The sequence below is a fragment of the Hevea brasiliensis genome, chromosome 17, assembly GCF_030052815.1.
Source record: "Hevea brasiliensis isolate MT/VB/25A 57/8 chromosome 17, ASM3005281v1, whole genome shotgun sequence".
Taxonomy (NCBI): Eukaryota; Viridiplantae; Streptophyta; class Magnoliopsida; order Malpighiales; family Euphorbiaceae; genus Hevea; species Hevea brasiliensis.
In genome coordinates, this window is record NC_079509.1 from 51,256,277 (window position 1) to 51,400,455 (window position 144,179).

Consider the following 144,179-nt stretch of genomic DNA (forward strand, 5'->3'; position numbering starts at 1 on the left):
GAATCACCTCATTTGGAGTTTCTTAGGATAAGTTATACCCTTTTTACTCTGGATAGTCTAGAATACACTCCTACCAGGTTTCAGATTCTATGCCCTATTTTGTAGTTAATTTTAAGATTACTTGACCACAATTTTTGGATAGCATTCCTCATAAAAGTTTAGCCTTATGTCTTAACTTTTGTTTGCCATAAAATTCATGTCATTTGGAATTATAGAATGCAAATTATAAGCTTATGAATCATTGCTGTTCTAAATTTCTAGTCAAGTTCAGGTGAATAGGGCAGCAAAATTAAAATTCCACAAAAAATTCTAGCAACAAGGGTTTCATAGCATCTTTTCCAGAATTGAACTTTTATATGTTCATTTCAATCTCCAATTTAAATTATTTCAAAATTAGGGCTACAACTCAAGTTATAAACAAAAATGAGCAAACTGTTCCAGACTCCAATCAAAGTCAGAGCAGTAACAAGAAATACAAGAATTTTACCATGTAGCCAACAAAAACAAATTTTTGGTCATAACTTCAAAGTTTTAGGGTATTTATTTAGCTTTTCAATAGTTCAAAAATCACCCTATTTCAAGTTCTGGAGCACAAGCTATGAATTTTCAAATTCGGGTGTTCTGCTTCTGGAAATCATCAGGTATGTTTTCCAGATTTGAGCAACAAAAAGTTTTACCCTCAAATACCATCATAGTAGGGGAATTAGGTCTAGCACAAAAATACAAAGTTTTAGAGCATTCATCAAGTTTTTCATAAACATAAAGATTACAGAAATCTAATTTTCCTAGCTCAAGTCATGAAATTTTAAAGATGGCTAGTCCTGCAGGACTACTGGTAGAACTAGGGTTTCATCACCCGTACCAACTATCTTTCTCACTATTTTACATTTCTGCCTTATCTCTAGTGGTATCATTACTCAAACTTGATAAAAAATAAAGGTTATAGCACTAGCCTTAAGGGAAAACCAGCTGCTACTCTCCATTTTCTTCCAATTCTCCTCCAAACCCTTTATAGAAGTAGGTTCTTCAAGCTTGATTCACTAGTACTTCTTGCTTCCTTGCTTATACATTTCAAAAATGGTTTGATTTAGGGTTTTGGTTTGGTTTCTCTCTTCAAAAATTAAGAGAAATGGCTGTTAGAAGAAGAAAAGATGAAGAGGAAAAGGTTGCAAATGAGTGGCCGGTTGGTTGGGGAGAGGATAAGGCAGAATTTTTGATCTCCCCTTTTACCCATTGGTCCTTCATTCCTTTACCCATTGGTCCATAAGGTGTTTTCTATTATTTCAAAATTTTCCCCTCAACTTTATAATTGATTCAAGTTAGTCCTTCAACCTTTTATTTGCTCCTTAATGTACTGATTAATTCACTTTAGTCCTCTAACTCTTAGTGGCTAACTTCCTAGGTATGATAGGAAGCAAGTGTAGACCCACTTAGTTTGCCACTTATGTGAATACTTTTACTTCTTTTCATTTCTTTGACTTATTAATTCATAATTATACCTTAATTAAGTCTTAATTAAGAGTTTCACAAGATCCTACACGAATTGAAGTAGTAATCAGACTCAAAATACCGGTCTTTAGCCACTTCCCAGGGGATTTACTTATCGCTAGGACTTTTGTGCACATTTAACTGATTTATAATCCATTTCTTTTATTTTTCTTCAACCTTACTTGATCTTTATTAAATTAAATTATGACTCTTTACTTTAATTTAAGAGTGCTTCCATACATTCTAGCCATCCGAACAGATGTTAGTCGTCGGAACAGTAGAATGTACGGAATTATCTAAAGTGAGGGCGTTACAACTCTCCACCTTGAAATTTAGAAGAAAAGATATAGCTCCTGCATGGTATGTTAGAAGAAGAGATATATATGGAGCATCCAGAGGATTTCAAAGAGAAAGAGAAAGAGGACTATGTTTGCAAGTTGTATAAGAGTTTACATGACTTGAAACAGGCACCAAGACAGAGGCACAAGAAGTTTGAGTCAATTATGGGGGGTAAGGCTACATAAATACTATTTCATATCACTGTGTTTTTGTTTAAAAATTGTTTAATAATGATTTTATTGTTCTTTCGCTCTATGTGGATGATATGTTGATCATTGGTCAGAATGTTTCTTGGATCAATAGCTTCAAGAAGAAGCTAAGTAAGCCTTTTGCCATGAAAGACTTAGGGCCAGCAAAGGAGATTCCTGCCATGAAAATAATTAGAGACAAAAATGCCAAAAAGATATGGTTGTTACAAAAGAAAAACATTAAGAAAGTACTTCAAAAGTTCAATATAGAAAAAGCTAAAGTGATTAATTGTCCTATTGTTAATCACTTTAGTTTGAGTTCAAAGCAAAGCTCTTCTATAGATGAGAAGAAGGAACAGATGGATAAGATTCCATATGCTTTTGCAGTTAGAAGTTTGAATACCCCTTTTAGAAATAAGGAAAAGGAAGAGATGGATAAGGTTTCATATACTTTAACAATTAGAAGTTTGAATAGCCTTTTTACAAATGAGGAGAAGGAAGAGATGAATGAGGTCCTGTATATAGCAGTGGCCACGGTCCGATTTTGAACTGGAACCGAACCAGAATCGGTTCGGTCAAAACCGGATCAAAACCGGTCAAAACCGAAACCGGCTTCGAACCGGACCGAAACCGTCTTTTTGCGATTTGGTTCAGGTTCATATTTTTTTAAGAACCGTGAACCAACGGTTCCGAACCGGATTGAACAGACGATTTCGAACCAGATTGAACCGACGATTTAAATATAAAAAAATTCAATAAATATGTTACCTTACTCCTAATTCATTTATATATATCATTAATTTTTTACACAATTATTCTCTACATTTTCTTCAATTCTGAATATTTTTTCAATTTTTCTCAAATTCTCTAAATAATTATTTTCTACATTCATTTTAATTTCCAATACTCTCTCAATTTTCCTATTTAATTATTTTATATAGTTACTGAAATTTTCAATACTATCTCAATTACTTTATTATTACTTTAAATCCTCAATAAAATTTCCAATACCATCTATTTTAATTTTTTTCTCTTTTATAATTTTTAATTATCAATTATTATATAATTTTAAAAAAAGGCAATAGAACAAAAAATTTTTATTCCTCTAAATCCTAAAGGGATATTTAGGTAAAATTAAGTTCATACACTTTTTGCTAATTTCTTTTAAAAAAAATTAATTTCATCTCTAGTTTTTTTAATCAGGTTCAAGTCTTTATTTATTAAATTTTTCTTAAAGATAAATTATTATTTTTTTTTTTCTTTTTTTATTTTGATTGAAAGATTTCTAAGAAAAATTAAAATATTTTTACAAATATAACTTAAATTTTGAATCAATAAAATTTTTTTCTAATTTTTTTTGTCTAAACTATCCTTAAACCATCCCTAAATCGCTTCAAAACAGTCCTCCAAACTGTCTTGAACCGTTCTTTTTTGAACTGCCTTTTAAACCGTTTTAAAACGGAGCTCAAACCGGAACCAGCGATTCAATAACCGTCTTCCAAACTGTCTTCTAACGGTTTGGTTCAGGTTCATGATTTCATTGAACCTAAACCGGCAGTACCTGAACCATAGCCACCCCTAACTATATGCTTCAATAGTTGAAAAGTTTGAATATTGTTGGTCGATAACATAAATGGTGGAGCCGTCTATGCAATTAGGAGAGAGAGAATTATTGAGTTGGGTCCTTTCAAATGGAGGGCACCCACCGTATTGTAAGTGGCTTTAAGTGATCATTAATAAAAAAAAAATTAGTAGAAAACTCAAGATTTGTAGGCCTTGAAAACCCGTGACAAGTAATTCAAAATAGGCACTCAATTCAACGTATTTTTGTTATTTAGAAAATCGGTGACACGTAATTTTGGTAGGAAATTCAAATTGAATTCATGTTCTCTCGCCTATAAATAGGCAAGAGCTCAACATTCTCCGGTTACTAAAATTTTTTAAGGGAAATTCAAAATTTTTAGTTTTGAGAAAATTTTGAGAGAGAGTTTGTTATGAGTTTTAGGAAATTTTTCTGAAAAATAGTAACTAAAATAGTGAGAAAATTATTATTTATGTTCTGAAAAACACTTTTAGTACTATTATTTTTGAGTAAATCTTACTTATAAAAACTCTCTTTATATATATTATTTATAACAGTAGAAGGTTTATTTAAAGTTTAGCTCATTAACATAGTCCAAAATTAAAAATAAATCATATTAAAATTCTTATATACTATTTTATTAATTAATACTGTATTATTTAATTTTCGAAATTTAAACGATGTTATTTCTCCAATAAACGTCCCGAAAGCACTGATATAACAAGTGGTTTTAGAGCCCTCACCCAACACACACTGAAATAGAAGATGAAGCTTAGTGATTCTCTCGCTCCGCTAGCATTAATAGTTTCACAACCCCTCTATAATTTTATTTAATTTGATTTAATATGCTAAAAATTTAATTTACTAATTTTTTTTATTTTTTGAATTAAATTAATTGAATCAGCGCTCATCCTGATTTTAAAGTAGTTTCGTATCAATAATACGACTGGTAATAAAAAAAAAAATCTAAATTCGGGATTTATTAATTTGTTAATAAATTATAACGCACATATATAATATGGAAAATTGTCCTTTGTTGAGTTTGTTCCAGAAAAAAAAAAAAGAATTGTCTTTCTCTGTACGCTAACCGCTGTGCATTTGGCTCTGGCGGTCTACTGCTCGCGGTATTTAAATTCAGCGAAGAAGAGCAGAGCAATTGAAAACAGTGCAAAGCATCGGAAAAAATGACGGATGAAACCAAGTTCAGTGTGATGGTGAGTCTCTTCGAGTGGATTCAGAAGACCAAATACGCCACCAAGAAACGCTCAAAGTTTCGCAAGTTTCTCGACACTTTCTGCAAGCCTGACGACTACTTCTCCGCGATTCGATTGATACTTCCGAGTCTTGACCGAGAGAGGGGCTCTTATGGACTCAAGGAGTCGGTGCTCGCCACCTGCCTCGTCGACGCACTCGCCATGTCCAGGGAGTCCCCCGACGCTCTTCGCCTCTTTAATTGGCGTAAAGGAGGCGCCAAGACCGGCGTTAATGCCGGCAATTTCTCTCTCGTCGCCTTCGAGGTGCGCCTTTTTTTTTTTTTTTAAGGAAAGTGAATGTAATGGATATTTGAAAATGAATTTTGCTAAAGAATAACATTAAGGAAATTTGAGTTTAAATTAAATATTATGAATTGAATTGGCTTATTTACTTTTTTTTAATTAACTGATTGAACCAATAAAATTAGTTAATTGGAGTTTATGTTTCAATTTGGTAAAAATTCTAATCATTTGGTTAATCAAACTCGGTCACTCTATGCACGAAGATAATGCGTGATGCTCCCCCTAGAAAATGTGGCAATGAAGGAGAAAACCATTCAATTTCATGTAGTATCTGCAAAGGAATTCCTTTAAAAAACTTCAATGCAGAACAGCAAGAAGAAATGATTGCATCAGTAAATAATGGCCCTTCAAATATTTTTGCATACCTTTTTTTATCGGATACAACCCTGAACATTTCACTTCCCCATACTCCAAATAACTTTGTTTTCTCTCGTCCCGAAACTTCTGAAATGAATCAATGTCTTCTCCGCATTTTGTTGATGAATATAATGTAAATTGACAGATGAATATCATGAACCTGAGTATCAGAACTGTCGTAAAACATAAACACACCAAAGATTAGTGCCTGATGAAGTCTGCACAGAAATGTATTGATGGTGTTACTTGGTGTGGATAACACAACTTTCAAGAAAAGGAAGTTTGATGACTTGTAATTTTATAATTATTGTGTAGATTACATATCGGGCTTATGTGGACATTATTGAGTAGTTTCAATTTTTATGCTCATCTAAGTACAGTGTGAGGTTTTATAATTAGCCAATTATTGTATTTTGCATGTTGCTTGGATTTGATAGCTTATAGAAGTTTCATTGTGGAAGTTATTGCTTTAGAAGTCGATACTTTTTTTCCCCCTCCTTTCAGACTTTAAAATTCAATTTTCAGAGGAGAGATTTCCTGTTTTATTATGACACAGTGGTGCTTCAAAAAGTTTTCTAAATCAAATAGCTAGAGTAATGACTTAATTGTGAAGCAAGTATATCTATTGTTGTTCCTTCATATTTCATATGTGAATATATGGGACTTCTCACATAGATTTGGGAGGTATTTATGTTTTGTTATCTATAGATGTTAAAGGATTCCGAAAGTATGTCTAGCACGAAATTCTTTTGTTTGATTTTGCAGTGGCACTTTGTTGTTAACCTTGTTCTATTGCTGCTTGGGAAGCAGGTCCTCCAATCTAGGCAAGGAATGTCATCAGGTGGGCTAACAATAAAGGAACTGAATGACTTGCTTGATAGCTTGGCTTTGAGTGAAAACAGGTATACCATTTTGACTGTCATCAACTTATCATACCCTTTCAAAGGGAATTTATGGGGTGTTTGGTTCACTTGTTGGGTGCAGCTGATAGCTGATAGACACCCAAATAGGTGAACTAGCGTGTTTGGTAAGTTTAAAAAATAAAGCTGATATCTGATGGGTAGCTGGTATGATACCAATCAGCTACAGTTTGCATCAGCTCAATTTTTAGAGCGGTTTCTCATCGGTTGATAGCTGGTTTGATTTTATTTTTTATTTTGACCATATTATCCTTTTTTATTTAACTTGAAAATTAATATTATTAATACTTTTATATTTTTCATTTATAATTTTAATATTTTAATTAACGCATTTCAACTTTGTTAAAATATTTTTATTAATAACATAAAATATAAATTTTTTTTTATATCTAAAAACTTAAAATTAATTATAAGTTTTTTTTTTTATTAACAATCATAATTACTTTATTATTTTATCTATATTTTTAAAGTTATTTAATTATTTTTTAAAAAAATTTAATTATTTTCTTATTTCAATAATAAAATAAATGATATAATATAATAGATTAATAATTATATATTTATTTTAATAATATAATAAATGATATAATATATTAATTTAATAATTGTATATTAAATTTAATAAAAAAATAAATAATATAATATAATAAATTTATAATTTTATATTTATTTCAATAATAAAATAAATTATATAATATATACCCTTATTAGTGATTTCACATATCAACAGCAACAGCTAAATATAGTTTTACCAAACACTTAACATAAATCAGCTATCATCAGTTACTAGTTATCAGCTATCAACTAACAGTAACAGCTATCAGCTAACAGTTAAACCAAACAGGCCTTTAATTATTTTGTAATTTCACACCTAAAATCAAAGAAAAATTTATCTCAAATTATCCTTTTGATACTAGAACATAAAAAATTTACAATAAATCATTGTTATTATTATTATCTCTAAATAGCATATTCATTGGGAAAATTTGGCTGGCTTTATACCTCAACATCATTTGTTAGTAGAAATGTGAATAGCTAGATTAAGCATGTATGCTAAATGCAATCTTGAAGTGTTTAATCCCTTTACTCGCTGGCAGTTGCCTATTTTAAAAGGTAAAAAAGCTAAGGCAATTATATAAGTTAATTTTGCATTGACTTTTTGCAATTTTATGGTGTTATATATGGAATTGGAAAGGGGAACAAACACTCTTAATTTTGTATTCAAAAAAATTTTTCATTTTGGATAGAATAGTCAACCGTGATGTATAGCACTAATCCTTTGTTTTCATCTTTGACAACCATGAGAACAGAGCAGAGAAAACTTCAGTTCTTTCCACACTGATTAAGAAGACAAATGCTCAGGAAATGAAGTGGATTATCATGATAATTCTCAAAGGTACTAACCAGAAATGTACAAGGCTAATGGAACCTTTTTCTTCTCTCTTTCTCTTTGAAAGCATTTGTAAATATGTTTCAGATTTGAAATTGGGAATTAGTGAAAAAAGCATTTTTCATGAATTTCATCCTGATGCGGAAGACTTGTTCAATGTTACGTGTGACTTAAAATTGGTCTGTGAAAAGTTGAAGGATCGAAGTCAAAGGCACAAACGCCAGGTTTGTTGTATCCATCAAAGAGTATTTTTACACCATAGGATTGAGAGTTCATGTTTTCTAGAACATTTTTCTGATATATTTAAATTTGTAATGTGAATATCCATATGTGAGTTTTAGGAGATTAGTTAAGATGCTATTTTTCAGTTATTTGTCCCTTGTTATGTTTCAAGATTGTAGTGTCTTTTATGAACACATAAAAATTTCCTTGTATAGGTGACTTGTAAGTTAAGATTTGGATTTTAAGAACAATCAACATTTTGTAGGAGTTGAGGTTTTGATTGGATGGAGTTTTGGTGCCAATGACGCAGTGTGAAGCTTGAAAACAAAACACACACTCACAAAAGAGTGAAAATTGAGAGAATTTTCTGCTGCAATTTTTATTAACTTAAATCTCTGCCAAAAATACGTAAAGTCTGGGGTATTTGTAGAGTTTTAAATCCCCAAACAGAATAGGAATAGATAACTACTAAATAGGAACTTTAAATAAACCTAAATACATTAGGAATACTAAATAAAATAGGAATAAACTAATCCTAGTTGAAGTAGGAAAAACAAATAAATCCTAAATAGAGTAGGAAATGCTTCATAAATTAACTCTAAAATATTTCCCACAGCTGTCGGAAGTCAAAACAGGAAGTCCAAGTTATTCTAGGGTTGCCGGACATAAAAAATAAACCAAAAAACGTAGCTTTACATAGCTGGCAGAAAATCACATGTCCAGGGCATGCGATTTGGCTCTGTTACATGTGTAGGGCATGTAATATTCTGTTTCAAAGTGCTGCCCCTGTTGGAACACCCTGTTTTAGCTTCTTTTACTTCTTTCTTGCTGGCCAAGCCCCACATAATACTCCCCCACTTGAAAAAAGCTCATCCTTAAGTTAAAATAGCTTGCAACGATCCCAAAACATTGTCATAACAACTCTTGCACCATTCTCCCCTACTTGGAATAAATCATTTCTTGAATTTTGAAGTGGGAAAAAATGAAAAACTTTTTTGGGAAAGTACACCATGCAACCTTCTTTGATAAGGTAGTTAATGGAGAATTGAAGTAGATTGAATTAATTAACTTCACCTTCACCTTTGTCTTCCCAAAAACACCTGGACAAATAAATCAGCAGAAACAATGGGAAAAAAATATTTGATTAATCTTTCCTTTGGAACTACCATGGTTTGGGGTGATACAACCAATGCTCCAATTGTAACCTCAAGTTGCTTTTCTCCCAATTCTTCATGAATATTTGATGATTGTTTAAGGACATTAATTTCCTTCACATGGACTCTTCATATTCAAAGTTATTATCCTCATCCTCACCTTCTTTGAGTTCACAACAAATTTCCTTTCATCTTTCAACAAAGTTCATTGTTTTCCTCCTTGGACATTTGTGTGACCTATGCCTCTCATCATTGCATTTATGACATTTAATAGGAGCTAGTTTGGTGTAGGGATTATTAGCTTTTGGAGGATTGGAACTTGTCGCCTTGTCAATTCTACCTATTGGCTTATCTTCTTTCCCTTGGCAACATTAGGAGCACCATAGGAACCTTTCTCTTCCTCTTTTCCAACTATAGGCCATTCGTTGTCTTCATCATTTCTTGGATAAGAATCATGGTGCACCCTTTTGTACTGCATCATCTTTGCTTTAATGCATATTCTTTGCCTCGGACAAAGTTCTTAGCACTTGGACACCAATTCGATCTTTGATCGTGGGCCTCAATCCTTCTAAATACCTTTGCACTTGTTGTCCCTCAGATTCATGAAGATTGTTCTTCTTGGCTAATCTCATGAACTCGGCAGTGTACTCAGCTACTCATGGACTGTTTGATTTCCTTGTTGACACCATTGGTACTTTTGGAACAGAAGCTGTTCATAATCTGGTGGTAAGAACTCTTATTGTAGTAGTTACTTCATCCTATACCATGTATGAATTAGAACCTTTCCTTCTCTCTCCCTTCTAGCTTGTTGTTTAGGGAATGAAAGCACCATAGTTGTTAAAGGGTTAAGGCGCAACAAGTTGCTAAGGGTCCTGGAACCTGGGCATATAGTTGTTAAAGGGCACGACTTAGGCGCCAGGTGCTTAAGGCTCAAAGGTTTACACCTAGAAACCCTCCTAGCGGGCAATGTTGCAAAGGCGCACCCAAGCGCACCAAGGTGCCAGCGCACCCCAGTGACATTAGCTCATTTGTTGCAAAGAAGAATGGGGAAAAAAGAAATTAGAAGAAGAAGAAGAAGAAGCAAAAGAAAAAGAAGAGACGTACCTGGTTTCTCTTCTTCTGATAAATTGGTGCTTGGGTGTCTTTCATTGCAACTTATTATTAGTAATAATAGGTTAGATGGTAATGGGCATGAGCTCTTTTAATGGGCTTATGGTTTAAATGGATTGATATTACTTTAAAAGGGCTAGTGGTTACTAGATTTTTTTTTTTAATTTTATTTTTCAGAAATTAAATATTAAATATAAATTACTTTTAGATTGAATACATAATTATTCATAATAAATTTATAGAATTCAATTTAAATAATATTAAGTTATATTTAGTAAGGTATTATTAAATTAAATATATAATGAAAAGTAAAATTATAATGCAACAAAAAATTAAAATGATCATTTTAATATTATATTGGATTAAAAATAAATTAATGTAATGCATTTTAATGATAATTTTCATTCATATATGTAATTTAATCATGGTGTAATAATAAAATAAAAATAAATAATGAAATAAATATTAATTACACATAAAACATTATATAATAAAATTTATAGTGCATATGTAATTTGTTTCTATGATTTTCTTTTTTATTTTTACGCCTCTCCTTGTTCAGGTGCACGCCTTGCACCTAGGCTCCAATGCCCTTGGTGCACCTTAAGCCTTTAATAACTATGCTTGTGCACAAGGTGAAAGGTGCACGCTTAAGCAAGGTGAGGTGCAAAAATTTAAAAAATCATAAAATTAAATTATATAAGTACAATATATTTAATTAATATAATATTTATTACATATATAAATATATGTAATATATTATTTATTTCATTGCTTATTTTTATTTTATTGTACCTGTACCATTGTCAATTAAATTATATGTGAGTGAAAATTATCATTAAAATGCATTATATTAATTTATTTTTAACAAAATATAATATTAAAATGATAATTTTAATTTTTGTTACATTATAATTTTAATTTTTACAATATATTTAATTTAATAATACCTTACGAAATGTAACTTAAAATTGAATTTTATAATTAATTGAAAGTCACTATGTATTTAATATAAGGATTTTTTATATGTATTTTTAACTTATGCAAAATATAAATGTAAAAGAGAACTAAAAAAACTCTAAATTAGATTAGGCTTAAAGTCATTAAACTCTAAATCAGGTTTGGGTTTTTGTGTGTGTGTGTGTGTGTGTTTGATTAATATTATTAATGGTTATAATTATTTTTTTTCTGTGGATTTGTTTTGTGAGCTAGCTTTTGGCGAATCACTTTAACTTTTATATTTGATTTTTTGTGATTTATTTTAATAACACTTTATCTTTTTTCAGGATATTGAGGTTGGGAAAGCTGTGCGCCCACAACTAGCTATGAGAGTTAGTGATGCACATTCTGCGTGGAAAAAGGTTTTGGTTTGCGATGGTGCTTTTTCTCATTCTTTTTGGATCATTTATGCTTGAATGAGTAATTTGTCATTTTTAACTCAACCAAGATGCCAAGCAAAAGCATAGGTTGTAGTATTGGGTGTTGTGGCTAGTGTAACGGCATAATATGGTGCAGCCATTGATTTTTTTTTCCTTTATTTAAAAAAAAAAACTGAAATAAATATTCAAATAAGAATTTGACTAATATGCAATGTATTGTTACTTTCAACGTCAAAAATAATTATTTATTGGAGAAATTGTATGTTTATAATTTGTAATTGATGTACTAGTTTATTAAACACAAATTCAAGTAATAACAACTCAAATACTTGTGGCAAGCATACACATACAACCTTTGTTTGTTTCCAAATAGGCTAGTGGCACAAATGAAAGCTATAAGGGTGACCTTTTGTTGTTAGCCTTTAAAAAAAGAAAATAAGGGAAGAAGAAGAAGAGGAAAAAAAAAAAAAGAAAGAGAATGGCAAAAGAGAATTGTCTCTCTTCTCTCTCTTAGCATGTCTTTAATCTCTCTCATATACTTAGTTGCATGCCTTTGTCTTCTTCTTCTTCTTCTTAAAATAATTGTTACATAATGGATTGCATGACCTATAATGATCTGAAACAGTACTAAGATCGTGTCGTGCCATATTACCTATGATTTGAAAATCATCATAATGTGATAGTTAATAATGCAATGACTTTTTAAAATTTTGTTATCTGAAACCTGTTATTTGAAACCATGAATACAAGTATATAACTGTCTCAAAATTGCTGAGTTGTCTAGTATTTTCAAATTTGACTAAATTAAAGAGCTCTTGAACTATGCTTTTTTCTTTTGGATATTGAGCCTCAAACTAAAGGTATGTTTTATTGAGTCACTCAACTGTTTGATATTGTGATATTGAACATCAATATAACATCAGAAAATAAAATGTTGTATGAGCACCTAAAGAAAGTCAATATCAACACTTTGAAAAGTATAAAAAGGAAAAAAAATGCATATCATTTATTTGTTGATGTTATGAAAAAGAAAGTAAAAGAGGAAAGAAGGTTGTTGGGGGGGGGGGGTGTGTTGTGGTGGTGGTGGTTAAGGAAGTTAATTTGTTATATTAATTGTATGCTGTTTTTAGTCTAATTCAGCTCTTAGCAAATAATGGGATGCTGCTTGTTAAACTAATATTTGTTAGGAACAAATTTTGGAGTTAATGGGCTCAACAGAGCACACTTTTAGTTCAAGGGTTTAATAGCAAAAACATGCTTAGTTTAGGCCTTAGGGGCTGCTTTTGTGGGTTTTACTGTCAAATTTTATGTTTATAGTGCTTGTCAATGTTAACCTTTTCTCATAAATATTTGTACATGTGCGTAGAAACATATGCACACACATGGATACATGTGTATACATTACTATACATAAACACATGCATATATGGTGCGTTTTCAATTTAATTTTCTTTACCACTGAATGATCTAATATACGTTACCTTATTCACAATAGCTTCATGGGAAGGACGTGGTTTTGGAATGTAAATTTGATGGTGACCGCATCCAAATACATAAGAATGGGCCAGAGGTACACTACTTTTCAAGGTAGGTTCAACTTGTTTTCTTGAAATTTTACTTTCATTTATCAATTTTTTTAGGCGATCACATCCAAATAGATAAGAATTTGCAGAGGCGCACAACTTTTGAGAATTAGTATTACCTGTTATCCTTAAATTGAAATTTGTTCTCTTTGTTTCTCTCTCTCTCTCTCTGTGATTTATAGCTATATTGCAACATCCAAAATTTACTTAGGCCTAGCCCCGTCGATATTACAAATTTTGCTTATTGAGATGCCCTTAGCATTTTTGATAGAGTTAGGAACCAAACAGCATAAAAGAGGAAATACTGAGATTGTATTAAGTACTTTCAACAAACAAATTACATAACCAGAGATAAAAATCTCAGTATAACCAGATTCCAATCTCAGAATTACAATGACAGCAATTAACAAAGAAGAGAAAAGATAAATCCTCCAAGGAATGAAACCATTCACTTGGCCTAGCTGAGAAGCCGAATTACACAATAAGAAAATAAACCCCCCTTTGTTCTCTAACTAATTCCTTTATATAGCTGCTGGCCTCCCACACATTCTAGCTGATATTCCTGCTCACTTGGTCCATGTCAGCAAACCTTCTGGAATCTCCCGTAGCCTTGGGCCTCCTTGAGTACACCTTCAACTCTTTCGGCCCTTTATCTTTCCAGCCCAATTTCTTAATCTGATCCATAACAATTTTTCTATCTCTTCTATAGTTTTCACGTAAAGAGAACTTTTGCTCTATTTACCTCATCTCAAAGGGATGTGTGAGGAGGATTCTTTTTTTGCCCTTAATAATCATCTGTTGATCTCCCCCAAATCTAATCAACACAAATAATTCTTTTCACTATCAATTTCTCAAACACCATACCCAGAACCCAGAATTGCAAAACAACATTAACAAAATAGGCGTCTTTTTCCTTTATGTTGCCAACAATGTAAAATTTGATTTGCTTCAATTCAAACAACAACAAACAAAATATTTGGACCAAAGAAATTTTGAAACTTCTTGAAAAAAATGAAAAAAAAGCATGATTAGCATTTTATTAGATTAATAGGAAATGAAATAGGTGGTTAGGCACCAATACTCTTTCAAAAGCTATCTGAAGCTTCATTTTAAAGAATAATGTTATTGTAGTTGTTGATTTTGCTGGTTATTTACTGACTTGGATTTGGCTTCATTTGAGATAGTAGCAAGAATGGTGTTGAACTTGAGAGAGCTTTGTTTCTAAGGTTTTGGATTTTCTCCTAAAGGATAAGGCTTTAACCTAGTTTTTAGGTTGGGTATAGAAATCCATGGACTGATGGATAATCACAATGGCATTGGAGGTGATCGGCATGGATGTGATTATTATTTTTATGGCATGAGAAGGGAAAATCTTAGGGAAGAGAGTAAAATGCTTCTAGATTTAGACAATAAGGAAGAGATCAATTAAGACTTTGTTGCTGTGAAAGGAGAGAGAGGAGAGAGAGAGCAACTAGGACGTTATTACTATTGAAGCAGAGAGGATAAATTTAAACCATTGTATATCTAGAAAATAAAAATGATAAATTAACTAGGGTATGGTAGTTTTGGTTGTAGCAATAGCATTGACCGTTGTCGTTATGAATAGTTTGTTTAACTAGGAAAAATTTGTTTAATTATTTGTTATAATTTGAACTAGTAAGTCTGTAGCACAACAAAACGAAGCTCTGGTTATAATTGACTTAGTAGTTTGTATAACTCAATTACATTGAGAACGGGTGAACAGCTTATGCTTCAGCTTGATGTGCTTCATTGATACCCATCACTTATGCAGGAACTTCCTTGATCACTCTGAATATGGACATGGAATGTCAGACCTTATTATTCAAAATGTTTTGGTAGATAGGTAAGCTTTCATCATTTTTTTTATTATTTTGGTCTATATTATTTTGTTGGCTTTTCCTTTTGCTTTTGTGTCTTCAAATTCCCATATACTTTGGGAATAACTAGGGGTAGCCAATGGGCCGGTCAGGCATTGGCAATTTTGCTTCAAGGTTTAGGGGACTAGAATCGGACAGTAGAATCCCTCTCAGTTTTGGTCTGGTTTTGATCAAATTCAATGGTTTTTTTTTTTTCTAAAAATTTTTTAAAAAGAAAAATCTAGTTTTGGCCAGAAATTGGACCAAACCGGCTGGTTTCGATTTTGTCCAAGATGGAATTTCTTTTTTTTGTTTCAATTATGGGTTGGAGTGTTCAGAATCGTATTGGACTGTTGCCAGGTCAAAGAATAACTGGCAAGATTGCATATCTAGGTTGTTGCCCTCCTCTTTTTCCATAGTTCCTACTTTCTAGTATTAAATCTCAACATACAGTTAGAGAAGTTTTATGTTAAGGATTTAGCTTGTAGATGTATTTTATACACATATATGCCATATGAGTATTCATATGTAATAGGCCCCTAGATGATGCCAGAGAAGCCTTAGGAGCATATATTTAATTACATATCTTATGAATGAATCATCATAAGGCTTTTAGAAGTTCAGATCTATTTGTCTGGTCTGTACTAATTTTTGTTTACCGATGTCATATAGGTGTATACTTGATGGTGAAATGTTGGTTTGGGATTCTTCTTTGAATCGATTTGCTGAGTTTGGTTCAAATCAGGAAATAGGTTACTAAAAAATTTTAACCCCACCCTCTTCTTTTAAAATTCTTTTCCCCTTTATTTTTATATATAAGCTTACTCATAGTTTCACATTATTCATTTGCAGCAAAGGCAGCAAAAGATGGACTTGACAGTGATAGACAGGTTTTTTATAATTATTTTTTATCTCCTTGTTACTATATTGGAAACCACTGTTTTGGGATTTAATATATGCTTTTCTTGTGTAGTTGTGCTGTATCCTTTGTGTATGAGCCAATTTAAAGTTGAGGCGCTGTGTAGCTTATCAAGTGCTTTGAGTTGGAAATGTGGTTAGACTATATTTGGTAGGGCATAATGTAATCAAATATTCTATTGCATTACAATGGTACAATGAAATATTTGATTATATTACATTTCATTATGTCCTTCCAAATGTAGCCTTAATTCATTTCATTCTCAGAATCAAACAGGACATGGATTCAGTTTACCTTCACGTGATCTCCTAGATGTTGCTTTTGATATCCTTTATGTTGGGGATACCAGTGTTATTCACCAAAGCTTAAGGGAAAGACATGATCTGCTCCGAAAATTTGTGAGGCCTTTGAAAGGTCGTTTAGAGATTCTTGTACCTGATGGGGGTCTCAATGATCATCGTCTTCCTGGTAAAGTAGATCAAAAGTGCAATATTTAGTGTTATATTTGGTATGATTTGATCACTGATTGCACAATTTAAGCCTAATGGTGCAGTTGGTTTCATCTTGTTTTTCCCTAGTAATTTTTTTAACTGTTCCCTTTGTAATAATAACATCATGATGTGCATTCTAATACTAATTCCTTTTACAATATGTTAACTGTTAGAATGTGCTTTAGCTATGATAGTATGCTGGGGTCAGTTTGGTTCAGGTTAGTTTTGGAATCCAAACCAATAAGACATGTAATGGGCAATATCTCTAACAGTTGTTATAAATATGTTTAATCTCCATAGTAGGTATTTTGGAAGTTCAAAGTCTTATAACTTTGGTAGTTTTCCCTTTTTAAAAAAATTATTATAGTATCTTAGTTTTAATCGTCCTTGTATGGTATGAAATATCAAGCTAGGCCTGGAAGAGGTAAAAATGCCAAGCTCAAGATTTACTGAGTTTGGTTCAAGTGATTTTAGTTGTGAAATTCTAGTTTATCTTTGGTTTTCAGATCATGAGGATATGATTGTTCTAGTAAGCCATATTGATTTTGTTACTAAATGTTTTCTTAATTATGAATGATGTTTGTTCTCTGGAAATTTAACTATCATGCCCATGCTAATCATACAGGGGAACCACCTTGTTCGCTCATTGCTTATAATGTGAATGATGTTGAGAGATTTTTCGAGGAAACTGTTAAAAACAGGTTGGTGTTCCTTGTAATTGAGGGAACTTTTGTCTTATCTGTCCACAATACTGAACTTCCAGAGGTGGTAAAGTGCTACAATCTGTTTCCTTTTGCAATGTTATTTGCTCTTAATCTGTGATGCCTAAATAACTTTTTGTAATATTTTTGTGTCTTTTTGCAATACTGAACTTCCAGTGGTGGTAAACTAATAATCTGATGTAATTTGAGTAAACTTCTGAGTATCCTTAGGATTTTGTCATATCTTTTTGCTTATCTTTCTGCAACATTAACTTTGTAGAGGCAATAATGTGCTGCAATATGTTTTTGCATTCTTATTTGCTCCTCATTTGCCTTTTAATTTATACCATAGGCTGGCATTATGATTCTAATCCTTGCAGGTGTGATTTATGAACCTTGCATTTTCTGTGTTTCTGTTTTTCTTTTTGTTGGGGGTGTGGGATTGGGATGGATCTGTCAATGTCGTTGCATATGTTAAGATATCCACTGTATAAAGATGTTTTGATTTCATTATATAAACATCCATTGCTTTAATCTTGATCACAATCACTTGTGCTACGTTTCGTAGGCTATAATGCAATGTAATGTAATCAAAATTTCTATTGAATCTCAATAAAAATTTGATTGCATAACGGTCTACCAAACATAGCTTTTTTTTTTTTTTGGAGAAACACTTGATGCATTTTCATTTTCACCTTTGTTGCTCATCTTTGTTTTGAGGATCAGTGTGGGAATTTCCTTTAATGGAAATTGTTACATGGTTCTTATTCTTAGCATTTAGGATATATGAGTCAATTAATTTTTTATTTTACTCTATTGTTCTGCAAGTGTGACCCATAATCTGATTTGAAAATCATACACTGTCTTGCTAGAGATGAAGGGATCATAATAAAAGACCTTGGATCGAAATGGGAACCGAGTGATCGAAGTGGAAAGTGGTTGAAAATGAAGCCCGAGTACATACAGGCTGCCTCTGACTTGGATGTTCTTATCATAGGTTTGTACTTCATTGTTTCTTTCGAAGTATTATTTCTCAAAAAGCTTCATTGATTATTTGTGTGCTTGCTTATAGGAGGGTACTATGGCTCTGGACGTCATGGAGGAGAGGTTTGGTTGTCATCCTCTTTAATTTTTTGGGGAAAGTACATTTAAGTGCTCTATACTATCGTGCTTTTAGCATTCAGAGTCTATACTTTTTTTTTTGTTGCAATTAAGGATGTGTACTTTCACGCCATTAGCACTTAGGTCACAAAATGGCTAACGGTGTTGAAATTTGCTGATGTTGTGCAATATTGATATGATTTGACAAAGTGGGTCCCACTTGATTTAAAAGAAAAAGAAAAGAGATGTAGACATGGTGTAATAAAATACTATTTTTTTTCTTAAGTTGGCAAATGTGGGTTCCATTTAATTAAAATTTTATAGATTAATTACTTTAAGGTAAGGTTCTTAAAAATTTTGTTAATACTAATTCATCCTTTCATTTGATAAATTGATTTTTTTAAATATTCTCCAAGAATCCTTCTCAAATGGTATCAGGGCACTGCCATCTATTCTTGGCATAAGGATTACCTGCAAATAGAGTTAGCGTTGTTAGGGCCTCTAGGCAACAGCTCAGGGGGAGTTAATCTACACTGCCAGTCCCAGATGGAAGAAGAGTTGCCGACCGGCCTCTGCCTGAGTTGCCTTGCCATCCGATGCTACGCGTGATCACACGGGCCACTTCAAGGTTTCGTCGTCGATCCCACGTGCCGGCGTGTGGAGTTGTTTTCGGTTTTTTGTTCCCCGGTAGATCCTTCTTCCAGCGGTCTTCCCAAAGTGTTGTGCCTCTACCTAGCTGATCTTCCCATATGGTTTGCACTTTTGGTTTGTGGACCTTTTTTTGTTTCTTCCGCAATTTGCTATTCTTACTGCCTCTTCTGCTTTTTTTTTTTTTTTTTTTTCGTTTCAAATTTTACCTTGCCATTTGATTATTGGTTTGATATTAATAGTGGCTGAAGGAAAAGGAGAAATTTCAGAGACCAAGATGAGTACTATGATTGTTCTTTGCCAATTAGAGCCGTAAAGCTTGATGGTACTAATTATTTTGCGTGGTCAAGATCTTGTTTGTTATTTATTCAGGCTAGAGGACTACAATGATATGTCACTAGGGATAAATCAAAACTGGAAACTGAAAGTACCACTTATAGCCATTAGGAATCAGAAAATTCCCTTGTTATATCTTGACTTATTAATTCGATGGAACCTCAGATAGCCCGTGGATATTTGCTGTTGAATAGTGCAGTAGCTATTTGGAATGCAGTCTCCCAAACTTATTCTCAGATGGGCAATGATGCTCAGATTTATGAGCTTCGAAACAAAGTTCATAGTACGAAACAAGGAGAGATGACCATTGTTCAGTACTTTGCTGAACTAAGTGGTTTGTGGCAGGAAATAGACTATTACCAAGACTTTCAAGCACTTGTACTGCTGATGCTGTTAAATTCCAAAAATTTATTAAGAAAGAACGGATCTATGACTTCCTTATTGGGTTAAACATAGAGCATGATCAGATTTAGGTCCAAGTGCTTGCTCAGGATCTCATGCCTTCCCTAAGGCAAACTTATTCATATGTACAGCAGAAGAAAAGCCGGAGAAATGTCATGATCCACTCTTTACCTACTGATAAGTCAGGGTTAGTAGCTGCTTCCTCCCGAGAACTGTTACATGTCCCTCTTAATGTCCATCGGATAAGGATCATTTACACTGTGATTATTGTGGAAAATCAAGGCATACAAAGGAACATTGCTGGAAGTTACATAGGCGTCCATCCAAAGGGCATGGAGGAAAACGGATGAGCTCAACAAGACCACAAGCAAATATTTCTGAGACAATGGATATTTTTAAAAACAATGCTCCTACTGCCATCATTAGAATTCTCTCCAATGAAGAAGTCAGTCCCTGAGGCGTTTGCTGTCATAGGTGGAATCTCAAACTACAAGAGTTTCCTCTTCTAATTTTGTTAAATCAGGTAATGTTTTTCTCACTAATCTTGAAAAATCTCCTTGGGTTATAGATTCTAAGAGAAACAAGCCCATGACAGGCTCTTCAAATAAATTTACAACCTATTTTCCATGTTCAGAAAAAGAAGAAGTCCTCATAGCGGACAGATACTCAGTCAATATCGCTAGAACAAGTTCTATTGAATGCACTCCTACTATAAATCTTGCTTCAGTTTTGCAATGTGTCCAGTTTTTCTATTAACCTCTTATCTATTTGCTCCATTACTAAAATCCTTAATTGAAAAATTGAATTTTTTCCTACCCATTGTGTGTTTCAAGAACTGAAAATAGGGAGAATGATTGGCAGTGGTAGATTGTAAGATAACTTGTATTTGCTAGATGACAGTAATGGTTTCTCAAATCCCAAATCTTTGGTATGAAATTCAATAAGAGCTGATCAGGAGATCATTCAATGGCATAGGAGATTAGTACATCCTTCTTTTTCAACCTTAGGAAGGCTTTATCCCATTTTGTTTAGATAATGCAAATCAGTGTTAGTTTGTGATGCTTGTGAACTTGTTAAACACATAAAGAATTCTTATCCTTCAATAAATAATAAAATTTTGGTTCATTTTATGAATATCTATTATGATGTATGGGGTTCTGTTCAAACAACCTCTTTATTAAGTTATAGATGGTTTGTCACTTTTATTGATTATTGTACTTGGTTGACTTGGGTTTATTTGATGAGATCGAAACATGAAGTTTTTTCTTATTTTCAACAATTTCATAAAATGATTTGTACCCAATTTAATGCACAAGTCAAAATTCTAAGAACTGATAATGGGACAAAATATATGAACAAAGTCTTTCAGCTTTATTTAGAGTCTCATGGAATCCTACATCAAACTAGTTTTATGAATACAAGTATACAAAATGAAGTATTTGAAGGGAAAAATAGGCATTTACTTGAAGTGGCTCGATCACTCATATTTACAATGAACCTTCCCACATCATATTGGGGGGATGCTATTCTTATTGCAGGATATATTATTAATCGAATGCCCCTTCACACACTAAATTTTAAAAGTCCTCTGGAAGTTCTTAAGGGTAATAATTCGTATACTATTCCTCCAAAGGTTTTTTGGTATGTTTGCTTTGTTCATAGGTCAAATGTTAAGAAACTAGAACTTAGGGCTGAGAAATGTATGTTTGTGGGATATTCTAGCACTCAAAAGGGTTACCAGTGTTATCATCCTCCTTCTAGGAAATATTTTGTAAATATGGATGTTACTTTTGGGGAATAGGAATCTTATCTCCAATCACCTCTTCAAGGGGAGCACAATAAGGAAGATACGTCTATTTTACCTTTCCAGGGGGAGATGTTTTTTGAAGATAAGGACATTGAGGACAAGGACCAACCATCACCATCAGTTCCTCAACCGCAACCTCAAACCACACGGAGATTGAATAGATTGGATTTAAGAACCTACACTTGTCAGAATAAAATGGATACAGCCATTAAGCATGATATGACTGATCAGTCAGAACCTCTGGATTCATCTCCTCAACATTCTGTGCCTGAAGAATTATGTGGTGAGTCTCCTTCTTCTGATACTCCTTCTAATACTTCTTTTGATGACCTTGATATATCTATTGCTTTTAGAAAAGGAGTTAGGACTTGCACTAAACATTCTATATCCACGTTTGTTTCCTATGATTCTTTATCTCCTTGCTATAGAGTTTTTGTCTTGTCTGTTTCTTCTGTTTCTATCCCACAGGATTAGAAGTAAGCATACCTTGATCCAAATTGAAAGGCAGTTATAGTAGAAGAGATGAAGGTTTTGGCAAAAAAATGAGACATGGGATCTTGTTATTCTTCCTCTGGGGAAGAAACTGGTTGGATGCAAATAGGTGTTCACTATAGAGCATAAAGAAAATAGTTCCATTGAAAGATATAAGGCCAGGTTGGTGGCAAAAGGATTTATTCAGACATATGGGCTGGATTATCAAAAGCATTGCTTGATAGAATCAAAAGGAAATCATGGCCTTACTAAATCTATCAAACCATGCTCTTGGTGATTGCTTTTCCTTTGGCTTTTTCACCCTCAAACCCTAGAGGGATCTCCATATATACTTCTTTTTCCAAATCTTCATGCAGAAAAGCATTCTTCACATCAAAGTGCTGAAGGTCTCATCAAGGTTTGCAGCACATAACAACACAATTTGAGATTAAAGGCGTGGGTAGGTTAAGGTACTTCTTTGGAATAGAAGTTGCCGAATCAGACATAGGGATTTTTATTTCTCAAAGAAAGTACATATTAGACCTCTTAGATGAGACAGGAATGTTGGGCTATAAACCGGTAAAATCTCCTATTAAAGCTAATCAAAAGCTGCAAGCTGGAATTGGGGAGGCAGTTGACATAGGAAGATATCAGAGGTTAGTTGGTAGATTAATTTCTCTCTCTCATATTAGACTAGACATAGCCTATGCTGTAAGCTTGGTAAGCCAGTATATGCATGATCCTCAAAAACCTCACTTAGAAGCTGTCTTTCATATTTTGAGGTATTTAAAATCTGCACTTGAAAAGGGACTTCTTTCTTCAAAGCATGGCCATCTCTAGTTAAAAGTCTTTACAGATGCAGATTGGGTTGGACCTCTCGATGATAGGAGACCGATATCAGGTTATTGCACCATTTGTTGGTGGCAATTTTGTCATTTGGAGAAGTAAGAAGTAGAATGTAACAGCAAGATCTAATGCAGAGGCAGAATGTAGAGCCATGGCACAGGTTATATGCGAGTTATTGTGTTTGCGAAAATTGATGGAGGAAATGCGATTATTAGAAAGAAACAATTTGTCCTATTTTGCGATAACAAACCTGACATCAGTATGGTTCATAATCCAGTTCAACATGATCGGACCATCCATATAGAGATTGATCGACACTTTATAAGGGAGAAAATAGTTGATGGGTCTTTAAGTGTCTCTTATATGACTTCCAAAGAACAAGTGGCCAATGTGTTTACTAAAGGTTTAAACAAGAAGATATTTTATACTCTAGTTTGCAAGTTAGGCATGTATAACATACATGAACCAATTTGGGGGGGAGTGTTGGGATCCTACTAGATTGTAAATCCCTAAATTAAAGGGATTATATTGTATTATATTTCTTCTTTCCTTCTTGTAGTTATCTTCCTCTTTTATTAGTTTCTTAGAATATCTAGACTTCTTTTATATTCAAGAATTTTGTATATAAATAGGAAGAGTGTACAAGGCAAATATATATTGAAATAAAAAACTCTTTTCTCTAAGAATCCTTTTCAACAAGAGATACACCCTTAGGTTTGACATCGATACCTTGAGCTTGCCATTGCATCCTTATCCCCTATTGTACTCGATGGGTACAACACCAAAACCCTCCATACACCGCCATTCACTATAGCCTCCTCCTCACCTAACCTTTTTACACAAACCCATCTCCCTTGTTCCTCCATCTCTCTTTTGATTCTATAGATCCTATTAGCACCCAAACCTATTTCTTCTTCCCTTGCCCTCCTACATACACCTTGTTTCAGAAGATGAGGAGATTTAGAACAACCTTGAACTTAGCCTCATAGCATATGAACATAACATTTAGAACACAAGATTCAGAAATTGAGTAGGAGGCAAATAAAAGGAAGAAGAAGAAAATGAGAATGAACAAAACGAGATAGTGAAGAAATGTTAGTGATGTAGGGAAATTTTTTTTCCGTTTATTTAAAACATGTGGGCTCATCAGAAAAAAAAATGTTGCCACATTAGCATCATATCATTATTTTTAATACCGTTAGTTATTTGTCATTTAAGCACTAACAGAGCACAAGTGCTTGCCCTGAATTACAACAAAAAAAGTGTAGTCTTGAATGCTGAAAGCATGATAGTACATGGCACTTAAATGTGTTTTCCCCTAATTTTTTCTCATCTTTTTGCCTTTTCTTAGGAAAGTGAAACTGATAGTGGAAGTTTGGCTTGATAACTATTATTAAAATGATGTCATATAATACAATTTCCTATTCTCTTGTTTTGGAACTTTTCTGGGAGGACTTTAATTGGGTTTGGTATTTATTTCTTATCCTCACAGAAAACAAATTGTGAATTCTTTTAGATATTATTTGCCTAAAATAAATTTAAACAAATTGTAGGTGGCTCAATTCTTGGTTGGCCTTGCTGAGCTTCCTGCCCCAAATACATACCCAAGGCGGTGAGTATTTAATAGCCTTAGAGTTTAGACTATTTTGACCATTGACTTTTTACCTACCTTGTACAATCCTTGGTTATCAAATTTTCCTAACCCCTTAGAATAGTTGCAATTTTCTTATGTTTTGACACAGGGAAGAGTTTAAGACAATTAAATCTTAACAATTAGGGTTTAAAATATGGTTGGTTATGGTTGGAATAAAGAAAAGAAAATTAGTGTTTATAGAAAAGCTCGTGATAAAATTTTGAAAAAAATACAAACATGTTGATGCTTATATTCAAAAAATTGAAATCTAATCTTAATTAATAAAAACTTAATGTGAAAATAATTGTAAATAAAGAAGAAAAGAGAACCAAATAAAATCCATAATTAGGTAGGATAAATTTTATTCGAAGATTGAAGACTAATCCTAATTAATGAAAACCTAATGAACAAAAATCCTAAATAAAGAAGGAAAAGAAAACTAAATAAAATCCATAACTGAATAGAAAACTAATTATAAAATCCAAAACAGAATAGGACTTAAGATGCTTCCGCATCATGTTCCTATCCTAAATTAAAAATAATTTTCGAGTTCCAATTGTATCTATTATGGTCCCGAAAAAATGATATGGTTACCATCAATTTACTATGCAATCAAGAAAGGTACTAATGTATAATTTCTTTGTTTTCCTTTTAGAAATACCTCATAGTTTTTGGCTTTGACTTCTAAGGAGTGAAAGAATTTTGTGCATAATTTTGGTGTCATGAGGTTTAATTCATTGTCACATCAACAATATTTTCGCCTAATATTGTTAAAGTCATTCCCATATGGCGCCAATGACAATTAGACTTGAGTGTTGTCCATATGGTAACAAGATAATTGGCCACATGGCATCAGTTAGTGCAACAACTATTTTTTTTAGATACTTTTATTATGGAAAAGAATAAATGATATTTTTCCAATACATATTACAAATTTCATTATAAAGTGTTTGGTTTGAAATAACGAGCCATTTTATTCTATTGATGTTTAAACATAATTTTGATAATATTTGTTGAAATGGTATTAAAGCGACAATAGTTGAAATATCATAGGGTTAAAGTGAATTAAATTCTGTTGACTTGCAAGTGTCAAAGTGCTAAATCACACGACTTTTCCCTAATTTTATTTTATTTTATTTTATTTATTGAAACACATATCATGATTACTCCTAAAAGATGTTGGTAAGAAGAAATATGAAAGTTGTAAAAGAGTTGTCCTTGTGAAAAAGGATGCTTCTTTTAAAGCTTGAGAAGCATATAAACTTGAATAAAGACAAAGTAGCCTTTCTGTAATTAATTAAAATGGCAATAGGAGAGATGTCCTGCCTGTTTGTGTTGTTTGATATTGAGGAGATTGTTAGGCTGGCCTATCACAAATGGCTGCCTACTTTGTGCAACTCAAAAGTACCTGGACCAAACCAAAGAAAAGTTTTGTGATAAGCTCAACATTGTAATTGTAGGTTATGGTTCAAAATATTTTTTTTTGCATCCTCATTTTGTGATAATATTTTGTTTGTACTATGAAATGCTAATGAAGCTGAAAGATGATTAGGATTGTCTAATATTATATAAGTTGGACTAATGCATTTGGTTTTTGGTAGATTCATCTCCTTTTGTAGAGTGGGCACTGGACTATCAGATGATGAGCTAGCTGCTGTTGTAACTAAATTGAAGCCTTATTTTAGGTATGGTATTGTAGATTGGATTATACATAGGGTTGATGACCAAAATGATCAACAACATTAGACAAATTTACAATTGTCGCCGCTTATTTGGAATTGCCTTATTAGCGCCTGTATTTCATGTATTAGTTATAATTATTGTCAAAGCCTAAAATCCCTTTTTGGTGACAATGTGGCCTTTAAACATGTTTCTCTCTCTCTCTCTCTCTCTCTCTCTCTCTCTCTCTCTCTCTCTTAGTGAAATAACAATCCATTAGGGAACCATATTGAATCAAATATCAATTCCATTTGACTAATTATTACTATGATTGGATCTTAGCTACTGTTGGAGTTGATAAATGTTGTATCTCATGATAGTGGAATTCCTAAGAAGTGTTTAACAATTGTATGTTTTTGCCAAAGAACAAAACATTTTATAAGAGAGAGGAAGAAAGCAAAAATGAGAAGTCCTTGGTGAGAATCCTAACGTTTATAAGTATTGACTATGACTGGTTTGATATTTGTGATATTCTTATTTTACCCAATCCCATGTTGCTTTTATTTCTTTTTCTTCAAAATGAAATGAAATTTTTTTTTTGAGAGGATTAAAATTTTCTAAGTGAGAATAATCATTAAAAAAAGTGCTCTACCAAGGAAGAGTGTTGTTACACAAAAGGCTAAAGAAAATGCTTCATATGAAAGCAAAACAAAAGTATATTCATCCTTCTTTTTAGAAAAAGAAGGGGAAAACGTGCATCTATTGTCATGGAAGATCTGGGAAACGGCATTAAGTTGTTTCCCAAAGGTAGTTATAATTTTTTACAAGGAGGAGGGAAATTGGCTTCCATTTTTCTATGAGACAAAAAAAATATCATATTTGAAAACTAAACTCCAGTTTCCAGTTTTCCAACAAACAATTTCTGGAATGAATTCCCAGTACGTAGCCTTGGTAGATTTCCATAGCTTAGCATTGCCAGAAATAGCATTTGAGCAGCATTAATCTGCAACTGAAATAGCTTTGTTGGTAAAGTTTGCTTTCTTGTTCGCTTTCTATATGTTCTTGGACAAGAAATCTGGCCAACTGTTGTGCCTAGATTTATATTTGGATTTTGAAGGTCCATTTTTTTGACCCGTTACATGTTTTCTGAGAATAAGAAAAAAAAAGGGAAAAAGGAATTTGAAAAGAGTATATTTAGATGTTGTGACAATTCTATGGTTTGTGGAGTTAGGTTAATTGCCAGTCAACAAGATGTGATTGTCTGTGTGGCCTCAAAACCATTCCATTATTTTGTACAATAAATCCATGTTTTATATTTTGCTCTATTTTGTAAAAGGAATCCATGCTTCAGATTTGTTTTTTCTGTTACTGGGATATCTACATTTATTTTGTTGGTTCTTTCCTTTCAGGAAATATGAATACCCAAAGAAAGGACCACCAAGTTTTTACCATGTTACAAATAATTCAAAAGAGAGACCAGATGTGTGGATTGAGAGCCCTGAGAAGTAAAACTTTCTACACTGTTTTCTATAGTAGTGATTAAAAAATTGTGCTTTAATGAAGTATTGTCTCTTACTGTTTTCCTGTCTCCTCCCTCCCTCACTTGCAGATCAATCATATTATCTATTACCAGTGATATTCGGACTATAAGTTCTGAGGTGCGTGTCTGTAATTATATGATAATTTTTTTCTCAGAAAATAGAAAAAAAAAATGATATATAAGATCTATGCTGCCTTGCCCTTGCATTTAGAAGGGGGCTGTTTCTATGGTTTGAACCTGTGAGTTTCAGGTCAAAATGGAACTTCACTGTCGCACCAAGGCTACGTATGCATTTGTTTGCATGTGTGCACGCATATGTGTGTGTGTGTATTTGTAGTTTTAAGTTGAACATTTTTGCTCTTGCAAAACTGCCTTCATTACTTGATGCAACCTTTCTGATTTGACTTGAGCTAATTTATCTTTTCATTCTTCTAGGTATTTGCTGCACCATATAGCCTGAGATTTCCACGTATTGACAGAGTTAGATATGACAAACCCTGGCATGAATGTCTTGATGTGCAGTGTAAGAAGATAGAATTTTTTCATACTGCGATCTTCTTTGTATCTTAATGTTGCATTAATTTAATTGTAGATGTCTAACTGACTAGGAGCCATTGGTCAGTCTTGCTTAGTTTTTTGATCTCTTTTTGCAGCATTTGTAGAACTAGTGCATTCAAGTAATGGTACCACTCAAAAGGGGAAAGAATCTGGAGTCTTGCAAGACAGCAAACAAACAAGAATGAAATCCTCCAAAAGGGGTGGAAGAAAGAATGCATCTGTTGTTCCATCTCATTTTATGGAGACGGATGTCTCTGATGTGAAGGAGGAGACCTTAATATTTTCAAAAATGATGTTCTGTATCCTTTATTTTGTTCACTAAGTTCATTTTTTTTCACTACCCTGCCTCTCATGTCATGACTGACAAACTGTATATTTTCAATTAAATGTTGTGTACTAATTTTCATTCACTTCCTCTCTTGAGTATGGCTTCTTACTGTGGTTATGATTTTATATGAAACTGCAGAAGGCTATTCTCTGTTAAATTAGCTAATTGGTTCCTTTAGAAACTACGTAAGTTCCAGCACAATCTATGTGTAGTGGATGTTACTACCATGTTCTTTATGTATGAATGCTCGTGTCCCTCAAGGTACAACTACATTTGCCTTTCAATAATTTTTCTCTTTTTGGCCGTTTGCTTCAAGTCCATATTATCTCTTCAAAACTGCTGGCTGCTTGAACTCATTTTAATTTGATCAATACTTACGGATCCTGGTACTCAAGTTTTAAGATTTTTAATGCAGTACTATTTTATTTTGCATTTTTTTCCAGTCCATTACCAATTTCCTTAGCAATTTCAGACTTTATTAATGTGCCTCCTACCTATTCTCTCGAGTACTTGCACAAAATGGTTGCTGAGAATGGGGGAACTTTCTCAATGAATTTAAATAAATCAGTTACTCACTGTGTAGCAGCTGAAAGCAAGGGTCTCTCTCTCTCTCTCTCTCTCTCTCTCTCTCTCTCTCTCTCTCATGCATGTACACATAATCTTACTACTTGCATTCGCTCAAACACAACTTTTGTTAATGGAACTGTATGATTAAAAGGAGTCTCTTCTCAGGGATTAAATATCAGGCAGGAAAACGTCATGGAGATATTATTCATTGCTCTTGGGTATTGGATTGTTGTTCACAAAAGAAGCTCCTTCCTTTACAGCCAAAGTTGGTTCTGCTTTCATTTAATTTATTGTTTTTTAAGCTTACACACATGCGCACATTATTAATTGGATGGTAAAGTTGAGTGTTTTTGACTGCAAATATACTTTTGAAGGCACTTCCTCTTCCTTTCTGACTCTTCAAAGAAGAAGTTACAGGAAGAAATTGATGAATTTTCTGATTCTTACTACTGGGAGGTAGATCTTGCAGATATCAAACAGGTATATTTACATTCTAGCATTTTCTGTTGTCAACACATATTTGGCTTATCAATTGGCTTATTACATATCAAAACCATAGTAGGGAAAAATAGATTTCTGAAAAATATAGCTCAAAGTTATGGTAATTGAACAGTGAGCAAATTTTCTTGACAAGAATGAAATGGTTGGTTAACTAATTTTCTGGAGTGAAATGAAATAAGTTGTTATCTGAGCCTGTGGTTAACCATTGGTTCTGGTTCAGTCTATCAGTTATTATTTTTCAACCAAAATGGTACCTTTTGAATTATTGTTTTGCCTCTTGGGTGTTAGAAAAAATCTCATTTAAATCAAGCACATCTATAGGTTTTCAAATCATTCAGCCACACAGAAAAGCAGAACATGAATATCCAACTATACTATGGACAAGGGAATAGGTGAATGAGTTTGAGAATGCAAAATAAAATTATACGTTGTGGAAAATCAATAGGAATTTATATTCCTATTTAATGTAGGATTTATATTTCTAATTAAGTAGAGTAATTATAGGAGATTTGAATATAAATATGTAATGTTTTATTTTCTAGATATAATGAGAATAAAGATGTATCTCTTCATGGTTCTTTCCCTTCTATTCCTTTCTTCCCTTTCTTGTAGCATACTATCTTCATCCAATCTAACTTCTCAAGTGTAGGTAACTCCAAGGACTAACTTAATCCTTTATTTTTTTCTCTTCACTCATTCCGCTTCATCTTTCAGGCTAGTATCAACTATAATTCTCATTCAATTTCTATACTCTTCTTCCCCATATATCATAGTTTATTGCTAGTATTTTGTATTCTCTTTACTTTTTTCTCTCCTATGATGTAGACAATGTTAATTCCCTTCATATTCATCATGATTACTAGCTTCATCAATTTCTCTGTTTGTCTAAGCAAAATGGAATAGTTTCTTTGCCCACAATCATTTGTTATGCAATGTTGTCAAAAGTGCTCAGGGCATAAAGCTAGATGATTGTGTTCAGCAAGGTGCTGTAGTGCCATAAACCTTCTATGTGAGATGCCTTCATATAAGTGGTTGCTTTTTGGACTTGATTGTGCCCAGTGCCAAGCTCCAAGTGCTTGAATCATGTGCCTCACATAACACTTGGTTTTAGGTCCCATTTTTCTTGGACGGAGAATGGACCAACTGATTGTCATTAACAAAATGATTATCTAATGGTCAGAAATGAAAGCTTTTATAAGAAAAAAAGGTGATCCAGTGCACGATGCATCCCGCACTTGTGGGCTCTGGATAGGGTTGATACATTCAGCCTTACCTTGCTTTGCAGATGGGCTGTTTTTGTGGCTTGAATTTCTAGGTCACAAATGGAGTAACTTTACTGTTACATCAAAGCCACCTATAAGGTTGTTTTAGATGCAGAAAATTTAATGCTGATTAGATAGCAATCAGAAAATTTAGTTTTAGGAGTCAAATCAATGTTAATTTTTTTTTGGCACTATTGGTCCTTTCTAATTACCCTTTTTTTTTTCCTTTTATCCTCTTTTTTGATTCAGTCTCTCCAACTTTTAATGTTTCCATTTTTTAATATAATACTAGTCCTACCATTGATGAACTTTTCTGGTTTTTTAAATCTCACTTCTTTCTTTTTCTATCTACTTTATGCACATTTTTTTGTTAATTCCTACTTTCTCTCTGCTGTTTTTCTCTGGGCAATTTTTTAATCTTGTCTTCCTTCCTCCTTTCCTTGTTGGAGTATTCTTGCTTTACTCGTATAAAGATGGGAGATGAGAATGGAAGAAGTTGAGTTACTAGATATAGATTGTGAAAAAGTAATTGTGAAGAAGTTCATGGATAGATAGTAAATAGCAGATGGGCTACAATTTTCCTTGCAAATGAATATAAATAATATAACCTTTTCCTTTAAAATACAGACATATAATATAATATAACAATAGTAGTGAAGGATAATAAGTCATCAGAATAAAGGAGAAAAATGTTTGAACAATCATTTTGCTGGACTAGAACTTGTGTAGATAGCTGCTATGGCAAACAACCTATCCATTTCACCACATGCAAACTGGTTACATATCTGTACCTGTTCGCTACATATATTGGTCAGTTTGATTAATTATCAGTCTCCTAAATGGAAGCATCAAAGCCAAATGAGAACCCAAAACTAATAAAGTATGAAGTAAAATAAAAACTCAAAAAAAAAAAAAAGAACTGAACTAATCAATTTGGTTTTCCTATATTCTAGGTTTGGATTTTCATGTTGGCCAGGTTTTAATTTTCTTTTGGATTTTTTTTTATAATCCCTAGGAAGCACTGATTCTTTAGTATATTGGAATTTGGATGATGCACACAGCAAATTTTGAGGGCAAATGCAAGAAATTGAAGTTATACCATTTCATTTTTACAGCTTCTAGACAGCATAAATACTTCAGAAGATGCCAACAGAATTGAATATTTTAAGAGAAAGTACTGTCCAAAGGATAAATGGTCTCGCTTTCATGGTTGCTCTATGTACTTCTACCTTTCAACACTGTCTCTGTAAGGTCTCCTATCTATCATGGCTTCAGATTAATGTTCTATATCCTTTGAATGAACCAACTTTTTGTGGTTTTAATCATTTTATGGATAATTAATTACTTTGTGGTGAATTCACTATTTCTTTAAGAACACCTGATTGGGAATCCCTTATGGGACTTAAACTGAGGAGGTTGAAGCTTGAAGTTCTTATGGGTGGTGGCCAAGTCAGCAATAATCTTGCTAATGCTACCCATATGGTGGTCCTGACTGTTCCAGGATCCAAACTGGATTTTGATACTCTTATAAAGAGGTACTCCAAATATCATTTTACATTCTGCTGCATGATACAGTTTTTGATAAATTATGCCTTCTGTTCATACAAGTTTTTATGCTTACGTCATGCAAGTTTTTGTGCTTACTTCTGAATGTAATGTGGCAGCAAAGAATACAATGCTGAACTGACTTCTAAATTAATCATTCTAGGCTGATTTCACTATTATTTTTACTTTTCATATGTTGTACATTATAAATTGGTTCTTAGAAGGGTTGTAAGGTTAAGTAGTCTAAGCATTTGGATAAATTATTATTAGAGAAAATTAATATTTAGTCATCTATTTTAACGAAACTAATTGCTTGATCCTCCTATTTTGAAAAATACACTAATTAGTCCATGTATTTTTGTTTTGTTTACTCTTTAGTCCCCCCGGTTATTTTAGGTGTTAGTGAAGCATGAAAAGTCCAAAATGTCTTAAAAATTTATAATTCAATTTTAGATTAAGTTGCTTGTTTGAATTTCATTCAGTCTCTATAATTTGAAAAACAAAACTATATAAGTCTTAAACTATTTAGTACCCATAACGATAATTTTTCTCCTTTGAATGTATTGATTAACAGAAAACTTAATTAAAACTGGACAAAGGGACTAAAGAGTAACGGGGACTAACTAATGTATTTTTTAAAATACAAGGACCAAGTAGTTATTTTCGTTATAGTTGGGTCTAACCAGCTCACTATTTCCTACGTATAAGTGATGTTGATAGGGGTGTTGGGTTTGATGGTGTGTTGCAATTTGCCATTCTATTTTCATTTTATTTGTGGAATGTGTGCATATCATTTTCTTTTTCCCTAAAATGTCAGGCTTGAAAATTAATGCTTAAGAGTGGTATGGACAAAAATTGTGGTTGGATGTTTATGCCGTTGGCATCTTTAGTCATGTGTATGGTCCAAGATTGGCCCATCACTAACTTAGCAATTCCGTCAGTTAACTCTACAGCTATGTCTAGACTTGATGGGTGCAATATGCTTTGTTCCCTCTTGTTGTGCAGATAGAGAAAATGGATTTTTTTTTTTCTTTTTATGCATTTTTTCCATTATTGATAATTGGGAACAAAAATCTTGTTTGTAGGTTATGGGGTTTGAGACTAGGGATTGTTTTCTTCCCTTTTTGTATGCTCTTATTGTTGATGTTCTTCATTACAATCTCGTTGGTGGGAGGTCGTATGTGAGCCTATGTTTGAAGTGGTTATGGATCTTGGAAATTTGGTATTTGAGGACATAGACCTAGGTAGGAAGTGGGTATGGGTTTTCCTTTAGAACCTTGCATAAAAATAATCAAACCAAGTATTGCTTGTAACATAATGGGCAGTATGTTAGGATGGGAATTGTATTCATCAAAGTTCTTGGAGTTTGTTTATTCACATCAGAAGTGTTCTGCACTTTTTTGCTTTGTTAAATCTAAAATCAGCGATCGGTTTTGTACTTTTTTTTTTTCAACAGATGTTTGAAGAGATTAATTTTTCTCATATTTTCTCTTCCCTAATGGATTATGCTCTCCATAAAACACCTTTTATTTTATTTACTGAGATGAACATTCATTTTCTTAGATTTTTCATTTTTTTCCATAACCTAAATGGTAGAGAATAAATTGTTCTTTATTCCTTTCTTCTTATCCCACTCCGATTTTAGGTAGATATTTGAATTATGTATAGCTCCTGACTATTTCTTGCAAGTCTTTTCCTCTCCTTTCTTTCCCAATTCTCTCAAAACTACCACCCATATTTACTTTGAGTGGATGATATTTTGTTTCTGAAATTGTGTTCTCTTATTTCTTCATCAATAAATTTTAATTTTATTTACTTGCTAATATAGTTATTGTTATTATTAAATATGTAAACTAACCTGGAATTTTCTTAATTGTACTCCTATTTTTATAGTTTTACAGGTGTGGAGAAATATCTACTCGTGAACAAGAGGTTGCATGTGATCGGATATCAATGGTTGGAGAACTCCTTGGAGACTCAGAAAAAATTGCAAGAGGACACATATAGCTTGAAGCCCTGTGGATTGCAAGAGTTGAATATTGAAGAGTGGTTAGTGCAAATGTGCTTTTAGTTTGGAAAATTTGTGCATGCGCTACATATGGGAAGCATTGGTATTTGTCAATCCTGCATCTCATTGCTGTTGAGAGTGCAAATAATTAATATTAAGTGTGTGTGAGAGTGTCAAGCAACAGGCCAACAAATAGTTTATACATCCTTTTATTTTCTGTTTATTTTCTTTTGATTTCAGGCATTGCAATCATGTGCCATTCTTGTGGCAGTGGGAATGAATTAAAAATTGTAAATTTGTGCAATTAAACAAGCGCAATAGTTGGGTTCATTTCACTGCTGATCTCTGAAATTATCAATGAATCACTTTGTAACTATCGAGTTTCAATTGGTTACAGTTAAATCGTGTAAGAGTTTTATGAAGTTGATGTTGCTAGCTTTTCATCTTAATGAAATCTTCAAAACAAAAAAGGTTTCAATTTATGGTTTCTTTGATCCCAAGTTTATTTGAAACTATATTTGTTTTTGACAAGTGCTACTGGAGATATTGAATAATTGCTTTTGCTTATAAATGATCAAAGGTTTATTTTTAAAAATTTTACTATAGTTGCACCATAAACATTTTATTTTCTAACTAATACTATTGTTTTATACTGTTTTCTTTCTTGACTAGCCAATTTGATCCAGATGTGGAAGAAGGCTCTTGGAATTTTGATGACATAGGAAACCAGAAACTTCCATCGATTCCAGACAGCAAAACAAAAGGAGACGGCAAAACTTCTTTTAAATGTCCTAGGATATCAGTCTCATCCAAGGGGGATGCCAAAAGGAAAAGAGGGAGACCTGTTGGCAAGAGTGTGAAGAGAGTAACAGGCGTTAGCCAAGCTCGAAGAACACGACCTCGCATCGGAAAGCCTGCTAAACTATTCGAAATTGGATCGGATGAAGGTGGTTCATTTAATGATGATACAAATGAAGAAGGGAACAAAATGAGTGGGAAAAATGATGAAATCCATGCTGAAGTTCGCGAGGAAATTCCAGAAATGAAACAAGCTGGAAAAGCAGATTCAAAATCATCACACATGCAAGAGATAGCTGCGAAAGAGGTTGTTGAAGATGATAGACAGGAAGAATGGATTGATAAAGCTTCTGATGTTAAAATTGATGACAGGCAAGCTTCTGATGTTAAAATTGATGAAAGGCATGATGGAAGAGACAAACGGCCTAATGAAGCTCCCGATATTCTAACCGGTGGAAGGCATTATGAGCAGGAGAAAGAAAACGCAGAGAAACTAGAAGTTATGGTTGATCCTGTTCATGCCATGTTAATTGACATGATTCCTAGCCTTGGAATGAAGAGTGCGGAAACTACGAACCCGATTCTGGATCGTGAAAAGCCCCCTGTCGATCCTACTCCACAGCCTGCTAAGAAAAAGAAAGTCAGCTACAAGGATATTGTTGGTGAAATGTTCAAGGATTGATATGAATGCTGTAATTTATCTGGAGTATTTTGTTTTGTTGCCAATTTTGCATGTAATTGTAATTAAGGTTTAAAAGAAGGCAAATCTAGCTGTTGTATTTTATGGATAAAATGTGTTTTCCTCAATGTCTATATTCTTAGTAATGCACTTTGTCTAGTACTTCCTGGTTAATATGTTCACACTAGCTGTTTATGTCATTTCAACAATTTTGTGTGCTCTAAATTCATGTACTGGATATTAGTAAAACAAAATTTGTAACCCCGAACAAAATTGTTTGTAAGTATAAAATAAAACTGAAAAAGGACATAATGTCACGGATTTATTTGATTATTAGTTGTAAATTTTGTGGATAGGTTTGTGATGTGTTGGTTATAATACGATTAATTTTTTAAGATAAATAAAATAATTTTTTTTAGGACTTTTAGGCTTATTTAGCTGTCAAGCTGATCTAAAGCTCATATATAACTTGTGTTAGAATATTGAATGGGTGTGAATAGATTGACCGCGTGGAATTGATTGTAGAAATATTGATTATATTACTTAATTTGATGAATTTTCAAAATTATATAAACTCTATTATTTGATAGAATAATCAAGTAATTCATTCTCCAAATTAATTTTCTTTTTATCTTTTTCTTAATGAAATTAAAGCCTAGCGTTCTTTTCTTTCTTTCTTCTTCTCTTTTACCAAAAAATTTCTGCACTAAACAATAGGCGTGTGAACATTCTCACCTCTTCCACTAGCAACGCCTGATGCCAGCGAACCAGTGTCTCAAAACTCGTCACTAGAAAAGAGCAGCACGTAGCTCTCTGCGTCGATTCAAGCTTTCTGGTGCTTCTCATGCACTAGCGCGTAAGCTCACTTTCAACAATCATTTTCTGGTAAGTTGCCGTCGACAATTTTGCCTTGTCACCTACGACAAGGTCCCTTTTCTGACCACATCTACGGTAATACATATATCTTTTTCCTAATCTTATGTCCCTTATCTCCACTATCATTTTAGCCGATCAATAAAAAACTGTGATTAATGGAGTAAGGGATGTTTCCTTTCCCTTTATTCCGTTAACTTCAATATCATTTATTAAAAATGTCTATATAATTTGATCTCCATAAGTTAACCAAGCAACTTAAAACTCATATATAACTTGTGTTAGAATATTGAATGGATGTGAATAAATTGACCGCGTGGAATTGATTGTAGGAATATTGATTATATAACCTAATTTGATATATTTTTAAAACTATATAAACTCTATTGTTTGATAGAATAATTAAATAATTCATTCTCTAAAATAATTTTTTTTTTATCTTTTCTTTCTTTTCTCTTTTACCTAAAAATATCTACACTAAACAATAGGTTACACACCTCTTCCACTAGCAATGCCAGATGCCGGCAAATCACTGTCTCAAAGCTTGTCACTAGAAAACGGCAGCACGTAGCCCTATGCGTCAATTAAAGCTTTCTGGTGCTTCTCATGCACTAGCGCGTAAGCTCACTTTCAACGATCATTTTCTGGTAAGTTGTCGTCGACAATTTTGCATTGTCACCTACAACAAGGTCCCTTGGGTTTCTAGGTCTTCTTTATCACTTTAAAGAATCTCACCCTTTCATTTTCTTTTTTAATTTAAAAAAATAGAATAAAAAATGATGAATGATAAGGCAACCATTTTGATTGAAGCCAACTATAAATAATATTTTATCATGTCAATATACCAAACTGCAGTTACCCTCTCCTCTGGCAAGTGCCTCTTAGTTTGGTAATCTCTTTTCCTGTATGATTCAAACATTTGTTGGACCATGGATCCCTAATTCTAGTGTTTCTGACCACATCTATAGTAATACATATCTTTTTCCTAATCTTGTGTCCCTTATCTCTACTATCATTTTAGCCAATCAATAGAAAACTGTGATTAATGGAGTAAGGGATGTTTCCGTTCCCTTTATTCCCTTCAATATTATTTACTAAAAATGTCTATATAATAGTTAACCATGCAACTTAATTGCTTCTTCACATTCATAGATCATTTTGTTCTTGCACAGGAGCGGAGTATGGGGAAGGTGATTGGCATAGGACGTGAGTCACAAGGATAAGGACTCTTATATAAAGATATAAAGCCAGGGATAGAGGCAGCACTGGATCAGGGGGCATTGAGCCCCCTTAAAATTTTTAAAAAGGTTGGCGGTATATTAGTAATTTAACTTCCGAACCCTAAAAAAAATTCAAAACAGCTACATCACTTATTTCTCTGCTCTTCTGTCGACAAAGGAAATCATATTTTTTGCAATTTCTTTCTTTCACCTCACCTCACTTCTTTCTACTCCACAATTTCTTGAATCATCTGGCTAGCTCTATATGTAAGTCCTAACTCTTAAACCCACTTTAACTCTATAATTTTTATTTTTATTTGTTTAATTTTTGTGTTTTTTTTGGATAAAATCTTTTTTTTCCCTTATATATATATATATATATATATATATATATATATATATATATATATATTTGTATAATCAATCAAAGAAGGAGGCCATAGAATAATATATAGCAAATCTAAAAATTGATTTGATTTTTTTGTTATAATTATTATTAATTTTTCTTTCTATTGGTTAATTATTGTTTGACAATTCTAGTTGGGTAATTCCCTTTTTCTAAGCAATTTGCAATTAAAAAAAATGATAATAATGTATTAGAAAATCTATCATTTCATTCGTTATTTTGTTATGAGTTGATACTTAAAATTAGACATGTATAGATAAATAGATGTATTAATATTATCTGCTATTATTGTATAGAAAATATTAGATAAAGTATGAATTTGAAGTTTTGAATTGTAATCAAAATTTAATTAATAAAAAAATGAATATATCAAAGAAATTATAAGACTTAACTAGATATTTCATTAATTATTTATAATGTATGTCCAATCTTGAAATTTTACTATAAAAAAAATGTAAAAATTGTAAAATATCCTTGTCCTTTAGTTTAATAATAAAAAGTAGTCATTGTATTCATTGATATTGTTATCCCTTTTCTATATAAATCTTTTACATATTTTATTTGACAAAATTTATTTCATAGTTGCATTGATATTGTTATCTCAATTTTATTTAAATATTGACTTTTTTTTTTATAGATATGGAGTGATTTTTAAAAAGAAAATCAAATACTGCAGAATTATTATCATCAATCAATCAAACCGGTTCAACCAGCACTACCTAAGCAGGTGATTGTTGAGGAAGTTGAGGTCTATATAGAAAACATTCATTCTGATCCAGGACTGCGACCTAACATAATGAGCTATCCACCTGATGTTAGGAATCAGGTACGTATAGCTAACTTACTTAAAGGTCCATGTCAACTACGCTATCATAAATTTCCTTAAAAGGTAGATGAAACTTGAAAACAAAGATTGATTGCATCTTAGTTTGATGAATTCAGTAGTTGATTGGAATATAGTATTGAAAAAGATGCTGCATATTGTTTATGTTGTTATCTTTTTCCAACTGGGCATAGTGAAAGAGGTCATAATGCTTTTGTATCTGAAGGTTTTACTAATTGGCAAAAGAAAGAAAGATTGAGAGAACATGTAGGTGACCATAATAGTGATCATAATAAATGTTGGTTAGCTTGTGAAGATTTGATGAACCAAGCTCAACACATTGAAGTTTATTTTTCAAAACAATCAGAATAATAAAAAATTGAATATCGTTGTAGGTTAAATACATCAATTATAGTTTTAAGATTTTTAATGCAGTACTATTTTATTTTGCATTTTTTTCCAGTCCATTACCAATTTCCTTAGCAATTTCAGACTTTATTAATGTGCCTCCTACCCATTCTCTCGAGTCCTTGCACAAAATGGTTGCTGAGAATGGGGGAACTTTCTCAATGAATTTAAATAAATCAGTTACTCACTGTGTAGCAGCTGAAAGCAAGGGTCTCTCTCTCTCTCTCTCTCTCTCTCTCTCATGCATGTACACATAATCTTACTACTTACATTCACTCAAACACAACTTTTGTTAGTGGAACTGTATGATTAAAAGGAGTCTCTTTCTCAGGGATTAAATATCAGGCAGGAAAGCGTCATGGAGATATTATTCATTGCTCTTGGGTATTGGATTGTTGTTCACAAAAGAAGCTCCTTCCTTTACAGCCAAAGTTGGTTCTGCTTTCATTTAATTTATCGTTTTTTAAGCTTACACACGTGCACATTATTAATTGGATGGTACAGTGAGTGTTTTTGACTGCAAATATACTTTTGAAGGCACTTCCTCTTCCTTTCTGACTCTTCAAAGAAGAAGTTACAGGAAGAAATTGATGAATTTTCTGATTCTTACTACTGGGAGGTAGATCTTGCAGATATCAAACAGGTATATTTACATTCTAGCATTTTCTGTTGTCAACACATATTTGGTTTATCAATTGGCTTATTACATATCAAAACCATAGTAGGAAAAAATAGATTTCTGAAAAATATAGCTCAAAGTTATGGTAATTGAACAGTGAGCAAATTTTCTGGACAAGAATGAAATGGTTGGTTAACTAATTTTCTGGAATGAAATGAAATAAGTTGTTATCTGAGCCTGTGGTTAACCATTGGTTCTGGTTCAGTCTATCAGTTATTATTTTTCAACCAAAATGGTACCTTTTGAATTATTGTTTTGCCTCTTGGGTGTTAGAAAAAATCTCATTTAAATCAAGCACATCTATAGGTTTTCAAATCATTCAGCCACACAGAAAAGCAGAACATGAATATCCAACTAGACTATGGACAAGGGAATAGGTGAATGAGTTTGAGAATACAAAATAAAATTATAGGTTGTGGAAAATCAATATGAATTTATATTCCTATTTAATATAGGATTTATATTCCTAATTAAGTAGAGTAATTATAGGAGATTTGTATATAAATATGTAATGTTTTATTTTCTAGATATAATGAGAATAAAGATGTATCTCTTCATGGTTCTTTCCCTTCTATTCCTTTCTTCCCTTTCTTGTAGCATACTATCTTCATCCAATCTAACTTCTCAAGTGTACGTAACTCCAAGGACTAACTTAATCCTTTCTTTTTTTCTATTCACTCATTCCGCTTCATCTTTCAGGCTAGTATCAACTATAATTCTCATTCAATTTCTATACTCTTCTTCCCCATATATCATAGTTTATTGCTTGTATTTTGCATTCTCTTTACTTTTTTCTCTCCTATGATGTAGACAATGTTAATTCCCTTCGTATTCATCATGATTACTAGCTTCATCAATTTCTCTGTTTGTCTAAGCAAAATGGAATAGTTTCTTTGGCCACAATCATTTGTTATGCAATGTTGTCAAAAGTGCTCAGGGCATAAAGCTAGATGATTGTGTTCAGCAAGGTGCTGTAGTGCCATAAACCTTCTATGTGAGATGCCTTCATATAAGTGGTTGCTTTTTGGACTTGATTGTGCCCAGTGCCAAGCTCCAAGTGCTTGAATCATGTGCCTCACATAACACTTGGTTTTAGGTCCCATTTTTCTTGGATGGAGAATGGACCAACTGATTGTCATTAACAAAATGATTATCTAATGGTCAGAAATGAAAGCTTTTATAAGAAAAAAAGGTGATCCAGTGTGGGCTCTGGATAGCGTTGATGCATCCAGCCTTACCTTGCTTTGCAGATGGGCTGTTTTTGTGGCTTGAATTTCTAGGTCACAAATGGAGTAACTTTACTGTTACATCAAAGCTACCTATAAGGTTGTTTTAGATGCAGAAAATTTAATGCTGATTAGATAGCAATCAGAAAATTTAGTTTTAGGAGTCAAATCAATGTTAATTTTTTTTTTGGCACTATTGGTCCTTTCTAATTACCCCTTTTTTTTTTTTTTCCTTTTATCCTCTTTTTTGATTCAGTCTCTCCAACTTTTAATGTTTCCATTTTTTAATATAATACTAGTCCTACCATTGATGAACTTTTCTGGTTTTTTAAATCTCACTTCTTTCTTTTTCTATCTACTTTATGCACATTTTTTTTGTTAATTCCTACTTTATCTCTGCTGTTTTTCTCTGGGCAATTTTTTAATCTTGTCTTCCTTCCTCCTTTCCTTGTTGGAGTATTCTTGCTTTACTCGTATAAAGATGGGAGATGAGAATGGAAGAAGTTGAGTTACTAGATATAGATTGTGAAAAAGTAATTGTGAAGAAGTTCATGGATAGATAGTAAATAGCAGATGGGCTACAATTTTCCTTGCAAATGAATATAAATAATATAACCTTTTCCTTTAAAATACAGACATATAATATAATATAACAATAGTAGTGAAGGATAATAAGTCATCAGAATAAAGGAGAAAAATGTTTGAACAATCATTTTGCTGGACTAGAACTTGTGTGGATAGCTGCTAAGGCAAACAACCTATCCATTTCACCACATGCAAACTGGTTACATATCTGTACCTGTTCGCTACATATATTGGTCGGTTTGATTAATTATCAGTCTCCTAAATGGAAGCACCAAAACCAAATGAGAACCCAAAAATAATAAAGTATGAAGTAAAATAAAAACTCAAAAAAAAAAAAAAGAACTGAACTAATCAATTTGGTTTTCCTATATTCTAGGTTTGGATTTTCATTTTGACCAGGTTTTAATTTTCTTTTGGATTTTTTTTATAATCCCTAGGAAGCACTGATTCTTTAGTATATTGGAATTTGGATGATGCACACAGCAAATTTTGAGGGCAAATGCAAGAAATTGAAGTTATACCATTTCATTTTTCCAGCTTCTAGACAGCATAAATACTTCAGAAGATGCCAACAGAATTGAATATTTTAAGAGAAAGTACTGTCCAAAGGATAAATGGTCTCGCTTTCATGGCTGCTCTATGTACTTCTACCTTTCAACACTGTCTCTGTAAGGTCTCCTATCTATCATGGCTTCAGATTAATATTCTATATCCTTTGAATGAACCAACTTTTTGTGGTTTTAATCATTTTATAGATAATTAATTACTTTGTGGTGAATTCACTATTTCTTTAAGAACACCTGATTGGGAATCCATTATGGGACTTAAACTGAGGAGATGGAAGCTTGAAGTTCTTATGGGTGGTGGCCAAGTCAGCAATAATCTTGCTAATGCTACCCATATGGTGGTCCTGACTGTTCCAGGATCCAAAGTGGATTTTGATACTCTTATAAAGAGGTACTCCAAATATCATTTTACATTCTGCTGCATGATACAGTTTTTGATAAATTATGCCTTCTGTTCATACAAGTTTTTATGCTTACGTCATGCAAGTTTTTGTGCTTACTTCTGAATGTAATGTGGCAGCAAAGGATACAATGCTGAACTGACTTCTAAATTAATCATTCTAGGCTGATTTCATTATTATTTTTACTTTTCATATGTTGTACATTATAAATTGGTTCTTAGAAGGGTTGTAAGGTTAAGTAGTCTAAGCATTTGGATAAATTATTATTAGAGAAAATTAATATTTAGTCATCTATTTTAACGAAACTAATTGCTTGATCCTCCTATTTTGAAAAATACACTAATTAGTCCATGTATTTTTGTTTTGTTTACTCTTTAGTCCCCCCAGTTATTTTAGGTGTTAGTGAAGCATGAAAAGTCCAAAATGTCTTAAAAATTTATAATTCAATTTTAGATTAAGTTGCTTGTTTGAATTTCATTCAGTCTCTATAATTTGAAAAACAAAACTATATAATTTTTCTATTTTCTAAGTCTTAAACTATTTAGTACCCATAACGATAATTTTTCTCCTTTGAATGTATTGATTAACAGAAAACTTAATTAAAACTGGACAAAGGGACTAAAGAGTAACGGGGACTAACTAATGTATTTTTTAAAATACAAGGACCAAGTAGTTATTTTCGTTATAGTTGGGTCTAACCAGCTCACTATTTCCTACCTATAAGTGATGTTGATAGGGGTGTTGGGTTTGATGGTGTGTTGCAATTTGCCATTCTATTTTCATTTTATTTGTGGAATGTGTGCATATCATTTTCTTTTTCCCTAAAATGTCAGGCTTGAAAATTAATGCTTAAGAGTGGTATGGACAAAAATTGTGGTTGGATGTTTATGCCGTTGGCATCTTTAGTCATGTGTATGGTCCAAGATTGGCCCATCACTAACTTAGCAATTCCGTCAGTTAACTCTACAGCTATGTAGACTTGATGGGTGCAATATGCTTTGTTCTCTCTTGTTGTGCAGATAGAGAAAATGGATTTTTTTTTTCTTTTTATGCATTTTTTCCATTATTGATAATTGGGAACAAAAATCTTGTTTGTAGGTTATGGGGTTTGAGACTAGGGATTGTTTTCTTCCCTTTTTGTATGCTCTTATTGTTGATGTTCTTCATTACAATCTCGTTGGTGGGAGGTCGTATGTGAGCCTATGTTTGAAGTGGTTATGGATCTTGGAAATTTGGTATTTGAGGACATAGACCTAGGTAGGAAGTGGGTATGGGTTTTCCTTTAGAACCTTGCATAAAAATAATCAAACCAAGTATTGCTTGTAACATAATGGGCAGTATGTTAGGATGGGAATTGTATTCATCAAAGTTCTTGGAGTTTGTTTATTCACATCAGAACTGTTCTGCACTTTTTTGCTTTGTTAAATCTAAAATCAGCGATCGGTTTTGTACTTTTTTTTTTTTCAACAGATGTTTGAAGAGATTAATTTTTCTCATATTTTCTCTTCCCTAATGGATTATGCTCTCCATAAAACACCTTTTATTTTATTTACTGAGATGAACATTCATTTTCTTAGATTTTTCATTTTTTTCCATAACCTAAATGGTAGAGAATAAATTGTTCTTTATTCCTTTCTTCTTATCCCACTCCGATTTTAGGTAGATATTTGAATTATGTATAGCTCCTGACTATTTCTTGCAAGTCTTTTCCTCTCCTTTCTTTCCCAATTCTCTCAAAACTACCACTCATATTTACTTTGAGTGGATGATATTTTGTTTCTGAAATTGTGTTCTCTTATTTCTTCATCAATAAATTTTAATTTTATTTACTTGCTAATGTAGTTATTGTTATTATTAAATATGTAAACTAACCTTGAATTTTCTTAATTGTACTCCTATTTTTATAGTTTTACAGGTGTGGAGAAATATCTACTCAAGAACAAGAGGTTGCATGTGATCGGATATCAATGGTTGGAGAACTCCTTGGAGACTCAGAAAAAATTGCTAGAGGACGCATATAGCTTGAAGCCCTGTGGATTGCAAGAGTTGTATATTGAAGAGTGGTCAGTGCAAATGTGCTTTTAGTTTGGAAACTTTGTGCATGCGCTGCATATGGGAAGCATTGATATTTGTCAATCCTGCATCTCATTGCTGTTTAGAGTGCAAATAATTAATATTAAGTGTGTGTGAGAGTGTCAAGCAACAGGCCAACAAATAGTTTATACATCCTTTTATTTTCTGTTTATTTTCTTTTGATTTTAGGCATTGCAATCATGTGCCATTCTTGTGGCAGTGGGAATGAATTAAAAATTGTAAATTTGTGCAATTAAACAAGCGCAATAGTTTGGTTCATTTCACTGCTGATCTCTGAAATTATCAATGAATCACTTTGTAACTATCGAGTTTCAATTGGTTACAGTTAAATCGTGTAAGAGTTTTATGAAGTTGATGTTGCTAGCTTTTCGTCTTAATGAAATCTTCAAAACAAAAAAGGTTTCAATTTATGGTTTCTTTGATCCCAAGTTTATTTGAAACTATATTTGTTTTTGACAAGTGCTACTGGAGATATTGAATAATTGCTTTTGCTTATAAATGATCAAAGGTTTATTTTTAAAAATTTTACTATAGTTGCACCATACACATTTTATTTCCTGACTAATACCATTGTTTTATACTGTTTTCTTCCTTGACTAGCCAATTTGATCCAGATGTGGAAGAAGGCTCTTGGAATTTTGATGGCATAGGAAACCAGAAACTTCCATCGATTCCAGACAGCAAAACAAAAGGAGACGGCAAAACTTCTTTTAGATGTCCTAGGATATCAGTCTCATCCAAGGGGGATGCCAAAAGGAAAAGAGGGAGACCTGTTGGCAAGAGTGTGAAGAGAGGAACAGGCGTTAGCCAAGCTCGAAGAACACGACCTCGCATCGGAAAGCCTGCTAAACTATGTGAAATTGGATTGGATGAAGGTGGTTCATTTGATGATGATACAAATGAAGAAGGGAACAAAATGAGTGGGAAAACCCATGAAATCCATGCTGAAGTTAGCGAGGAAATTCCAGGAATGAAACAAGCTGGAAAAGCAGATTCAAAATCATCACACATGCATGAGATAGCTGAAAAAGAGGTTGTTGAAGATGATAGACAGGAAGAATGGATTGCTAAACCTTCTGATGTTAAAATTGATGAAAGGCAAGCTTCTGATGTTAAAATTGATGAAAGGCATGATGGAAGAGACAAACGGCCTAATGAAGCTCCTGATATCCTAACCGGTGGAAGGCATTATGAACAGGAGAAAGAAAACACAGAGAAACTAGAAGTTATGGTTGATCCTGTTCATGCCATGTTAATTGACATGATTCCTAGCCTTGGAATGAAGAGTGCGGAAACTACGAACCCGATTCTGGATCGTGAAAAGCCCCCTGTCGATCCTACTGCACAGCCTGCAAAGAAAAAGAAAGTCAGCTACAAGGATATTATTGGTGAAATGTTCAAGGATTGATATGAATGCTGTAATTTATCTGGAGTATTTTGTTTTGTTGCCAATTTTGCATGTAATTGTAATTTAGGTTTAAAAGAAGGCAAATCTAGCTGTTGTATTTTATGGATAAGATGTGTTTTCCTCATTGTCTATGTTCTTAGTAATGCACTTTGTCTAGTAGTTCATATATTTGCTCAATTAAACATTATGCATGAATAGAAGAACCTAAATAGATAGCAGTTGAGTTATGCTTAGGCTCCCTAGTGTTTTTTTTCATTTGTTTATCAGTTCTCTATTTTTAAAAAAAAAACTAATGTATTATTAACTTATATTTCGATTACTACTACTAGGTTTCCTTTCATCAAAAATCCGTTTCCGTGTGGTTGGTCCCAAGCAGAAAAGACAAAAAGAAAGAAACAAACTCATTTTGGCCTCCTCATTGAACACCATTGAAAATGATTTTAAGCAAAAATAAAAAATAATAAATATTTATTTATTTAGTAGCTCTCTTAAAATAAATTATTTTATTCTAGGTTAATATGTTCGTACTTGCTTTTTATGTCATTTCAACAATTTTGTGTGCTCTAAATTCATGCACTGGATATTAGTAAAACAAAATTTGGAACCCCGAACAAAATTGTTTGAAGTATAAAATAAAACTGAAAAAGGACATAATGTCACGGATTTATTTGATTATTAGTTTTAAATTTTGTGGACAGGTTTGTGATGTGTTGGTTATAATACGATTAATTTTTTAACATAAATAAAATAATTTTTTTTAGAACTTTTAGGCTTATTTAGCTGTCAAGCTGATCTAAAGCTCATATATAACTTGTGTTAGATATTGAATGGGTGTGAATGGATTGACTGCATGGAATTGATTGTAGAAATATTTGATTATATTACCTAATTTGATGTATTTTCAAAATTATATAAACTTTATTATTCGATAGAATAATCAAGTAATTTATTCTCCAAATTAAATTTCTTTTTATCTTTTTCTTAATGAAATTAAAGCCTAGGGTTTTTTTTTTTTTTTTTTTCTTTTACCTAAAAATTTCTACACTAAACAATAGGTGTGTGGACATTCTCACCTCTTGCACTAGCAACGCCAGATGCCAGCAAACCAGTCTCTCAAAACTCGTCACTAGAAAACAGCAGCACGTAGCTCTGTGCGTCGATTCAAGCTTTCTGGTGCTTCTCATGCACTAGCGCGTAAGCTCACTTTCAACAATCATTTTCTGGTAAGTTGCCGTAAACAATTTTTCCTTGTCACCTACGACAAGGTCCCTTTTCTGACCACATCTACGGTAATACATATATCTTTTTCCGAATCTTATGTCCCTTATCTCCACTATCATTTTAGCCGATCAATAAAAAACTGTGATTTATGGAGTAAGGGATGTTTCCTTTCCCTTTATTCCGTTAACTTCAATATCATTTATTAAAAATGTCTATATAATTTGATCTCCATAAGTTAACCAAGCAACTTAAAACTCATATATAACTTGTGTTAGAATATTGAATGGGTGTGAATAAATTGACCGCGTGGAATTGATTGTAGGAATATTGATTATATAACCTAATTTGATATATTTTTAAAACTATATAAACTCTATTGTTTGATAGAATAATTAAATATTTCATTCTCTAAAATATTTTTTTTTTTTAATCTTTTCTTTCTTTTCTCTTTTACCTAAAAATATCTACACTAAACAATAGGTGTGTAAACGTTCTCACCTCTTCCACTAGCAATGCCAGATGCCGGCAAAACACCGTCTCAAAAATCGTCACTAGAAAACGGCAGCACGTAGCCCTATGCGTCAATTAAAGCTTTCTGGTGCTTCTCATGCACTAGCGCGTAAGCTCACTTTCAACGATCATTTTCTGGTAAGTTGTCGTCGACAATTTTGCATTGTCACCTACAACAAGGTCCCTTGGGTTTCTAGGTCTTCTTTATCACTTTAAAGAATCTCACCCTTTCATTTTCTTTTTTAATTTAAAAAAATAGAATAAAAAATGATGAATGATAAGGCAACCATCTTGATTGAAGCTAACTATAAATAATATTTTATCATGTCAATATACCAAACTGCAGTTACCCTCTCCTCTGGCAAGTGCCTCTTAGTTTGGTAATCTCTTTTCCTGTATGATTCAAACATTTGTTGGACCATGGATCCCTAATTCTAGTGTTTCTGACCACATCTATAGTAATACATATCTTTTTCCTAATCTTGTGTCCCTTATCTCTACTATCATTTTAGCCAATCAATAGAAAACTGTGATTAATGGAGTAAGGGATGTTTCCGTTCCCTTTATTCCCTTCAATATTATTTACTAAAAATGTCTATATAATAGTTAACCATGTAACTTAATTGCTTCGTCGCATTCATAGATGATTGACATAGGACGTGAGTCACAAGGATTACGACTCTTATATAAAGATATAAAGCCAGGGACAAAGGCAGCACTGGACCAAGGGGGCACTGGACCCCTTGAAATTTTTAAAAAGTTTGGGGGTATATTAGTAATTTCACTTCCAAACCCTAAAAAGAATTCAAAACAGTTGCATCACTTATTTCTCCGCTCCTCTGATCATCTTCTTTGCAATTTCTCTCTTTCATCTCACCTCACTCCTTTCTACTCCACAATTTCTTGGATCATCTGGCTAGCTCTATATGTAAATCCTAACTCTTAAACCCACTTTAACTCTATAATCTTTATTTTTATTTGTTTAATTTTTGCGTTTTTTTTATAAAATCTATTTTTTCCCTGATTAATATATATATATATATATATATATATATATATATATATATATATATATATATATATATTAATCAATCAAAGAAGGAGGCCATAGAATAATATATAGCAAATCTAAAAATTAATTTGATTTTTTTATTATAATTATTATTAATTTTTCTTTTTATTGGTTAATTATTGTTTGACAATTCTAGTTGGGTAATTCCCTTTTTCTAAGCAATTTGCAATAAAAAAAATGATAATAATGCATTAGAAAATCTATCATTTCATTCGTTATTTTATTTCGAGTTGATACTTAAAATTAGACATGTATAGATAAATAGATGTAGTAATATTATCTGTTATTGTTTTATAGAAAATATTAGATGAAGTATGAATTTGAAGTTTTGAATTGTAATCAAAATTTAATTAATAAAAAAAATGAATATATCAAAAAATTATAAGACTTAACTAGATATTTTATTAATTATTTATAATGTATGTCCAATCTTGAAATCTTTACTATAAAAGAAATGTAAAAATTATAAAATATCATTGTCCTTTAGTTTAATAATAAAAAGTACTCATTTTATTCATTGATATTGTTATCCCTTTTCTATATAAATCTTTTATATATTTTATTTGATAAAATTTATTTCATAGTTGCATTGATATTGCTATCTCAATTTTATTTAAATATTGACTTTTTTTTTATATAGATATGGAGTGATTTAAAAAAAAAAAAATCAAACACTGCAGAATTATTATCTTCAATCAATCAACTAGTTCAACCAGCACTACCTAAGCATGTGATTGTTGAGGAAGTTGAGGTCGATATAGAAAACATTCCTTCTGATCCAGGACTGCGACCTAACATAATGAGCTATCCACCTAATGTTAGGAATCAGGTACGTAGAGCTAACTTACTTAAAGGTCCATATCAACCACGCTATCATAAATTTCCTTAAAAGGTAGATGGAACTTGAAAACAAAGATTTATTGCATCTTAGTTTGATGAATTCAGTAGTTGGTTGGAATATAGGTTGGAATATAGTATTGAAAAAGATGCTACATATTGTTTATGTTGTTATCTTTTTGCAACTGGGCATAGTGAAAGAGGTCATAATACTTTTGTATTTGAAGGTTTTACTAATTGGCAAAAGAAAGAAAGATTGAGAGAACATGTAGGTGACCATAATAGTGATCATAATAAATGTTGGTTAGCTTGTGAAGATTTGATGAACCAAGCACAATACATTGAAGTTTATTTTTCAAAACAATCAGAACAATAAAAAATTGAATATCGTTGTAGGTTAAATACATCAATTATATATCTTTGTTATCTCTTGATGGATTTCGGGGGAGTGATGAGTCTGAAAATTCAGTAAATCAAGAAAATTTTCTTGAATTATTAAAAGTTCTGGCTTCATGTAATGAAGAAATTAATAATGTTGTGTTGAAGAATGCTCCTAACAATCTTAGACTTACATCTCCTGATATTCAAAAAGATATCATTATTGTAGCTGCAACTGAGACAACAAAGGCTATCATTAAAGATTTGGGAGATGATTTATTCTCTATTTTAGTTGATGAATGTCGAGATGTATCAGTTAACGAGCAAATAAGAGTTGTCATACGATATGTTAATGGATTTGGATGTGTAATTGAAAGATTTATTAGTTTTGTTCGTGTCCATAATACAAGTGCAGCATCTCTTAAAAAAGGTATTGAGTCTTTGCTCTCTACTTATGGCTTGAGTATATCTAGTTTGAGAGGTCAAGGCTATGATGGAGCTAGTAATATGCAAGGTGAATTTAATGGCCTTAAAAGTTTGATTTTGAAGGAGAATTCTAGTGCTTATTATATCCATTGTTTTGCTCATCAACTTTAACTCACACTTGTTGCTGTTGCTAAAAAGCATTCAAGTATAGGTTCTTTTTTCAATACTGTTACTAGTTTGGTCAATGTTATTGGAGGTTCTTGTAAATGCAGGGATATACTTCGAGAAAAGCAAATAGAGAAAGTATTTGAAGGAATTGCAAAAGGTGAAATAAAAATTGGACAAGGTCTAAATCAAGAAATGGCATTGAAGAGACTGGGAGATACTCATTGGAGTTCTCATTATGGTACGCTTATTAATTTGATGCATTTATTTCCTTTTGTCATTGATGTTCTTGATTATATTAGAGAAAAAGGGCTGAAGCAATTGATTTGCTAGATATTATGAATCGATTTGAATTTGTCTTTGTATTGCATCTTATGAAAAAGATTTTGGAAATCACATATGAGTTATCACAAGTTTTACAGAGGAGTGATCAAGATATTGTAAATGCTATGAATTTGGTCAAAGTCTCAAAATGCCTTTTGCAAGTGATAAGAGAAAATGGTTGGGAATTTTTGTTACCTAAAGTATTGGAATTTTGTAGTAAATATGATATAGCCGTATTAGATATAGAGGATGTCTATGTAACTAGAGGGAGATAAAGGCATAGAAGTGAAGAAATGACAAATCTTCATCACTATCATATTGAATTATTTTATTTTGTGATTGATATGCAGTTTCAAAAACTTAATAATCGATTTGATGAAGTGAATACAAATTTGCTTTTATGTATGGCATGCCTTGATCCTAAGGACTCATTTTCTGCATTCTATACGGGCAAATTAATTCAACTTGCAAAATTTTATTCACGTGAATTTTCTCTAGTTGCTCTAATTAAACTTGAATGTTAACTTAGGAACTTTGTCTTTGATATATGTATAGATAAGAAATTTTCTGAAGTGAGTGGAATCGGAGGTCACGGAAGATGGTTGCTACAAGAAAGCATATTATTTTTCATTTGGTATACTTTTTTAATCAAATTATCATTAATCTTGCCGGTTGCTGAAGCCAAGTGGAAAGAGCTTTTTCTGCAATGAATGTTATTAAAAGTTTACTTCATAATAGAATGGGTGACGAGCTACTAAATAATTATTTGGTGACTTACATTGAAAGAGAGATGTATGTGCAAGTATTGACAATGAAGTTATTATGAATAGATTTCAGTTAATAAAAAATGGACAAGGATTATTATAATTTAATTGTAACAGTTTATTAATATTTTCTAAGCAATCTTCTTGTCAATTTATACTTGTTTATGTATATTATTTTTACAAATTACGTATTTTAATTGGACCCCCCTCAGTTGAACTCTTGCCTTCGTCACTGCATAAAACATACTCAAATTGTTGGATATTCATATACAAATTGGACATATTCTTACTTAGATAAATTTCTTTAGGGTATTGTGTCTAAGGAGATCTCATATCTTGAAAAATAAAAAGTAGGATGTAATGGCTAAGTCAAACGCAAAAGATTTTAGCCACTTGTTAACTTATTTGGTTAAAATAGCTTTTTTAAAAGTTGAGATATAGGAACTTCCAATACATGAAGTTGGTTTGTCATAATCAAACAACATTGCATATCGCCCCCAATATTGTTTTTCATGAAAGCACAAAACAAATAGAGGTGAATTGTCATTTCATTAGGCAAAAATTTAAGTCATAATATATTACCACTAATTTTGTCAATTCAAATGACTAATTGATAGACATCCTTACTAAAGCTCATATATAATGCGTTAGAATATTGAATGTGTGTGAATAGATTGACTGTATAAATTATGGAATTGATTGTATTACCTAATTTGATGTATTTTCAAAGCTAAATAAACTCCATTTTTTGATAGAGTAATCAAGTAATTCATTCTCAAATTAATTCTCTTCTCCTTATCTTTTTCTTCATGGAATTAGAATTTAGGGTTTAAGTCCCAACTCTTTTCTTTCTTTCTTCTTTTCTTTTAACTGAAAATATCTACACTAAATAATAGATGTGTGCATGTTTAATCTCACTTCTTCCACAATGCCAAATGCTAGCAAGCCATTGTCTCAAAGCTCCTCACTAGAAAATGGCAACACTAGCCCTATGCGTCGATTCAAGCTTTCTACCACTTTTTATGCACTAGCGTGTGAGCTCGCTTTCAAATTATCATTTTCTAGTAAGTTGTCGTCAACAATCTTGCCTAGGTCTGGCGACCTCTTCCAGCCTCACCTGCGACAAGGTCCCTTAGGTTTCTATAGGTCTTCTTTATCACTATAAAGAATCTCACTCTTCCATTTTCTTTTTAATTTAAAAAATAGAATAAAAAATGAAGAATGATAAGGCAACCACCATGACTGAAGCTAACTATAAACAATATTTTACCGTATCCGTATTGCCACGTCGCAGTTACCCTCTCTCTTGCATGTGCCTCTTAGTCTAGTAATCTCTATTCCTGTATGAGTCAATCCTTTGTTGGACCATGGATCCCTAATTCTGGTGTTTCTGATCACATCTACGATAATACGTATCTTTTTCCTAATCTTGTGTCTCATATCTCTATTATCATCGTAGCCGATTAATAAAATGCCGTGATTAATGCAATAAACGATGTTTCCTTTTCCCTTTATTCCTTTAAGTTCAATATTATTTACTGAAACTATCTATATAATTTGATCTCCATGAGTAAGTTAACCAAGCAACTTAATTGCTCTCTCACATTTATAGATGATTTTGTTCTCGTACAAGAATGGAGTATGGGGAAGGTGATTGGCATAGGATGTGAGTTGCAAGAACTATTGTATGAAGACTTAGAGCATACTCAAATTGTTGAATATTCATATGCAAATTGAGCAAATTCTCACTTAGATAAATTACTTGAGGATATTGTGTCCAAGGATAATATAATATCTTGAAAAATAAAAAAAACACGATGTAATGGCTAAGTCAAACACAAAAGCAGAATACCGAGTTATGACCTTTAGCCACTTACTTGGTTAAAGTAGTTTTTTCAAGAACTGAGACGTATGAACTTCCCATAAATGAAGTGAGTTTGTAATAATCAAACAACATTGCATTTCGCCTCTGATCTAGTACATAGAGGTAGATTATCATTTCATCAGGCAAAAATTTAAGTCAGAATGTATTGCTACTAATCTCATCAATTCAAATGACAAATTGATAGACATCCTTGCTATTTCTCTCAGAGGTCCTCAAATTAACTATATTTATATCTACCCACATATAATCTAAATGCTCCAGCTTGAGTAGTGTTAAATATTGACTATACAAATAGATCGACTGTGTAAATTATTAAATTGATTGTGGGATTAATTAAAGGGATACCGATTTTAGGATTGATTGTATTACCCAATTTGACGTATTGCTAAAACTATAAAACCCCATTACTTGAGAGAATAACCAAATAATTCATTCTCCAAATTAATTCTCTTTTCTTCTTCTTCCGCTTGGAATTTAGAAGTTGGACGCCTTGGACTTCTACGCGCTTTAAGCTTTGTTCTTACCCATAGTTTACCAAAATCACACCAAATTAAATTCAAATGAAAAAAAAAAAAGAAAAAAAAGACTCCTTAGTTTTCCTCATTATTTTTTCTTATTTTCTACTAAATTTGCCTAATTTTGCTTGACACCTAAGCGAAAAAAGCTAAGCAAATCAGGGGTGAAATTTTAAATCAAAGGCAAATAACCCTTCAAGCGAATTTTGGATCCTTCTTTTCCAACAAGTTCAATTAGGGTGAAATTGCAACACTTACGAAGTCACCATATCATTTTCATAAACTCCAGCAGGTGAAGGACAGGTAATTCTGCCATCTTTAGATTGCAAAATGATAACACAAATCGTAACTATAATCTGTTAGGAAACAATTAACCAAATAAAATATAACATTGAAGGTGGTCTGGCTTATGGCCAAAAGGAGATTCTGATGGAATGAGAAAATGTCTATGACGCAGGAGTGGCCTCTTCAGATCATCAGCTATAAATTTGACGTTTCATAATCAAATAAATCATTACCATCCATACTTGGCTTGCGTTTGAGCTTTGGTAAGAAAACCTTTGGCACGCCGCTCTGACAATTCCATCTCTTTCTGCTTCATATCAAAGTACAGTGAACCTATCTGATGCTTCCGCTTTTGAAGTTTCGAAGGCTTTCCCTTTGTAGAAGCAGGCTACGAAAGAAAATTATAATAACAACATTATTTCACAACTGAAATAGAGCAAATAAATAACTCAATAAACAGTACAATAACTCATAAATTTAGCCAATTCAGAGACGCTAAGTCAACCTAGGATAGGGGTTCAATTTCTAGACATGTTCTTTAGTGTTGGATAGTAATGAAGCCAAAGCAATCCCTGCTGAAGGACTCACCCCACTCTACAAACATAGGACAAGAAGATTTAGCAGAGCCAGGCTGGATTGGCATTTTAACTTTGTAAATTCTTGAACGTAATGAAGATTTGAAAAAAAAAAAAGCCTCTTATCTTCTTTTTCTTCCATTTTATTCATGGGTCCGCCTAGCTATATATAGGGTCAAAGAGCCTTTCAGAGTCTGAAGAATGTAAATCTTACAATTGAATTACATGAAATAAGTCTACAAGTAACACATATTCAGAAACACGTCACTGCACAACAATGTCAATACCAACTAAATTGCAATAAGAGAATATACCTGATAGGATGGCCCAAAAGCAATTCCAGTTAACTTGACCTGGTCCTCCCTAGGCCGATTCTTAGTCAGCTCATCCTGCTTCACCTCAATAATTTCAGTTGGAATATCATTCCTTCCTCTTTTCCCAGGCACACTCAAAGCGCTCTCACTTGGCCCTGTTCTCTCAGGCACTGCTGCTGCTGCTGTCCCATCACCCCAATTATTGCCATATTGTTCATAATCATCATAATTACCATAGCTTCCATAACTCTCGTAAGTCCCATGCACTGAGCCATCATGTCCAGTGACAATATTTTGACTGCTGTCTTGACTTATTCCTGATTCATAACTGGCAAAACCCCCATAATTTGCATAATTCCCTCCATTTTGATCAGAACCCAATTCATGGCTCCCAGAAACACCACCATAACTCTCATAATTTTCAGCAATTTGATCATTCTCTGTCCCAAAGCTGGCTGAACTTGAGGTGGGTGCTTTATTTTCAATGATGGATCTCCTTCCAGACCCTGCTGCAGATGGAAGAACACCTAATGTAGAGGAATTCTTGGGGGCAGGGATGCTGGACAAGAATGACTTCACAGACAAAGATTGTGACAAAGTTTCAGATTCCTTGCGCCGTTTTTTCTCCTTTTCTCCTTCGTCCTCATCATCAAAATCAGTGGAATCTAGATTAATGGGGTTAATGGGGGGCTTGAATTGCACAACCCTTTTGGGATTGGGGCCTAAGGTTGAGAGATTTGAGATGGCTTCTTGTGGGGATTGGGTTTTAGGTTTAGGGAGGGAAGAGAAAAGAGAAGAAGAGGGTTTGGGAGAGGGTTTTGGAGCATCTTCATCTTCCTTGATGCTATTTTTATTACTGTTACCATTATTATGCTGAATTATGGGATTAAAGGACTGCTGTTTGGGTTGGGGAAGAGTAGAGAAGAGAGAGGAAGATTTAGGCTGTGGGAGGGAAGAGAGAAGAGATGAAGATAACGCTGGCTTGGGTGCAGAGGGAGAGCTTTGATGATGGTTTTCCTCTTCATCATCTGAAGAAGCATAGTTGGCAAGCAGAGAGTCCATCACTCAAACAAGAAGAAACTTAGCAGCTCAGAAGACAGTTATGGCTATTTGCTATCACAAAGCCATTGGGATTGGATGAAATTCACTAAGTCTGGGAATAGTTAGGGTTCCTTCCAAAGAAGAAAAAGTAAAGTTAAATCGAGAGAAGAGATCCGCACAAAAATTTAAAAATCATAATAAATTTTTTTAGAACTTATAAGCCTATCCTATTAACAAAGAAAAGGAGAAATGTCCTGAATATACATGGCCATGGTTTATCTAATATGCAAACAATAAAAAAAGAAGCAGCATTAAGAAGAATACTACAAGTTAACCGGAAGAGACTTAGCCAAAACGTCAATCAGATCAAATCAGCTTAAACACATACCCACATACAATACCCATTCCCATCACTTTTAAAGTGAGATAAACTCTACACATTAACTAATTATAATAAAACTACAATTGGAAAATTTAAATTCAGAGCTATCATAAACCTTCCAATGCCATTTGAATCAATTTAAAAAAAACAAAAAAAAAAAGACATGCTGCAATATCTGAACATAACTAAAACAATCAATCATATATTCAATCAAATACAATTTATTTGATATCAAGAGAACTCAATCGTCAATCAGATATCGAATTCCATCTCAAGCTTCAAGTCACAGACAAAACAAAATTCACATAACAAATTTTCCACCTTTAATCATGATTAAAAATCAAATTTCTAAAAACAGCCTTCAAACCCTAAACCTAGAATAGGTAAAACGAAGTAAATTGAAAACGAACTGATTAAGAAATCTTACCAATTAAATTGATACACAATTTCAAAACCAAGCTTAACCGGAAATCAACAGCAGAAAAACCAGAGGGGAAATGGGCGTTGCAAGGAAATCTGCCAATTTTGCTTTCTGAACCGTTTAGCGGAGAATGGAAGAGAAGCTGATAATATATTACATATAAAAAGAAGAAACGAGAAGAATGCGATGAATGTAAGTTCAAAACGCAGAGTTTTTGTTTTTATTATTTTATTGTTATAATTAACCCTTCCAAATTCCAATTTTCTCCTTGCCAAAAATAATGAATAAATAAATAAATAAAACAAGCAGGCTCTTTAGTCTCTAACTCGTTTTTAAAAAATTAGAGTTTTGTGTATATATTTACCATTTAAAAAAATAAAAAAAATTAAAATTTTAAAAAATTAACTAAGATTTGGAAATAGATTAAAATTATTTTTTACTGTTTTTTATAATAAAAGTCATTTTTTTAATTATTTTATAATACTATAATTCTTTAGAAAATTATAATTAAATAATTATTTTAAAAAATATTTATTTGTATTAATAAAACTTAATCACATAATAAAATAATTGATACATATTAAAAAAATAAGGAAAATTATAAAAAAATATATTATATGTTTTCACTCAATTTTCATCTTAGAGTCTCAGACTTAGTATGTGACAAAATCACCTCATACTTACCTGTTATTAGCAAATGACGACATTTTACCAAATGCTGTCTAAATGTGCTAATGTGGCATTAAAATTATTGTTTTTAAATGTGTTTGAATAATTTTTCAATAATTGAAAATTGTAAAAATTGGAAAAAAAAAAAAAAAGCAAATTATAGTGAAGAGCTTCCAATGAACTCAACTCAAACTCCGGTGGAAAACCTCCTTTATAAGACCTTATGTGCAAACTTCTAAAATTCTTCAACTTAGCCGAACTAGAAGGAGAGTCCATTTCCTGGAGAGTCCATTTCCATTCAAGCCTAAGTATTGTAAACTCTGAATCTCTGAATATGATTCCAAATTCGAGCCTAAAAAGTAGTTCCCATGGAGATGAAGATGCTTAAGATTATAATGAGCTTCTATTTAACAAATTATAAGGCAAAGAATTTCTTATCTTAGTAGGCATTAATCAGCCATGGTTTAATGAGTTATTAGCCCTACAGTAACCTTAGATTAGCCACATAAAAGAAAGTCACACTAAAGCAAATATGGAACAAAACTCAAGACAAGATTTTGGATTTGACATTAAGAAAAATAGAGGTTTTTGTATGGCTAGAGTTGCATGATCAGACTGAAATTTCCTGGTGATGCACAATTTTAACAAAGATAATGTGCCTTTCTAATGTACAATTGTCAATTTATATGGTGATGCAATAATATTCTTTCATGAACTACCCAATGACTTAGTTTAGACCTCACTTTCGTACTAGTGCATTAATTGAAGAAGTGGGATCCATTAAGGCTGAAGGTAATTAAAGGGTGTGCTGAATTATCCTCTAGTGTCACTGCAAATACTAGTAAAGAATCCAACCATTGCCAACACATACATGCTCTGCTTTTTATGAGAAAAACAGGGTAAAATAGAGTATAAAAAAATAGAGACAAAACAATATCGTGTAAAAATACAATCTAAGTACAATTGAAAGATCATATAGTTGTAATTTGTATTACTTGAATTAGTATTATCACTAATTATCATAAAGTATAACCCTTTCGTAAGAAGAAAAAGAAGGAAAAACAATGTCAACGCAACTGAGAATGACATAAAGAAGAACATTTCACTTTTTTATGAAAATAATAAAAATTTGTTTGGCAGATAATTGCTTTCCACTAGGATCAGCTATATCAGATAGATTCACAACAGGTTATATTTCAGTGTCAATGGGAACTACCTCAAATTCTTCTAAAATACTACCGCTTAAAAAAGAATCCATTTAGGTTTGTACAGCATAAGCAACCTAGTCCTCAATTTCATATAGAGATAGTTCACGTGATGTCACATTCTTAAAGAACTTGTAGCAAGCTTGACCTAGAATTTTCCTTTAAATCTTTTATAATATATCTTTATAACAATTTGGGAAAGGCCTATTGCCATACTATTCATAAAACATTATTTCATTTATTATTTTCCAATTTACTAACAAATTCTACTTTCATTCAATAGAGCTCATCTCATATGGTCTAGGCAAAGCTTTTGATCACATACATTTACATTCTTTCCTTATAGCTGGTGTAGACCCCTATTTTTAGTACCTTGAAGGACTTACATATCTGAGGCAGTGAGAAGCCTGATGATAAAAGCTATGAAAGGTCTCTAAGCTTCTAAAAGCACTAAAGAGATTAAATGAGATGTTTTTCATACAAAAATAATAATATTAAGGTTAATTAAAAAAATAAGTGGCTCAGGAGGTCCAATAGGCTTCCAACCAAGGCATGGACCCGGTTGCTTGAGTTGGGCTCAACCCAAGGCATCACTAGCCTAAACTAAATTAGAGGGAACCCTAGGAGGAGCTTGGCGGAAGCAATGCCCATTAGGAACTCGCTTCCAACGAAGGGAGAGAATGGAAGGGTGAACCTAGCCTCAATCTTGACCTGTAGAGTAAAATCACCCAATATAGGAAGCAAATAAATAAAAAAATAAAAGTAAAAAAATAATAAAATAGGCAGTAATATATACCCTAGCCGAATATGGGGGGAAAGAGAGAGATGAGAGAAAGATTCACACTAAAAAGGAAGGCAATAACACCAGTTAGGAAGCTAAGTCAAAAGTCAAGTTTTTTGCTATTTAGTGAAGGTTTGGTCTTCAAGACACACGCCACTCTTTCCTTAGTAGTCTCCTAACACGCCACACAAACCACAATTCTCTTCTTCTTATTTTCTTATTTCCTTTTAATTTTCAAAGTTAAGAACATTAAGAAAACATAGATTAACCATGTAAAACATCTCATTCACATATATTTTAGGTGTTTGTAAGTTCTTTGAGTCATACATGTCAATTGAATTAAAAATAATTTGAGAGTAAGCTCACACACTCTATGTAGGCTTTAGGCGTCGCTATTGCTATCTACTTTTTATCTAATAGACAAGTGGTTTATTATGTTCCAAAAACATTTTCACCGATTTTGAAATGAAAATCCACGAAAATTTCATGTTTGGATCACCTTGATCCAAGTTTTCTTTTGTGAGTTTTGAATTTTTAAAGTTTTGCATCTGATTATACATGATTTTGCACATATCCAAACTTTGCAAAGGCATAACTCAATGTAGATTTCTTTTTTTTTTTTGGTGATTCTTGCACCTAAAATTGACTTCAATATGTCCTCTATCTTCATTATGTTTTACATTTTTCTAAATTTTGTATGATTGTATATGCAAACTGTTTTCAATATAAGTGTGCAGAATTTGGACATACGTCGCAAATAGTAGTTTTGTAATTCTTTTTAATTTTTGTGTGGCTCTTTAGCATGGTGTTTTTTTCTAAGTTGACGTATGATGTCTTAGAAGCATTTACATAAGATTTCATCAATTTTAAAGCATGTTTACTATTTTTAATGGATTTTTTTTCATTTTTGACACTGTATAGCGAATGGTAAGTTTATGCGATTTAATTTTGTTTTTCATTTGTTAATTTGATTTAATCCAAAACTAACATGTTTGTGTGTTTTTTTGGTTTTTATGGATGTCCTTAACATGGATTAAAGGTGGATAATGAAGGCCTTGGGAAGCGTGAATTAGGGTTTTAGAGGTTGGAAATCAAAATTTTTTTTAAGGTTTCATGTAAACATATCAAGTGCATTATGGTCCTAACCAACCTTTAACACCCAAAGGCATGCCAAAAAACACTTTTAACATGCATTAGATATTCATTTGCCATCAAGGATTGTTGTTTAACAATTAAACAAATTAACCCTAACTAAAAGAGGGTTTTGAGGACTCTAACCTCTTAGGGCGCAGAATCAAACTTCTTACTCCCTTGGAAGTCTCAAGAACACCAATTGGAGTTTCTCTAGCTTGTTCACCATAAGCTCCACCAACCTCACCAATGGCAGCCTTAATTCTCTCCTTTGGTGATTAGCCAACCTCTAAACTTTGGGGTTTTTGCTTTAGGTGAGGTTATATTGGATGTATGTAAGCTGGAAACTCTTTCTAGCACTTTTGATTCAAAGGAAAACAAGTTTTTCCTTATGAATCAATGGAAGAAAAGATGAAGAGAGGTAAAGCTCCATGTTGTCATCCAAAAGAGGAAGAAGAAGAAGAAGAATTAATTAATTTGTCTTCATTTTATCTCATAAAATATGCGAGACAAAATACATTAATGGTATTGCCACTTGTCATTTTCTTATTTAATCTAGCTTTTAGGTGTCTTAATCACATTAAGTCACTTGTCAAGCTAAGATTAAATCATCAAAAGTCATCTTCTATCAATGGAAGACAAGTGGCACACTTTTATGAGGCCACGTGTCACCATTTCATGGTGTCACGTGTCACCATGTGAAAATACCAAAATGCCCTTGTATGCATTTTTGAGTTCTCAACTCAAAATTATAATTTTTTCCTCAAATTAATTTATATCACATATTAATTAATTAATTAATTAATTAATCTCCATTAATTAATTTCATAATTAAATTTATATTTAAACTCTTTAAATATAAATCTAATGTACATTATATATCCAATATCCAAGATTTGATTTCAAGTCATGTTAGGGACTTTGCAATCTTATTACAAACTAAATCTATTTAATTAATTAATTAAACTCTTTAATTAATTAATTAAATCATAATTTACTTGGTGGTTAACTTGTGTAGGTGTGTGAATTACTAGGCTCATTACTAATTGGCAATGAGAAATGATATTAACTCTTAATATCATTGAAACTCTTCCAGACCGTAAATGATTTTCCTAAATCATTTTAGGCATCTCATAGACCATGGTTGACACATAGCATAGCATACCATGGCCACCTAATTAGTAATAAGGAATGCCTTAAATATGAACCTTTAATCATACATCATCATGCACTTAAATCCCTTCGTATTATGTCCCAATCCCATCAAGGGTCATGGTAGAGTCAAACCCCTTAACATGGAATCTTATGCACTCATTTGAAATTTAATTCTTGACATATAAGACTTTACCATCAAGAAACATCTTTCTTGACAAAGTCATCTGTCATGGCCAGGAACTTAATCTTATCAAGAACAGCTCAAATCCGCATAGGACCTGTTTAGTCAAGGCTACGGATCCTTTCTTGATTGAACACCTGTCCCAACATATAACTGATCTGAGCCAACACATACCGGAATATCCATACATAGTACAGATATGTAAGTGGTATTAGACTCAAACCACCTATATAAGAGACAACTGTGTCATATTAGGTCTGAGGATTATATGCACTAGTATAACATAGATAACATTTTATTGACTCGAGTAAATGCCATGTTCATGTTATCTGTACATTACAAGTTCGGCCTACTTGTCTCATAAGTGCCCACTGTTTTTATCCTGATATCTCATATCAGATGGTATGAGATTCACCATCCCATATACATCAGCTTCCCACACTGATAAATGGAGATAAATAGAGGTGATAGCTCTTTGGATATAATGTGCCCACCAAAATATCCTTTAGCTGCGAACTCTGATTTATAGCAAATGTCCCATATATTCTGTCACTCATATTCTTATCTCATAAGAATAGAATATATAACATATTACTAATGGACAATTTCAAATAAATATGATATGAAACATACAACATTTTAATGAAATGTTAATTGCCATTAAAATATTTACAATGTCATTTACAAGGTACAAGATTAGTGTATGCTTTAGGGCACATACAACTAACAATCTCCCACTTGGCCTAGAGCCATTCACTATAGTATATAAGATCCATCTTCTCAAGATGTCTGTTTAACTGCTGCTGTGTCATGGCCTTGGTCAGTGGATCAGCCGGGTTGTCAACTGAAGCTACTTTCTGCATGGTAATGTCGACTCTTCCAACTATCTCTCTGATAATATGAAATCGTCGTTCTATGTGTTTGGATCGCTGGTGAGACTTGGGCTTCTTTGCCTGTGTAATGGCTCCATTATTGTCACAGTAGAGAGGAACTGCTGACTCAATGGAAGGAACCACTCCTAGTTTTGAAACTAACTTTTTGATCCAAAAAGCCTCTTTTGCAGCATCACATGCAGTAACATACTCGGCTTCAGTGGTGGAGTCGGCTGTAGTTGTCTATTTGGAACTCTTCCAACAAATAGCGCCTCCATTACACAAAAATACAAACCCTGAGATAAACTTTCTGTCATCAATATCTGATTAAAAATCAGAGTCTATGAATCCTTCTAGTTGAAGTTCACCTTCTCTATATGTTAAGAATAAATCCTTAGTTCTTCTCAAGTACTTAAGAATATTCTTGATAGCTACTCAGTTTTTCAAACTTAGGTTGGATTGAAACCTACTAGTCACACTAATAACATAAGCAATATCAGACCTAGTACACAACATGGCATATACTAAGCTTCCTATAGCCGAAGCATAAGGAACCTTAGCCATCTTTTCCCTTTCTTCAGGAGTCTTGGGAGACTGTTCCTTAGAAAGATGAATTCCATGCATAACTGGTAACAATCTCCTCTTGGAATCAAGCATGTTGAACCTTTTCAACACCTTTTCTAAGTAAAGCCTTTGGGATAAACCTATTATTCTTTTTAGTCTATCTCTATATATTCGAATTCCTAGAATATAGGTTGCTTCTCCTAGGTCTTTCATAAAGAAAGTACTTGATAACTAGGCCTTTACAGATGTAAGCATACCAATATCATTGCCTATTAATAATATATCATCCACATATAACACTAGAAAGGTAGTCATATTCCCACTAGTATTCTTATACACACACGACTCATCAATGTTTAGAATAAAATCGAAAGATTTAATGACTACATCAAAACATTTATTCCAACTTCTAGAAGCTTAATTACGACCATAAATAGATCTCTTAAGCTTGTACACTTTGGAACCTTGGATTCAAAAACCCTGGGTTATTCTATGTATATGTCTTCCTCAATAAAACCATTGAGAAAGGTGGTTTTGACATCCATTTGCTAAATCTCATAATCATAGTGTGCTGCAATAGCTAGAAGAATCCTTATGGATTTAAGCATGGCTACGGGAGAAAATGTTTCTTCATAGTTAATTCCTTCCCTTTGGCAAAACCCTTTCGCTACAAGCCTAACTTTGAAGGTCTCTACCTTCCCATCAGGATCAATATTTCTCTTGAAAACCCATTTACATCCTATGGGTACAATATCCTCAGGTGGGTCTATAAGATCCCAGACTTGGTTCTTATGCATGGAATCTATTTCAGATTTCATGGCTTTTAGCCATTTTGAAGAATCTATATTTAATATAGCTTCTTCATAACTAGTAGGATTATCTCCATAATCAACTTCTTCATGAATAAACAACTCTTGTTCATTCTCATGAAGAAATCCATATCTCTCTGGTGGATGAGATATTCTACTATATTTGCGAAGAGTCAGTGTTGTGGATGAATCACTTATAGGCATAGGCTCTCCTACTAGATCAACATGCATAGGTGCAGGTTGTTGGTCACTTGTGGAATTCTCTAATTCCAATTCTATCTTCCTTCATTTGCCACCTTCTTAAAGAAACTCTTTCTCCAAGAAAATTGCATCCCTACTAATCACAGCCTTTTGTGATTAAGGAAGATAGAAATAATATCTAAAACTATCTTTTGGATATCCAACAAACCTACCTTTTTCGGACCTGGTTTCCAATTTATCAGTTTTTAGCTTTTTGATAAAAGTTGGACAACCCCATACCATAACATGTTTAAGAGATGGTTGTCTTTCATGCCATATCTCATATGGTTTGGAAGAAACTGATTTAGTTGGAACCCTATTAAGAATGTACAGTGCAGTCTCTAATGCGTATCCCCATAAGGAGCAGTCTCTAATGCGTATCCCCATAAGGAAATAGGCAAATCAGTGAAGCTCATCATGCTACGTACCATGTCTAATAAAGTATGATTTCTCCTTTCTGACACACCATTCAACTATGGTGTACCAGGAGGGGTCAACTGAGAAATAATGCCCTGTTCCCGAAGGAATTCATTAAATTTAGTACTTAAGTACTCACCACCTCGATCAGATCGAAGGGTTTTAATACTCTTTCCTATTTGATTTTGTACTTCAGCCTTGAACTCTTTGAACTTTTCAAATGATTCAAACTTGTATTTCATTAAATACAAATACTCAAATCGAGATTTATCATTAGTGAAGGTAATAAAGTAGTAATATCCACCTTTAGCCATTTCTTTAAATGGTCCACATACATTACTATGTATGAGTTCCAAAATTTCTTCTGCCCTTTGCCCTTGTCCAATAAAAGGAGATTTGGTCATTTTGCCTGAAGGCAGGACTCACAAGTTGGTGATGGTTCATTTCTCAAAGAGAATAAAATCCCCATCTTTTCCAACTTTGTGATCCTTTCTTCTGCTACATGACCCAACCTTAAGTGCCAAAGTTATTTTGGATTGAGGTTAATATTTTTGTTGCATTAATTTCATGTACGGTGCTTGGAGCTGTTTTGCATTTATTATCTATATAATAAAGACCATTTTGCAAGAAACTCAAACACACAATTTTATTACCATAATAAACTATACATACATCATTTATGAATCTAAACTCATAATCGTCTCTAGTCATACTAGATACTGAAATAATGTTTTTATACATATTGGGTACATATAAAACATCCTTAAGATACAAGACATGATCATCAAAATGATTATATACAATAAGAGAAGTAGATCCAATGGCTTTGGCATCAACACTTGATCCATCACCAATCTTTTTCTCACTTCTGATCCATCTCCTCTAAGATTTACTAGTTCTTGCATCTAAATTTATATGTATATTAGAATTAGAATCATGAACTCGAAAAAAACTAGTAATAAAATAAATAAGAAAAAGAAATAAAAAATAAAAATACCTTTTTTTTTTTTGCCTTTTTTTTTTCTTTTTTACTCTAGGTCTTCTATCTCTCTCTCTTCTCTCTATTGAACCTTGAGACAATGATTTCAACACTTTCCTTTGTTTTTTTTTTTTACTTTTTTTTTCTTTTCTTTTTGCCTGCCCTTTTTTTGGCTACTGGGGATGGACCAGGAAGATTTTTTTCTTCTTCTTCTTCTTCTTCTTGTTGAAGAAGAAGAAAGAAGAAGAAGTGCCACCTCTCTCCCCATCTCACCACCTATATTATTATCTTGAGCAATTAGAATAATAAGAAGAAAGAAAGTTGTTTTTTATTCATGTTTTAGTTTGTAATAAAACTTCCAAAAGACTCTGGCAAGGATTAAAGAATCAGATCCGTCTAGAGAGAAAAGTCCATGGAAAAATCCAATGCCTCCAACCACTCTATAAGCGGGATCATAGTATGGACATGTTCTCCCACATCTTGGCCTTCATGCATCTTCATCCTGAACAGTTGTTTAGATATCTCATATCTAGCCAACCTACTGTTTTCACCAAACAACTCTTGAAGGTGATTCAGTATTTTAAGAGAAGTTTGCATTTTCTCATGCTGCTTCTGTAACTGATTAGTCATTGAAGCAAGCATATAACACTTTACTTGCATGTCATTTTCATGCCACTTTCTCAAAGTATCATGCTCTTCTTCTGTGGCCCCCGCTGGTAATGGACCAGGAATTTTAGAATCAAGAACATATCCTATATGCTCAAGATTGAGAACAATTCTCAAATTCCTATGCCAATAAGAGAAGTTAGGTCTTGTGAGCCTATTTTCATCTGGTATGCGTGATAAAGGGTTGGACCTTTGTGCCATATTATCAGATGTAATAACTGCAGAAAAGGCAAGATTCAAATTAGTTATCTTGTATCAAGTAAATTAACCACCAATATGATTATGGTCTTTTAATCAAATTGGTCCTTCCACTAACTTGACGAATCCTACACTTTCTTAGTAGGAAATGAAAATCCTAGTTGGATGGATTTCTAGTAGGTAATTGAATTCTTATATATTGTTAAATATCTTCAAATCACATTTTATTGGATATTTTTAACAATACATAAGTGAACAACATTTGTTTATCACATCTCATGTGAAATTCAATCATCAGTTTTGGCCCCTAATGCTCAAAGCCTCCGATATATCCATTCTTGGCCTATTTTACATTAGTTAAGTTGAGCCCACTAGGCCAATGAGTATGGAAGTTTGAACCTTTATGACCTCAAGTACATCCATTCTTGGCCACCAAAGTACCCACATACTCACAACATCACATGCTTAACAATTAAATTTAGAAAATCTCTTAGACTACAAAAAACACCCCTATGTAACCATAACCGACAGTTTAAGTGTCTAAAATTTCTAAATTTAATTGCCCTAGTGGAAAGCCATGATATAATTATCATAATTATACCATTACAAACTTAATGATTTTATTGGAAGATTTTGTGGTCGGCCTAATTACTATTAAGGTCTCATTTTGCACATTATCTATTTTGGTATGCATATATCACATATTAGCATCCATCCATACACATCTCATGCATACATGGACAATTAAATAAAATGGTATGATCATGGACTTTTTAAGGGATTCAATTCTGAGCCACCAAGAATTGAATTAGGGCATTTCCTAGGTTTATTTTATTTATTCTATTGCAAGAGTTGCTAAAGTAGTACATTAATCAACACCTTGATCTTGACTTCCTCCCACTGGTCCCATTAATGCTCTTGATCTCCTTGTCCTTTTTGCAATCCAATTATAAAGTAACTCTTGGCATACCAAGGTGAATTTACAAGAAATTGGACTTTAGAGTCCTTAAATAAATGGAAATACATCCTATGTAACATAACTATTATGATACATGCCTCTATGAATAAAATTAATTATTACAACCCAAAGAAAATAAAATAATTAAATCCAATCACATTGGTCTTTTATTGTCCATAATCATCCATTATGCATATTAACATTTAACAATTAAACATAAATATACATGCAAAATCAAATTGAATATCACATACTCAATTTAAAACTCAATTTGAATCTCATTCAAATTAATTTTAAATTTAGGAACTTTTCCCAAATTTAATTTTCATAAAAACAATTTTCAAATTTTATTTATATGATTGGAAATCCTAATTGAACCATTCAATTAGGTCTAGACTTGATTTGTGGGTCACAAATTATGCAACAATTGCATAAAAATCCTAAAATCAGCCAAAAACACGCCCCTACAGAAAAAAAATGCCCCTAAGCCTAGTAACACAGCCTGAAGCTCCATTTACACGGCCTAAGGTTAGGGGTGTGCAAACGGTTGATTCGGTTTCAAACTGAACCGAATCGATAAAACCGAAAACCAAAAGTAAAATATTTTAAAAATCGAACCAAACCGATTAATAAGAGAAAATCAAACTGAACCAAATCGATAAATATTGGTTCAATTCAGTTTTAAACTTATCAAACCAAAATTTATAAATTAAGCATTTGATTTCCTACTAGGTTCGGTTTTAAACCGATCAAACCTAAATCTTAGGGTTTGGTTCGGTTTTCTTTGATTTCCTTGATATATATATATATATATATTAATAATTTTGGTTTGGTTCGGTTTTTCTTTTATTTTTTATGAAAATAATCGAACCGATCCGATAAATATCGGTTCGGTTCAGTTTTAAACCAATCAAACTAAAATTTATAAATTGAGCATTTGATTTCCTATTGGGTTCGGTTTTAAACCGATCAAACCTAAATCTTAGGATTTGGTTCGATTTTCTTTGATTTCCTTGATATATATATATATATATATATATATATATATATATATATATATATATATATATATATATATATATATTAATAATTTCGGTTCGGTTCGTTTTTTTTTATTTTTTATAAAAATAACCAAACTGAACCGATAAACCAAAATTATCAAAAAATTATAAACCGAACTGAACCGATTGAATTTTAAATCCGAACTGATTGAATAAAATTGACTCGGTTCGGTTTAGTTTTTCAGTTTAAATCGAAAACTGCTCTCCCCTGCCTAAGGTGTCACACCTTACCTCTCTATAAGCATAACATGACTCTGTAGTATACCTAATGAATTACTGACTCCGTCTATCGATAACCCATTAAATATACTACAAGGGATTTTAAAACAATTTTCTTAATTTTTGAAAGTGGTGAGCTTTTCTAGCAGGTATTAAAAACATTTACTTGAATTTTAAAGATTTGATAAAATTTTTATCCATTTTTATTTTTTCACAAATTTTGGAAAAATTTCGACAGAGTGCCGGTAGTATTTGAGAAAAACCAAATATTTTACCTGTAGAAAATACTTCCAAATATATCACTTCAACCAATCTCAACTACCATTAAAACTCAAGTCAACATAATTTTCCCCAATCTCCACAATTTAAACCAATTTCCAACTCAAATATTTCAGAAATAATACTAAATAGTTTTCAATCACATTCCATTCAAGAAACATTAATTTACATTCATCAGTCTAACTTACATAAGAAAATCCAAAATAACATTATTATAAAATTTGTACAACTGCTCATGACCAATTTACAAATGTACATACAGTTAATTACATCAAAATAAACATGTACAATCAGGCTATAAGATTATACTCGACAAAAGGTCCAAAAGTAGCTCTGAAATTCTTAGCAGCTCACTTTGCTGCTCTACTAGTCTCTCTATCTGCGACAGCAATGAAAAGCTTGTAGGAGTGGAAGCATGAAAAACATAAGTTTATATCATTGAATTAAAAAATTTTCACCTAGGGTCGCATGCATCATGTAAGATTTATTTTTATCTATTTGATTTAAATGATAAACAACATATTAAAACTCTTTTAATATGTTTTTGAATCTGTATTTGCCATTTAAGATTTTAGAATTAATCAGATTAATTTTAGAACTGTAGATTAAATCAAGAACAAATATACTAACCTGTTGATGTACTGCAGCATATTTGTACCTTTGGGATGCGTCTTTAGGATACTAGATGTTGTCCCTCTAGCTTGTCCACACCAAGATCACCTATGGCAGCCCTTAAACAGCTTCCAAAGCTTTTTTTATTAATTAGAAAATCAAATTTTGCCTTTTAAGAGATTAAAGATGTAAACAGGACACTAGAAAATAATTTCTAGTATTTTTAATTCAAGAGATTGTTTGCTAATCTCTTGGAATTGATGAGAGATGAAGAAGAAGAGAGAATGGGAGCCTCAAGGGTGGTGGCACAAAGGAGGCAGCAGCTGATTGTTATTTTTCTTTTCATAACAACACTTATATAGCTAGGTCACCACTTAAAATCCTTGCCACATGTCACCTTCTTATTGGCTCTAGGTTTAATTGATCCAACCACATTGTGCCAAGTGTCAAACCTATATTTAATCTTAATTTTAATTATCTTATATGATTAAAAGACATTTGGCAAGCTATGTATAGTGATATATGTCACCATCTCATAGTGTCACATGTCACCCTGTGAAATGACCAAGATGCCCCTATGTCTTAATTTTGAGTTCTCAACCCAAAATAATTATTTTTCTTCTTCTAATCAATTTATATCAAATATAAATTAATTAATTAATCTCTATTAATTAATTTCTCATTAATTAAATTCATATTTAAACACTTTAAATATAAATTTAACTTATGCTATATATCCAATAACCTAGATTTGGTTTCAAGTCATGCTAGGGACTTTGCAATCTAATTGCAAACCAAACCTATTTAATTTGGTGATTACTTGTGTATGTGTGTGACTTACTAGGCTCATCACTAACTGGCAATAAGACATGATATCAACTCTTAATATCATTAGAACTCTTTCTTACCATAAATGATTTCTCTAAATTATTTTATGCACCTCATAAACCATGGTTAACACCTAGCATAGCATGCCATGGCCACCCAATTAGTAATAAGGTTTACCTTAAATGAACCTATAATCATATGTTAACATGCACTAGAATCTCTCTGTTACAAAATCCCAACTCAAGCTGGGTCATGGTTTATGTCAAACCCCATTTGCTATGAATATTATGTTTTTTTTTTTTTTAATTCCAGTCCTTGATTAAAAGATTTTTTCATCAGAAACTCTTTTCTGATTAAATCTATCTATCCTGGCCAGGAACTTGAAACATCAAGAACAATTAAATGAACATAGGATTTTATCCCTATTTACTTATAGGAACAGATTCCATCTTGATCAACACCTACCTCCATATATAATTAGTAGGAGCTAACACATGCCCATATACCCATACACAGTACAAGTATGAAAGCAGTATCAAACTCAAACCACCTATATATAAGATAACTGTGCTATCTCTGGTCTAAAGATTATATACACTAATATGATTTATGACAATACATTAACAAGAGTAAACTCCATGTGCTTATCATAAGTGTCACTGGTTCGGCCTACTTATCATGTATAAGTGCTTATCATGTTTGTTATATGGCATGAGACTCACCATTCCACCTTATTTATATCTCATATAAATATCTTGGGAATAAATATGAACACAATCTTTCTGGATAAGTCATGTCCTTATTACGAAGTATCCTCGATTGTGAACCTATTTATGATACTTTGTACTAGAAATACTGTCTCTCATATTCTTAACAACTTAAGAATAGAATTTATAACAAAATATCAATGGACCTTTTCGATTACATATAAATATATTATGTAAACGGAAAAGTGAAAATGCCTTTTATTAATAAAAGATGTACAAGATACATACTAAATGATATGCTTTAGTGCATACTACTAACAATCTCCCACTAGCACTAGAGCCATTCATTACAATATCTTAGACCCATCTTCTCAAGATGTCGGTTTAGCTGAGTCTGTGACATGGGCTTAGTGAATGGATCAACTGGATTTTCAGCTGATGCTATTTTCTATATGGCTACATCGCCTCGTCTAACTATTTCTCTGATAATGTGGTAGCGCTTTTCTATGTGTTTGGATGTCTGGTGAGACCAGGGTTCCTTAGCCTGAATGACTGCTCCATTGTTGTCACAATGAAGTGGAACTGCTGACTCAATGGAAGGAATTGCTGCAAGTTCTATCATGAACTTTTTTATCCAAACAGCTTCCTTTGCAGCATCTAATGTAGCAATATACTCAACCTCGATAGTGGAATCTGCAGTCGTACTCTGTTTGGAACTCTTCCAACTGACTGCACCTCCATTACAAATGAACACATATCCTGAGGTAGACTTTCTATCATCGATATCTGATTGGAAATCAGAATCAGTATAACCATCCAATTGCAAGTCTCCACCTCCATAGATCAAAAATAAATCCTTAGTTCTTCTCAAGTACTTAATGATATTCTTGACAGCTATCCAGTGTTCCAAACTTGGATTGGATTGATACCTACTAGTAAAACTATCAGCATATGCGATATCCGGCCTAGTACACAACATTGCATACATTAAACTTCCAATAGCCGAAGCATATGGAATCCTGGCCATTTTATCTCTTTCTTCAGGTGTCTTTGGAGACATCTCTTTAGAAAGGTGGATACCATGTCTCACTTGTAACAATCCTCTCTTGGAATTAAGCATGTTAAACCTCTTTAACACCTTTTCCAAGTATAGACTTTGAGATAAATCAATTATTCTTTTCATTTTATCTCTATAGATGTGAATCCCAAGAATATAGGTTACCTCCCCTAAGTCTTTCATGGAGAATGTATTTGACAATCATACATTTACAGTTGTCAACATACCTGTGTCATTACCCATCAATAGTATGTCATCCACATATAAGACAAGGAAGTGATAGCACTTTCACTAAACTTCTTATATACACATGGCTCATTCTCATTTTTTATAAAACCAAATGATTTAATGGCTTCATCAAAATGGATGTTCCAACTCCTCGAAGCTTGTTTCAACCCATAAATGGATTGTTTTAGCTTGCATACCTTGGAACCATCTTGGGATTTAAAACCCCTAGGTTGTTCCATGAAAATGTTTTCTTCAATGTATCCATTGAGAAAAGTTGTTTTGACATCCATCTGCCAAATCTCATAATCATAGATGCAGCTATTGCTAATAGAATCCTAATTGATTTAAGCATGGCAACAGGTGAGAAAGTCTCCTCATAGTCGATTCTTTGCCTTTGGCGAAACCCTTTCGCTACTAGCCTTACCTTATAGGTCTCTACCTTTCCATTAGAACCAATTTTCTTCCTGAAAACCCATTTGTTCCCTATAGGCACAATACCTTCACGTGGGTCAACAAGATCCCAAACTTGATTCTTATACATGGAATCAATCTCAGATTTCATAGCATCAATCTATTTTGAAGAGTTTATATCTGATATAGCTTCTTTATAGGTAAGTGGATCATCTCCATGATCTACTTCTTCATGAGTAGACAACTCTTGTTCTTCTTCATGAAGGAAAATATATCTCACTGGTGGGTGAGATACCCTGGTTGTTCTACGAGGAATAGCTGTAGATGTTTCATCAATGGGTGTAGGTTGACTAGATGGATCTATATCCATCTGATCTGTTGGTTGGTCAGAATTCTCCAATTCTAACTCTATTTGCCTTCCTTTGCCTCCTTCTTGAACAAACTATTGTTCAAGAAATGTGGCATCTCTACTTACCACAACCTTTTGTGAAGTAGGTAAATAAAAATAATATCCAAAACTATCTTTTGAATATCCAATAAATCGACCCTTTTCTGATCTGGTTTCCAATTTATCAGTGTTTAACCTTTTGATATAAGCTGGACAACCCCAAATCTTAACATGCTTAAGACTTAGTTTTCTTCCATGCCATATCTCATAAGGTGTGGAAGAAACTGATTTTGATGGAATCCTATTCAGAATATACAAAGCTGATCTAATGCAAATCCCCAAAAGGAGATCGGCATATCAGTATAGCTCATGATACTACGTACCATATCCAATAGGGTACGATTTCTCCTTTCAGATACACCATTCCGCTGTGGCGTTCTTGGAGGAGTCAGCTGGGAAACAATGTCGTGCTCTCTCAAGTATTCATCAAATTTAGTACTCAAATATTCACCTCCACGATCTGATCGAAGAGATTTAATATTCTTTCTTGTTTGATTTTCTACTTCAGATTTAAATTCTTTGAACTTTTCAAAGGATTCATGTTTGTATTTCATCAATTAAAAATACCCAAACCTTGATTTATCATCAGTAAAGGTAATAAAGTAATGAAAACCGCCTCTAGCCATTTCCTTAAATGGACCACATACATCACTATGTATTAGCTCCAAAATATTTTCAGCCCTTAGCCCTTGTCCAACAAAGGGTGATCTAACCATTTTGCCCTGAAAGCAAGATTCACAAGTTGGAGTAGGCTCAGAGCCCAATGAGGATAAAATCCTCATTTTCTCCAGCTTTGCAATCCTATCTTCTGCAGCATGACATAACCTTAAGTGCTAAATATATTTTAAACTTGAGTTGGTTTTCACCATGGCATTGCATTCATTTAGATTGCTTGCATTAGATTTGTATTTAACATTATTATCTAGATAATAAAATCCATCATGCATATAACCCGAACTAACATATTTATTTCCAAAATAAATATTGCAAACATTATTTATGAACTGAAACTCATAACCATTTCTAGTCAAACTAGATATAGAAATGATGTTCTTAAAAGTTATCAGGTATATGCAAAACCTTGTTTAAATACAAAACATGTCTATACATGTATAAAGATTTAGATCCTATGGCTAAAGCTTCAACAGTTGAGCTTTTACCAACCCGGAGTCTAATATCTCGTTAGTGCAAGCTTCTATTATTGGCTATACTCTGGGCAGTTCCTTTTCTAGTGCTTATCCTTCTGGCAGTGAAAATACTTTCATTTGCCTCCATCAGCTTTAGTCTTCCCTTTTTATTTAGCTATTTTCTTGGAAGGACCAGGAATCTGAGGTTTCTTTTTCTTATTGCCCTTATTCTTGTTGGACTTTCCAGTAGAAGAAGATGCAATCAAAGCTATATCTTTTTCTTTATTGCCTGGCATATTCTTTTGGGCAATAACCAACATGTTGAGTAAACCAGCCAAGGTGCATTCCTGTTTAGTCATATGGAAATTTGTCACAAAATTCCCAAAAGACTCAGGAAGGGACTGAAGGATCAAATCCGTCTGTAGTTGAAAATCTATGTTGAAGTCAAGATGTTCCAACTGCTCAATCAGCCAAATCATCTTGTGGACATGATCCCCAACATTCTGTCCCTTAGACATCCTCATGCGGAACAGCTGTTTAGATATCTCATACCTAGCATTCCTGCTATGTTCACCATACAACTCTTGTAGGTGAAGTAGGATCTCAGTCGCACTCTATATGTTCTCATGCTGCTTCTGTAACTCATTACTCATGGAGGCAAGCATGTAACACTTAGCTCTCATATCATGCTCCTTCCACTTGTCCAAAGTTTCATGTTCCTTTGGAGTGGCCTCTGGAGGTAAGGGACTAGGAACATTTGAGTCTAGAACATATCCTATATATGTTCAAGGTTCATGACAAGTTTTAAATTTCTTAGCCAATCAGAGAGATTAGGTCTTGTCAACCTATTGCGATCAAGTATGCTTGTAAGGATATTGGATGGTGGTGGTTGTTCTGTGCTCATTATTATTAGAAAATTAACTGCAGAAAATAACCAGATTAATTAGTAAATGTATCATGTAATTAACCAAAATGATTATGGTCTTTTAATCAAATTAGTCCTCCCACTAACTTAGCGAATCCTACACTTACAAAGTAGAAAACGGAAATCCTAGTTGGATGGATTTCTAGTGGGTGATTGAATTCTTATAATTCTATTGATCATCCTCAGGTACATCCATTATTGGAATTACAATAAACTATAAGTAAGCAACTCCTTGCCCATCACATCTCATGTGAGATTCAATCCTTTACCTAGCCCCTAATGCTCAAAATCTCAGGTACATCCATTATTGACTTATCTTGCATTAGTTAAGTTGATCCCATTGAGCCAGTAATTATTCAAATAATTTTAATGTCCTCAGGTACATCCAATATTGGCCACCAAACCATTTACATATTTACAACATCTCATGCTTAACAATTATTCTTAAAAAAATCTCTTAAATTAATTGCATCTTATGCAAGTATTTAAAATTTCTTAAAATAATTGCCTCAATGGAGGGCCCATGTTATAATTACTTTAATTATAGCATTTTCAACTTAATCATTTGTTTGGAAGATTTTATGATCATCCTAGTTACTATTGAGGTCTCACTTTGCACATTATCCATTTAGCATGCATATATCATATAATTACATACATTCCCATACATCTCATGCATTCATGGATAAACAGTAAATATGGTATGATCATGGACTTTCTAAGGGATTCAATTCTGAGCCACCAAGAATTGAATTAGGGCATTCCTAGGTGCATTTCATTCATTCATTTTACAAGAGTTGCTGAAAGAGTACATAATCAACACTTGATCTTGAATTCCTCCCACTGGTCCCACCAATGCTCTTGACCTCCTTGAACTTCTTACAATCCAATTACATAGTAATCCTTGGCATACCAAGGCGAATTTACAAGAACTTAAATAAATGAAATTGCAACTCAAAATTATTACAACCTTAATAATACATGCCCAAAATAAATTAAAATAAATTAATTAATTTACAATCCCAAAGAAACATAAAAGAAATAAATCCAATCACATTGGTATTTTATAGTCCATGATCATCCATCATGCATATCACCATTTAACAATTAAATAAAACATACATACTTAAATTAAATTAATATCTCATATTCAACTTAAAAATCCAGATTTGAATATGATTCAAACAAATTTAAAAATTCATATTTGAATCACATTCAAACAAATTTAAAAAATTCAGATTTGAATCACATTCAAACAACCTTAAAAATTCAGATTTGAATCACATTCAAATAATTTTTAAAAAATCAGATTTGAATTACATTCAAACAATTTTTAAAAATTCAGATTTGAATATTATTCAAATAACTTTAAAAATTCAGATTTGAATATGATTCAAACAACTTTAAAAATTCAGATTTGAATCTTATTCAAACAACTTTTAAAATTCAGATTTGAATCACATTCAAACAATTTTTAAAATTCTGATTTGAATCAAAATTTAATTGTGTGATTAAAACTCTAATTAAACAATTTAATTAGACATAGGATAGGCCTTAGATCATACAACAATTACAGAATTTAAAATCAAAGCTTGCGCCACCCATGAAGCCCAAAGATGGCGCACCATTGATGGTGAGATCAAGCATACCGCCACACTTCTTTATCCAACCAGCAATGGATCTATCATCTCATGATTATTCCACACAATTAAATCATATAATCAACAATCTAAATGGAAAATATAGTGGCTCTGATACCAATTGTAGGAGCGAAAGCATGAAAAACACAAGTTTATATCATTAAATTAAAAAATTTTAACCTAGGGTCGCATGCATCATATAAGATTTATTTTTATCTATTTGATTTCAATGATAAACAATATGTTAAAACTCTTTTAATATGTTTTTGGATCTGTATTTTCCATTTAAGGTTTTAAAATTAATCAGATTAATTTTAGAACCCTAGATTAAATCAAGAACAAATACACTAACCTCTTGATGCACTGCAGCATATTTGTATCTTTGGGATGCGTCTTTAGGACACCAGATGTTGTCCCTCTAGCTTGTCCACACCAAGATCACTTATGGCAGCCCTTGAACAGCTTCTAAAGCTTTTTCTATTAATTAGAAAATCAAGTTTTGCCTTTTAAGAGATTAAAGATGTAAACAGGACACTAGAAACAATTTCTAGTATTTTTAATTCAAGAGATTGTTTGCTAATCTCTTGGAATTGATGAGAGATGAAGAAGAAGAGAGAATAAGAGCCTCAAGGGTGGCGGCACAAAGGAGGCAGCAGCTGATTTTTATTTTTCTTTTCATAACAATACTTATATAGCTAGGTCACCACTTAAAACCCTTGCCACATATCACTTTCTGATTGGCTCTAGGTTTAATTGACCCAATCATATTGTGCCAAGTGTCAAACCTATATTTAATATTAATTTTAATCATCTTACATGATTAAAAGACATTTGGCAAGCTTATGTGTAGTGCCATGTGTAACACCCTCCCGATAACCACTCCGTACATCCAAAATATTTAAACTAAAGTCAAAACCCTAATTAACTCAAATATTAATAAGAAAAATTTAGTAAAAATTTTAGAAATAAAATACAACGATGGGTCAGAGGGAAGGAGCCCTAGAGGAAAAATTATAAAATAATTTTGGGACTCCAGAGAAGGGTAATTGAGGTTCCCATGGCATTAGAATGCCAAGAAAATACCTAGAAAAATTTTTCAATCATTTTGACCCGTTAAGCCAAACGGAGGGCATTTTGGTCATTTCGCCTTCCGAGGTGATTTTTGGCCGACTTGTCCAGTTGAGTAAATAATTAATATGACATAAAATATGAAGAAATATTGCTAGAAATTAAATTGAAAATGAGTAGTGGAGGAAAGAAAAGAAAATGCAACAAATGCAAATTATGACCTCAAAGTGATGTCATTAAGGAAATGTGGACCAATCACAAATAAGCCATCCTTTGACTAACAAGTTAAAGAGATAAATGAAGACTAATGAGGACCAAAAATCAGCTGCTCTTCTTCTCCTTCTTCTCCACCAAAAACGTGAACCCTTCCTTCCACCCTCCATTGGAGCTCAATCAAGCAAGCTTGATTTCCTACCTTGTCTCACCATAAAATCCTAACCTAGCTTCACTAAAACTTGCCCTAGCACCTTGCTAAAGCCTTTGGCAGCCAAGAAAAGCCAAGAAAGTGAAGGAATTGCTTGGGAAAATTCTGCCCAAACAAGGTTAGTGCATATATACAATTAAAGCTTTTTAAATTCTATGTTAGAGACTTGGAATAAGTAGGAATTTATAACTAAAATGAATGAAATCTATGTCTATCCATGCCCTAAGTTTTGGCAGCCCTATTGAATGAAAAGGTATGAGTGTTTTGATGGACTTAAAGTGGACTAGATATCAAGATTAAACCATGTATGCATGTGATTATTGAAAGAGATAGTTAATTAAAGCATGTTGTGAAAAATTCATATGGAAATTAGGGTTTGGAAAGGTGAAAGTGTGAATTGGCTTAGGAAATTGTTAGGGCACATTGTAATGGTCAATTAGTGACCATTTTAGATATGTTGACCATAAATGGGACTGAAAAATGCTATGGCAAAGTGAGGTGAAATCTGCCCTATGGACAGCAGCATAGGGACTGAAATTTCAGTCCCTTTGCACTAGCATAACTTGGGCTGTGCTTGTCCAATTCATGTTTGGCCAATTGGACATGAAACTAGGCTTATAATGGCACATTTTTGCTGAAGAAACCATGCCCGAAAGACCAAAGCAAAAGGGTCAAAACTCAGCCACAATCCGGAACCCTGAAACTGCCTCTGCAGAATTTGACCAAATGAATAGTAACTGTTCATTTGGCCATAAGTCACTGTATATTTGGTCAATTGGTCTGAAATTTTTACAGCAACAAGTTAAGACATAGACAAACAACTTTCATGAAGGAACCTACCCCAAATTATGGCCAGAACCCAGTCAACCAAGTGACTCAAGTCACTGTTCATGCACTGTAGATATGGTAAAATTCTGCAGACTGCATATCCGGACAGCCTAGGTTTTTGAGCCATATCTGGAGCTACAAAACTCCAAATGGAGTGATTCAAAAAAGGAAATTCAACTAGACAAAATAAGTAACAACTTTTATGTTTTACATTTCTTCAAATTCCAACAGTAACAGTGTCCAATGGAACAGTGAAGTTATGGTACAAAATCTGAAAAATCTGCTCCTTTGGTTTAATGCTTAGAAATGGTAAAAAACACTTAATGCCAACAAGTTTTAAACACCAAATGTGGTATGTTGGGAGTGCCAAAGTTGATGTACACATTTTTATTCTAAAAGTCAACATTTTTGTTGACCAATGATGAATAGTAACACCAAAAAAAATTGAAATTCACAATTGACAAATTTAAGAGTTTCAAATGCCCTAGTATACCTAACAAGATTGGTTTGGATAGTTTGGCATGCCAATAGGGTTCAGTTAGCAGTACTGCACATGGCAAAAATGCCATTCTGTGAATTCATGGCTTTTAGCCATTCTGACTTTGTATTGAGACTTGGCCTTGTGCCGGATATTATTCTGACTTGTTAGAGATACGTATGTGACCGATGGTGTGACGGCGAGTACTAGGTACCTGTGCGGTTACCCGTTATCCGTCTAGTGTAGGTTACTTGGGGCAACCAAATGAATAAAAGTGAATAGAGTTAATGAATTAATGAATATACCAAAATCAAACAAAGAAAGCATACACTTTGCATACACATTTATTTTCTTGCCAATTTCTTCTATTATATTATTGCACCACTAAGCATTATTGCTTAGCGCGTTGCTTTGCCACGAGATCCCGATCGTGAGCCCGGTAGACCACACGGGTAAGTCCATCCGTCACCTCACTACTGCATCGGTAGGGCACTAGGTGTCATTTTGTCATTTTGATATTTTGTAGCAGTTGTATTTTCTCATATGTATTTGAACTCCTGTAATATATTTGGCTGTTTAGGTAAATAATGAACGTTATGACTATGAATGCAAGATTTGAGCATGTATTTATTGCTTGTATATGAGAAATGGATGTTGAGAAATGAAAAGGTTGTTGAAACCTGAAACTGAAAAATTGTTGAAACCTTGATATTGAGTTTTGTGATGATATTGAAGTTGAGAATGAATGAATTTGTCTATTAGAAGTGTTTTTAACGTTCAAGAACGGTTTTCTCCATTTTTAGGATTTTCTTTAAAATTTTCGGAACCTTAAATGAATGATACTTTTAATGAATGGTTTAAATAAATTGTATTTCATAAATTATATGCAAAAGCATTGTCTAAATTAATTGAGGAATATTAGAGTGTGCCTGTACACCAGGTGGCATTACTTACTGGGTGTCACATTTAGTGGTATCAGAGCACGGTTTAGGCGTTTCTGGTCCTAGATTGAGTCCATACCATGCATTGCATTTGTAAGAGTCGAGGTGACACTAACGCAGATCTGTTTGTCTTTGTTAAATAGGATATGGATCCTTCATCTCAGAGAGCCGTTGAGGAGGAAGTGGAGAGTCATGCTCCACGGGCATGAGAGAATCTCCCGAGCCATGTTCCAACAAATGGCCGACTTCTTTATGGCTAGGGTAATGCCACCACCACCACCACCACCGGCAAGTCACACTGGAAAGGCTAAGAAAATTTGGGGCGTGGATTTCTATGGCAAGAGAGAAGATGACTCTGTTGCAGAGAATGTTGAACAACAGACAGCAGAGTCTTAAAACAACTCCAAACTTAGAAGCTGCTATATCCTTGTTACAAGATGATGCCTACGGATGGTGGGACACTGTGTCCAGTGAAGTGTAGCCAGAAGCTATAACTTGGGATTTCTTTCTCTCGGAATTCAAGAAGAAGTATGTGGGTACTGTATACTTAGAAGAGAGAAGAAGGGAATTTATTAACGAGACAAATGTCAATATGAGAAAGAATTCGTCCGATTAAGCCGCTACGGAAGGGAGATAGTCCCAAATGAAGTGAAAGATGCAAGAGATTTGAAGAGGACTAAATGATAACATCAAGATCCACCGCCTTGGGAATCACCGAATTTACCAAGTTAGTGGAAGCTGCCATAAAGGTTGAAAAAGTGAGAATTAGTGAGTGGACTAGAAGAGAGAGACGAAGAGGGACCAGTTCGGCTCCCATCGGGGAAGAAGTTTAAGGGTCCTCTTGCACGAGTTCCACCCCTAGGAGAGGTCACCCACACCATCGATGGGGTTCAGGGACCAAAGCATCTTCTGCGTGTCCACACCGAGAAATGGCACAAGGGAATGTTGGAGAGTGGTGCTTGCTTGAGATGTGGGTCACATCAATCGAGGAACCGCCCGAACTACTACCAAGGGGTAGAAGGTCCGTAAATCTGGCGTGGGACCATCTCGAGGCCTACATCCGAGCCGAGGCCGATAAAATTATGCCCCGAGAGCTCGGGAGGAGCAAGATGCCCGGACGTCATCGTTCTCCTCTACAATACTCCTTGCATGCATTGGTGGATCCAGGATCCACTCATTCATACATCTGCATCAATCTACCCGTAGAAAGGGGGATATTGGTAGGAAAGTGACCAAGATATTCGGTCACTAATCCATTAGTAGTGGTGAACAAAGTATACAAAGGTTGCCGTTGAGGATTGGTATGAATTCTTGGCGCTTGATTGAGTTGCCCTTCCATGAGTTTGACGTGATTTTGGGAATGGTTGTCACGCCATCGTGCAATAGTTGATTGCAAATTGAAGAGGATTTCTCTAAAAACTCCGGAGGGTAATGAGATCATGTGGGTGAAAGGACGATTTCTTGTCCAATGTCATCTCAAGAAGAATGATGAGAAAAGGTTGAAGCCTACCTAGCACATGTGGTGGATACTAGGTAGGCTAAGCCAAACTTGAGTGACATACCCACGTGAGAGACTTCCCAGTATTTCTGAAGAGTTGCGTTTGCCACCGTAAAGGGAAGTCGAGTTTGCTATTGAGACACCCATTTCCATTGCTCCTTATAGGATGGCAAATTGAGGGAGTTGAAAACTGCAAGAGTTGGATAAGGGGTTCATACGCCCGTGTCACCATGGGGAGCTCTGTAAAGAAGAAGGATGGGACTTTGAGGCTATGTATTGATTTGAATAAAGTGACTGAAGAACAAGTATCCGTTGCCTAGAATTGATGATCTGTTTGATCACCAAGGGAGCAGGAGTATTTTCTAAGATTGATCTCGGATCAGGTATCATCACCGAGGGTGAAAGATGTAGATGTGCCCAAGATCGCATTCAGACCCGGTATGGGCATTATGAGTTTCGGTGATGCCCTTTGGCCTAACAAATGCACCCGTTCATGGACCTTATGAACCGTATCTTCCATCCATACCTAGATCGGTTCGTAGTGGTTTTTATTGATGACATTCGTGTACTCCAAGACCAGGGAAGAACATGATGAACATTTGAGGATTGTTACGCAAACCTAAAAGAAGATGCTAAGTTGTCCAAGTGTGACTTTTGGTGAATGAGATTGCATTCCTTGGACACATAGTGTCACCGATGGGATTAGGTGGATCCCAAGAAAATAGAGGCGTTGATGGAATGGAAGCCTCCCGGAAATACAACCGAGGTCGAAGCTTCTTGGGGCTAGCGGGTATTATAGAAGATTTGTGAAGGGATTTTCCTAATAGCCGCTCCAATGACCAAGTTGTTACACAAGAATGTCGAAATGACAAGTGCTTGAGAGGTTGAAGGCTATGTTGACAGAGGCACCGTCAAGGACTTTGTGGTCTATAGTGATGCCTCACATAATGGGTTAGGGTGTGTATTGATGCAAGAGGGGAAAGTGATCGCCTATGCTTCCTAAGGCCACATGAACAGAACTACCCTACCCATGATCTAGAGCTTGCGGCAATTATCTTCAAGATATGGAGGCATTACTTGTATGGTGAAAAGTGCTACATTTACACAGACCACAAGAGCCTAAAATATTTGCCAACCAGGAGCTCAACCTTGGCGATGGATTGAGTTCTGAAGGATTATTATAATTGACTACCATCACGGGAAGGCAAATGTAGTTCTTGATGCCTTGAGCAAAAATCCATGACACCTTGAGATCATTGAATGCCCGTCTATCTTTAGTTTGTGATGGAGCTATCTTGGTGAGTTGCAAGTGAGGCCAAACGATTTTAGATGGGCAAAAGGCGGATGAGAAGCTAATGGCTATTATGAGCAAAATCCCACGAGGAAAAGCAGCGACTATGAGGTGAAAGCGGATGAGTGTCTCATTACAAAGGAAGACTGTGTACCAGATAATGGGGAATTGAAAGCCTTCTAAAAGAGGCACACACGGTGTATATGCTATGCACCGGAAGTACCAAGATGTATCATGACAAGCTTGATATTGGTGGCGTATGAAGAAGGACATAGTGACTATGTGACTAGATGCTTGACATGTCAAGTCAAGGCGAACATCAAGTTCCATCGGGTTTGCCATACCGAATGGAAATGGGATCGGGTCACCATGGATTTTGTAAGTGGTCTACCTCTCACCGGAAGAAACATGATGCGGCATGGGTGATAGTTGATAGATTGACGGTCAAGGCAAGTCCACACTTCTTAGACCGACTACTCGAGAAGTTAGCGGTGTATATCGGTGAGATAGTTAGACTACATGGAATTCCACTTTCCATCATATCGAGACCCAAGGTTTACATCGAGATTTTGGAAGAAGTTGCATGAATCCTTGGGTACACAACTCCGTTCCTTTCCATCCTCGAACGGATGGGCAATCTGAAAGAGTAATCCGGTAAATAATTGAAACCAATGAAATTGATACAAATATTGAATTGAAATGATAACAATAACGTGAAATACTTGTCGTGTCCTTGAGGATATCTTTGAGGAGTTGTGTCATTGAGTTTGAGGAAGTTGGGATAGATACCTCCCAAATTTGCATACAACAATAGCTACCAAGCTAGCATTCAAATGGCCCCATATGAAGCGTATGGGAGAAAATGTAGAACTCAATTGGGAGAAGACAAGCGGTAGGACCGGACACAGTGAAACAGTGAGGAAAAAGTGAAATTAATCAAAGCCAACTTGAAGGTTGCCTCACAAAAATCTTATGCCGACCAAGAGAAAAGAAATAGAATATGCGGTTGGCGACAAAGTGTTCCTCAAGGTGTCACCATGGAAGAAAGTGTTGAGGTTTGGAAGAAAAGGTAAGTTGAGCCCTAGGTTTATTGGCCCATATGAAGTTATTGAGCGTGTGGGTCCAGTGGCCTATAGGCTAGCTTTACCACCAGGTGGACAAGATCCACAATGTGTTCCACGTGTCTATGCTCGAAGATATCGCTCGATCCTTCACATGTCATCTCGGAGAAGAAATTGAAATACGGCGGATTTGACATATGAAGAAGAACCTCTACGGATCTTGGCTCGAAGTGAAAGAGTTGAGAAACAAGCAAATTCCATTGGTGAAAGTGCTTTGGAGGCACCACAACACCGAGGAGGCAACTTGGGAAAGTGAAGAGTCGATGAGGCAACAGTTCCCTCAGCTACTGTTTTCAAATTTCGAGGACGAAATTTAAATTAGAGGAAGAGTTGTAACACCCTCCCGATAACCACTCCATACATCCTACGTCTGGAAAAATATTTAAACTAAAGTCGGGAACCCTAATTAACTCAAATATTAATAAGAAAAATTTAGTAAAAATTTTAGAAATAAAATACAAGTGCCCAAGCGATGGGTCAGAGGGAAGTTCCGAGGAGCCCTAGAGGAAAAATTATAAAATAATTTTTGGGACTCCAGAGAAGGGTAATTGAGGTTCCCATGGCATTAGAATGCCAAGAAAATACCTAGAAAAATTTTTCAATCGATGACGATTTTGACCCGTTAAGCCAAGCGGAGGGCATTTTGGTCATTTCGCCTTCCGAGGTGATTTTTGGCCGACTTGTCCAGTTGAGTAAATAATTAATATGACATAAAATATGAAGAAATATTGCTAGAAATTAAATTGAAAATGAGTAGTGGAGGAAAGAAAAGAAAAATGCAACAAATGCAAGTTATGACCTCAAAGTGATGTCATTAAGGAAATGTGGACCAATCACAAATAAGCCATCCTTTGACTAACAAGTTAAAGAGATAAATGAAGACTAATGAGGACCAAAAATCAGCTGCTCTTCTTCTCCTTCTTCTCCACCAAAAACGTGAACCCTTCCTTCCACCCTCCATTGGAGCTCAATCAAGCAAGCTTGATTTCCTACCTTGTCTCACCATAAAATCCTAACCTAGCTTCACTAAAACTTGCCCTAGCACCTTGCTAAAGCCTTTGGCAGCCAAGAAAAGCCAAGAAAGTGAAGGAATTGCTTGGGAAAATTCTGCCCAAACAAGGTTAGTGCATATATACAATTAAAGCTTTTAAATTCTATGTTAGAGACTTGGAATAAGTAGGAATTTATAACTAAAATGAATGAAATCTATGTCTATCCATGCCCTAAGTTTTGGCAGCCCTATTGAATGAAAAGGTATGAGTGTTTTGATGGACTTAAAGTGGACTAGATATCAAGATTAAACCATGTATGCATGTGATTATTGAAAGAGATAGTTAATTAAAGCATGTTGTGAAAAATTCATATGGAAATTAGGGTTTGGAAAGGTGAAAGTGTGAATTGGCTTAGGAAATTGTTAGGGCACATTGTAATGGTCAATTAGTGACCATTTTAGATATGTTGACCATAAATGGGACTGAAAAATGCTATGGCAAAGTGAGGTGAAATCTGCCTATGGACACAAGATAGGGACTGAAATTTCAGTCCCTTTGCACTGCCATAACTTGGGCTGTGCTTGTCCAATTCATGTTTGGCCAATTGGACATGAAACTAGGCTTATAATGGCACATTTTTGCTGAAGAAACCATGCCCGAAAGACCAAAGCAAAGGGTCAAAACTCAGCCACAATCCGGAACCATTTGACCAAATGAACTCATTTGGCCATAAATCACTGTATATTTGGTCAATTGGTCTGAAATTTTTACAGCAAAAGTTAAGACATAGACAAACAACTTTCATGAAGGAACCTACCCCAAATTATGGCCAGAACCAGTCAACCAAGTGACTCAAGTCACTTCATGCGATATGGTAAAATTCTGCAGATCATATCCGGACAGCCTGGGTTTTGAGCCATATCTGGAGCTACAAAACTCCAAATGGAGTGATTCAAAAAGGAAATTCAACTAGACAAAATAAGGAACAACTTTTATGTTTTACATTTCTTCAAATTCTAACAGTAACAGTGTCCAATGGAACAGTGAATTTATGGTACAAAATCTGAAAAATCTGCTCCTTTGGTTTAATGCTTAGAAATGGTAAAAACAATTAATGCCAACAAGTTTTAAACAACAAATGTGGTATGTTGGGAGTGCCAAAGTTGATGTACACATTTTTATTCTAAAAGTCAACATTTTTGTTTACCAATGATGAAGAGTAACACCAAACAAAATTGAAATTCCAAATTGAACAATGTAAGTGTTTGAAGTGCCCTAGTACACCTAACAAGATTGGTTTGGATAGTTTGGCATGCCAATAGGGTTCGATTAGCGATCGCACATGGCAAAAATGCCGTGATTTCATGGCTTTTAGCCATTCTGACTTTGTATTGAGACTTGGCCTTGTGCGGATATTATTCTGACTTGTTAAGATACGTATGTGACCGATGGTGTGGTACTAGGTACCTTACCCGTTATCCAGTCTAGTGTAGGTTACTTGGGGCAACCAAATGAATAAAAGTGAATAGAGTTAATGAATTAATGAATATACCAAAATCAAACAAAGAAAGCATACACTTTGCATACACATTTATTTTCTTGCCAATTTCTTCTATTATATTATTGCACCACTAAGCATTATTGCTTAGCGTTGCTTTTGCCACGCGTAGGTACCGGAGATCCCGATCGTGAGCCCGACCACGTAAGTCCATCCGTCACCTCACTACGCATCGGTAGGGCACTAGGTGTCATTTGTCATTTTGATATTTTGTAGCAGATTTGTATTTTCTCATATGTATTTGAACTCATGTAATATATTTTGATGTTTATGTAAATAATGAAAGTTATGACTATGAATGCAAGATTTGAGCATGTATTTATTGCTTGTATATGAGAAATGGATGTTGAGAAATGAAAAGGTTGTTGAAACCTGAAACTGAAAAATTGTTGAAACCTTGATATTGAGTTTTGTGATGATATTGAAGTTGAGAATGAATGAATTTGTCTATTGGAAGTGTTTTTAACAGGTTCAGAAGCAGTTTTCTCCATTTTAGCCTACTGATTTTCTTTAAAATTTTTGGAACCTTAAATGAATGATACTTTTGATGAATGGTTTAAATAAATTGTATTTCATAAATTATATGCAAAAGCATTGTCTAAATTAATTGAGGAATATTAGAGTGTGCCGGTACACCAGGTGGCATTACTTACTCGGGTATACTGTACACGGGTAAGGGGTGTCACACCATGTGTCACCATCTCATGGTGCCACTTGTCACCCTGTGAAATGACCAAAATGCCCATGTGTCTTAATTTTGAGTTCTCAACCCAAAATAATTATTTCTCTTTTTCTAATCAATTTATATAAAATATAAATAAATTAATTAATCTCTATTAATTAATTTCTCATTAATTAAATTCATATTTAAACACTTTAAATATAAATTTAACTTATACTATACATCCAATAACCTAGAATTGGTTTCAAGTCATGCTAGGGACTTTGCAATCTAATTGCAAATCAAACCTATTTAATTAATCAATTAAACTCTTTAATTAATTAATTAAATCATATTTAATTTGGTGATTACTTGTGTATATGTGTGATTTACTAGGCTCATCACTAACTGGCAATGAGACATGATATCAACTCTTAATATCATTAGGACTCTTTCGTACCATAAATGATTTCTCTAAATCATTTTATGCACCTCATAGACCATGGTTAACACCTAGCATAGCATGCCATGGCCACCCAATTAGTAATAAGGTTTACCTTAAATGAACCTATAATCATTGTTAACATACACTAGAATCTCTCTGTTACAAAATCCCAACTCAAGCTGGAGTCATGGTTTATGTCAAACCCCATTTGCTATGAATATTATGTTTTTTTTTTTTAATTCCAGTTCTTGATTAAAAGATTTTCTCATCAGAACATCTTTTCTGATTAAATCTATCTGTCCTGGCCCGGAACTTGAAACATTAAGAATAATTAAATGAACATGGGATTTTATCCCTATTTACTTAGAGGAACAGATTCCATCTTGATCAACACCTACCTCCATATATAACTAGTAGGAGCCAACACATGCCCATATACCCATACACAGTACAAGTATGAAAGCAGTATCAAACTCAAACCACCTATATACAAAATAACTGTGCTATCTTAGGTCTAAAGATTATATGCACTGATATGATTTATGACAATACATTGACAAGAGTAAACTCCATGTGCTTGTCATAAGTGTCACTGGTTCGACCTACTTATCATGTATAAGTGCCTATCATGTTTGTTATATGGCATGAGACTCACCATTCCATCTTATTTATATCTCATATAAATAACTTGGGAACAAACATGAATACAATCTTTTTGGATAAGTCATGTCCTTATTATGAAGTATCCTCGATTGTGAACCCATTTATGATACTTTGTACTAGAAATACTGTCACTCATATTCTTAATAACTTAAGAATAGAATTTATAACAAAATATCAATGGACCTTTTCGATTACACATAAATATATTATGTAAACAGAAAAGTGAAAATGTCTTTTATTAATAAAAGATGTACAAGATACATACTAAATGATATGCTCTAGGGCTTACTACTAACAAAGCTATCGCTAAGTACAATGACTCAGTGGTGCACAACATAACAGAAATACAATTTTATGTGTAAATCAAATCACATTTATTCAATTATGGTACTGAAAAGGAAAAGCAGATACAAAACAGAATTTATACTTTTAGTCAAACATTCTCATTTTGGAAGTCACAAAACAATTTCATAAAAACACACAGTTATATCATGCCATCAGTATAATATTCATCTTAATAGCCAGAGGCTTATAAGGAATCTCAAGGCTAGCTAGCTCAATCTATGGGTACCCATTTAATTTCTTCCACTACTGGCACACACCCCAACACTTTAGCCAGAGAGGGAATCAAAATTCAAAACTAATTCCTTCCACTAGGCATACTAGTGAGGCATTCAGATATATGGTCATGACACTGTGGTTTCAAAACTATCTTAACATTTTACTAAACATTTATTAACAATTCAAACACATATAATTGTATTTCCAACAATTTAGGTCAAAAACATAATATTCATTTCATTCACAAATTTACAACAAAAATAAATCACAATTTATTCATCAAAACAAATTATCAAAGAGAATTTACAGAAAAATTTTATGTTGTGCACAAACCTTGTGCGAGTCGCCTCTAGGCCTTGACTCGATGTCTCGGGTTCTTTCTTGGTATTCTTTTCAACTGAAATATAAAATTTCATAGTGTTTTAGTATCACAACTTATAATAAATCCAATAACAAATTTACATCTATTTATTTTTAGCTCTAATACGCTTAAATTAACGTTCTTTGAATTTTGCATTTCGGGTTTACTATTCACGACACTATTCAAGTCAAATTGTTGACTTTCTTATGCTTAATAGGTATGAAAATTTCAATTACACCCACGTACCACATTTTGGTTACCAAATTTGTTGGTTTTAGTTGCCCTTTCAATTTTTAGGTCTCCTAACTGCATTTTCAAATTTTCAGATTTGGTGTCCTATTTTGCACTGTTCCATTGATCAAGTTGCTGTGAAAATTTGACAAAGTATTCATCATAAAAGTTGTTCCTTATTGTCTTATCTTTAATTCCCTTTTTGAATCACTCCATTTAGAGTTTTTTAGCCCAAGATATGGCCATTTGAACATATTCACGACACTATTCAAGTCAAATTATTAACTTTCTTATGCTTAATAGGTATGAAAATTTCAATTACACCCACATACCACATTTTGGTTACCAAATTTGTTGGTTTTAGTTGCCCTTTCAATTTTTAGGTCTCCTAACTGCATTTTCAAATTTTCAGATTTAGTGTCCTATTTTGCACTGTTCCATTGATCAAGTTGCTGTGAAAATTTAACAAAGTATTCATCATAAAAGTTGTTCCTTATTGTCTTATCTTTAATTCCCTTTTTGAATCACTCCATTTAGAGTTTTTTAGCCCAAGATATGGCCATTTGAACATAGCTGGCCGGATTGGTCTAACTCAGATTTCTGGGTACCTAATTTGGTTTTGGCAGTTTTGGATTACTAATTTTAGGTGGCAAAATGACTGGGTTATGGGCAGAATTTGGATTGGTATTCTTCAAGAAAGTTGTAGTGCTATGTCATAACTTTCTAATGCCATAAAAATCAGGTTATTTAGACCTATATAGCCCAAGTTATGGCCAAATAAACAAACACTGTTTATTTGGTCATTTTGGTACAATGGCAGTGCACTACACCTGGGTTTGACCTAATTGTTCACTATCCTAATTCATTTTCTGGGCATGGTTCCTGAATAAAAAATGTGCCATTATGTATCTATTTTCATTCCCAATTGGCCTCAAACCAATTAGATTGGTAAAATTTCAGTTTTAGTCCCTGAAATAGACCTAGGTCAAGCTGCCAGAATAGTGACCATAACCAATCCGAATTACACCTTGGTTGCTACCAATTCAAACATATCACAAATGGTTCCAATTGACCATTTTCAACCTCAATTAAGGTCATTTGCATCATTTGACCATTTCCTCAAATTTTCCCAAATTTTCAAGATGCTTAGAACCCTAATTACATAATTTCTTTCAATTTGTTTAATTCAAATGTCTAGACCTTACTTACACACTCACTTAAGCTCAATTGCATCTTTAATTGGACCTAAACCACTCAAACCCTACTCTACTCATGTTGGCCGAAATTCACCATAAGTTTCCCCACACTTGATTTGTAACACCCCTATGTTCGGCAGTGCATTCTACTGTTCCGGTGACCAGTGTTATCCGGACAGCTAGGATGCCTAGAACTACACTTCGTTATGAGTGAGGAGACATAAAATAATGAAATATAAGAAAAGAAAATACAAGAAAAACAAAGGAAAAATAATAGCAAAGAAATGTAACCAAATTAAGCGAGCCGAGAACCCTAGCGATGGGTGACCGCACCGGGAAGTCACGGCGTGGACCGTTGACTAGCTCCACTGCGGGAACCCTGGAAAATATTTTTAGGACTTAAAGAGACATCAATTGAAGTATAAATATCATTAGAAATATCAAAGAAAAATTAATTAATTAGTACAAAGAAAAGTAAGAAATCGAAAAACGGACAAAACCCGATGTTACCGAAAAATCGGGAATGTAACCTGAACAGGGGCATTATGGTCATTTGACATCCCGGATTGTCTTTTGACCTAAATGTCCATTAAAAATAAATAATATTACACTTGGAAAATATAATGAAAAATTAAATTAAGGGTACCTAATGTAAATAGCCAAAAGTGGAGTGAAAATTGTGTAATTAGCACATTAAACATATTAAATGAATTAACTAAAGTGAGTGGACCACTATAGAATAAACTAAACACTAAATGGGCAGGTGTACACCTATTACACAATCTGCAATTTCATTTTTCTCCAACTCCTCCATCCATGCCGAAATGAAGAAATGGGAAACCTCCATTGCCGTGTTGCATAAAGCTTCATCCACTCCTTCATTTTACCTCTAAACACCTAGGTAGCTTCATTAAAAATTATCCCCACTTCACAAGAAAGAAGTAGATACCAATATTAAGAAGTTTTAGTGAAGATTAAGCAAGTCCCAACAATAGGTAAGTTTGTGTTTTTGAATATTTCTTTGTTAAAGTTTGAAAGCATGTTATGGGTGTTTGCTTGGTGAAGAAATTTTTAAGTTTTGAGGAGTTATTGACATATCCAATTTTGGACAGCAATGAAGTTGTATATTTGATGATTTATTCTTACATATAATTGGTGGGAATTCATGTTGAGTAGAATGATTTAATGTCCTAGTAAGTTATTTCCATGTATATGTGGTGATTGTGCAATTGGGATTGAAGTTGACGAAATTATGGACACTTTGGCAATGTGAAGCATTTCGGCAGCCTTGAGGCTTCTTGATGAGTGTTTAAATTCATGAAGATATTGGGTAAATTGTGACATTGAGGATTGAGGAATATGTATGTAAATTGGTTGTGGAAATTGCATGTAATAATTAGGAGTTTTATGTGTATCTATTGTTGTATTTGTACTTTGTGAATTAGAGTTTCATTTGGTGTATTGAGGATATTTGTATTCTGCCCAAAGTGATTTTAATGTGAAGTGGTAAATGGTCTTGGTAATGTACCAAATCAGAATTGGTAAGGGAAGTGGACTTATAGCAAGTAAATGTGCAATTGATAGATGTTAAACAATGCATTTAAGGGCAGTATGCATTTTAGCCCATAACACTAAATGTGTAACTCCAATTGGTATGAGACCAATTGGAGGTGAAACTAGGCACAAAATGTGCCAACTTTCATGAAGGAAACATACCAAAATTCTGCTTGCAAGGTAGCTTGAAAAATGACCAAATCCGGATTAAGTACAATTGAGACCTGAAAATTGACCAATTGGGCAGCAGTTAGTGTTTAGGCCATAGCTCACTCAAAACAGGTCCAATTGACCTGAAATTTTAACCATGAATAGTTAAGACCCATACCTACAAGTCTTATGAAGACACCAAAGCCCAGAAATGACCATAAGCAAGTCAAACAGCTTGCACAAGTTCGGGTCCAAAAACTGGCCGAACCAAAGTTGACCAAAATTGACCTAAAATGACCTAATTAGATGCCATTTGACCAGCAATAGTAAAATGACCATAACTTGGTCTACATAACTCAGAATGACCTAAAATTTTGCCCCGCATTCCATAAGACATAGATCTACAAGTTTGTAGTTTTGACCGAAACCCGAAAACTGAGGAAACTAGGTCTTCCAGCTAGGTCAAACTAGTATCCCGGAATCCAGCAAGTTGCAATAAAATGCACTAAACAAGGAAATGAAATCGGTAACATGTACCAACCCTAAAATACTATCGAATGTGACATATTAGTAACGTTAAAACCTAATTTACCTAGAACGCATCGAGGATCGATATATTAGGTTGATTAAGCAAATAATAGCTTTCAGTGAATTACTTATCGAACATTATCGTTAGAGACAATTTAATTTAGTACTGAAACACTTCAAATTGTGTTTCTCAGTTACCAAAGACTCAGGAAAAGGGAAGGAAACACTAAGTCCAGACCAAGAGACAGTTATCAGAGGTTTGTGCACAACTAGTTTTTAACTAATTTTGTTTTGAATATTTCATATGATTAAATGACATATTTTTCTTATGTATTATGTTTAACAAGCATTGGATTTAATTCAATGACTATTGAAATTGTTATAGTATGTATGAATTTAGCTTTGTGAAATGGTATTTCCACAAGTATTAAGCATTGTTATGGATTGAATAAATTATGTTTTGAAAAATTTGTGCTAGAACATGTTTTGAATTGTGATTGTAATTTTCATGGAAAAATGCAAATTTATGATTTGAATTGTGATGAGCATAAAAATTATTGGATATTGGAATTGAATTTGAATCGAATTATATTGTGATTTATGCTCACTAAAAGGATTGTGATATTGTTTTATATCTCACTATAGATGCTTGACTAGGTTATTACTCGTCTCTCTCATTTGTTAAGAAGACAATGGAGTTAGTTGTGTTTTGATTACCATGGTACGTGCACAGGCTTAGATTTTCCTCTGATTTGAGGTTAGATCTAAGTTTATTTTATCGTTATGGCCCTTGCGGAAGATTCATTATTGTGATGGTACTGTGCACGATGATTCGACCTCCCCGACCATAGGGAGTTAGAATCTGATTCGACCTCCCCGACAATAGGGAGTTAGAATCACCCCGAAGATGGCCCTTTCGGATTAGTCTTGCATAGTTAGTTAGATAAAGAATGGCTTTTGAGATAAAGAATGATTTTTGAGATACAGCATGGTTTTTGAGATACAACATGGTTTTTGAGACACATAATGTTTTTGAATGGTAAAGAATTGTAATTTCAATTATGATTTATGTATAATTGATTTTGTTGGAATTACCTAAATGGTTAGTTATGATTTGATAAATTGAATTTCGTGATCAAAGTCATTTTATACAAATGATTCACATTATTGGCAATTAATATTTTGAGTTTTAAAATTTGATGAGTATTCAGATTTCCAAATTATTTATCAGAAATTTTGTCAATGTATATTATACTATGTTTTAAATTATAGTTGTGCACCACTGAGTTCACCACTCAGCGATAGCTTTGTATGCTGTCGCAGGTAAGAAGAGCATAGAGCAGTGAGTAAGTTTCTTTGAAGACACTTTCAGATCAGCTCCAGGTATATTATAGGTATACCCATGTATATAGGTCTGATGTATGCATGTAATAATATGTATGTAAATTATTTGAGCAGTTGTAAATTAAAATTATACATTGAAGTTGTAAAGTAAATTATGAGTTATTTTGACTTGTAAAATTTGTATTATATTTCTTTTATCTCTTCCTTTGAAAATACTGAAAAATTGTTGTGGATTTGAGTTGAGAAAAATATTGTGTTGAATTTTGTTAGAGTTTGAGATTGAGGAAAATATTGAAGTGCTTTTTACAGGTTTTCTGAAGAACTGTTTTATCCAAAATATAAATGGCACTCTGCCAAAATTTTTACAGAAATTACTAATAGTCCAAATGAGTTAACTGTTTCACTTCAGTTCAAAAAGGTTTTTAACACCTGTAAAAAGTGCTCACCACTGTAAAAAAAAAAAAAAAAGGTAAGAAAAGTTTTAAAATCCCTTGTAGTGTATTTAATGGGTTATCAGTAGACGGAGTTGGTAATTCATTAGGTATACTACGGGATCATGTTATGCCTTACAGAGGGGGTAGGGTGTGACATGATTTGTCTCAATTATTTGTTAATTTCAAGTGTAACTTAACTACTTAACATGAATTTCAAGAGAAATTGGAGAAAGAACACTAACCTCAACTTTGATTTTCAATCTCCCAATTTTCTCCTCTTTTTCTTCTTTCTTTCTTCTTCAAATTCCTTCTCAAGTGAAGATAGCAAGCTTTTATAGGAAATTTTGGGGGAAATTAGGATTTAGTTGGGTGGAAATCAAGCTTTGCTCAAGTTTTAATGGAGTGTGACAATGGAGGTGGGATGGTGAGAGAGTTGACCAAAAATGTTGAAGGAAGAAGAGTGAAATTTCTTTTAATTTTTTTATATTTTATGTGTTTAATAATTGTATTTGACTTGGTCAATTATTGGGGGAAAATTAAAATGAATTTTGACATCATCCATGATGTCATATGTGTGATGTAATAATTTAACTTTTAATTCTTTTTTTTTCCTTTATTTTTCCTTGTTTCTTTAATTTAATTCTCAATACTGAAATTTTTGTTTCTCCTATTTTATTAGACAGTTAGGTCAGGAGTAAGCTCTAGGCGTGAATTGACCAATTTGCCCTTCGCCGGTCTGATCCGATTTGCTAATTAGTCAATATTTCTTCCAGATTTCTGACCTAATTATTTGACCTGCTTAACAATTCTTTTCTATGATTTTCTCTTTTCCACTGTGTTCGTAATAGTTCTAAGGATCGCAGCATCATATTTTTCGGTTCAAAATTCGGGTTAAGACTGACCTCACAGTCACTTCCTGGGAAGGTCACCCATCGCTGTGACTCCCAGCTCATTTAACCTTTTATGTTTTGTTTTTCTTATTTATACTTAACTATCTGGCAATCACTAATTATTTGCATTTAGGGCTTATCTAGGAGTCTTAGATGTGATTCTAATCTCCTTAATTCTCCGAATCGACACCGGTCACCGGAACAGTAAAATATACTAGGCTATGCATATAGGGTTGTTATAATTCTTCCCCCCTTAAAATAAATTTTATCTCAAAATTTTTACCTAGTATTAGTCTCTGAATAGCTGTGGATGCTGCCTCCTCTCGTTCCCAAGTAGCTTCTTGGCCTGAATGATGGTTCCACAGTACTTTGACAACGGTATTTGCTTGTTCCGTAGCCGTTTCACCTCATGTGCCAGAATCTCTATGGGTTCTTCTTCATATGTGAGGTCTGGATTTACTTCAATTTCTTCTACTGGTAACACATGAGATGGGTCAGATCTGTACCTCCTCAACATAGACATATGAAAGACATTATGTATCTTCTCCAACTCTGGAGGTAGTGCCAAATGGTATGCTAAAGGACACACTCTTTCCAGAACCTCATATGGCCCAATGAAACGAGGACTCAGTTTTCCCTTTCTGCCAAATCTCATAATTTTCTTCTAAGGGGAAATCTTGAGGAATACTTTCTCACCACTGTATATTCAATATCCCTTCTCTTCAGATCAATAAAGCACTTCTAATGGTCTGATGCAACTTTGAGCCGATCTCTGATTAATATGATTTTCTCCTCAGTCTACTGAACAATTTCGGGCCCAATCATCTTTCTTTCACCCACTTCATCCCAACACAGGGGAGTTCTGCACTTCCTGCCATACAAAGCTTTATATGGAGGCATCTCAATACTTGATTGGTAGCTGTTGTTATAAGCAAACTCAATCAGAGGCAAGTATGTGTCCCAACTGCCCTCAAACTCAATCACACAAGCCTTTAGCATGTCCTCCAAGATCTCAATTACCCTCTCAGATTGGCTATATGTCTGTGGGTGGAATGCCGTACTGAAGTTCAATCTAGTTCCTAGGGCTCTCTGAAGACTACACCAGAATCTAGAAGTGAACCTAGGGTCTCTGTCTGATACAATTGATACTGGCACTCCGTGCAGTCTCACAATCTCATCTATGCACAATTTAGCTAATATTTCTAGATCCATCCGAACTGGTAGAAAGTGAGCAGACTTAGTCAATCTGTCCACTATGACCCATACTGTATCATGACTCTTCTGTGTCCTCGGAAGTCCCATCACAAAATCCATAGTTATTCTTTCCCATTTCAATTTTGGTACTGGTAATGGATGTAACAAACCAGCTGGTACTTGATGCTCTGCCTTTACTTGCTGACAAGTTAGGCATTTGGAGACAAAATCAGCTACATCCCTTTTCATACCCATCCACCAGTAATGCTCATTCAATCCTCTGTACATTTTAGTGCCACCAGGGTGCATAGCAAAAGGAGACTCGTGTGCTTCCTTCATAATGATCTGTCTCAAGTCAACATCATTAAGAATGCACATTTTACCCTGGTGCAGCAGTAGACTGTCTTTTCTCACTGAAAACTCAGGTTTCCTACCCTGTCTGACTTCTTCTAATAGCTTTTGATATTTCTGATCTTTCTGAGCAGCCATTCAGATCTGATAAATCAACATTGGCTGTACATGCCATGTAACTGCTGTCTGCCCCTCATCATTAATCTCTAAGCTAGCATGCAATGCTCTTAACTCATGTATCATAGACAAAGGAGAAACTCTTAGACTTGCCATAGTCTTACGACTTAAGGCGTCAGCCACCACATTAGCTTTCCTTGGCTGATAGCCTATTAGACAATCATAGTCTTTTGTCAACTCTAACCATCTCCTCTGTCTCAAATTCAACTCCTTCTAAGTACCCAAATACTTCAAACTCTTATGATCTATGTAGATGTAGCGCTTCTCTCCATACAAATAGTGTCTCCAGATCTTAAGAGCAAATACAATAGCTGCAAGCTTCAAGTCACGTGTCGAATAATTCCTCTCATACGGTTTCAGCTGGCATGATGCATATGCAATGACATTCAAATCTTGCATCAATACACAGCCTAACCCAATATTAGAAGCATCACTATAAACTATGTATTCTTTACTTGGGGTACGTAAAGTAAGGACTGGAGCATCAGTTAAATACCTTTTCAACTCATCAAAACTCTGCTGGTATTTATCTGTCCACTGAAATTTCACATTTTTTCGAAGCAGCTTGGTCAATGGAGATGCCAACATAGAAAAGCCCTTCATAAAACGGTGGTAGTATCCATCTAAACCTAGAAAACTGTGAATTTCTGTGACATTCCTGGGTGACTTCCAATTAAGGACAACTTCAATCTTGTTGGGATCTACCTTAATGCCTTCTGCATATATTATGTATCCCAAAAAGGAAATTTCTTTCAGCCAAAATTCACACTTTGACAATTTAGCGTATAGCTGTTTCTCCCTCAAAGTCTGCAGTACAATCCGCAGATGTCTATCATGCTCTTCTGCACTCCTCGAATAAGCTAATAAATCGTCAATGAATACCACCACAAACTGATCGAGGTATGATCTGAAGATAGTGTTCATCAGATCCATAAATGTAGCTGGAGCATTGGTTAACCTGAATGGCATGACCAGGAACTCATAATGGCCATATCGGGTTCTAAAGGCAGTTTTAGGAATACTCTGCTCTTGCACCTTTAGATAATAATAACTCGATCTCAGGTCAATTTTGGAGAACACAGCTGCACCCCTCAACTGATCAAACAAGTCATCAATGCGGGGCAATGGATATCTATTCTTTATTGTCACCTTATTCAATTGCCGGTAGTCAATACATAAACGGAGAGTGCCATCTTCTTAACAAACAACATTGGCGCTTCCCAAGGTGACACACTAGGGCGGATAAAGCCCTTGTCAAGCAGCTCTTACAACTGCACTTTCAATTCTTTCAATTCTGCTGGTGCCATTCTGTATAGTGTTATGGAGATTGGGTCCACACCAGGCATGACATCAATCTTAAACTGTGCCTCTCTTTCCGGAGGTAATCCTGGCAACTCATCAGGGAATACATCCGAAAACTCACATACTGTAGGGATGTCTCTCAATGCTGGACTCCCCACTTGGGTGTCTATCACAATTGCCAAGTATGTTTCACACTCTTTCTGATAATCTTCCTGGCTAGTGCAGCCAAAATGATGTTTGATGGCAATAGTTGCCTCTCTCCGTGTATTACCACATCACCATATAGAGGGAGACGAAAAGTGACTGTCTTCAGTCTACAGTCAATCATTGCATGGTGCTTGGCTAACCAATCCATGCCCAAGATGATATCATAATCTCTAAAAGCCATTTCGATCAAATCTAATGGAAAAACATGTCCTTGGATCACCAAAGGACAATCTCTATATATTCGGTTGACCCGGACCTCTTGTCTTAACGGATTAGTTACTAACACTTCAAAACCCATCTTGACACATGGAACAACAAGGGAACTGACTATGCTAGCACTAACATATGAGTGGGTAAAACCTGGATCAAACAACACAAAGACATCCTGATCAGAGGTAGAGAAAGTACCAGCTACAATATCAAAAGTCTCATCCTCTTTCCGCCATCTCATCGTGTAAAGTCTGGCCAGAGCACTTCTTTGTTTTGATTGGTTAATGGTACCCTGATTGCCAGAAGCATTTCCTCTACCTCTGCCTCTTCCTCTGCTAACTGGTTGTGAACCTCTGGTAGCAGAACTCTGAATGGATCCTTCTGCAGTGGTAGGAGCTGGCCCAAATCTACGGGCACTGGTGCAATCCTTAGCAAGATGGCCCGTGCCTCCACAGTTAAAACAATCTCCTGTAGCCCAATAACAAATACCACTATGGGTCTTGCTACATGTCTCACAAGGGCGGGGAGGGTGAGAACTCCTAGACGTCAGCTAACCAGATCAAGGGGGTCTCTGCCTAGAAAATCTACCTTTACCAGAACTTCCACCTCTGCCTGATCCCCCAAATTTCTTTCTTTTTCTAGTATTGCCACTGGAACTTTGATCCACTGCCTTTCCACTTTTCTCTTTTTTTGATTTCTCTGTCTTCTCCATTTTCTCTTTCACTGGTGCCCCTTCTAACTCAATTCTTTCTAACTCAAGTGCTTGAGAGATGAGCTCAGAGAAGTTATTATGTATGAATCCAACACTTGCATCCTCAGGCTGGGCTTCAAACCGGTCTCAAACCTCTTACATCTTTCTCTGCTGGTAGAAATGAGACTTCTAGCATAGTGGCTCAGGCGGGAGAACTCCCTCTCATACTCTGCCACTGATCTATTGCCTTGCTTCAGACTTAAAAATTCTTGCATTTTCTGATCCATATATGCATCTGGGACATATTTCTGTCTGAACTCTCTGATGAAGTCATCCCAAGTCAGTACTGGTGGTTCCACCAAGCTATGGGGAGTGGTCTTCCACTAGTCATACGCATCCCCTTGCAGTAAAGACACTGACTATTCAAACTTCAATTCATCCAAACAGTGCAGTTTCTTGAATACTCTGTCCATTCTCTCCAGCCACTGCTCTGCCTTTAGAAGGTCTACTGTACCCTTGAATTCTGTAGCCCCATATTTCAATAGCTTGTCGTATTGTCTGGCTGGAGCCTGAGGTTCCACGACAAGTGACTAAAGTGGAGCTTGAGCAGGCATACTTCCAGCCATCTGTTGGAATATAGTAGCCATCTGCTGGGCGAATTATGCAGGAAATTGCGGTATGTGTGCGACTGGTGCCACTGAACCATTGACATTTTGGAGAGTTAAGGCTTCCTCTTGTGCCTCAGCCTTTACAGATTGCTCAACTGAGCAGTCCCCTTCTTCCATTTCAATCGGGGGTAAGATATCTCCTGAATAAATAACACAAGGAGATTTCCCTCCGTTAGTTCATATTTATAATGTAATGCACTGTATGTAACAAATAAGGACATTGAGTAGTTGTACTTATCAAAGACATAGATAATTCACAAATAAAGACATACGTTAAAAATTTGCTCTGATACCACTAAAACATGTCACAACTTACCCCTCTGTAAGGAGTAACATGATCCCGTAGTATACCTAATGAATTACCGACTCCGTCTACCGATAACCCATTAAATACACTACAAGGGATTTTAAAACAATTTTCTTACTTTTTGAAAGTTGTGAGCTTTTCTAGCAGGTATTAAAAATATTTACTTGAAGTTTAAAGATTTGATAAAATTTTTGTCCATTTTTATTTTTTCGCAAATTTTGGAAAATTTTCAGCAGAGTGCCGGTAGTATTTGAGAAAAATAAAAAAAAATTTACCTATATAAAACACTTCCAAATATATCACTTCAACCAATCTCAACCACCATTAAAACTCAAGTCAATATAATTTTCCCCAATCTCCACAATTTAAATCAATTTCCAACTCAAATATTTCAGAAATTATACTAAATAATTTTCATTCACATTCTATTCAAGAAACATTAATTTACATTCATCAGTCTAATTACATTAGAAAATCCAAACTAACATTATTATAAAATCCGTACAACCACTCTTGACCAATTTACAAATGTACATACAGTTAATTACATCAAAATAAACATGTACAATCAAGGTATAAGATTATACCCGACAAAAGGTCCAAAAGTAGCTCCGAAATCCTTAGCAGCTCACTCCGCTGCTCTATTAGTCTCTCTAGCTGCAACAGCAATGAAAAGCTATCGCTAAGTACAATGACTCAGTGGTGCACAACATAACAGAAAATACAATTTTATGTGTAAATCAAATCACATTTATTCAATTATGGTACTGAAAAGGAAAAGCAGATACAAAACACAATTTATACTTTTAGTCAAACATTCTCATTTCGGAAGTCACAAAACAATTTTATAAAAACACACAGTTATATCATGCCATCAGTACAATGTTCATCTCAATAGCCAGAAGCTTATGAGGAACTCAAGGCTATCTAGCTCAATCTATGGGTACCCATTCAATTTTTTCCTCTACTGGCACATACCCCAACACTTCAGCCAGAGAGGGAATCAAAATTCAAAACTAATTCCTTCCACTAGGTATGCTAGTGAGGCATTTAGATATATGGTCATGACACTGTGGTTTCAAAACTATCTTAATATTTTACTAAACATTTATTAACAATTCAAACACATACAATTGTATTTCTAACCATTTAGGTCAAAAGCATAATATTCATTTCATTCACAAATTTGCAATAAAAAAAATCACAATTTATTATCAAAACAAATTGTCAAAGAGAATTTATAAAAAAAATTTATGTTGTGCACAAACCTTGTGCGAGTCGCCTCTAGGCCTTAACTCGATGTCTCGGGTTCTTTCCCTGTATTCTTTTCAACTGAAACATAAAATTTCACAGTGTTTCAGTATCACAACTTATAATAAATCCAATAACAAATTCGCATTTATTTATTTCTAGCTCTAATACGCTTAAATTAACGTCCTTTGAATTTTGCATTTCAGGTTTACTATTCATGACATTATTCAAGTCAAATTATTGACTTTCTTATGCTTAATAGGTATGAAAATTTCAATTACACCCACATACCACATTTTGGTTATCAAATTTGTTGGTTTTAGTTGCCCTTTCAATTTTTAGGTCTCCTGATTACATTTTCAAATTTTCAGATTTGGTGTCCTATTTTGCACTATTTCATTGATCAAGTTGTTGTGGAAATTTGACAAAGTGTTCTTCATAAAAGTTGTTCCTTATTGTCTTATCTTTAATTCCCTTTTTGAATCACTCTATTTGGAGTTTTGTAGCCAAAGATATGGCCATTTAAACATGGCTAGCCGGATTAGTCTAACCCAGATTTCTGAGCACCTAATTTGGTTCTAGCAGTTTTGGATCGCTAAATTTAGGTAGCAAAATGACTAGGTTATAGGCAGAATTTGGATTGGTGTTCTTCATGAAAGTTATAGTTCTATGTCATACCTTTCCAATGCCATAAAAATCAGGTTATTTGGACCTGTATAGCCCAATTTATGGCCAAATAAACAAATATTATTCATTTGGTCATTTTGGTACAGTGGCAATGCACTACACTAGAGTTTGACCTAATTGTTCACTATCCTAATGTCATTTTCTAGGCATGGTTCCTGAATAAAAAATGTGTCATTATGTGTCTATTTTCATTCCCAATTGACCTCACACCAATTGGGCTAGTAAAATTTCAATTTTAGTCCCTGAAAGAAACCTAGGTCATGCTGCCAGAATAGCGAGCCTAACCAATCCGAATTACACCTTGGTTGCTACCAATTCAAACATATTTCAAATGGTCCCAATTGACCATTTTCAACCTCAGTTAAGGTCATTTGCATCATTTGACCATTTCCTCAAATTTTCCCAAATTTTCAAGAAGCTTAAAACCTTAATTACACAATTTCTTTCAATTTGTTTAATTCAAATGTCTAGACCTTACTTACACACTCACTTAAGCTCAATTGCATCTTTAATTGGACCTAAACCACTCAAACCCTACTCTACTCATGTTGGCGGAAATTCACCATAAGTTTCCCCATGCTTGATTTGTCTTAATTATTTGTTAATTTCAAGTGTAACTTAACTACTTAACATGAATTTCAAGAGAAATTGAAGAAAGAACACTAAGCTCAACTTTGATTTTCAATCTCCCAATTTTCTCCTCTTTTTCTTCTTTCTTTCTTCTTCAAATGCCTTCTCAAGTGAAGATAGCAAGCTTTTATAGGAAATTTTGGGGGAAATTAGGATTTAGTTCGGTGGAAATCAAGCTTTGCTCAAGCTTTAATGGAGTGTGACAATGGAGGTGGGATGGTGAGAGAGTTGGCAGAAAATGGTGAGGGAAGAAGAGTGAAATTTCTTTTAATTTTTTTGTATTTTATGTGTTTAATAATTGTATTTGACTTGGTCAATTAATGGGGGAAAATTAAAATGAATTTTGACATCATCCATGATGTCATATGTGTGATGTAATAATTCAACTTTTAATTCTTTTTTTTTCCTTTATTTTTCCTTGTTTCTTTAATTTAATTCTCAATACTGAAATTTTTGTTTCTCCTATTTTATTAGACAGTTAGGTCAGGAGTAAGCTCTAGGGGTGAATTGAACAATTTGCCCCTCATCGGTCTAGTCCGGTTTGCTAATTATTCAATATTTCTTCTGGATTTCTGACCTAATTATTTGACCTGCTTAACAATTCTTTTCTGTGATTTTCTCTTTTTCACTGTGTTTGCAATAGTCCTAAGGACCGTGGCATCATATTTTCCTGTTCAAAATTCTGGTTAAGACTGACCTCGCAGTCACTTCCTGGGAAGGTCACCCATCGCTGTGACTCCCGGCTCATTTAACCTTTTATATTCTATTTTTCTTATTTATACTTAACTATCTAGCAATCACTAATTATTTGCATTCAGGGCTTATCTAGGTATCTTAGATGTGATTCTAATTTTCTTAATTGTCTAGACCGACATCGATCACCGGAACAGTGAAATATATCAGGCTATGCATATAGGGGTGTTATAATTCTCCCCCCCTTAAAATAAATTTCGTCTCGAAATTTTTACCTAGTATTAGTCTCTGAACAGCTGTGGGTGCTGCCTCCTCATGTCCTCCTCTCGTTCCCAAGTAGCTTCAGGCCTAAATGATGGTTCCACAGCACTTTTACCAACGGTATTTGCTTGTTCCGTAGCCATTTCACCTCATGTGCTAGAATCTCTATGGGTTCTTCTTCATATGTGAGGCTTGGATTTACTTTAATTTCTTCCACTAGTAACACATGAAATGGGTCAGATCTGTACCTCCTTAACATAGATACATAAAAGATGTTATGAATCTTCTCCAACTCTGGAGGTAGTACCAAACGGTATGTCAAAGGACCCACTCTTTCTAGAACCTCATATGGCCCGATGAAACTAGGACTCAGTTTCCCCTTTCTGCCAAATCTCATAATTTTCTTCCAAGGGGAAACCTTGAGGAATACTTTCTTACCCACTGTATACTCAATATCCCTTCTCTTCAGATCAATATAGGACTTCTGATATTCTGATGCAGCTTTGAGTCGATCTCTGATTAATCTGATTTTTTCCTCAGTCTACTGAATAATTTTAGGCCCAATCATCTTTCTTTCACCCACTTTATCCCAACACAGGGGAGTTCTATACTTCCTGCCATACAAAGCTTCATATGGAGGCATGCCAATACTTGATTGGTAGCTGTTGTTATAAGCAAACTCAATTAGAAGCAAGTGTATGTCCCAACTGCCCTCAAACTCAATCACACAAGGCCTTAGCATGTCCTCCAAGATCTCAATTACCCTCTCAGATTGGCCATCTGTCTATGAGTGAAATGTCGTACTGAAGTTCAATCAGTTCCTAGGGCTTTCTGAAGACTACCCCAGAATCTAGAAGTGAACCTAGGGTCTCTGTCTAATACAATTGATACTGGCACTCCGTGCAGTCTCACAATCTTATCTATGTACAATTTGGCCAATCTCTCTAGACTATAGTCCATCCGAACTGGTAGAAAGTGAGCAGACTTGGTCAATCTATCCACTATAACCCATACTGCATCATGACTCTTCTGTGTCCTCGGAAGTCCCATCACAAAATCCATAGTTATTCTTTCCCATTTCCTCTTCGGTACTAGTAATGGATGTAACAAACTAGCTGGTACTTGATGCTCTGCCTTTACTTGCTGACAAGTTAGGCATTTGGAGACAAAATCAGCTAGATCCCTTTTCATACCCATCCACCAGTAATGCTCATTCAATCCTCTGTACATTTTACTGCCACCAGGGTGCATAGCAAAAGGAGACTCATGTGCTTCCTTCATAATGATCTGTCTCAAGTCAACATCATTAGGAACGCACATTTTGCCCTGGTGTAGCAGTAGATAGTCTTCTCTCACTGAGAACTCAAGTTTCTTGCCTTGTGACTTCTTCTAATAGCTTTTGATATTTTTTATCATTCTGAGCAGCCATTCGGATCTGATAAATCAACACTGGCTGTACATGCCATGCAACTGCTGTTTGCCCCTCATCATTAATCTCTAAGCTGGGATGCAATGCTCTCAACTCATGTACTATAGACAAAGGAGAAACTCTTAGACTTGCCATAGTCTTATGACTTAAGGCGTCAGCCACCCCATTAGTTTTCCCTTACTGATAGTCTATCAAACAATCATAGTCTTTTATCAACTTTAGCCATCTCCTCTATCTCAAATTCAACTCCTTCTGAGTACCCAAATACTTCAAACTCTTATGATCTGTGTAGATGTAGCACTTCTCCCCATATGTATAGTGTCTCCAGATCTTAAGAGCAAATACAATAGCTGCAAGCTCCAAGTCATGTGTCGGATAATTCCTCTCATGTGGTTTCAGTTAGCGTGATGCATATGTAATGACATTCTGATCTTGCATCAATATACAGCCTAACCCATTATGAGAAACATCACTGTAAACTATGTATTCTTTACCCGGGGTAGGTAAAGTAAGGACTGGAGCTTCAGTCAAACACCTTTTCAACTCATCAAAACTCTATTGGCATTTATCTGTCCGCTGAAATTTCACATTTTTCTGAAGCAGCTTGGTCAATATAGATGCCAACATAAAAAACCCCTTCACAAAACAGCAGTAGTATCCAGCTAAACCCAGAAAATTGTAAATTTTTGTGACATTCGTGGGTGGCTTCTAATTAAGGACAGCTTCAATCTTGCTGGGATCTACCTTAATGCCTTCTGCAGATACTATGTGCCCCAAAAAGGAAATTTCTTTCAGCTAAAATTCACACTTTGAAAATTTGGCATATAACTGTTTCTCCCTCAAAGTCTACAGTAAAATCTGCAGATGTCTATCATGCTCTTCTGCACTCCTCGAATAAACCAATATATCATCAATGAATACCACCACAAACTGATTGAGGTATGGTCTGAAGATAGTGTTCATCAGGTCTATAAATGCAGCTAAAGCATTGGTTAACCCGAATGGTATGACCAAGAACTCATAATGGCCATATCGAGTTCTAAAGGCAGTTTTAGGGATACTTAGCTCTTGCACCTTTAGTTGATAATAACCCGATCTCAGGTCAATTTTGGAGAACACAGCTGCACCCCTCAACTGATTAAACAAGTCATCAATGTGGGACAATGGATATCTGTTCTTTATTGTCACCTTATTCAACTGCCAGTAGTCAATACATAAACAGAGAGTGCCATCTTTCTTCTTAACAAACAACACTGGCGCTCCCCAAGGTGACACACTAGGGCAGATAAAGCTCTTGTCAAGCAGCTCTTGCAACTGTACTTTCAATTATTTCAATTCTGCTGGTGCCATTCTATATGGTGTTATGGAGATTGGGTCCACACCAGGAATGACATTAATCTCAAACTGTGCCTTTCTTTCCGAAGGTAATCCTGGCAACTCATCAAGGAATACATCCGAAAACTCACATACTGTAGGGATGTCTCTCAATGCTGGACTCCCCATTTGGTTGTCTATCACAAGTGCCAAGTATGTTTCACACCCTTTTCTGATCATCTTCCTAGCTAGTGTAACCAAAATGATGTTTGATGGCAATAGTTGCCTCTCCCCGTGTATTCCTGGCATGACATCAATCTCAAACTGCATCTTCCTGGCCATGTTCTTTGGGGCAGAATGGGTTTTCTAGGGTTTCTCCAATCTAAATTCAATCCAAATTGACCCAAACCACTTCTAATCACACAATTAAGTCCCATAAACAATCCTAATGGCAAATATAGTGGCTCAGATACCAATTGAAGGCCATGGGAAGCGTGAATTAGGGTTTTAGAGGTTAGAATTCAAAATTTTTTCAAGGGTTTCATGCAAATATATCAATTTTATTATGGTCATAACCAAACTTTAACACACAAAGTCATGCCAAAACACACTTTTAACATCCATTAGACATTCATTTGCCATCAAGGATTGTTGTTTAACAATTAAATAAATTAAACCCTAACTAAAAGAGGGTTTTGAGGACTCTAACCTCTTAGGGTGCAGAATCAAACTTCTTACTCCCTTGGAAGTCTCAAGAACACTAATTAGAGTTCCTCTAGCTTGTCCACCACAATCTCTACCAAGCTCACCAATGGCAGCCCCAATTCTCTCCTTTGGTGAATAGCCAGCCCCAATTCTCTCTTTTTGCTTTAGGTGAGGTTATATTAGATGTATGTAAGCTAGAAACTCTTCCTAGCACTTTTGATTCAAAGGAAAACAAGTTTTTCCTTATGAATCAATGGAAGAAAAAATGAAGTGAGGGAAAGCTCTATGTTGCCGTCCAAAAGAGGAAGATGAAGAAAAAGAATTAATTAATTTGTCTTCATCTTATCTCATAAAATACGCAAGACAAAATACATTAATGGTATTGCCACTTACCATTTTCTTATTTAATCTAGCTTTTAGGTGTCTTAATCACATTAAGCCACTTATCAAGCCAAGATTAAATCATCAAAAGTCATCTTCCATTAATGGAAGACAAGTGGCACACTTTTATGGCACCACGTGTCACCATCTTATGGCACCACGTGTCACCGTGTGAAAATACCAAAATGCCCTTGTATGCATTTTTTAGTTCTCAACTCAAAATTGTAATTTTTTCCTCAAATTAATTTATATCACATATAAATTAATTAATTAATTAATTAATCTCTATTAATTAATTTAACAATTAAATTTATATTTAAACTCTTTAAATATAAATCTAATTTATATTATACATCAACATCCAATATTTAGTTTCAAGTCATGCTAGGAACTTTGCAATCTTATTGTAAATCAAATCTATTTAATTAATTAATTAAACTTTTTAATTAATTAATTAAATAAATCATAATTTACTTAGTGGTTAACTTGTGTAGGTATGTGACTTACTAGGCTCATTACTAATTGGCAATGAGAAATGATATTAACTCTTAATATCATTGGAACTCTTCCAAACCGTAAATGATTTTCCTAAATCATTTTAGGCATCTCATAGACAATGGGTGATACCTAGCATAGCATGCCATGGCCACCCAATTAGTAATAAGGAATGCCTTAAATATGAACCTTTAATCATACATCATCATGCACTTAAATCCCTTCGTATCATGTCCCAATGCCATAAAGGGTCATGGTAAAGTCAAACCCCTTAACATGGAATCTTATGCACTCATTTGAAATCTAATTCATGACATATAAGACTTTACCATCAGGAAACATCTTTCCTGACAAAGTCATCTGTCCGGCCAGGAACTTAATCTTGTCAAGAACAGCTCAAATCTGCATAGGACTTTTGACCCTATTTACTCAAGGCTACGGATCCCTTCTTGACTAAACACCTGTCTCAGCATATAACTGATCTGAGCCAACACACACCGAAATATCCATACATAGTATAGATATGTAAGTGGTATTAAACTCAAACCACTTATATAAGAGACAACTGTATCATCTTAGGTCTGAGGATTATATGCACTAGTATGATAAAGATAACATTTTATTGACTCGAGCAAACGCCATGTTCATGTTATCTGTACATCACAAGTTCGACCTACTTATCTCATAAGTGTCCACTATGTTTATCCCGATATCTTATATCAAATGGTATGAGACTCACCATCTCATATACATCAGCATCCCATACAAATTAATGGAGATAAATAGAGGTGACAGCTCTTTGGATATAATGTGCCTACCAAAATATCTTTTAGCTATGAACTCTGATCTATAACAAATGTCCCATATATTCTATCACTCATATTCTTATCTCATAAGAATAGAATATATAACATATTGCTAATGGACAATTTCAAATAAATATGATATGAAATATACAACATTTAAATGAAATGTTAATTGCCATTAAAATATTTACAATGTCATTTACAAGGTACAAGATTAGTGTATGCTTTAGGGAACATACAATTAATAGATAAGTAGTGACTAGGGTTGAATCACAACCCTAGCTAAATGATGGTTTCCAAGTTCTACTTTCCTTTTCTTTTCTTTCTTTATTAACCTATATTTGTTTCCTTAATTGCATTATTCTTTTATGGTAATTGTGTTAATGGTAAGTAATATTTCTTTCCTTAAATGAAAATGGTGAGTAATTAAATACGGTAAGTGACTCAAACTGTTAGTAGTATGCCCTAGAGCATATCATTTTATATGTATCTTGTACATATTTTATTAATAAAAAAGGCAATTTCACTTTTCTGTTTACGTAATATATTTATGTGTAATTGAAAAGGTCAATTGATATTTTGTTAGAAATTCTATTCTTAAGTTCTTAAGAATATGAGTGATAGTATTTTTAGAACGAAGTATCATAAATTGGTTCACAATTGAGGATACTTCACAAAGGACATGACTTATCCAGAAAGATTTTAATCATGTTTATTCCCAAGGTGTTTATATGAGACATAAATAAGATGGAGTGGTGAGTCTCATGCCACATAAAAAACATGATAGGCACTTATACATGATAATTAAGCTGAACCAGTGACGCTTATGACAAGTACATGGAGTTTACTCTTGTCAATGCATTGTCATATATCATATCAGTGCATATAATCTTTAGACCTGAGATAACACAATTATCTTGTATATAGATGGTTTGAATTTGATACTGCTTTCATACTTGTACCGTGTATAGGTATATGGGCATGTGTTGGCTCTTACTAGTTATATATGGAGATAGGTGTTGATCGAGATGGAATCCGTTACTCTAAGTAAATAGGGATAAAATCCAATGTTCATTTAATTGTTCTTGATGTTTCGAGTTCCTAGCCAGGACAGACAGATTTAGTCAGAAAAGAGTTTCTGATAGTAAAATCTAATTAATCAAGAACTGAAATTAAAAAAGAACATAATGTTCATAGCAAATGGGGTTTGACATAAATCATGTTGGGATTTTGTAACGAAGAGATTCTAGTGCATGGTAACATATGATTAAAGGTTCATTTAAGGTATTCCTTATTACTGATTGGGTGGCCATGGCATACTATACTAGGTGTCAACCATGGTTTATGAGATGCCTAAAATGATTTAGAGAAATCATTTACAGTAAGAAAGAGTTCTAATGATATTAAGAGTTAATATCATTTTTCATTGCCAATAAGTAATGAGCCTAGTAAGTCACACATCTACACAAGCTAATCACCATTTAAAATGTGATTTAATTGATTAATTAAAGAGTTTAATTAATTAATTAAAGAGGTTTAGTTTGCAATAAGATTGTAAAGTCTCTAGTATGACTTGAAACCAAATCTAGGTTATTGCATGTATAGTATAAATTAAATTTATATTTAATTTGATTAAATATGAATTTAATTATGAGAAATTAATTAATGGAGATTAATTAATTAATTAATTAATTTATATTTGATATAAATTGATTTAAAGAGGAGAAATTATAATATTGGATAGAGAACTCAAATTAAAAAGTAAGGTCAACTTGGTCTTTTCACGTAGTGACATGTGGCACCATGAGATGGTGACACATGGCTCCATATGATTTTGCCACTTGTCTTCCTATGATGGAAGATCACATGTCATGATTTAAATGGAGTTTGACACTTGGCTTCATAGGATTAAATCAAACAATAACAAGATGGGATCTTGTGATGACATGTGATAAGGGAGTTAGTGAGGGTTTGACCTAAGTATATAAAGAAAAGTAACAAAGAAAAAATCACTCCTCTCTCTTTTCTCTCAAGTTGCCGTCACTTTTGGTGTCTCCTTCTCCTCTTCAAATTCTCAATTGATTCAAGGGAAAAAACTTTGATTTCCTCTTGAATTAAAATTATTAGAAAGTGTTTCTAACTCCCAATACATTCATACAACCTTCACAAAGTATAAACCCCATCTCAAAATTGGTTGGCAAGGCTTGAGAACCCCATCTAGGGGCTGCCATTGCAACTTTGGTGTGTGCTTGTGGTGGACAAACTAGAGGGACAACATTTGGGATTCTAAGTACATCCTAGGAGTCGAGATTGCATCAATTGTACATCAAGAGGTTAGTACCTAAAAATCCCTCTTTTAGGTAGGATTTAATTGAATTAAATGTTAATTCATAATCTTTAATGGCAAATGAATTTTTAATGTATGCTAAAATATGTTTTGGTATGCAATTGGGCATTAGAAATTGATTAGGATCATAAGACAATTGGTATGGTGCATGTAACCTTAGAAATAATTTTGAAATTCAAGGTTCTAATGCCCTTTAATCCACACTTCCACTCCTTCAATTGGTATTAGAGCCACTATATTTTCCATTAAGATTGTTTATGAGGCTTAATTGTGTGATTGAATCAAATTTGGATTGATTTGAAACTGGTTTGGGTGCTCAAGAGAGCGTGTTGAGCAAGATACACGCCCTAGGGGCGTGTTGGTTTTTGGGCCCATTATGCAATTGTTGCATATCTTAAGGCCCATAATTAAGCCCATACCTAATTAAATTATTTAATTAGGAATTTTAATCATACAATTAATTTTTGAAAAATTGTTTTCAAGGTATTAAATTTGGAAAAAAGTTTCTAAATTTAATATTATTTGAATGAGATTCAAATTTAATTTTGGTTGAATATGTAATATTCAATTTAATTTTTAGCATGTATATTTTATTTAATTGTTAAATTTTAATATGCATGATGGATGATCATGGACAATAAAAGACCAATGTGATTGGATTTATTTCTTTTATTTTTCTTTGAGATATAAAATAATTAATTTTATTTTATAGGCATGTATTATAAATATTGTAATAATTTAGGTTGTAATTTTATTTATTTGAGGACTTTAAAGTCCATATTCTTGTAAACTCACCTTGGTATGCCAAGGATTACAATGTAATTGGATTGCAAGAAGAACAAGAAGGTAAAGAGCATTGGAGGGACCAGTGGGAGGAAATCAAGATCAAGAGTTGATTATGTACTCCTTCAGCAACTCTTGTAAAATGAATGAATGAAATACACCTAGGAATGCCCTGATTTAATTCTTGGTGGCTCAGAATTGAATCCCTTAGAAAGTCCATGATCATACCATATTATTTGTTTATCCATGTATGCATAAGATACGTATGAATGTATGCAAGTATATGATATATGCATGCCAATTGGATAATGTGCAAAGTGAGACCATAATAGTAATTAGGCCGACTACAAAATCTTCCAAGTAAATGATTAAGTTGGTAATGGTATAATTATGGTAATTATATCATGGCCCTCCATTGAGGCAATTATTTTAAGAAATTCTAAATACTTGCATTATTAGCTATATAAGCTTGGGAATAATGCATTAATTTAAGAGATTTTCTTAAGAATAATTGTTAAGCATAAGATGTTGTAAATATGTAAATAGTTGGTAGCCAATAATGGATGTGCCTGAGGACATTAAAATTATTTGCATATTTACTGGCTTAATGGGATCAACTTAACTAATGCAAGATAAATCAATAATGGATGTGCCTGAGATTTTGAGCATTAGGGGCTAAATAAATGATTAAACCTCACATGTGATGTGATGGGCAAAGAGTTGCTTACTTATAGTTTATTGTAATTCTAATAATGGATGTGCCTGAGGATGATCAATAAGACTATAAGAATTCAATCACCCACTAGAAATCTATCCAACTAGGATTTTCGTTTCCTACTTTGGAAGTGTAGGATTCGCCAAGTTAGTGGGAGGACTAATTTAATTAAAAGACCATAATCATTTTGGTTAATTACTTGATACATTTACTAATTAATCTAGTTATTTTCTGTAGTTAATTTTTTTGATAATAATGAGCACACAACAACTACCACCATCCAATATCCTTGCGAGCATACTTGATCACAATAGGTTGACAGGACCTAATCTTTATGATTGGCTCAAAAATTTAAAATGTGTTATGAACCTAAAATGTATTGGATATGTTTTAGACTCAAAGGTTACTGGTCCCTTACCTCCAGAGGCCACTCAAGAGGAAGTAGACACTTTGGACAAGTGGAAGGAGCATGATATGAGAGCCAAATGTTACATGCTTGCTTCTATGACTATTGAGTTACAAAAGCAACATGAAAATATACAGAATGCAAGTGAGATCCTCCTTCACTTGCAAGAGTTATATGGTGAACACAGTAGGAATGCTAGGTATGAGATATCAAGACAGCTATTCTGCATAAGGATGTCTGAGGGACAGAATGTAGGAGATCATGTTCACAAGATGATTTGGCTTATTGAGCAGCTAGACCATCTTGATTTTCACATGGATTTCCAACTGCAGATGGATCTGATCCTTCAGTTTCTGCCTGAGTTATTTGGGAATTTTGTGACAAATTTTCATATGAAAAAGCAAGAGTGTACTTTGCTGGGTTGCTTAACATACTGGTTATTGCCCAAAAGAATATGCCGGGTAATAAAAGAAAAGAGGTGGCTTTGATTGCATCTTCTTCTTCTGCTGGAAAGTCCAAAAAGAAGAAGGGCAATAAGAATAAGAAACTTCAAATTCCTGGACCTTCCAAGAAGGACAAGACCGAACCTGACAAAGGCAAGGGAAAGTGTTTCTACTGCTAGAAAGATGTGCACTGGAAAAGGAACTGCCTAGAGTATCTTGCTTCTCTGAAGGACAAGAAAGATAGACCTTTAGAAGGTATATCTGTGTCTTGTTATTTAGATTCTGGTGATACTCATAGTTCATCTACAGCTTGGGTTTTAGATACTGGTGCTAGTTCTCACATTACTTTTGATATGCAGGAACTAGTAAGTAGTAGCAGCTTGCAGTCACGAGATATTAGACTCTGGGTTGGCAATGGCTCAATTGTTGAAGCTTTAGCCATAGGATCTAAATCTTTATACATGAATGAACATGTTTTATATTTAAATAATGTTTGGCATGTACTTGATGCTTTTAAGAACATCATTTATATATCTAGTTTGACTAGAAATGGCTATGAATTTCAGTTCACAAATGATGTTTGCAATATTTATTTTAGAAATAAATATGTTGGCTTGGGTTATATACATGATGGACTTTATTATTTAGATAATAATGTTAAATACAAATCTAATGCAAGTAATCTAAATGAATGTAATGCCATGATGAAAATCAACTCAAGTTCAAAATATATTTGGCACTTAAGATTAGGTCATGTTGCAGAAGATAGGATTGCAAAGCTGAAAATAGAGATTTTATCCTCATTGGGTTCTGAACCTACTCCAACTTGTGAATCCTGCCTTCAAGGAAAAATGACTAGATCACCTTTTGTTGGACAAGGGTTAAGAGCTGAAAATATTTTGAAATTGATACATAGTGATGTATGTGGTCCATTTAAGAAAATGGCTAGAGGCGATTTTTATTACTTTATTACCTTTACTGATGATAAATCAAGATTTGGCTATTTGTATTTGATGAAATACAAACATGAATCCTTTGAAAAGTTCAAAGAATTTAAATGTGAAGTAGAAAATCAAATAGGAAAAAGTATTAAAACTCTTTGATCAGATCGTGGAGGTGAATACTTAAGTACTGAATTTGATGAATACTTGAAAGAGCATGGCATTGTCTTCCAACTGACTGCTTTAGGAATGTCACACCTTACCCCTCTATAAGGCATAACATGATCCCGTAGAATACCTAATGAATTACCGAACTTCACCTACCGATAACTCATTAAGTACCCTACAAGGGATTTTAAAATAATTTTTTTATTTTTGATAAGTGGTGAGCATTTTCTAATAGGTATTTAAAACATTTAATTAAATTTAAAACTAGTTAATATTTTTGGTCCATTTTATTTTTCCGCAAATTTTATAAAAATTTTAGCAGAGTTCTATTTGTATTTTGAGAAAACAGTTCTTCAAATACCTAAAAAAGAAAATACTTCAAAAAATTTTCTCAACCACTACTTCAATTTCACAATCAATCTCAGCCATTTTCTCAAATTTCAAAATTCAATAATTCTCAAAATACTATCAATCAATATCATTTATTCATATTTCATTAAAGATAAACAATTTATATATATACATTATACAAAAATTTACACTCAGAAAATCCAAACTAAAATTTATTACAAATTTTATACAAACTTTGTACAAGCTGCTCAAGACCCATTTTTACATGTCCATACATTTATATGCATTACATACATCAAAAAAAATATTTACAGTTAGGGTATAAATTATACCTGATAACTTCAAGCTGATAGATCCTCAATCCTCAGCAGCTCAGTCTGCTGCTCCTCTAGTCTCTAAATCTGCGACAGCAATAACAGCTATCATTGAGTAATAGGACTCAGTGGTGCACAAAATACTAAAATAATCTTTATGCAGAATTTAAATCACATTTATTCAAAAATTGAACTGAATATGAGAATTAAGTATAAAACATGAATTATGAGATTTTGATCTAAACAATTTCATTTCAAGAATCAAAACAAATTTCACAAAACCCACAGTTAGATCATGCCAATCGAAACAAATATAATCTCAATAGCCAGAGGCTAAGGAGAAGTCACATCACAAGGCTACCTAGCTCAAATATATGGATATCCATTCGAATCCTCTTCTACTGGTACACCTCATCACTTCTCCAGAAAAGAAATCAAAATTCGAAACTAATTATCCCCACTAGTCATGCTAGTGAGGTGTTCAAATATATGGTCATGACACTGTGATTTCAAAACTTATCTTAACAATTTGCTAAACATTGCTATTTCAAATATACACAATAACTTTTACAATTTAAATCAAAATATCATAAATAATGTCACAAATAAACTTTCAACAATTCAAAGCAAAAGTAAAATACATATTTCATTCACTTTATCCATGAATTTTAAAGCGTAGTGATGTTGTGCACAAACCTCAAGCGAGTCGCCTCTTGGCCTTGACTTGGTTCCTTGGGTTCTTTCCCGGTATTCTTTTCAACTGAAACACACAATTTTACAGTGTTTCAGTACCATAACTTAGCATAAATCCAAAAATAAATTTAACTTCACTTATACCTAGCTCTAACGTGCTAAACTCGATGTTATTGAAATTTTTTGTTTCGGAGTTACTATTCACTACACTATTTAAGTCAAATTGTTGACTTTATAAGGCTTAATAGGTATGGGAATTCCAACTTCACCCACATACCACATTTTGGTCACTAAATTTGTTGCTTTTGGTTGTTTATTCAAATTCTAAGTCTTTTAAGCAAATTTGATAATTTTCAGTTTTGGTGTCTAAGGTTGCATTGTTCCATTGGTCATCTTAATGTGGGAATTTGGCAAATAGAAAATGTTCCCTATTGTCTTAAGTTTATTCTCCTTTTTGAATCACTCCAATTGGAGTTTTGTAGCTCAAGTTATAGCCATTTGAACCATGGCTGCCGGATTGGACTTAACACAGTTTTCTGGGTAATTTTTGTTTTTGGCAGTTTTAGATCACTAACTTTGGGTGGCCAAATGACTTGGTTAATGGCATAATTTGGGTTTTTGTTCTTCATAAAAGTTTTAGGTCTATATCTAAACTATCCACTGGTAAAATTTCAGGTCATTTTGACCTGCCTAGCTCAAGTTATGACCAAATGAACAAACATTGTTCATTTGGTCACTCTGTACAGGGCAGACTATGATTTTCCAAGTTTGGTCAATTTGTTCACTAGGTTTTGGTCACTTTTTGGGCATGCTTCCTAAATGAAAATTGTGTCATTTAGTGTCTATTTTCATTCCCAATTGGTCTCATACCAATTGGACTTATAAATTTTCATTTTTGGTCCCTTAAAAATAACTTGGTCATGCTGCCAGCAACATGACCATACTCAATCTGAATTTGCTTTTGATTCAAACACTCCTAACACACCTCATTAGGTCACAATTGACCATTTTTCTCCTTAAACTAGGTCCAAGATATCATTTACAAGTTTCTCACATTTTTGTCTCTAACACTAAGTGTCCCAAAACCCTAACTTACTAAATTGTTGTATTTAACCACATTTAAGCATTCCAATCTCATTAGCACATCCATCCAAGCTTGCCTACCATATTAAATTCAATCAAAACTCAAACATATGCATAGTAACCCTAGTTGGCTGAAATTCAGTTTGGTCCCTCAACAATGTTTTTATTTCATTTTAGGCATATTTTCTAAGTTAACTAAGCTATAAACACAATTAATTCAACTAAAAAAATCAAATTTAATTTACTAACCTTAGTGCAGAATTTCTTTCCTTCAAATCTCTATCTTTTGTTCTTCTTTCCTCTTTCAATCTTCTTCTTAGGTTAAGATAACAAGCTCTAATGAGGTTTTTATGGAAGCTATTAAGGTTTAGTGGAGAAGTTTAAGCTTGAGTGCAAGCTTTAATGGAAGTCTAACAATGGAGAAGTGAGGGAGAGGGTTTCGGCTAGCTTAAGGAAGATGAGGGAAAATGATTTTTTTTTCTTTATTTTGGATATTTATTCTTTAATTGACTTAGTCAAATTATTAAGTAAATAAAAATTATTTATGACCTCATAGGTGATGTCACCATGATGATATCACTACCTTTTTAACTTTTCTTTTTCTTTTTTTTTTAAATATTTTTCTATTAGTTCTTTAATTTAATTCTCGACTCCGAAATTTTCTTTTCTCCTATTTTATTTGACAGTTAGGTCAGGAGTCAGCTCTCGGGGTCAATTGACCAAATTGCTCCTCGCCGGTTCAACCCGGTTTGCAAATAATTCAATATTTCTTCCGACTCCCTGACCTAATTATTTGACTGGCTTAACAGTTCTTTTTCGTGATTTTCTCTTTTCCACTGTGTTCATAATGGTCCTAAGGACCTCAGCGTCACATTTTACGGTTCGAAATTTGAGTTTAAAATGACTTCGCAGTCCTTCTCGAGAAGGTCACCCATCGCTTTGACTCTCGGCTCGTTTAACTTCTTATGTTCTGTTTTTCTTGTTTATACTTAACTAATTGGACATTACTAATTATTTGTGTTTATGGCTTCTCTAGTTATCTTAAGTATGGTTCTAATCCCCTTAATTATCCGAACTGACTCCGGTCACTGGAACAGTGAAATATACCAGGCTATGCAAATAGGGGTGTTACAATTCTCCCCCCCTTAATATAAATTTCGTCTCGAAATTTTACCTGGTATCAATCTCTGAACAGTTGTGGATGCTGTCTCCTCATGTCCTCCTCTCGTTCCCAAGTAGCCTCCTGGCCCGAATGATGGTTCCACAGCACTTTTACCAATGGTATTTGCTTGTTCCGTAGCTACTTCACCTCATAAGCCAGAATCTCTATGGGTTCTTCTTCATATGTGAGGTCTGGATTCACTTCAATTTCCTCTACTGGTAGTACATGAGATGGGTCTGATCGATACCTCCTCAACATAGACACATGGAAGACATTATGTATCTTCTCCAACTCTGGAGGTAGTGCCAAACGATATGCCAAAGGATCCACTCTTTCCAGAACCTCATATGGCCCAATGAAACGAGGACTCAGTTTCCCCTTTCTGCCGAATCTCATAATTCTCTTCCAAGGAGAAACCTTGAGGAATACTTTCTCACCCACTGCATACTCAATATCCCTTCTCTTCAAATCAATGTAGGATTTCTGACGGTCTGATGCAGTCTTAAGTCGATCTCTGATCACCCTGATTTTCTCCTCAGTTTGCTGAACAATTTCGAGTCCAATCATCTTTCTTTCACCCACGTCATCCCAACACAACGGGGTTCTACATTTTCTGCCATACAAAGCTTCATATGGGGGCATCCCAATGCTTGATTTGTAGCTGTTGTTGTAAGTAAACTCAATCAAAGGCAAGTGTGTATCCCAACTGCCTTCAAATTCAATCACACAAGCCCGTAGCATGTCCTCTAAGATCTGAATTACCCTCTCAGACTGGCCATCTGTCTGTGGGTGGAATGCAATACTGAAGTTCAATCTAGTTCCTAGGGCTCTCTGAAGACTACCCCAGAATCTAGAAGTGAACCTAGGATCTCTGTCTGATACGATGGATACTGGCACTCCATGTAGTCTCACAATCTCATCAATGTACAACTTGGCCAATCTTTCTAAGCTATAGTCCATTCGAACTGGCAAAAAATGAGCAAACTTGGTTAGTCTCTCAACAATGACCCATACTGCATCATGACTCTTCTGTGTCCTCGGAAGTCCCATCACAAAATCCATTATTATTCTCTCCCATTTCCATTCTAGTACTGGTAGTGGATGTAACAACCCAGTGGGTACTTGATGCTCTGCCTTTACTTGCTGACAAGTTAGGCATTTGGAAACAAACTCTGCCACATCTCTTTTTATACCCATCCACCAGTAATGCTCCTTTAGCCCTTTATACATTTTTGTGCCACCAGGGTGCATGGCAAAAGGAGACTCATGTGCTTCCTTCAAAATGATATGCCTCAAATCGACATCATTAGGAACACACATTCTACCCTGGTGTAGTAGTAGACCATCATCTCTAATTGAGAATTCTAGTTTCTTGCCCTGCTGGACTTCTTCCAATAGCTTCTGATATCTTTCATCATTCTGAGCAGCCATACTGATCTGATCAATCAACACTGGCTGTACATGCCATGCAACTGCTATCTGCCCATCATCATTAATCTCTAAGCTGGCATGCAATGATCTTAACTCATGTACCAAAGACAAAGGAGTAACCTGTAGACTTGCCATAGTCTTGCGACTTAAGATGTCAGCCACAACATTAGCTTTCCCTGGCTGATAGTCTATCAGTCAATCATAGTCTTTTATTAACTCTAACCATCTCCTCTGTCTCAAATTTAACTCCTTCTGAGTGCCCAAATACTTCAAACTCTTATGATCTGTGTAGATGTAACACTTTTCCCCATACAAATAGTGTCTCCAGATCTTAAGAGCAAACACTATAGCTGCAAGCTCCAAGTCATGTGTCGGATAATTCCTCTCATGCGTTTTTAGCTGGCGTGATGCATAGGCAATGACATTTCAATCTTGCATCAATACACAGCCTAACCCATTGTGAGAATCAGCACTGTAAACTGTGTATTCTTTACCCGGAGTAGGTAAGGTAAGGATTGGAGCTTCAGTCAAACATTTCTTCAATTCATCAAAACTCTATTGGCATTTATCCGTCCACTGAAATTTCACATCTTTTCTAAGCAGCTTGGTCAATGGAGATGCCAACATGGAAAATCCCTTCACAAACCGACTGTAGTATCCAGCTAAACCCAGAAAACTGTGAATCTCTGTGACATTTCTGGGTGGCCTCCAATTAAGGACAGCTTCTATCTTACTTGGATCTACCTTGATGCCCTCTTCTAATACTACATGCCCCAAGAAAGATATTTCCTTCAGCCAAAATTCACACTTCGATAATTTGGCATATAGCTGTTTCTCTCTCAAAGTCTATAGTACAATCCGCAGATGTCTATCATGCTCTTCTACACTCCTCAAATAGACCAATATATCATCTATGAATACCACAACAAACTGGTCGAGGTATGGTCTGAAGATAGTGTTCATCAGATCCATAAAAGCAGCCGGAGCATTAGGTAACCCGAATGGCATAACCAAGAACTCATAATGGCCATAGCGGGTTCTGAAGGTAGTTTTAAGAATACTCTGCTCTTGTACTTTCAACTGATAATAACTTGATCTCAGGTCAATTTTGAAGAACACAGCTGCACCCCTCAACTGATCAAACAACTCATCAATGCGGGGTAATAGGTATCTATTCTTTATTATCACCTTATTCAACTGTCGATAGTCGATGAATAACCGGTGAGTGCCATTTTTCTTCTTTACAAACAACACTGGCGCTCCCCATGGTGACACACTGGGGCGGATAAAGCCCTTGTCAAGCAATTCTTGCAACTGCACTTTCAACTCTTTTAATTCTGCAGGTGCCATTCTATATGTTGTTATGGAGATTGGGTCCACACTAGGCATAACATCAATCTCAAACTGCACCTCTCTTTCTGGAGGTAATCCTGGCAATTCATCAGGAAACACATCCAGAAAGTCACATACTGTAGGGATGTCCCTTAGTGCTGGACTCCCCACTTGGGTGTCTATCACATGTGCCAAGTACGCTTCACACCCCTTTCTGATCATCCTTCTGGCTAGTGTAGCCGAAATGATGTTTGATGGCAGTAAATACCTCTCCCCATGTATTACCACATCACCGTACAAAGGGAGACCAAAAGTGACTGTCTTCATTCTACAGTCAATCATGGCGTGATGCCTGGCTTACCAATCCATGCCCAAGATGATATCATACTCTCTGAAGGGCATTTCAATCAAGTCTGACAGGAAAACATGTCCTTGGATCACCAAAGGATAGTCTCTATAGATTCTGTTAACCCGGACCTCTTGTCCTAACGGACTAATTACTAGCACTTCAAAACACACTTTCACACATGGAACAGCAAGTGAACTTACTATGCTAGCACTAACATATGAATGGGTTGAACCCAGATCAAACAACACAAATACTTCTTAATCAGAGATAAAGAATGTACCAGCTACAACATCAGAAGTCTCAGCCTCTTCTCGCTGTCTCATCGTGTAAACTCTGGCTGACGCACTTCCTTGTGCTGACTAACAAACAGTGCCTTGACTGCCTGAAGCAGTGCCTCTACCTCTGCCTCTTCCTCTGCCAACTGACTGTGAACCTCTGGGAGCAAGACTCTGAATAGATCCTTCGACAGTGGTAGGAGCTAGACCATATCTCGAAGACAAAGCACTAGTGCAGTCTCTTGCTAAATGACCCTTGCCTCCACAGTTAAAGCTGGCTCCAGTGGCCCAATAACACTCCCCCCCATGAATCATGCCACAAGTCTCACAGCGGTGGGCATAATGTGAACCCCTACTCGACTGCTGACCAGACCTAGGGGATCTCTGTCCAGAAAATCTGCCCCTACCAAATCTTCCACCTCGACCCCTACTGGGTCCACTAAATTTCTTTCTCTTCCCAGAAGTACCGCCAGAACTCGGCTCTACTGACTTTTTTCCCTTATTTTTCTCTGATTTCTCAACTTTTTCTTATTTTTCTTTTAATGGGGTCGCTTCTGATTCAATCCTTTCTAGCTCAAGTGCTTAAGACATGAGTTCTGAAAAGTTGCTGTGTCTGAATCCCACTACTTGCATTATCAAACTGGGCTTCAAACCCGTCTCAAATCTCTTGCACATTGCCTTGCTGGTGGAAAGGAGACTCCCAGCATAGTGACTTAAGCGAGAGAACTCCCTCTCATACTCTGCCACTGATCTGTTGCCTTGTTTTAGACTCAAAAATTCTTGCAATTTCTGATCAACATATGCATCTGGGATGTATTTCTATTTGAATTCTCTGATGAAGTCATCCCAGGTCAGCACTGGTGGTTCAGCCAAGCTGTGGGGGATGGTCTTCCACCAATCATACGCATCCCCTTGCAGTAGCGACACAGAATACTCAAACTTCAGTTCATCTTGGCAGTGCAGCTTCTTAAATACTTTATCCATTCTTTCAAGCCATTGCTCTGCCTCCAAAGTGTCCACTGTACCCTTAGATTTTGCAGCCCCATACTTCAGTAATTTATCATATTGTCTGGTTGGAGGCAGTGGTTGTGCCACAGGAGTTTGGGGTGGAGCTTGAACAGGCATACCCCCAGCCATTTGTTGAAACATCGCAGCCATCTGCTGTGCAAACTGTGTAGGAAACTGCGACATTTGTGGAGCTGGTGCTACTAATCCACTGACATTTTGTAGAGCTGGGGCTTCCTCTTGTGCCTCAGCTTCAACAAATTGCTCGACTGAGCGATCCCCCTCTTCCATTTCAGTCTGAAATTAGGGTATCTCCTGAATAAGTAATAAATGGAGATTTCTCTCCGTTAGTTCATATTTATGATGTACTGCACTGTATGTAACAAATAAGGACATTGAGCAGTTGTACTTAACAAGGAAAGACACAAATTCATAAGTTAAAAAGTACTTTAAAAATTTTGCTCTGATACCACTAAAACATGTCACACCTTACCCCTCTGTAAGGCATAACATGATCCCGTAGAATACCTAATGAATTACCGAACTTCACCTACCAATAACTCATTAAGTACCCTACAAGGGATTTTAAAACAATTTTCTTATTTTTGATAAGTGGTGAGCATTTTCTAATAGGTATTTAAAACATTTAATTAAATTTAAAACTAATTAATATTTTTGGTCCATTTTATTTTTTCGCAAATTTTATAAAAATTTTGGCAGAGTTTCGTTTATATTTTGAGAAAACAGTTCTTCAAATACCTAAAAAAAAAAGCACTTCCAAAAATTTTCTCAACCACTACTTCAATTTCACAATCAATCTCAACCATTTTCTCAAATTTCAAAATTCAACAATTCTCAAAATACTGTCAATCAATATCATTTATTCATATTTCATTAAAGATAAACAATTTATATATATACATTATACAAAAATTTACACTCAGAAAATCCAAACTAAAATTTATTATAAATTTTATACAAACTTTGTACAAGCTGCTCAAGACTCATTTTTACATGTCCATACATTTATGTGCATTACATACATCAAAAGAAATATTTACAGTTAGGGTATAAATTATACCCGATAACTTCAAGCTGATAGATCCTCAATCCTCAGCAGCTCAGTCTGCTGCTCCTCTAGTCTCTAAATCTGCGACAGCAATAACAGCTATCGCTGAGTACTATGACTCAGTGGTGCACAACATATTAAAATGATCTTTATGCAGAATTTAAATCACATTTATTCAAAAATTGAACTGAATATGAGAATTAAGTATAAAACATGAATTATGAGATTTTGATCTAAACAATTTCATTTCAAGAATCAAAACACATTTCACAAAACCCACAGTTAGATCATGCCATTCGAAACAAATATAATCTCAATAGCCAGAGGCCAAGGAGAAGTCACATCACAAGGCTAGCTAGCTCAAATATATAGATATCCATTCAAATCCTCTTCTACTGGCACACCTCAACACTTCTCCAGAGAAAAAATCAAAATTCAAAACTAATTATCCCCACTAGTCATGCTAGTGAGGTGTTCAAATATATGGTCATGACACTGTGGTTTCAAAACTTATCTTAACAATTTGCTAAACATTGCTATTTCAAATATACACAATAACTTTCATAATTTAAATCAAAACATCATAAATAATCTCACAAATAAACTTTCAACAATTCAAAGCAAAAGTAAAATACATATTTCATTCACTTTATCCACGAATTTTAAAGCGTAGTGATGTTGTGCACAAACCTCAAGCGAGTAGTCTCTTGGCCTTGACTCGGTTCCTCGGGTTCTTTCTCGGTATTCTTTTCAACTGAAACACACAATTTTACAGTGTTTCAGTACCATAACTTAGCATAAATCCAAAAATAAATTTAACTTCACTTATACCTAGCTCTAACGTGCTAAACTCGACATTCTTGAAATTTTTTATTTCTGGGTTACTATTCACTATACTATTCAAGTCAAATCGTTGACTTTCTAAGGCTTAATAGGTATGGGAATTCCAACTTCACCCACATACCACATTTTGGTCACTAAATTTGTTAGTTTTGGTCGTTTATTCAAATTCTAAGTCTTTTAAGCAAATTTGATAATTTTCAGTTTTGGTGTCTAAGGTTGCACTATTCCATTGGTCATCTTACTATTGGAATTTGGCAAAACTTTCTTCATAGAAAATGTTCCCTATTGTCTTAAGTTTATTCTCCTTTTTGAATCACTCCTATTGGAGTTTTGTAGCTCAAGTTATAGCCATTTGAACCATGGCTGCCGGATTGGACTTAACCCAGTTTTCTAGGCAATTTTTGGTTCTGGCAGTTTTAGGTCACCAACTTTGGGTGGCCAAATGACTTGGTTAATGGCATAATTTGGGTTTGTGTTCTGCATGAAAGTTTTAGTTCTATATCTAAACTGTCTACTGGTAAAATTTCAGGTCATTTTGACCTGCCTAGCTCATGTTATGACCATTTGGTCACTTTGTACAGGGCAGACTATGATTTTCCAAGTTTGGTCAATTTGTTCACTAGGTTTTGGTCACTTTTTGGGCATGCTTCCTAAATGAAAATTGTATCATTTAGTGTCTATTTTCATTCCCAATTAGTCTCATACCAATTGGACTTGTAAATTTTCATTTTTGGTCCCTTAAAAATAACGTGGTCATACTGAATCCGAATTTGCTTTTGATTCAAACACTCCTAACACACCTCATTAGGTCACCATTGACCATTTCTCTCTTTAAACTAGGTCCAAGACATCATTTATAAGTTTCTCACATTTTTGTCTCTAACCCTAAGTGTCCCAAAACCCTAACTTACTAAATTGTTGCATTTAACCACATTTAAGCATTCCAATCTCAGTAGCACATCCATCCAAGCTTGCCTATCATATTAAATTCAATCAAAACTCAAACATATGCATAGTAACCCTAGCTGACTGAAATTCAGTTTAGTCCCTCAACAATGTTTTATTTCATTTTAGGCATATTTCTAAGTTAACTAAGCTATAAACACAATTAATTCAACTAAAAAAATCAAATTTAATTTACTAACCTTAGTGCAGAATTTCTTTCCTTCAAATCTCTATCTTTTGTTCTTCTTTCCTCTTTCAATCTTCTTCTTATGTTAAGATAACAAGCTCTAATGAGGTTTTTATGGAAGCTATTAAGGTTTAGTGGAGAAGTTTAAGCTTGAATGCAAGCTTTAATGGAAGTCTAACAATGGAGAAGTGAGGGAGAGGGTTTCGGCTAGCTTAAGGAAGATGAGGGAAAATGATTTTTTTTTCTTTGTTTTGGATATTTATTCTTTAATTGACTTAGTCAAATTATTAAGTAAATAAAAATTATTTATGACCTCATAGGTGATGTCACCATGATGATGTCACTACCTTTTTAACTTTTCTTTTTCTTCTTTTTTTTAAAAAAAATATTTTTTATTAGTTCTTTAATTTAATTCTCGTCTTCAAAATTTTCTTTTTTTCGATTTTATTTGACAGTTAGGTCAGGAGTCAGCTCTCGGGGTCAATTGACCAAATTGCCCCTCACCAGTTCAACCCGGTTTGCAAATAATTCAATATTTCTTCCGACTCCCTGACCTAATTATTTGACAGGGTTAACAGTTCTTTTTCATAATGGTCCTAAGGACCGCAGCATCACATTTTACAGTTCGAAATTTGAGTTTAAAATGACTTCATAGTCCTTCCCGAGAAGGTCACCCATCGCTGTGACTCTCGGCTCGTTTAACTTCTTATGTTCTGTTTTTCTTGTTTATACTTAACTAATTAGACATTACTAATTATTTGTGTTTATGGCTTCTCTAGTTGTCTTAAGTATGGTTCTAATCCCCTTAATTGTTCGGACCGACTCCGATCACTGAAACAGTGAAATATACCAGGCTATGCAAATAGGGGTGTTACAAGGAACGCCACAACTGAATGGTGTATCTGAAAGGAGAAATCGTACCTATTAGATATGGTACGCAGTATGATGAACTATACTGATATGCCAGTCTCCTTTTGGGGATTTGCATTAGAATCAACTTTACATATTCTAAATAGGATTCCATCAAAATCAGTCTCTTCCACACCTTATGAGATATGGCATGGAAGAAAATCGAGTCTTAAACATGTTAAGATTTGGGGTTATCCAACTTATATTAAAAAGCTGAACACTGATAAATTAGAAACCAGATCAGAAAAAGGTCAATTTTTTGGATATCCAAAAGAAAGTTTTGGATATTATTTTTATTTGCCTACATCACAAAAGGTTATGGTAAGTAGAAATGCCATATTTCTTGAACAACAGTTTATTCAAGAAGGTGGCAAAGGAAGGCCAACAGAGTTAGAATTGGAGAATTCTGATTAACCAACAGATCAAATGGATATAGAGCCATCTGGTCAACCTATACCTATTGATGAAACATCTACAGTAATTCCTCGCAGATCGACCAGGATATCTCACCTACCAGTGAGATATAATTTTCTTCATGAAGATGAACAAGAGTTGTTTACTCATGAAGAAATAGATCATTGAGATGATCCTCTTACCTATGAAAAAGCTATATCAGATATAGATTCTTCAAAATAGATTGAAGCTATGAAATCCGAAATTGATTCCATGCATAAGAACTAAGTTTGGGACCTTGTTGACCCACCTGAAGGTATTGTACCTATAGAGAATAAATGGGTTTTCAAGAAGAAAATTGGTTCTGATGGAAATGTAGAGACCTATAAAGCAAGGCTAGTTGTGAAAGTGCTTCGCCAAAGGCAAGGAATCGACTATGAGGAGACTTTCTCGCCTGTTGCTATGCTTAAATCAATTAGAATTTTATTAGCAATAGCTGCATACTATGATTATGAGATTTGGCAAATGGATGTCAAAACAGCTTTTCTCAATGGAAACATTGATGAAAACATTTTCATGGAACAACCTAGGGGTTTTGAATGCCAAAATGGTTCCAAGGTATGCAAGCTAAAACGATCTATTTATGGGTTAAAACAAGCTTCGAGGAGTTGGAACATCCATTTTGATGAAGTCATTAAATCATTTGGTTTTATCAAAAATATGGATGAGCCATGTGTATATAAGAAGGTTAGTGAGAGTGCTGTCACTTTCCTTATTTTATATGTAGATGACATTTTATTGATAGGTAATGACATATGTATGTTGACAACTGTCAAGGTATGGTTGTCAAATACATTCTCCATGAAAGACTTAGGGGAGGTAACCTATATTCTTGGAATTCAAATCTATAGAGATAGAGCGAAAAGAATAATTGGTTTATCCCAAAGTCTATACTTGGAAAAGGTGTTAAAGAGAATTAACATGCTTGATTCCAAGAGAGGATTGTTACCAGTACGATATGGTATCCACCTTTCTAAAGAGATGTCTCCAAAGACACTGGAAGAAAGAGATAAAATGGCCAGGATTCCATATGCTTCGGCTATTGGAAGTGTAATGTATGCAATGTTGTGTACTAGGCCAGATATCGCATATGTTGTTAGTTTGACTAGCAGGTTTCAATCCAATCTAGGTTTGAAACACTGGATAGCTATCAATAATATCCTTAAGTACTTGAGAAGAACTAAGGATTTATTCTTAATTTATAGAGGTGGTGATTTGCAATTGGATGGTTATACTGATTCTGATTTTCAATTAGATATCGATGATAGAAAGTCTACCTTTGGGTTTGTGTTCATTTTTAATGGAGGTGCAGTCAGTTGAAAGAGTTCTAAACAAAGTACGACTGCTGATTCCACTACAGAGGCCGAGTACATTGTTGTATCAGATGCTGCAAAAGAGGTTGTTTGGATAAAGAAGTTTGTAACAGAATTGCAGTAGTTCCTTCCATTGAGTCAACAGTTCCTCTCTACTGTGACAACAATGGAGCGGTTATACAGGCTAAGGAACCTCGGTCTCACCAGAAATCCAAACACATAGAAAGGCGCTACCATATTATCAAAGAGATAGATGGGCGAGGCGATGTAGCCATGCAGAAAATAGCATCAGCCGAAAATCCAGCTGATCCATTCATAAAGCCTATGTCACAAACTCAGTTAGACCGACATCTTGAGAAGATGGGTCTAAGATATTGTAATGAATGACTCTAGTGCTAGTGGGAGATTGTTAGTAGTATGCCCTAGAGCATATCATTTTGTATGTATCTTGTACATATTTTCTTAATGAAAAAGGCAATTTCACTTTTCCGTTTACATAATATATTTATGTGTAATTGAAAGGTCCATTGATATTTTGTTAGAAATTCTATTCTTAAGTTGTTAAGAATATGAGTGACAATATTTCTAGAACAAAGTATCATAAATTATTTCACAATCAAGGACACTTTACAAAGGACATGACTTATCCAGAAAGATTGTAATCATGTTTGTTTCCAAGGTATTTATATGAGATATAGATAAGATGGAGTGGTGAGTCTCATGCCACATAACAAACATGATAAGCACTTATACATGATAAGTAAGCCGAACCAGTGACGCTTATGACAAGCACACGGAGTTTACTCTTGTCAATGCATTGTTATATATCATATCAGTGCATATAATCTTTAGACCTGAGATTACATAGTTATCTTGTATATAGGTAGTTTGAGTTTGATACTGCTTTCATACTTGTACTGTGTATGGGTATATGGGCATGTGTTAGCTCCTACTAGTTATATATAGAGATAGGTATTGATTAAGATGGAATCCGTTACCCTAAGTAAATATGGATAAAATCCTATGTTCATTTAATTGTTCTTGATGTTTCAAGTTCCTAGTCAGGACAGACAGATTTAGTCAGAAAAGAGTTTCTGATAAGAAAATCTAATTAATCAAGAACTGGAATTAAAAGAGAACATAATGTTCATAGCAAATGGAGTTTGACATTAACCATGACTCCTGCTCGAATTGGGATTTTGTAACGGAGAGATTCTAGTGCATGGTAATATATGATTAAAGGTTCATTTAAGGTATTCCTTATTATTGATTGGGTGGCCATGGCATACTATGCTAGGTGTCAACCATGATCTATGAGATGCTTGAAATGATTTAGAGAAATCATTTACAGTAAAAAATAGTTCTAATGATATTAAGAGTTAATATCATTTCTCATTGCCAATAAATAATGAGCCTAGTAAGTTACACATCTACACAAGCTAATCACCATTTAAAATGTGATTTAATTGATTAATTAAAGAGGTTTGGTTTGCAATAAGATTGCAAATTTCCTAGCATGACTTGAAACCAAATCTAGGTTATTGGATGTATAGTATAAATTAAATTTATATTTAATTTGATTAAATATGAATTTAATTATGAGAAATTAATTAATGGAGATTAATTAATTAATTAATTTATATTTGATATTAATTGATTTAAAGAGAAAAAATTATAATTTTGGGTTGAGAACTCAAATTAAAAAGTAAAGGCAACTTGGCCTTTTCACATGGTGACATGTGGCATTATAAGATGGTGACACATGGCACCATATGACCTTGCCACTTGTCTTCCTATGATGGAAGACCACATGTCATGATTTAAATGGAGCTTGACACTTGGCTTCATAGGATTAAATCAAACAATAACAAGATGAGATCTTGTGATGATATATGGCAAGGAAGTTGGTGAGGGTTTGACCTAAGTATATAAAGAAAAGTAATAAAGAAAAAATCACTCCTCTCTCTTTTCTCTCAAGTTGCCATCACTTTTGGTGTCTCCTTCTCCTCTTTAATTTCTCAATTGATATAAGGGAAAAAACTTTAATTTCCTCTTGAATTAAAATTATTAGAAAGTGTTTCTAACTCCCAATACATTCATACAACCTTCACAAGGCATAAATCCCATCTCAAAATTAGTTGACAAGGCTTGAGAAGCCAATCTAGGGGCTGCCATTGCAACTTTGGTGTGTGCTTGTGGTGGACAAACTAGAGGGACAACATTTGGGGTCTTAAGTACATCCTAGGAGTCAGGATTGCATCAATTGTGTATCAAGAGGTTAGTACCTAAAAATCCCATCTTTTAGTTAGGGTTTAATTGAATTAAATGTTAATTCATAATCTTTAAGGGCAAATGAAATTTTAATGCATGCTAAAATATGTTTTGGTATGCAATTGGGCATTGAAAATTGATTAGGATCATAAGACGCTTGGTATGGTGCATGTAAGCTTAGAAATAATTTTGAAATTCAAGGTTCTAATGCCCTTTAATCCACGCTTCCACTCCTTCACAAACAAGGTAAGTTGGACCTCTTCTCTAAATAAGGCAAGTATATAAAAGAGGCAAGTGGGGTATGGAGTACAAATGGAAACCCTAAAGTTCAATGGTGCACCATGGTACAAAGAGAGACCTTAAGGCCTCTTGTATGAGGTATTAGATCGAGTGGGCTATGTAATAGGATTTAGAGCTTTTAAAGTTTTTGTTTAATTAAATGGATGCAGTTTTTTTCTCCTTTCTCCCATTTTTTAGTTGTAGGCTTTAACGGGTTATAACTCTTTTCTCCTCCCTCCTTCAATGGTTGTTTTATTATTTTGTTATCGCAAAATGCATGAAAACTAACATAGTAATTAACTTAGGACTAATTGGTAAGGCTAAAAAAAGGTGAAGCATGTTAGAGACATGGTACGCATACTTAGGGTTGATCTTGTTTGACTTCCTTATATGCAAAATAATCTCGAGGCATGTAATGAACATAGAAACATGCTAATTAATGTAATAAGGTAACAACAGTAACAACTTCTAAAATAGCGGTACAACATGATTTAGGGCTACAAGATACACATGTTATGTTTGTTATAAATTTACAATAAGTGTGTGTAATTTCAAATTGTATATTGTATAACCAAGGATCCTAACAATGACATAATAAGACAGGTTTTAGGACACATAAGTGGAGGTTGGCCTTTGTTCTAAGGTATGGTCGGGCCAAAAGGGTGCCTAAGACCTTCCCCCACCATCTTGAACTTAGGCCATTAGACTCATGGTAAGAGAAGGATAATGGACCTTTGTGAGGAGCAGAGTTGTTGCCCGCATCCCTTTTGATTTTTGTCTCAATTTTCATTTAAGCAGTGACTCTAATTAATCCTTTGCCTTTTAAGGCGTTGATATCCAAGCTCCATGGTAGTGTTATTAGAAGATGGAGTTAAACCAGCACAAAGAGGAAAATCATCGCATATAGTGGTAACTCCATTAGGGTTGAGGATAGTTACTCCATTATGGGTCTTCTAGCTTATTATTATCTTTTTATTGGGATTCTTTACATTGCATGAACATAAGTACACACACTATGAGCCAATCGTAATGTGATGTAACCCCACCGTGTTAAGCTGAAGAGGCTTTACTTCCATTCGAGTTAGAGTAAATTAGCTTATCTTCGTAAAACTTACCATGTTTCCTGAGCTATAAAAGGGCATGAACCCAGTCGCTTACAACTTTGGCTTTTTTAAGGCCAATAGGAGACTTAATGGTTAAGTCCTACTTATGGGACCTGTTAAACGAAGATATAATGATGGATTCAAGCCTATGCTAGCCCTAAAAATATGCAGCCTTAGGATGATTGTTGCATGTGATGTACTGAATTTGTGTGCCTATGTGTTAGACATTTGAGTTTTAAGGGTTAGGGAAGAATATTTGTGCTAATTTCAAGTCCTTTGGTTGCTTATATGGAAAATTAAGCTCAAAATCATTTCATTCACTCTTGGGGGGGCAAGTGGAAGCCCACTTATACGTTAGACTTTTAGGATTACAAATTCTCTTGTTTGTGAGGGAAGGATCATCTTGGGCTAGATCCTTTGTCGATAAGCCCAATGTACCAACACATAGGGATAGTTATTATTGACGTGAACTTTTACTTTTGAATATGTTATTAGTTATGTGTGCCTTAAAGCACGCACTAATCTTGTACCTTGTAAATAACATTGTAAATATATTAATGGCAATAAACATTTCATTTAAATGTAGCATATGTATAATATCATATTTATTTGAAATTATCCATTAGCAATATGTCATATATTCTATTCTTATAAGATAAGAATATGAGTTATAGAATATATGAGACACTTGCTATAAATCAGAGTTCACAGCTAATGGATATTTTGGTGGGCACATTATATCCAAAGAGCTGTACCTCTTTTTATCTCCATTGATTAGTATGAGATACTGATGTATATAGAATGGTGAGTCATGTGCCATCTGATATGAGATATCGGGATAAATACAATGGACACTTATGAGATAAGTAGGTCGAACTTGTGACATACAGATAACATGAACATGGCATTTACTCGAGTCAATAAAATGTTATCTGTGTCATACTAGTGCATATAATCCTCAAACCTGAGATAACATGGTTGTCTCTTATATGGGTGGTTTAAATTTGATACCATTTGCATATTTGTATTGTGTATGGATATTTTAGTGCGTGTTAGCTCAAATTAGTTATATGTTGGGACAAGTGTTCAGTCAAGAGGGGATCCATAGCCTTAAGCAAATAGGGTTGAAAGTCCTATGTGGATTTGAGCTGTTCTTGACAAGATTAAGTTCTTGGCCAGGACAAATGACTTTGTCAGGAAAGGTGTTTCCTGATGGTAAAGTCTTGTATGTCAAGAATCATATTTCAAATGAGTGCATAAGATTCCATGATAAGGGGTTTGACTCCACCATGACCCTTAATGGGATTGGGACATAATACGAAAGGATTTTAGTGCATGATCATGTATGATTAAAGGTTCATTTTAAGATATTTCTTGTTACCAATTAGGAAGCCATGGCATGATATGCTAATTATCAACTATGGTCTATGAGATGCCTAAAATGATTTGGGGAAATCATTTGCGGTTTGGAAGAGTTCTAATGATATTAAGAGTTAATATCATTTCTCATTGCCAATTAGTAATGAGCCTAGTAAGTCACACACCTACACAAGTTTTACCACCAAGTAAATTATGATTTAATTGATTAATTAAAGAGTTTAATTAATTAATTAAACAGATTTGATTTGCAATAAGATTGCAAAGTCCCTAGCATGATTTGAAATCAAATCTTGGACAATGGATGTATGATGTAAATTGAATTTAATTAATGGAGATTAATTGATAAATTAATTTATATTTGATATTAATTAATTTGAGAGAGAAATTACTATTTTGGGTTGAGAACTCAAAATTCAATATAAGGGCAAAATGGTAATTTTACATGGTGACACATGGCACCTATAGATGTGTGCCATTTGTCTTCCATGTGATGGAAGATAATATTTGATCATATAATCTTGCATTGACACTTGTCTTAATGAGATTAAGACACACTAAAAGCAAGATTGAATGGGATCTTAACATGTGACACTCAATAAATGATTTTTGTCTCTTGTATATAAATGTAAGATAAGAAGAAAACTCACTTCTTCTTCTTCCTCACCATGTTGGATGGCAATAAGTGCTCTCTCTCTCTCTCTTAATTTCTTCCATTGATGCTTGAAAGAAAGCTTGTTTCTTTCTTGAATCAAAAACTCTAAAAATTGTTTCTAGCCACCTACATCCATTAGAACATCACCTAAAGACACACACCCTAATTGTTAAGGGTTAGCAAACACCTACGAGAGGATTTGGGTTGCCTAAGGTGATCTTGGTGGTAGCTTGTGGTGGACAAATTAGAGGAGCTGCAATTAGAGCTCTGGAGACTGCTAAAGAGAGCAAGAAGTGTGATTCTGCGCCTTTGAGGTTATTCTTCTTCAAACCCTTTTTTAATCTAAGGTTGAATTAGTTTAATTTTTAAACTACAATCTTTAATGACAAAAGAAAGAATCATGCATGTTAAAAGTGTGCTTTAACATGCCTTGAGTGCTTAAGGTTGGTTAGGATCATAAAACATATTGCATGTTTACATGAAACCCTAGAAAATTTTTCAAACCCAACCTTCAAGTTGCTTCTGTTGCGCCTTTAATTGGTATCAGAGCCACTATATTTGCCATTAGGATTGATTATAGGACATAATTATGTGATTGGAATGGATTTGGGTCAATTTGGATGGGATTCAAATTGGAGAAAACCCTAAAAATCCAATTTGCAGAGAAGAACATGGCCTGGGCATGTCCCAGGCCACGGGCCATGTTCTGAGAAACGGTGATTATAGGCCGGGATGTGTAGTAGTACATGACCCGTGCTTTTGCGTGCCTAGGGGTGTGTTGCGGTACACAACCTGTGTAAACACATGCCTCGGGCCATGTAATCAGGCCTGGGGCCATGTTTCCTTATGTTCGGAACATGTCCCATAACACAACCCATGTAAATGCATGCCTCAGACCATGTAACTTGGCTCGGGGGCGTGTCTTCTTCTGCCAGGGGCGTGTTTTAGCTAATTTTAAGGGTTTTTGTGCAATTTTTGTGTAATTTCAACCCTAAATTAAGCCTATACCTAATTAAATGGTTTAATTAGGATTTCCAATCATACAAATAAATTTTGAAAATTGTTTTTATGAAAATTAAATTTGGAAAAAGTTCCTAAATTTGAGATTAATTTGAATGAGATTCAAATTGAGTTTTAAATTGGGTATATGATATTCAATTTGATAATGCATATATATTTATATTTAACTGTTAAATGTTTATATGCATGATGGATGATCATGGACAATAAAGACCAATGTGATTGGATTTAATTCTTTTATTTTCTTTGGGATGTAATAATTAATTTTATTTATAAAGGTATGTAATACAAGTGTTATATTACTTAAGATGTAATTTCATTTGCTTAAGGACTCTAAAGTCCATATTTTGTAAACTCACCTTGGTATGCCAAGGGTTACTTTGTCATTGGATTACAAAAAAGATGAGGAGATCAAGAACATTGGTGGGACTAGTGGGAGCACATCAAGATCAAGGGTTGATTTATGTACTCTTTTAGCATCTCTAGTAATAGAATAGATGAAATGCACCTAGGAAATGCCTTAATTCAATTCTTGGTGGCTCAGAATTGAATCCCGTAGAAAGTCCATGATCATGCCATTTTATTTAATTGTCCATATATGCATGAGATGTGTATGAATGGATGCTTGTATGTGATATATGCATGCCAAATAGATAATATGCAAAGTGAGACCTTAATAGTAATTATGCCAACCACAAAATCTTCTAATTAAATGATTAAGTTGGTAGTGGTATAATTATGGTAATTATATCATAGCTCTCCACTAGGGCAATTAAATTTGGAAATTTTAGTCACTTAGACTGTCAGGTATGGCTACATAGTGATAGTTTTTGTGGTCTAAGAGATTTTCTAAATTTAATGGTTAAAGCATGTCATGTTGTGAGTATGTGGGTACTTTGATGGTCAAGAATGGATGTACTTGAGGTTAACAAGGTTAAAACTTTCATACTCACTGACCTAGTGGGCTCAATTTAACTAATGCAAGATAGGCCAAGAAAGAATGTGCCTGAGGCTTTGAGCATTAGGGGCCAAAACTAAAGATTGAATTTCACATGAGATGTGTTGAACAAGTGTTGTTCACTTATGTATTGTTGATAGTGTCCAAGAAAATGTGATTTTAGGATATTTAATAATATATAAGAATTCAATCACCCACTAAAAATCCATCCAACTAGGATTTATGTTTCCTACTATGGAAGTGTAGGATTCGCCAAGTTAATGGGATGACCAATTTGATTAAAAGACCATAATCATATTGGAGTTAATTTACTTAATACAAGATAACTAATTTCAATCTTGTTATTTCTGCAGTAAAATATCTGATAATTATGGCACAAAGATCCAACCCATTATCACGCATATTAGATGAGAATAGGCTCACTAGACCTAACTTCTCTAATTGGCTAAGGAATTTGAGAATTGTTCTCAATCTTGAGCGTATAGGATACGTTCTTGATTCTAAGATTCCTAGTCCATTACCACCTGAGGCCATAGAAGAGGAACATGACACTTTGAGAAAGTGGCGTGAAGATGACATACAAGCTAAGTGCTATATGCTTGCTTCTATGACTAATCAGTTACAAAAGCAACATGAGAAAATGCAAACTTCTTCTGAAATACTGAGTCACCTTCAAGAGTTGTTTGGTGAAAATAGTAGGTTGGCTAGATATGAGATATCTAAACAACTGTTCAGAATGAAAATGCATGAAGGCCAGGATGTGGGAGAACATGTCCATACCATGATCCGGCTTATAAAGCAGTGGAGGCATTAGATTTCACTATGGATTTTTCTCTCCAGATGGATTTGATCCTACAATCCTTGCCTGAGTCTTTTGGAAGCTTTATTACAAACTTCCATATGACTAAACAAGAGTGCACTTTTGCTGGTCTTCAGAATATTATTGTGATTGCCCAAGGTAATATGCCTGGCAGGAAGGGAAAGGAAGTGGCACTTGTTGCTTCTTCTTCTTCTGATAAGACTAAGAAAAAGAAGAAAAGCAATAAGAAGAAGCCAACTTCTGTCCTTATCCCTTCTGGTAGAATGTGTAAAAGGAGCCAAACAATGAAGAAAAAGGTAGAAGCAGCTCCTGCTAACAAGGAAAAGTGTTTCCACTATCAAAAGGATGGGCACTGGAAGAGGAACTGCCCAGAATACCTAGAGTTGGTAAAGAGTAAGAAGGCAAGACCTTCTAAAGGTATATATATTTCTTGTTTCTTAGATTCTGGTATTGCTTGTCATAATAATTCTGCTTGGGTCATTGATATTGGTTCTAATTCACATATAATTTTTGATATGCAAGAACTAGTAAATCTTAGGAGCTTGGATCATGGAGAAGTGAGGTTGAAGATTGGTGATGGATCAAGTGTTGATGCCAAAACCATCGGATCTACTTCTCTTATTGTACATAATCATTTTAATGATAATGTTTTGTATTTAAAGGATGTTTTGTAAGTACCCAACATGTATAAAAATATCATTTCTGTATCTAGTTTGACTAGAGATGGTTATGAATTTAGATTCATAAATGATGTATGTACAGTTTATTATGGTAATAAAATTGTATGTTTGGATTACTTGCAAAATGGTCTTTATTATGTTGATAATGAATGCAAGACAGCTCTAAGCACCGAATATAAAATTAATACAACAAAAAATGTCAACCTTAATCTAAAACAACTTTGGCACTTAAGATTGGTCATGTGGCAGAAGATGGGACCACGAAATTGGAGAAGATGGGGATTTTATCCACTTTGGAAAATAAACCATCACCAACTTGTGAGTCTTGCCTTCAAGGCAAGATGACCAAATCTCCTTTTGTGGGATAAGGGAAAAGAGCTAAAGATATTTTAGAACTCATACATAGTGATGTATGTGGGCCAGTTAAAGAAATGGCTAGAGGTGGATATAAATACTTCATTACCTTCACTGATGATAAATCTCAGTTTGGGTATTTTTATTTAATGAAATACAAGTCTGAATCCTTTGAAAAGTTCAAAGAATTCAAGGCTAAAGTAGAAAATCAAACAAGAAAGAGTATTAAAACCCTTTGATCTGATCGAGGTGGTGAATACTTAAGTACAGAGTTTGATGAGTTCCTTCAAGAACAGGGCATAATTTCACAATTAAACCCTCCTAGTACACCACAGTCGAATGGTATATCGAAAAGGAGAAACTGTACTTTTTTGGACATGGTACAGAGCATGATAAGTTTCACTGATTTGCCTATTTCCTTATGGGGATATACATTGGAAACTGCACTGTACTTTCTTAATAGAGTTCTAACTAAATCAGTTTCTTCTACACCATATGGGATATGACATGGAAGACAACCATCCCTTAAACATGTTAAGGTATGGGGTTATCCAGTTTTTATCAAAAAGTTGAAAACTGATAAATTGGAAACAAGATCCGAAAAAGGTAGATTTGTTGGATATCCAAAAGACAGTTTTGGATATTATTTCTATGTTCCATAATCACAAAGAGTTGTGATAAGTAGAGATGCAATTTTCTTGGAAAAAGAGTTTCTTCAAGAAGGTAGCAAAGGAAGGAAGATAGAATTGGAATTGGAGAATTCCACAAATAACCAACAACCTACACCCATGGATGTTGATCCAAAGGGAGAGCCTATGCCTATAGATAATACATCCACAATACCGGCTCTTCGTAAATCTAGTAGAATATCTCATCCACCAAAGAGATATGGTGTAACACCCTAGGCAAATCCCACATCGACAAAACACGGGAGAGATGCTGGGTTCATAAGTTGATAGTTCATAACCCCTATTTGGCGTATAAAAAAAAAGGGGGGGGGCTTCGGCCCGGCAATATATCACTAGTGGGGCGGACCATTATTTTTTTGGTATGTGGTAGGCGCTCAAACCTGACCTTGGGCGATGGGTGGGCAAACCTCAAGAAGTCAGTCAGTCCCGGGTTGGGACACCTGATTGTACAACAAATCCAAAACAAAACAAAGAAAAACACGGGAGAGATTTTTATTTTTTATAAGTAGTTAATAACCCTATAAAAATAAAAAACCGAGGCGAGGGCACCGCTAGGCGGAGTGCGCTAGCCATTATGCACACCCCCACCAGTAAAAGTGAACACACAACAACACAACAACACACAAACAACAAGAGAGAGGAGGAGGAGAGGGAGACGAGACAGGCTCTTTCTCTTCTATTTAATTTAATTTATTTTTAAATTTTTGAGAATTTCTATTTTAGAGGAAGAATCAAAAAACAAAACAACAAAACACGAGAAACACAGTTCAGAAGATGGAGGTTCCTAACCCCTATTTTTTTAAAATTTTAAAGAGGCCTTTAAAGGTGGGCGAGGGCTCAGCATATATCTAGTAATATCACTTACATATGGATTTCTTCATGAGAATGAACAAGAGTTATTTATTCATGAAGAAGTTGATCATGGAGATGATCCTAGTAGTTATGAAGAAGCTATATTAGATATAGATTCTTCAAAATAGCTAAAAGCCATGAAATCTGAAATGGATTCCATGCATAAGAACCAAGTTTGGGATCTTGTAGATCCACTTAAGGGTATTGTACCCATAGTATGTAAATGGGTTTTCAAGAGAAAGATTGGTCCTGATGGAAAGGTAGAGATCTTTAAAGCTAGGCTTGTAGCAAAAGGGTTTTGCCAAAGGGAAGGTATTGATTATGAAGAGACATTCTCTCCCATAGCCATGCTTAAATTCATAAGGATTCTTCTAGCTATTGCAGCACACTGTGAGTATGAGGTTTTGCAAATGGATGTCAAAACCTCTTTTCTTAATGGTGTTATTGAGGAAAACATATATATGGAACAACCCAAGGGTCTTGAATCCAAAGAAAGTTCCAACGTGTGCAAACTTAAGAGATCCATTTATGGTCTTAAGCAAGCTTCTAGAAGCTGGAATAAACATTTTGATGAAGCCGTTAAATTTTTTGGTTTTATTCAAAACATTGATGAGCCGTGTGTGTATAAGAAAACTAGTGGAAGTATGACTATCTTTCTAGTCTTATATGTGGATGATATATTATTGATAGGCAATGATATTGGTATGCTAACATCTATAAAAACCTGGTTATCAAGTTCTTTCTCTATGAAAGACCTTTGGGAAGCTACCTATATTCTGGGAATTCAGACCTATAGAGATAAACCGAAAAGAATAATAGGTTTATCCCAAAGGCTTTACTTGGAAAAGGTATTGAAGAGGTTCAACATGCTTGATTCCAAGAGGGGATTATTACCAGTTAGGCATGGGATTCACCTTTCTAAGGAACAGTCTCCCAAGACTCCTGAAGAAAGGGAAAAGATGGCCAAGGTTCCTTATGCTTCGGCTATAGGAAGTCTAATGTATGCCATGCTGTGTACTAGGCCTGATATTGCCTACGCTGTTAGTATGACTAGCAGGTTTCAATCCAATCCAAGTTTGAAACACTGGATAGCTATCAAGAATATCCTTAAATACTTGAGAATGACTAAGGATTTATTCTTAATATATGGAGGAGGTGAACTTCAACATGAAGGATTTACAGATTCTGATTTTCAATCAGATATTGATGACAGAAAGTCTATCTCAAGGTTTGTATTTTTGTGTAATGGAGGCACTGTCAGTTGGAAAAGTTTCAAGCAAACAACTACAGCAGACTCCACCACTGAAGCCAAATATGTTGTTGCATGTGATGCTGCAAAAGAGGCTATTTGGATCAAGAAGTTCACCTCAGAACTAGAAGTGGTTCCTTCCATTGAGTCAGCAGTTCCTCTCTACTGTGACAACAATAGAGCCATTGCACAGGCAAAGGAGCCTAGGTCTCACTAGCGATACAAACACATAGAGTGGCGATTTCATATTATCAGAGAGATAATTGGAAGAGGCGACATCGCCATGCAGAAAAAGTTTCAGCTGACAACCCGGTTGATCCCCTCACCAAGGCCATGACACAGTAACAGTTAGACATACATCTTGAGAAGATGGTTCTTAGATACTGTAGTGAATGGCTCTAAGCCAAGTGGGAGATTGTTAGTTATGTGTGCCCTAGAGCATGCACTAATCTTGTAACTTGTAAATAACATTGTAAATATATTAATGGCAATAAACATTACATTTAAATGTAGCATATGTATAATATCATATTTATTTAAAATTGTCCATTAGCAATATGCCATATATTCTATTCTTATGAGATAAGAATATGAGTTACAGAATATATGGGACATTTGCTATAAATCAAAGTTCACAGCTAATGGATATTTTGGTGGACAATTATATCCAAAGAGCTTTCACCTCTTTTTATCTCCATTGATCAGTATGAGATACTAATGTATATGGAATGGTGAGTCACGTGCCATCTGATATAAGATATTGGGATAAATACAATGGACACTTATGAGATAAGTAGGTCAACTTGTGACATACAGATAACATGAACATGGCGTTTACTCGAGTCAATAAAATGTTATCTGTGTCATACTAGTGCATATAATCCTCAGACCTGAGATGACATAGTTGTCTCTTATATGGGTGGTTTGAGTTTGATACCACTTACATATCTGCACTGTGTATGGATATTTCGGTGTGTGTTGGCTCAAATTAGTTATATGTTGGGACAAGTGTTCAGTCAAGAGGGGATCTGTAGCCTTGATTAAATAGGGTTAAAAGTACTATATGGATTTGAGCTATTCTTGACAAGATTAAGTTCCTAGCCAGGATGAATGACTTTGTCAGGAAAGGTGTTTCCTGATGGTAAAGTCTTATATGTCAAGAATCATATTTCAAATGAGTGCATAAGATTCTATGATAAGAGGTTTGACTCTATCATGACCTTTAATGGGATTGGGACATAATATGGAAGGATTTTAGTGCAT

The 144,179-nt window shown here is 34.2% G+C and overlaps 4 protein-coding genes across 5 annotated transcripts; 3 read left to right on the top strand and 1 right to left on the bottom strand.

Moving 5' to 3' along the window:
* Nucleotides 1-4,637: 4,637 nt before the first annotated feature.
* On the top strand, nucleotides 4,638-36,119 carry LOC110640066 (DNA ligase 4). The gene is made up of 27 exons (XM_021791241.2): nucleotides 4,638-5,114; nucleotides 6,321-6,412; nucleotides 7,741-7,826; nucleotides 7,908-8,044; nucleotides 11,593-11,667; nucleotides 13,181-13,272; nucleotides 15,061-15,132; nucleotides 15,818-15,897; nucleotides 15,998-16,035; nucleotides 16,119-16,125; nucleotides 16,377-16,532; nucleotides 17,181-17,256; nucleotides 18,129-18,253; nucleotides 18,329-18,363; nucleotides 24,421-24,479; nucleotides 26,102-26,185; nucleotides 27,569-27,664; nucleotides 27,769-27,817; nucleotides 28,135-28,222; nucleotides 28,353-28,556; nucleotides 29,058-29,183; nucleotides 29,318-29,417; nucleotides 29,527-29,632; nucleotides 32,031-32,161; nucleotides 32,289-32,450; nucleotides 34,354-34,509; nucleotides 35,141-36,119. Exons 1-27 carry the CDS (start codon nucleotides 4,782-4,784, stop codon nucleotides 35,946-35,948), a joined length of 3,573 nt encoding a protein of 1,190 aa, XP_021646933.2. The 5' UTR covers nucleotides 4,638-4,781; the 3' UTR covers nucleotides 35,949-36,119.
* Nucleotides 36,120-40,212: 4,093 nt separating this feature from the next.
* LOC131175443 (DNA ligase 4-like) lies at nucleotides 40,213-46,758 on the top strand. Its single transcript, XM_058139801.1, has 5 exons — nucleotides 40,213-40,318; nucleotides 42,703-42,838; nucleotides 42,961-43,122; nucleotides 45,040-45,195; nucleotides 45,827-46,758. Exons 2-5 carry the CDS (start codon nucleotides 42,780-42,782, stop codon nucleotides 46,632-46,634), a joined length of 1,185 nt encoding a protein of 394 aa, XP_057995784.1. The 5' UTR covers nucleotides 40,213-40,318; nucleotides 42,703-42,779; the 3' UTR covers nucleotides 46,635-46,758.
* Nucleotides 46,759-49,207: 2,449 nt separating this feature from the next.
* Nucleotides 49,208-52,440, top strand: LOC110640077 (uncharacterized). 2 transcript variants are annotated; one of them, XM_021791253.2, is made up of 4 exons: nucleotides 49,208-49,293; nucleotides 50,078-50,266; nucleotides 51,351-51,484; nucleotides 52,123-52,440. In XM_021791253.2, the coding sequence occupies exons 2-4, from the start codon at nucleotides 50,253-50,255 to the stop codon at nucleotides 52,275-52,277; spliced, it is 303 nt and encodes a 100-aa protein (XP_021646945.2). In that variant the 5' UTR covers nucleotides 49,208-49,293; nucleotides 50,078-50,252; the 3' UTR covers nucleotides 52,278-52,440. The 2 variants fall into 2 exon arrangements, with proteins under 2 accessions (XP_021646945.2, XP_057995651.1); XM_058139668.1 differs by having other exon boundaries at nucleotides 50,118-50,266.
* Nucleotides 52,441-55,024: 2,584 nt separating this feature from the next.
* Nucleotides 55,025-57,930, bottom strand: LOC110640076 (uncharacterized). Its single transcript, XM_021791252.2, has 3 exons — nucleotides 57,756-57,930; nucleotides 55,906-57,077; nucleotides 55,025-55,404 (listed from the first exon to the last, which is right to left on the bottom strand). The coding sequence occupies exons 2-3, from the start codon at nucleotides 56,965-56,967 to the stop codon at nucleotides 55,246-55,248; spliced, it is 1,221 nt and encodes a 406-aa protein (XP_021646944.2). The 5' UTR covers nucleotides 56,968-57,077; nucleotides 57,756-57,930; the 3' UTR covers nucleotides 55,025-55,245.
* Between the last annotated feature and the right edge of the window lie 86,249 nt (nucleotides 57,931-144,179).

Excerpts from the sequence above, each read along its gene's own strand:
- LOC110640066 (XM_021791241.2), top strand. The coding sequence starts at position 4,782 with ATGACGGATGAAACCAAGTTCAGTGTGATGGTGAGTCTCTTCGAGTGG. Across the intron at positions 27,665-27,768 it reads TGGATTGAGAGCCCTGAGAA|ATCAATCATATTATCTATTA; the intron begins GTAAAACTTTCT and ends CCTCACTTGCAG. Across the intron at positions 28,223-28,352 it reads TGAATGTCTTGATGTGCAGT|CATTTGTAGAACTAGTGCAT; the intron begins GTAAGAAGATAG and ends CTCTTTTTGCAG.
- LOC131175443 (XM_058139801.1), top strand. The coding sequence starts at position 42,780 with ATGGTCTCGCTTTCATGGCTGCTCTATGTACTTCTACCTTTCAACACT. Across the intron at positions 42,839-42,960 it reads TTCAACACTGTCTCTGTAAG|AACACCTGATTGGGAATCCA; the intron begins GTCTCCTATCTA and ends TATTTCTTTAAG. Across the intron at positions 45,196-45,826 it reads GAGTTGTATATTGAAGAGTG|CCAATTTGATCCAGATGTGG; the intron begins GTCAGTGCAAAT and ends TTCCTTGACTAG.
- LOC110640076 (XM_021791252.2), bottom strand. The coding sequence starts at position 56,967 with ATGGACTCTCTGCTTGCCAACTATGCTTCTTCAGATGATGAAGAGGAA. Across the intron at positions 55,405-55,905 it reads CTTTTGGGCCATCCTATCAG|CCTGCTTCTACAAAGGGAAA; the intron begins GTATATTCTCTT and ends TTTCTTTCGTAG.
- LOC110640077 (XM_021791253.2), top strand. Across the intron at positions 51,485-52,122 it reads TCATTGGAGTTCTCATTATG|ATAAGAAATTTTCTGAAGTG; the intron begins GTACGCTTATTA and ends ATATATGTATAG.